The 141,919-nt window shown below is 33.0% G+C and overlaps 17 protein-coding genes and 1 long non-coding RNA gene across 30 annotated transcripts; 6 read left to right on the top strand and 12 right to left on the bottom strand.

The window, feature by feature from the left end:
• The first annotated feature begins 1,342 nt into the window (after positions 1–1,342).
• On the top strand, positions 1,343–4,901 carry ATS (Homeodomain-like superfamily protein). Its single transcript, XM_011085476.3, has 6 exons — positions 1,343–2,336; positions 2,511–2,587; positions 2,825–2,861; positions 3,068–3,227; positions 4,345–4,444; positions 4,560–4,901. Exons 1-6 carry the CDS (start codon positions 1,829–1,831, stop codon positions 4,719–4,721), a joined length of 1,044 nt encoding a protein of 347 aa, XP_011083778.1. The 5' UTR covers positions 1,343–1,828; the 3' UTR covers positions 4,722–4,901.
• A 4,577-nt stretch (positions 4,902–9,478) lies between these two features.
• Positions 9,479–17,881, top strand: LOC105166207 (strychnine-10-hydroxylase). The gene is made up of 3 exons (XM_011085474.3): positions 9,479–10,230; positions 13,566–14,550; positions 17,081–17,881. Exons 1-3 carry the CDS (start codon positions 9,494–9,496, stop codon positions 17,702–17,704), a joined length of 2,346 nt encoding a protein of 781 aa, XP_011083776.2. The 5' UTR covers positions 9,479–9,493; the 3' UTR covers positions 17,705–17,881.
• Positions 17,882–20,713: 2,832 nt separating this feature from the next.
• LOC105166206 (glucan endo-1,3-beta-glucosidase, acidic) lies at positions 20,714–23,528 on the bottom strand. Its single transcript, XM_011085473.3, has 2 exons — positions 23,368–23,528; positions 20,714–21,863 (listed from the first exon to the last, which is right to left on the bottom strand). Exons 1-2 carry the CDS (start codon positions 23,444–23,446, stop codon positions 20,911–20,913), a joined length of 1,032 nt encoding a protein of 343 aa, XP_011083775.1. The 5' UTR covers positions 23,447–23,528; the 3' UTR covers positions 20,714–20,910.
• Positions 23,529–29,752: 6,224 nt separating this feature from the next.
• On the bottom strand, positions 29,753–32,628 carry LOC105166205 (glucan endo-1,3-beta-glucosidase, acidic). The gene is made up of 2 exons (XM_011085472.3): positions 32,473–32,628; positions 29,753–30,876 (listed from the first exon to the last, which is right to left on the bottom strand). The coding sequence occupies exons 1-2, from the start codon at positions 32,549–32,551 to the stop codon at positions 29,924–29,926; spliced, it is 1,032 nt and encodes a 343-aa protein (XP_011083774.1). The 5' UTR covers positions 32,552–32,628; the 3' UTR covers positions 29,753–29,923.
• Positions 32,629–38,417: 5,789 nt separating this feature from the next.
• LOC105166204 (inactive protein kinase SELMODRAFT_444075) lies at positions 38,418–44,196 on the top strand. 2 transcript variants are annotated; one of them, XM_011085467.3, is made up of 8 exons: positions 38,418–38,770; positions 38,903–39,036; positions 40,558–40,652; positions 41,485–42,512; positions 42,621–42,781; positions 43,045–43,121; positions 43,301–43,625; positions 43,781–44,196. In XM_011085467.3, exons 1-8 carry the CDS (start codon positions 38,581–38,583, stop codon positions 43,928–43,930), a joined length of 2,160 nt encoding a protein of 719 aa, XP_011083769.1. In that variant the 5' UTR covers positions 38,418–38,580; the 3' UTR covers positions 43,931–44,196. The 2 variants fall into 2 exon arrangements, with proteins under 2 accessions (XP_011083769.1, XP_088738979.1); XM_088882853.1 differs by lacking the exon at positions 40,558–40,652 and having other exon boundaries at positions 38,631–38,770.
• Positions 44,197–46,740: 2,544 nt separating this feature from the next.
• On the bottom strand, positions 46,741–48,572 carry LOC105166203 (protein JINGUBANG). Its single transcript, XM_011085465.3, has one exon. It carries the CDS (start codon positions 48,361–48,363, stop codon positions 47,008–47,010), a length of 1,356 nt encoding a protein of 451 aa, XP_011083767.1. The 5' UTR covers positions 48,364–48,572; the 3' UTR covers positions 46,741–47,007.
• A 17,211-nt stretch (positions 48,573–65,783) lies between these two features.
• LOC105166201 (wall-associated receptor kinase-like 14) lies at positions 65,784–70,116 on the top strand. The gene is made up of 3 exons (XM_011085464.3): positions 65,784–66,638; positions 68,250–68,327; positions 68,482–70,116. The coding sequence occupies exons 1-3, from the start codon at positions 65,918–65,920 to the stop codon at positions 69,735–69,737; spliced, it is 2,055 nt and encodes a 684-aa protein (XP_011083766.1). The 5' UTR covers positions 65,784–65,917; the 3' UTR covers positions 69,738–70,116.
• Positions 70,117–70,880: 764 nt separating this feature from the next.
• On the bottom strand, positions 70,881–71,905 carry LOC105166200 (uncharacterized). Its single transcript, XM_011085463.3, has 3 exons — positions 71,674–71,905; positions 71,527–71,568; positions 70,881–71,414 (listed from the first exon to the last, which is right to left on the bottom strand). The coding sequence occupies exons 1-3, from the start codon at positions 71,794–71,796 to the stop codon at positions 71,055–71,057; spliced, it is 525 nt and encodes a 174-aa protein (XP_011083765.1). The 5' UTR covers positions 71,797–71,905; the 3' UTR covers positions 70,881–71,054.
• Positions 71,906–72,559: 654 nt separating this feature from the next.
• On the top strand, positions 72,560–75,315 carry LOC105166199 (tRNA-processing ribonuclease BN). The gene is made up of 5 exons (XM_011085462.3): positions 72,560–72,815; positions 72,917–72,986; positions 73,138–73,449; positions 74,613–74,953; positions 75,035–75,315. Exons 1-5 carry the CDS (start codon positions 72,738–72,740, stop codon positions 75,251–75,253), a joined length of 1,020 nt encoding a protein of 339 aa, XP_011083764.1. The 5' UTR covers positions 72,560–72,737; the 3' UTR covers positions 75,254–75,315.
• A 125-nt stretch (positions 75,316–75,440) lies between these two features.
• Positions 75,441–77,175, bottom strand: DYW1 (Pentatricopeptide repeat (PPR) superfamily protein). The gene has a single exon (XM_011085614.3). It carries the CDS (start codon positions 76,792–76,794, stop codon positions 75,547–75,549), a length of 1,248 nt encoding a protein of 415 aa, XP_011083916.1. The 5' UTR covers positions 76,795–77,175; the 3' UTR covers positions 75,441–75,546.
• A 142-nt stretch (positions 77,176–77,317) lies between these two features.
• On the bottom strand, positions 77,318–80,253 carry LOC105166198 (Biotin/lipoate A/B protein ligase family). Of its 2 annotated transcripts, none has more exons than XM_011085460.3 (4): positions 79,569–80,237; positions 79,225–79,489; positions 78,844–78,994; positions 77,318–77,910 (listed from the first exon to the last, which is right to left on the bottom strand). In XM_011085460.3, the coding sequence occupies exons 1-4, from the start codon at positions 79,700–79,702 to the stop codon at positions 77,561–77,563; spliced, it is 900 nt and encodes a 299-aa protein (XP_011083762.1). In that variant the 5' UTR covers positions 79,703–80,237; the 3' UTR covers positions 77,318–77,560. The 2 variants fall into 2 exon arrangements, with proteins under 2 accessions (XP_011083762.1, XP_011083763.1); XM_011085461.3 differs by having other exon boundaries at positions 77,863–77,910; positions 78,920–78,994; positions 79,569–80,253.
• Positions 80,254–80,909: 656 nt separating this feature from the next.
• On the bottom strand, positions 80,910–99,120 carry LOC105166197 (exocyst complex component SEC3A). Of its 4 annotated transcripts, XM_011085459.3 has the most exons (25): positions 98,795–99,118; positions 97,918–97,988; positions 97,062–97,142; positions 96,881–96,948; positions 96,687–96,789; positions 95,674–95,819; positions 92,914–93,031; positions 92,262–92,366; positions 91,909–92,010; positions 91,647–91,784; positions 89,812–89,940; positions 89,637–89,717; positions 89,445–89,519; positions 87,860–88,030; positions 87,664–87,754; positions 87,478–87,542; positions 87,203–87,373; positions 86,620–86,699; positions 85,036–85,117; positions 84,318–84,415; positions 84,085–84,193; positions 83,378–83,446; positions 82,258–82,323; positions 82,094–82,183; positions 80,910–81,201 (listed from the first exon to the last, which is right to left on the bottom strand). In XM_011085459.3, exons 1-25 carry the CDS (start codon positions 98,964–98,966, stop codon positions 81,091–81,093), a joined length of 2,592 nt encoding a protein of 863 aa, XP_011083761.1. In that variant the 5' UTR covers positions 98,967–99,118; the 3' UTR covers positions 80,910–81,090. The 4 variants fall into 4 exon arrangements, 2 of the variants coding, with proteins under 2 accessions (XP_011083761.1, XP_088738489.1); XM_088882363.1 differs by having other exon boundaries at positions 96,881–96,931; positions 97,918–98,937; XR_016066312.1 differs by lacking the exons at positions 80,910–81,201; positions 84,085–84,193 and having other exon boundaries at positions 82,110–82,183; positions 98,795–99,120.
• A 4,564-nt stretch (positions 99,121–103,684) lies between these two features.
• On the bottom strand, positions 103,685–108,220 carry LOC105166196 (DNA-directed RNA polymerase subunit beta (DUF616)). Of its 2 annotated transcripts, XM_011085458.3 has the most exons (7): positions 107,760–108,220; positions 106,197–106,411; positions 105,821–105,997; positions 105,585–105,740; positions 104,652–104,928; positions 104,172–104,383; positions 103,685–104,098 (listed from the first exon to the last, which is right to left on the bottom strand). In XM_011085458.3, exons 1-7 carry the CDS (start codon positions 108,106–108,108, stop codon positions 104,093–104,095), a joined length of 1,392 nt encoding a protein of 463 aa, XP_011083760.1. In that variant the 5' UTR covers positions 108,109–108,220; the 3' UTR covers positions 103,685–104,092. The 2 variants fall into 2 exon arrangements, with proteins under 2 accessions (XP_011083760.1, XP_011083759.1); XM_011085457.3 differs by having other exon boundaries at positions 103,685–104,383; positions 107,760–108,219.
• A 1,225-nt stretch (positions 108,221–109,445) lies between these two features.
• Positions 109,446–112,375, top strand: LOC105166195 (chaperone protein dnaJ C76, chloroplastic). Its single transcript, XM_011085455.3, has 4 exons — positions 109,446–109,948; positions 110,891–111,147; positions 111,365–111,542; positions 111,661–112,375. The coding sequence occupies exons 1-4, from the start codon at positions 109,550–109,552 to the stop codon at positions 112,267–112,269; spliced, it is 1,443 nt and encodes a 480-aa protein (XP_011083757.2). The 5' UTR covers positions 109,446–109,549; the 3' UTR covers positions 112,270–112,375.
• A 1,078-nt stretch (positions 112,376–113,453) lies between these two features.
• Positions 113,454–115,347, bottom strand: LOC148787512 (uncharacterized). The gene is made up of 2 exons (XR_016066358.1): positions 113,889–115,347; positions 113,454–113,819 (listed from the first exon to the last, which is right to left on the bottom strand). It is a non-coding gene; the product is annotated as an uncharacterized LOC148787512 (long non-coding RNA).
• Positions 115,348–116,380: 1,033 nt separating this feature from the next.
• On the bottom strand, positions 116,381–118,805 carry RPS9 (ribosomal protein S9). Its single transcript, XM_011085454.3, has 3 exons — positions 118,436–118,805; positions 117,063–117,351; positions 116,381–116,654 (listed from the first exon to the last, which is right to left on the bottom strand). Exons 1-2 carry the CDS (start codon positions 118,781–118,783, stop codon positions 117,064–117,066), a joined length of 636 nt encoding a protein of 211 aa, XP_011083756.1. The 5' UTR covers positions 118,784–118,805; the 3' UTR covers positions 116,381–116,654; position 117,063.
• Positions 118,806–119,672: 867 nt separating this feature from the next.
• Positions 119,673–124,610, bottom strand: LOC105166193 (MATE efflux family protein). Its single transcript, XM_011085453.2, has 9 exons — positions 124,268–124,610; positions 123,987–124,182; positions 123,556–123,901; positions 123,375–123,461; positions 122,366–122,422; positions 122,020–122,258; positions 121,812–121,930; positions 120,328–120,414; positions 119,673–120,012 (listed from the first exon to the last, which is right to left on the bottom strand). Exons 1-9 carry the CDS (start codon positions 124,520–124,522, stop codon positions 119,956–119,958), a joined length of 1,443 nt encoding a protein of 480 aa, XP_011083755.1. The 5' UTR covers positions 124,523–124,610; the 3' UTR covers positions 119,673–119,955.
• A 7,272-nt stretch (positions 124,611–131,882) lies between these two features.
• LOC105166191 (F-box/FBD/LRR-repeat protein At1g13570) lies at positions 131,883–136,026 on the bottom strand. Of its 7 annotated transcripts, none has more exons than XM_011085449.3 (5): positions 135,765–136,026; positions 134,763–134,945; positions 133,325–134,222; positions 132,803–132,958; positions 131,883–132,306 (listed from the first exon to the last, which is right to left on the bottom strand). In XM_011085449.3, the coding sequence occupies exons 3-5, from the start codon at positions 134,189–134,191 to the stop codon at positions 132,028–132,030; spliced, it is 1,302 nt and encodes a 433-aa protein (XP_011083751.1). In that variant the 5' UTR covers positions 134,192–134,222; positions 134,763–134,945; positions 135,765–136,026; the 3' UTR covers positions 131,883–132,027. The 7 variants fall into 7 exon arrangements, with proteins under 7 accessions (XP_011083751.1, XP_011083752.1, XP_011083750.1 ...); XM_011085450.3 differs by having other exon boundaries at positions 134,763–134,936; XM_011085448.3 differs by having other exon boundaries at positions 135,825–136,026.
• Between the last annotated feature and the right edge of the window lie 5,893 nt (positions 136,027–141,919).

Here is a 141,919-nt window from a genome sequence, read left to right as displayed (position 1 = left end):
TTTTGAAAAGATGTCTCGTTAAAAGAAAGACATTGAAACTTATAAGACGCTCAAACTCATCGTTATTAATGTTGGATGCTCGCCTAGCTGGCTACACTATCTTAGTTGTAGTTTTATTTTTTCCTTTTTCTTAAAAAAATATATTATACACGCGGAAAAATTATATTTTTATCCTTCACGAATTGATTAGACTTGCAAAACATATATTACAAATGCTAGTTTTTGGTCCTGCACGAATTAATCTACAGGATAATAATTACAACTTAATTAGGTCATGTGTAAGTCACAGTAATTTTTGACTAAATTGATCAAAAAATAATTAAAATTGCCAAAAATTTAATATTAAAGGACTAAATTATAAAAAAATCTATTCGTGCAAGACCAAAAATATCACCCACCAAATTAAAAAACTAAAATTATATAACTTTTCCTATACGGGATGTAACGGGTGATTATTATACTTTCATCTCGAATTTCAAATATATTATAGCTCAAAATTAAATATTTAACTTGTTTTTGTATAAAGATATAAAAAAGTAGGCATGTTAGAAAGTCGACCTTGCAACTGACTCAAAAATTATGCAAGTAAAATGAAGAAATTAAGTCAAAAGTCAAAACTAAGATTTTGCTTATCGTTCTTGATTTTATTCTTGCATTAGACCAATAATTCAACTTTGGATACAATTAATTCTCTCTATCTCTATTTTTTTTTTATAAATATAAAGTGATCTGATGAGATGTATGGGGCATATGTAATTTTTTTCAAATTTTTGGGATTAAAGGATTAAAATAGCAAAAATTAAAAAAAGTACGAGACATATTTATTACCCTAAAAAGATGAGGAATTAAGATGCCAAATTACAATAGTTGCATTTAGCCAAATTACCATTGCTCTCGCTTTACAACTAAAAGTATTACTTAAAAATATTCACCATGATACCAAACATAAATGAAATATGATTTTTGTTATAGTTAAAAGTAAAAATTATAATAAATACTAATTAATTATGACTGCATTTTTAGTGATTTATAATATGAAAAATAATCAAACTTTTTGTAAGAATTAAGAAAAACCCAAAAAATGAAATATTAATGTCTGATATATACAAACATAAAGAATATGGAAGAATAGAAATTTAAGGAGGGGTGTGGGGGGGGGGGGGGGGGGCACCATCCATCTATTTATAATTACATATATAAATATTAATTAGAGAAATGAGGATTCCCAATATTCCATGTAAAAACAGTACTCGTTTTGTTTTCTCGAAAATTAAACCAACCATTCTTCCCTGCAGTAGCCTCCATTATATCTCCACTGCACTCTGTATCTCCCTTTTCCGTCTGCAAACCCCCCCCCCCCCCATCTCTTTCCTGTCTGAAGATAAATCTGATTCTTCTGCTTCCTTAAATACACAACTCCACTTTTTCACCGACTTTTTTCTTGCCTGAAAACCCCTTTTTTCTTCCTCTTCTCAGCAATTATTGGGAGGAAATTGGAGTAGTTTCTGCAGCTCCCTTTAACAACTCTCTCATCTTTTCCATTCTTTTTTTATCAACCCTAAAGCCTATTTTTAGCTTCCAGAAAAGCCTACTTCTTCCTCCCTTTCTCTCTCACACGCAACACGCCGTGGCTGTGTTTTTTAGAGAGAGAGAGAGCCATGCAAATCATATGCTACTCATGATATAATCACAAACCCCATATATATAATCCTCTACCTTTTCCAGCTCTTCCCTCTTTCCCAAGTCTCCAGCTTTTCTCTCATCTCTCTCTCTTGTTTACAGTGTCTCTGATTTCTATTCAGTTCAGCCTTTGCTTTGTTCACAAATAATGTACTTTAGCTCAAACCAGATGATCATGGCAAACAGTACTGTTTCCACAGCGCCTGATCTCTCTTTACAGATCAGTCCACCCTCGGTCTCCAACTGTCATCAGTACAAGGAAACAACGCATGACTACAATGGGCTGTTGAAAATGCCCTACGGCGGCGCTGACCGGAGCTCCACCACTGATTCCGGCAGCAGCGGCAGCGATTTGAGCCATGAAAACGGATTCTTGAATGCAGAAAGGAGTTTCTGTAATCAACCCGTTGAGCCCACTTTGAGCCTAGGGTTTGAAATGGCTGCGGGATTATCATTAAACCACACTCCGCCCCTGCAAATGCCGCGGCACTATCATCACTATCAGCCTCAAATATACGGCGGCCGCGAGTTCAAGAGAACTAATTCAAGAATGATGTCTGCCATCAAAAGAAGCGTCCGCGCACCGAGAATGAGATGGACTTCAACTCTTCATGCCCATTTCGTCCACGCAGTTCAGCTTCTCGGCGGCCATGAACGTATGTGGAGCTTATAATTAATACTTTGATTTGTTCTTTTACTAAGTATGTTTCAGTTTCAAAGTCTTGGGTTTACTGTTGGAATTCGAAATGTAATTTAGTTGTATATATGCATTCTTGTCGGTATGCTGACAGAAACATTAATTTCCATTTCTTCATGAATTCAATGTACAGGAGCAACACCGAAGTCTGTACTAGAGCTGATGAATGTGAAAGATCTAACCCTAGCTCACGTGAAGAGTCACTTGCAGGTGGGCTTTAATTCTTGTAAATTTTTTCCCTCCCCCCCCCTTCATTTCGTACTTCTTCACCTGTAATGATGAGGGCTTTACATGGTTGTACTCTCTTGAGTCATGTGAAGTGGAAGAAGTAGAGTACAAGAGGGTTGGGACAAAAGGGCATCTTCCCTAGGAAGAGGCCAGAGGGTAATCTTACCAATGTAGACTTGTTTCTTACAACCTTTTCTGTTCAATTCATTTCTCTTGCAGATGTATAGAACAGTGAAGAGCACTGACAAAGGAACAGGTAAAATTTGGATCTTTTTTCCCCTTCAAAAAAGGTCCCATTCCCCATCCCACTTCCATTATTCTCTTTGTTTGTACGCTTTGTTGATGATTTTGGGGGCGACATTGCTTTCCATCCCTTTGTTCCCAAGCCCCAAACAAAGCACAATACATCATTGTTTTTTATGTCGCATATGAATTATTTCTCCATGGATATGGAATTTGCAGGTCAGGGACAGACAGATATTGGGTTGAAATTGCACCGGACAGACGACGAAAATGCTGACTGTAATAATATTAGTACCACTCCTCCCACTATGTTCACCCCATTACCACCTCCATCATCATTGCAAACAAATGCTCCTCCATTACAACATATTGCTCAGAGGTGAGTCCATTCATTATAATTCACTTTATCCACTTAATTTCATCTGTCGTGGTGCGTTGTACATGTTCTTTCATCATGTTCCGAAAGAAATTTAAATTGACCGATGTTAGGTCATGTCTGGTCAGATCAACAGGGACATTTAATAGTATCCTCTCGGTTCTTCTCCAATTTGAGATAATAATTTATGTGTTGAATTAAATTTTATTTATTCGGGTAAGAATTTTTCTTCATCAATGCAAGTTTTTTTAAATTAAATAAATGAAGACATTCTAAGACACATTGGTGATAGTTTTTGGGTGAAATGTGATGCTTTTCTTAAGGAATGTGTGAAGATAATGGGATTTAAATTGCTGGGAGTTTGGAAACATTGATACCAATGAATACGGGGTAGGGTTTGTTTGGTGGTAGTGATTGTATTTTACCAATGGCATCTAAGAGGTAATGAAGCTTCAAAAACATCTCACGTCGCGTTCGATGTTTCATAGGAGTCGTACAAAGTTCTAGGTACCTTAAAAAGTCAAAGAGAAGGTTGGAATCTCGATGATGTTGTAATGGAGAAGGTTTAGGGTGACATTTGGAGCAAAGGTAGGGGTCAGACACACTAATGTTTTGAATGCAAGTAAATGTTTGCTGGACTTTGTTGACTTCATTTTTGGACGGCTGAGGCTGAGGGATCATAAGATAACCCCATCAAATACCACAACGATATTTATATCTATTCATACATATGTAACAAGAAATACAAAGAAAATCATTGCGGAATATGATGTTTTTTTGTTAGTTCTCTTAGTTAAAAATAAAAAATCGTAGCGAGTACTAATTAACAACGATTACTAATCATTACTTTTGCAAGAGAGGCTAAAACATCATACAGAGCTAAAAATCATGACTAATTTTCTGAGGCTATAACTAAAACTAACGTGAAAGTTGATTAATCGGGTTCAAACGTAGAGTTTCGTAGAGTAGATGTTATTGATTTTCCATGATTTATAACTCATTTTTTCGTTTTTGGAGTGAATTCAATAATATCATATGATTACATATCTTGTTAAAATGTATATATATAAATATTAAGTTCCCTCGCTAATTTGCTCAGCTTTCAATCTCCTGCAAGCAGGGCTTCATGGTCATCTTCTCCAGACAACCTTGTACCAAGTCCCTCAAGTCAACAAGAAGTACTGTCTACTGATTTCCAAGCAGGAATTGATGCAATTCAGGTATGTAATTTGACTATATGTCCAAACAATCTCGATACCTATAACGATGGATGATCATGCATCCTAAAGAATTCATGTAATAAAACTTTTATTTTTTTTCTTATGATTAATGTAGGTAAATGGAGATGAGACAGCCCAGAAAATGTCGGCAGACAAGGAAAAGTTAGACAATCTTAGTAGCTTGTCTTCTCCTGATGTGCTGCTCGATCTAGAATTTACCCTAGGAAGGTCAAACTGGCAAATGGACCGCTCCAAATCCTCCCTTCTTAGATGTTAAACCTTGATTAGACTGTTTAATTAATTAATGCTTCTGACTAATGCTAAACCTAGCTAGCTAGAGAGTCTTATAAGAGAAATCTGTATTTCCGTAATTTTATTTTTTTTTTGTTTGGACATTATTGATTTTTGTGAATTAATGATCTAATTGAGCAGAGAAATTCAAGAAATTTTGCAAGAACGAGTATATATCTGGAAAAGTACATAGTTGAAGAATCTCGAGGATGAATATACTAAAAAAAAAAAAGAATTATTTCCTATATTATAAATCACTACAACGACTTGAAAATTATGTCTATATATATGGTCAAACAGAACTGATACGAAAACTTAAATTTTGATCTCGGTTAATCAATATTTGCTATAGCTTAATTTTAGCTGTAGTTAATGGTTTAGCCTCGTTTAAAACATAGCAGCTAATAATTGCTCAACAGTCATGGTCAAATAATTTCACCACGGTGTTTTATTTTTAATTATGATCAATTTGTCTTAACCAATAGTATGAAATAGCAACTGTAATATCATAATTAAAAATAAAAAATCGCGGCAAAATTAATTGACTGTAATTTTTATTTTGGTATTACAAGACTACCATAGAATATTCATAATAGGGTTAATTGTAAAATTAGTCCTGTAACTTAGGGTGAATGGCATTTAGTCCTTTAACTTTAGGCACTGGCAATTTAGTTCCATAAATTTCCAAAAAGTCTCAGTTTTAGTCCTCCGGCATATTTGAAGGTTTTTTAGATGATTTCACCCCTCTACCGTGTTTCACTCTTTTTTATTTTTTATTGCATGTGCTCACCCCGGAAGGGTAAAATGGACCTTAATTTGGCTAAAAGGACAAAATTGCAAATATTTAAAAGTTAGAGGAACAAACTGCCACACCAAAAAGTTGGAGGACTAAATTGCCAAATTCTATAAATACAAGACTAAAATTGCACTAAACTTAGCCAAATTTGTCGTTATTAACTTGTAGCTTTTCTGCCTCTGCGTTGTCTCTGGTCTTACACTAAAAAAGAAATAATTTATTAGGCATGGAAATTTGAGATTAAAATAAATCATCGCACTTGAAACGGATACTGAGACAGATTTGGAATAAAAAGTCCCAATAGAGCAAAACATGTTGCAAAATATTGACAAAATTTTGTGACCGCCCGTTTGAGATAAGTTCCATTACAAATTCACTGTGAAATTGGTGGAACAATATTCCGTCCCAATACATGGCTATGGTTGTGGCAAATTTTCTCTCGTTCACAATTTTTTCATGCAAATTGTTATTATAACCATGCTGCTAATTTTTTATGATTTCTATGAGATAAATATGAAAATTTTGATGGATTGTCCTTGAAGTTGGCCAACGTTGGAAAGTTGTTGCAAAATCCGTCACATATTGTGACTTTTTTGTTATGAGTAACCATCTATTGTAAGGCTTCACACAAATGTGCGACGTATTTTTTTATGAATTTTTCGTCTTGCAATGTTAAAATAACATTGATAACTTGGTTTAGTGTCAAAATCTGTCAAAAATATAATTATTATATCCCGATGGTCATTTTTTTTTTTTTTTTTTAGTTCCAAACACCTTTTTATATTGAAATCATCCTTTCACTTTTATCAAGATATGGGAAAATAATATTTTTGATCTCATAAGTTAGATCTGTTTCACTTCGGTCTCATTCATTACAAGATTAACACTTTTAGTTTTTTAACTTACAAAAATTAGCACTTTTGGCCTATAATTTAACGGTGTAGCGCACGTGTCTAGATGTGATCGTTAAGTATTTTTGGTTGGAGAGAAAATTGACCATTTTTGAAAAAAAAAATGATATATTTGAGTGAAAAAAATAAATCTTGAAGGAAATTACAGCAAAAAATGTAGAGATTTATCTCTTCTTTCACAAAAATTGAATCCTATCTTTTTCATATTTTTATAAGTTAAGCCAAGTAGAAGCAACATAAAGAATCATGTATTCCACAAGTGAATTATATAGGGCAAATGAAGAACTCATAAGATACTATTAAAAAAAGAACTAATTTTTTCTCTAACGAAAAAAATTTAATAGCGATATGCTAGGCATGTGACCTACATCGTTAAATTTGTAGATGAAAAAGTGGATGAGGACCAAGAGTGCTAATTTTTGTAAGTTATGGGACTAAAAATACTATTTTTCCTACAAGATCTCAACACACACAATTAGCTCTATCTCTCTATTTATAAGAATCTAATTTTATTTTTTTAATTTCTTACTTATATTGAATCTGTGATGTTGGTACATTTTAATTATCATACCTAAACTGAAACAAGTCATGCATCACTAATCATGTAAGAATTCAATTTTTTTTTAATTTCAACATTGATTTGTATTTAAATATGTTATTTGTGATATTTTTTTGAATATATATCTTTTGACATTGAAGAAAAAATGCGTATTGTGTCAATGTACGAAAATTATGTGCATTTTACTTAAATTATAGTTTTACGTCAATGGGTTTAGATAAGAATGCAAGACAATTGAAAATGTGAGTGTATATAAAATCCACTTGGGAATCACTAACAAAAATAAATTTATTGCAATAGATATTTCTGACTGCCGCAAAACGTTGCAAATTTATGACGGATTACAATGAGTACAATGCAAAATCCGTTGCTAAAAAAATTGCCAAAATTTTGCAACGGCACGCCAGTTGCAAAGTCTGAGAAAATTTGGCTCCATTTTGGAGGGAAACGAAGTAAGTTTATTACGATGGGATCGAATGTTTTTGACGGAAATCTCTTGAAATTGCAGACTGTCGAAAATTGTTGCAAAAATAATCACAATTTGCGATAGATTTCCGACGACTTCTCTTACATCATCATTCTTCACATGATTCGCGGACAAAATTTGTAATAGACTTGTCTGCCGTCTCAAATTCCAATTTCAAAACTACAACGACAACATTCTTGATATCATGAATGAATCGATGATTAATTCATATTTGAAAATCGCAACCAAACTAGCTCGATGTTCTTCTGTTTTTTTGTTTTTTTAAAAGAAATAATTCATTATATAATTCATTACAATAAAATTAAAAAACTGATTAAGTATACTAATAACTCCAAATTAAAATTTTCAAAATTTCATTTAAACGAAACTTGGTAATAAAAAATTAATGTAAAAGTAGACATTACAACTTCATGAGACCCAAAGTGTAAATGAGGTGGACCGGGTGGTCGGGCCAGATTCCGGACTCAGCCGACTTGGGCCTGTATTACCAGCCGAGGAACACTATCGGGCCAGTTAATAAATTAGGTAGCCGAGAAAGTGTAGTTCGATTGTTTTAATGTTTACAGCTTTGTTTAGTTCCCGACGGGTCTCTCAATGGGTAAGTATTACCGTATATTGAAAATTTAGCAGGAAATTATTGATTAAGGGCTCGTACTTTATATTAGCATTATTAATAAAATCTAATTAATATATACCTACCTTCTTCATCTCTAATTAGTTCTGACTTAGTCTTTAAAAAATAGCGTTAATTATACTTAAACTCCATTATATTTTCCCTCAAAAAGTTTTTAATTTATAGTTACATTCCTTCCGAAAATTCTTCCTTTATACCTGACCCATTCCATTAAAATTCGAATGAAAAATGTTGGACTTTTTAGAAAAAAAAAAAAAATTATATAAATTTTTAATTTTGGCCCATTTTTATGTATATCTTTGTACTTATAAAAGGATAATATGTACGGAGAGAGATTAACTTTATTATATTTTTTTTTTTATAAGTACGAAATCATTAAATGAAAATGTTAAATGAGAGATAAAATTAAAAATTTATGTAATATATTTTTCCTAACGTCATTAATTTCTTATCCAAATCGTAACAACATGGGCTCGGTGTAAATAGTGAATTCTTAGAGGAAGTGTATGAAGGTGTAATTTTAAATCTTTCTTGGGGAAAAGTGTAATTTTACTTTTTCAAAAGAGATAAATATAATTAACCCTAAAAAATAAATAATTTTGTAGTTTTAATAGTCATTATTATGTGAAATTATAATTAGCAAGAATTAGTGACAATAAAGTTGTGCATACAGTCGTCACTAAAAGCAGTTAGTGATCCTTGTAAGTTACAACTTAGTAATAACAAGTATTTGTTATCGATATATTTGTATTGTCAACAACTATTATTAATATAGTATAAATTTAAAATAGATTAATAACGTACCACACACATTGATGGTATTTAAACTTATGATCGAAGATATATTTTCTTCTGATCAAGTTAGGCTTCATTGGGCAAAATGCTGAAATTAATATCTTAATCGTTCATTGTCACAAAAAGATCACAACATTGGACTAACACATAATGAGTAATTGACTACTCGGAACCAAAATATCCAACTATCATTATTAATTGACTCTGTTGCAATTCGATTTTGCATTGCTCACTGTATATATATGATTTAGTGTAATTTACCTCTCTATAATATTATAAATGAATAAATTACTGTTTTATAAAAAAATAATGGTAATTTATTTCTGTGCTTTTTAGAATGAAGTAATTTGATCATTTTATATTTTTTAAAATGATTTTAAGAAAGTAAATTGCTTCACTTTGAAAAAATACTGAAAAGGTAAATTGCTGCATTTTTTAAAATATAGAGAGATAAATTACTAGTTTTATAGAGAATAATTTGCTTATTTGCAATATCATAAAATGATTATTGTCTTTCTTTATATATATATATATATATATATATATATATGTATCCACTAAATCCAGCGCAACACAATGGACCTGTTGCCATGGCAGTTCGCGGCCTTGCTTGCTCTACTCTTAATTCTTTTCATTACTCCTTTCTACTCTCTAATAAGCACAGGCCACAAAAGTGTTGTCACGAAAAACTTACCTCCACAGGCAGCCGGGGGATGGCCTGTAATCGGTCACCTGCGTTTGCTCTCCGGGCCCGAGCTACCTCACATAATCTTGTCAAACATGGCAGACAAATACGGCCCGATGTTCAGTATTCGTTTGGGCGTACACAGCGCGCTGATTGTGAGCAGTTGGGAAGTAGCAAAAGAATGCTTCACCACCAATGACATGGTCTTCTGCGATCGGCCCAAAACTTCTGCGACTCAGCATATGAGCTACGATTTCGCCATGTTCGGCCTCGGGAAATACGGTCCGTACTGGCGGGAGCTTCGCAAGATTTCCGTGCAGAAGCTGCTGTCGAACCGCAAGATTGAAACGCTTGGACATTTGTGCGTAACCGAAATCAGGGCCCTGATGAAATCGTTGTATAATTCATGCACCGACAACGGCGACCGGAAGGCGCCTTCGTCGCTGGAGATGAGGAAGTTGTTCCGGGACCTGAGCGTGAACGTGATGGTGAGAGTAGTTGCGGGGAATACTGTAGGGGGTGAGAACAAGGGCTCGAGGGAGATTAATCAAAAATGGCATGAGACAATAACGAAGTTCTTGGGGGCGATGGGGGTTCTGACAGTACCTGATGTGCTCCCGTATTTGAAGTAGTTGGATTGGTTTGGATCTCTTTGGCAGATGTACCACAAAGAATGTGGGAGAAACTAGTTTTCCGCAAAGGACAAGCAAGATTCGTAGTAGACACATTCGAAAAATATAATTGGATCTGAGTGCTTGAAGGGTCGAAAATAGAAAAAGTCCGAGAATGATATGATTGTGGAGCACTTGCTTCAATTTATATTGTGTCACCAGGATTTTCAAAAATCTCAAAACTTTCGAATGCATTAGTGGGGCGGCATATGATGTATGTGAAAAAAATAATCATCACTTAAAACGATGATATATTTTGGAACTAAAGTTAATTTCAGTAACTTCAAAAATTACAAAAAAAAGGGGTTTCATTCAGCATTTTATTTTGTCAAGTTGCAGTGACCTCACATGGTATCATTTAACAAAGTCAAGACTGCCACAAGAGAAGCTCCACTGGTATCATACCTCAATGAAGATGAAATATCTATCAGAAGAGTTTGGGGATTCTGGGTCTGTTTCAGTGAGATGAGCAAAGTCAAGTATCTATTTAATTTTTTTTTTAATAAATTAAATGGATCATTTCTGTTAAACTCTAAAATAGGAAAAACATCGAGTTTGCAGATAGCATATTCGAGAAGAAAAGAATGCTTGTTTGAAATAATAAGCTGGCTGTAATAGAGGTTACAAGGAAGAAGGCATGTAACATGATGGATGTTGCACAACAGCATAACCACATTTCCTTGCTATGAAAAATAAGAAAAACCCTTGTTGGAAGCAAAATTCGGGTAACCCAAATGAAACTCAAACCAAAGTCAAAAAAGGGTAAAGGAAAGGATTATGACAGAGCGAGGTACAATCTCAAAATGAAAAAAATCAAAAGAAAGATTGTTTGCAGAAGATGCCAAAAGAGCCAACAGTCAGAAAAGTAAAGGATACCAGTTGACAAGCACATACAATACAAGCCATAATGACCACAACAAGAAAGTAAAAAGTCAAAATAGGTGATTAACACAATGGCGTCATCTAAAACACGTTTAAAGTTCGTGATCGAAGTCTGCGGGCTATTATAAATAAAAAAAACTTGGGATTGGAGAGTGATCCTCGAAAATTTTCTTCAACTGTTCATCACATAATATTTTGAGTCTTCTAAAGTTTTCAATGTTAGCAATTTCAGTTCATGGGGATTTCCCCATAAGTGTAGTCCTCTTATCTATGAGAGGCTAAATAGTTCTCCTCCAGCATAGGAAGACAATATCAATTTAATGTTTTAAATTTTCTTCAATAAATTCAAGATTTTTGTTCAACCTGTTCGTCCAAAATTTGGATAAGTCTCAATATCAGAGTACTTTTACGCCCTAAGATGCTGAAGGAGCCAAGTGTGATTGAAAGAACTCCATAAAATCGAGAACTCGGAATATCAGGGAACAAGATGGTCAAAATAAGATCATCATTTATTTCGGAAGCATATTGGGCTTAATTTAGAGCATGTAGTGGACTATGGTTATTTTTTCATTAAAAGGGTAAAATGATCATAGATTAGGTTGAAGGACCAAAATTGTGAGCGTTTAAAAGATATAGGACCAAATTGCCACCTCAAAAGTGTGAGGACCAAAATTGCCAATCACTCATCGATACAGGACCAAAATTGCAATAAGTGTGTATGATAATAAGATCGCAATAACTAATAAAATCAGGTGACTAAATTAATATTGTTAGTATAAAAAAATCTTTATTTATTATATTTTTAATCAATAAACGATATCTTAAAAATTCAAACTAACAATTTAAAATTTTCCATCTTAATAAAAATATTTAACATTTTAAGAATTCAGAATCCGATCAAAGAATTATCTATCTATATAACTGAAAATCACCCTATTTTTTTATTTTTTTAAATTAAATAATTATTTCTAACCTCCCCAATCATAATAATTTTTCATAACTAATCTTTTAGTAATGTTTTTCCCATTCATTTTTATCTTCTCTATATATATAATATATATTTTAGATAATTTTTTTAATTCTATAAAAAATTATATTTTAGAAAATATTTAAATATTTTATTGAAACGGTGCACATGCATAGAATGTGCTAACACTTACTAGGACTATATAGAATTGAAGAATACGCTATTGGTGTCTTTAATTTTTTTGGTATGTTAATTTTTTATTTTTTAAAATTAAATTATTATTTTAACTTTTCCACTCATCATGATTTTTCATAACTATCTTTTGGTAGTTTTTTTTTCCTTATTCATTTTTAGCTGATATATATATATGTATATTTTTTTTTATATATTTTAGGCCGTTTTCAGCTCTAAAAAGTTAAATAATATGATTTAAAAAATTATTTTATTTAAAATATTATAAAAAAATTATGTACATACATAGGATGTGTTACACTTACTAATAAAAATTATGCGTTGTATAGAATATGTCACACTTACTGATTCAAATTAAATAATCTCATTATAATATTGATGTTGCTATGTACCTTGTATCGATTCTAAACTAAAAATTTGATAAACCCAAGACTATTTTTCTGCATGAATAGACATCTTTTCAAAAATAAATATTATAAAATTAATATAGAATTAAAGCAGACAACGCCTTACATAATAGAGTAACAATCATATTGCCCACCACATCATTTGATATATTATCCGTAGAAATGAAGCTCTCCATGTTGGTATCCATCCTGTATTGTTTATAAGCTAAAAAACAAACACACCGCTTCAAATATATACAACAGAAATCGTGATGTTTTATCTCTAAAAATAGATAAGATAAACAGAGAAAAGTTGTCTGGCTAATACCGTGCTGTGTCGTTCGATATTGAATTCCAACAACATAATTATGACGAAAATGTTCAACCTTGGCGTCATCTCTTTCTCCAATCTTTCCTTATCTTCAAGCTCTCATCATCACCCCAATTCATTTCTTAATAAAAATTAATATTATATTTTAGATAAATTATATTAATATTTTTTTGAATTCATACTAAAATATATAAATATTTTGTGTTTTTATAATATTAGAGTTATGCTTCTTAAAATTATAATCGTAATTACAACTGTACATCCAATTTAAATTCAAAATTTACGAAAATATTCTCTATAAAATATTACACTAACACCCTTTATATATTGCTTTAATTAATAAATTTTAAAAAATAGATTACGTACATATTCTTTTCATCGCAAAATATATATGAACTGAAATAATTCATAACAAAAATTCTGACTAAAATTTTGAAACGTTGATTGTCAGCAAAATTGATCAAACAAAATAAAATTGGACTAACACCTAAAAAGGCTTTTGAGCCACTACCATCTAGAACGTAATTGACTGTAAACAGAAAAAAGAATCAAGCAAACCCTGGAAATGGAGCTGTTAACATGGCAGCTTGCGGCCTTGCTTGCTCTACTCGTACTTCTTCTGATTACTCCCTTCTACTCTCTAATAAGCAGAGGCAATAAAAGAATTCTCGCCAAAAACTTACCTCCACTTGCAGCCGGAGGATGGCCTGTAATCGGCCACCTGCGTTTGCTTTCCGGGCCCGAGCTACCTCACATCATCCTGTCAGACATGGCAGACAAATACGGTCCGATTTTTCGCATTCGATTGGGAGTGCACACCGCGATGGTCGTGAGCAGTTGGGAAATAGCAAAAGAATGCTTCACCACCAACGATATGATCTTCTGCGATCGGCCCAAAACTTCAGCGACGCAGCATATGAGCTACGATTACGCCATGTCCGCGCTCGGGAAATACGGCCCATACTGGCGGGAGCTTCGCAAGATTTCCGTTCAGAAGCTGCTGTCCAACAGCAAGATTGAAGCGCTTGGACATTTATACGTAGCAGAAATCAGGGCCCTGATGAGATCCTTGTATAATTCATGCGTCAATAACGGCGACGGGAAGCCGCCAACGCCGTTGGAGATAAGGAAATCCTTCGGGGACCTAAGCTTGAAAGTGATGGTGAGAATAGTTGCGGGGAATGTCGTAGGGAGTGAGAACAAGGGTTCGGGAGAGATTAATGAGAAATGGCGTGAGACGACAAGGGAGTTCCTGAGGGCGATGGGGGTTCTGACTGTTCCTGATGTGCTCCCGTATTTGAAGTGGTTGGATTGGTTGGGAGGAATAAGCAGGCCGTTTAAGAAGACGGGGAAAGACTTTGATAGTTTACTACAAGGATGGCTGGAACAGCACAAGAAACACAGGACAACTTCTGACGGAGATGAATGCTTCATGGCGGAGATGATGCGTGTTGCTGATGAGGTTGCTGGGAAGTTCCCTCAGTATGATGCTGATACCATAACCAAAGCTACTTGCCAGGTAAATAAAATTAAAAGTGAATTATATTTGAAAATTAAATTTAATTACAAATACGAAGGTTTAAAACTTTTCACAATTATAAATATACTTGATGACATTATAATTGTAATTTATATCTTATAGAAGTTGAAATAGTTGTCGTAGCAATTCTTGCTCAATTAAAATAATTTTAAATGAGTTAAATTTATTTTGACTCCTATAAAGTATCAAAAAGACCCCTGTAAAAATTTAAGTATCAAAATTCATCCCTATATTGTGAATAATAACTCATACGACGCGTTATCAACTTGAGCTTAATTTTTTAGGGACAATAACTAAAATGTCCCCCCTATCAACTTGGTCAACTAGGGTCTATTAAAATATATCTATCTATAATATATTTATAGTATATAAAATTAAATTTTTTATATAGAAAAAATTAGTTTTTAGTCCATTAAACATATTCAATATTTTTAAATCTGAGCGAGGGCAATCGCCCTTGCTGCTAGGCCACGTGCAGTGGTGTGCTGCGCCCTCCCTCTGCAGCGGCTGCGGCTGACCTGCCATTGCTATTTTTTTTAAATTTAATTAAAAAAAATATAACTATACATTTACATATAAAATAATATTTTATGATTAATAAATATTTATATATTATTTTTAGATTTATTAAATTATATAAAATTATTTATTATATAATATATATATTAGATAGAAGAGAAGGGCAAAATTGTTCAAAAAATATATTTTCCAAACCTAAAATCTCAATCAACACGCTATCATATACCCTTGTGGGGGGGGGGGGAGAGGATTTTTGAATTTTTCCTTATCAGTAATTGATACTTTATTGTTTTTTTTTAAATTTTTTTAAATATTCTCAATGTGCTAAGGTAACAAAATCACCTTTGTAACACCCCTCTCAGAAGTAAAAATTTCTAAGCAAACCTATGAGGTAAGTACACTGACAGCCTACGAAGGAATATATTAATATTTTTGTTAAAGAGATTAAGAGAGAGTGTTCGTCTTTTTTCCGGTAAACGAGAGAGTGTTTGTCTTATTAAATCTAATTTCAAAAGATATTACTATAATCTTTTAAAAAAATTAAAGCTTAAATTGTGATTAATTCTGGAATTCCTACTACTCATGGTTGATTTTATGTTTTTCTTTTTTCTGTTTTTTTTTGTTGATAATTTGGTTGATTTTATGTTGAATTTCACATGCATGGGAACACAAAATGATATTTAAAAAGAAGTAGTTTATACACTTAATAGAATTAATGTTTTAAATGTTTTTTGCCATGTAATTTTGGTATTTTGGAAATTTTATTATTTGTTTTTTATAATTGTAAAAAAGTTCGGTAACTTTGGATCTTTTGCAATTTTTGGTCCTTTCGATGCTAGATTTTGTAAAAGTCACTGTAATAAATCATGTGCGCCTCATGTTGTCCATTTAAGTTAGGGTTTTGTTCTGATTAATTCACTTTTGTCAATATGGATGAAAATTAAAAAAAAAAAATACATGGCACATGATTTATTTCGATAATTTTTATTAAATTCAGCACAAAAATGACCAAAATTGTGAAATGACAAAAAGTTACAGAATTCTTATATCTAGAAAGATAAAGGATAAAAATGTCAAAATCATGAGGTGCACATGATTTATTCCTGCCACTTTTGAAAAATTCGGCATAAGGACCAAAATTGTAAAATGTCTAAAAGTCTCAGGACTATTTTGCAATCCTAAAAAAATAAAGGACAAAAATACCACGTGTTAAAATTATAGGACCAAAAATATATTTAAGCCTTTTAAGTTTAATGTGGAACTATTTTTTGGTCCTGTTTACTTGGTGCGACATTAAAACAAATACAATTTTTTAGTCATAGTTAATTACTATAATCAAAAGAAAAAAAAAAAAAGAGAATATAAATTAACCACAAGTTACGCAATGATTATTCTATAAATGAGGCCAAAACATTAGTCATGCCCAAAATTATAGCAAATATTTTGGTCATAGCTAAAATCATGATAAATATTGATTAATAGTTCATATTATTGCTATTTTACTGTGGTTAATAGTATTTATTTATCACGATTTTAATTAAATCTTAGTCACTTACAATATTTAACCGAATGCACTCTTGGATGAAATTTTTTTAGGTGAAACTCAAATAAGATTTATCAAATCTGAACTAATTGTATGACAAATATAATAAATTTTCTTTTGTGATTTGTGTATAATTCAAGAATAGCTAATCACATGACAGGTGTATCACACTTGTTTGATTGATTTCATTCAACCACACCTAATTTCAGTAAGAATTTTTTCTTGTTCAGAGCATATTTAAATTAATAGTTGGATAAATCTTATTGTGTTTTATAGTATAATTTGTTAATTAATTTTTTTCCAAACAACAAATCAATCACATGATAAATATAATTTATTACCATATAAAATACTTGAATCTGGTAAATTAAATTTAAAATAGAATTTCTTTGACACAGTAAAGAAAATGTTACCATGAAAATGATCAAGACTCCATGGGTTTTGCAGACAATGATGTTAGGAGGAAGCGATACAACGACCGTAACTCTCACATGGGCTTTGTGTTTACTACTCAACAATCAGCACACCCTCAGAAGGGCTCAAGAAGAATTAGACAAACACATCGGCAAAGAAAGACTAGTGGAAGAATCAGACATTGAAAAACTACCCTACATTCAAGCCATAATCAAGGAAACATTGCGTATCCAGCCACCGGCGCCGCTAATGCCACCGCGAGAGTCGGTCAAGGACTGCACGGTGGCAGGGTACCACATCCCAACTAGCACACGTCTTATGCTGAATATATGGAAACTCCAACGTGACCCCCGAGTTTGGGCTGATCCATCGAAATTTCGGCCTGAAAGGTTTCTAGACGAACATAAAGAGGTCGATGTTCAAGGAAAGCACTTTGAATTGCTGCCTTTTGGTGGCGGTAGAAGGATCTGTCCTGGAATTTCTTTCGCCCTCCGATTCACGAAGCTTACACTTGCTAGTGTCTTACATGGATTTGAGATTGAAAAGTTTTTAGACGAGGAGATCAACATGACGGGTACTTTTGGTTCTACTAATCTGAAAGCCACTCCACTCGAAGTCTTCCTCAAGCCAAGATTGTCTTCTAATCTTTATGCTTGACCATTTTAAGAAAATGATGTTTACTTAATGTAATTGGGTAACTTTTACTTTTTCTTCGTGTGGTATCCTTAATTTTGGACAGTATATCCGATCAGTACTTTCTGTAATAAGACATGTAATATAGACCGAAAGAACTAGTTGATGTATGTACAATGTATCAATGTTTTCTATGGATAATTATTACTATCGTGTACAGTCAGTCAAGGACTGCACAGTGGTCGGGCACCACATCCCGGTAGGCACACGTCGTATGGTGAATATGTGGAAACTCCACTGTCACCCCCGAGTATGGGTTGATCCACAGGAATCTCGACCAGAGAGGTTTCTAGCCGAAACATAAAGATGTCGATGCTCAACGCTACAAAAAAAAAAAAAAAAAAAGTTGAATTTGGGGTAGATTTAGGAACGGTTCTTTTTCTTTTTTTCCTATGGAATGATTTGGGATTGATAAAATAATTTGAACTGAATTTTGGAGCGGTTCACCTTCATTCTTATAGAAATATATAGGAACGTTTAATGAAAAACCATTTCAATTTGACACGGTACGTATAATACATTATTGATGATTGTTCCTAATATTGAATTTGTGTAAAAAGTTTTTTTTTTTTAATTGGAACAGATTGGATGACATCTGAAACGGTTATATTATTTATTTCGGGTTACTTTTGGAACGGTTTTTATAATACTCATACTTGAATTTTGAAACTGTGTTTATTTACATTGGTGATATATTTAGACACAGTCATTGGAACGGTTTGTTTGTCAATCTTTGCAATAGTATTAGGTAGGGTCAATTTTTTTGTTTGGAACAGTCTTCTGTAACTGTTTTAAGAATGGTCAATCTTATTTAGCAACACGTATTTAAAACCATTTTAGCAATGGTATTAGGAATGGTCAATCTTGTTAAAAACAGAACATTAGTGGAAAAAAATTAAGTGGTAATTTTAACAGTGCCACTAAATTTTATATATATATATATATATGTGGTGACAAGAATATTTATTTTGTTCTTCTAAATAAAATATTTATTTTATCACAATAATGAATTCTATAATTCAAGAATTAATATTATTCTGTAAAAACTGTTATTAGCACGAATTAGTGACAAAAAAATATACGCTAAGGTCTATATTGACAACACAATATAGTGACAATAATTTTTTGTTGTTATTAGATTGTCACTAATTGTATTTAGTGTCAACTTTCTGCACAATTTTTATCAATAATAATTATATAGGCGGCAAGATAAAAATGACTATTACTTACTATATATTTTTAGTGATAATTTTAAAATTGTCACTTGATAGTTTGTCACTAATATCATATATTTTTGTATTAAATTAATTCAGCAACAAAATGAAAAAAAAAATAAAAAAGCACACAAGTTTATTTTTATTTAAATTTTTGTGTGGAGGTTTCTCATGCTAAATTTCAGGAATTACTATATGCATATAACTAGCATAGAAATATTGATGGAAAGCTAACAATATGTAAAATCAATAACATTAAATTTGAATGACAATGATATTAAAATTAGTCATTGAATGTAAAATTTGTAAATTATATTGTCAGTAGATCATCGTACCACTTGAATGAAAGCTAGCTGCCAGTATTGTTAACCACGTTATACATAAATATATATATATATAGTATTATAGGGTAAATTATAATTATATTTTTTTTTACATTTGGCATAATTAAAAATATCTCTTTATTGTTTAAAAAATTATAAATACCCCCTTCAAATAAAAAATAATTATGTAGCTTTTAAATGGTGAAGTAGACATTACTATTTTATCTTTACTGAATTTTTTAAAAAAATTAAAACTATATTTGAAAAAAAAAGATTAAAAATGGGTAAAATAAATAATTTATAGGAAATATTAGTTCATAAAAATATTTAAAAGAATTATAAATTATTTATTAATTATAATTTAGGAAAGTTGTATTTTTCGTCCCATAATTTAGGGTCTTTTCACTTTTAATCCCATTGATTACGAAATTCTCACATTTGGTTATGTAATTTTAAAAAAATAGTAGTTTTGATCCCATGGCAAATTTTCGTTAAATGTTAAATGAAAGAGACCACGTGGCTGGCAGGTGCTTGGGGCCAAAAGTATAAAAACTCTAACTGTCATGTGCTAACCATGTAGCTATTTTAATTTTTTGTTAAAATATATAACAAAAATGTGTCATGGGACAAAAAGTACTACTTTTTATATGTTATAGGACCAAAAGTGAAAATTTCATAACCAATTGGACCAAAAATAAGAAAGGCCTAAGTTACGGGACGAAAAATATCATTTTTCTTATAATTTAAAAGAATATTTTAATCAGTTCAACATAAAAATTGAATGAAAAATTAATGAATGCTAACATAATAGGCTCGTCATTAAATGAACGCTAAAATTAAAGGGTATATATAATTGTTGACTTAATGTCCTATGCATAGAATCCTTTGAAACAAAGAATTCTATTTTATTTGTATATTGACAAACAAATCTTGGACTCTTATTCTCTCACCATCCACTTGGCTACAATCCGTGAGACGAAACAGGAATTGCAACACAATGTTGCGATAGGAGATCTCGTGCCTCACGGAAGTGGTGTACTCCACGTACTTGGTTTACAATTTGGCTTAATGAAAATGACTTTTATATCCTTGATTATAAACTATTACATCTTATTTTACATATTTATCAACAATTCAGATTTAATACACAAATAGAGGCGGAGAGACGAGGAGAATAGGGGGACGTGGGGGGAGGCGCCAGAGATGGAAAGGAGGTGGATATGCAGGTGAGGGATGGGAAAAGATGGTGGCGGCGGTGGATTGATTTGAAAAACAAGATATTGGACATGGATTTAATTAAGATTTAATCTCAAGTGTAGATTACTAAGGATAAAATTTGAACGATTCATTTATATTCGATAAGATTCGATGTTTGTGAATAAAAATATATATAAAAAAAAGTGAAAAAAAATCACACGTGCAATACACCACTCATGTAAAGAAAGTATTTTGCATATTTTTTAAAAATTGAAGAAGACAAAATTGATATTCTTTTTATTTTTCACAAGGGGTAATTTATTTGCTTATATCATGTATTACAGGCAGGTAAGCAATTCACCCTTATTTAAACACGAAGGCAAGCATGGATCATAATCCTTATTCCATGGACACACTCATTAATCCTCTAATAAAGCTAGTTAAAATTGATTGGGTACTTAGGTTGTCTGTCTGGTAAAAAGATTCCAAAGTGCTTCTCAATCTCAGGGTCCTTCTGATTCTCATCAAACATTGCAAAAATGTATGTTTCTATAGCCCGTCCAGGCCTTTTAGGAGTCCCATCTCTCACACGTTGGATCAAATTCGTGTTGTATGTTCTAGCATTATCAATCGATGTCGAGTCTCCTCCCTCCGAAGGCCAACCACTCTCCGACACCACAATTTCCAGGGACGATCCGCCACTCTTCTCCAGTGCTGCATACATAGCATCCAAAATTGCATAGAAAAGATTTTGATATCGTACCCCACCAGCATCAACCCCATCAGCCGATGTGAAAAGAGCGTATTCAAGGCTGATCTGTGCTTTATTGTTAATATACGAAAAGTAAGGATATATGTTGACAAGTAAAGGAGCACCATTATTCACCAAAAAATCAATGATCCCGTTCAAATAGTCCCCAACTTCAGGCCTGAACGCCCCATCTGCTGGGGGGAAGTCGACTCCAAGAACTGCCGTATCAATGGCTGTTGAAACTTTTATCTGGTTTCCTATGCCTGCTGCAGAAATAGCATTCTGGACATTCTGCATGGCTGGGAGGATAAATTGTGCGTATTGAGAAGTGTCGCCTCTCAATGGACTGACTTCGTTCCCAACAGCAATGAACCTAAATCTAACATCCGGGTAGTTTCTTACATTGTTTTGAACCCAAGAATCTGCGTTGCCTTGGCTGGCAGCAACATTTTGAAGATCAGTGTTTGGAACACCTAGGATGACCTCAATGCTAGAACCTCGGAGAGCTTGGAGAGTTAACTGGTCGGGATCGTAAATTCTCATCCGGCGTATGTTGTTCTGGTTGTATAGAGCCACAACATCTGATTCGGAAGGCAGGTTAGTCCCAAGCCTCCCGTAGCAAACACCAGTCTGCGCAGCTGCATCAAAGATGAACAAAAGCTCATTTGCTTGTGAATTATTTTTCCAAGGGGATAATTATTCGATCTAGATCTTCTATCACACTTTCATTTCACATATTAGTGTCATGCCAATTAGTGATAGAGATATGCTTTTTTAAAATAAAAAAATAATTAAATTAGATTATAATTAAAGGATATCTTTTACCATAATTAATTGGCTTAATTGCAATATTCATCATGTGTCAGTTTTGCTTTCATAAAAACTTTATTTTTACAATTTAATTCACCAATAATTAATTTTATGAGGATTTTTTCATTGAAAATTTCAAATATACGCAAGTTTATACTGTCATTTGACATGCACGTGAGAAAACCTGATGAGATTTTAATATTTCAATCAAAAAAATCACAAACCGAGAAAATTGATAAACAATTAATTGATTAAAATGTCAAATTAACTTTTCACGACAAAATTGTCAAAATCCTACATATAGAGGACCCAAATTGTAATTAAACCTAAGTATTTACATACACTCTTTAGGCTGGGGCATGCTATAATTATGTTTTTATTTTGAAAAATTACAACATATTTAATATTACTCTCACTTTTTCCGAACCTATAGAAAAAAGTGACTTTAATAAAATAAGTTGGTATTCCGAAAATATCCCTCTACATGGAACAATTAGAAAATTATAAAAATGAAACAATTTAGCTTGAGCAGCAATTCGTGAGTGGGAGCTTAGTTTGTTATTGCATATTCAAGTCGTTAATTTGAATCAAATTTTGCAAATAAAATCACCCACTAGAAGAAATTAACATTATTGGCCGTTGTTAAAAATAAATAGTTATAGTAAATAGTCATGATCATGATACACATTGATTGTTAATAGTAGTTTTCGTCAGTGTAGCTAAAATATTTGTCTTGCCTCATAGTCATGGCAAAAATAGTTTTCATTGTAAATAATAAAAGTTTGTGCATTAGTCTTGTTTAGCCATAATTAATAATAATTTTTTTACCACAATTCTAATCAATAGTTAATAATAAATTTTCTTTCAGGACCCTTCGCCTGTTGTCCTAACATATTTCCTTTGTTTCATTATGAGCGTCCATGAGACGTCCTAACATATATATATATGACATGTGTAATGTAAAATGTAATATTTTGTAATGACTGTAGCATTTTGCCAAGGAAATAGCTTAATTTTTATTATATATTTAAAAACTTTTTTGTCGGGACCAGATTTGATCAAACCAAATCAATAATAGAGCAAGTGTATCACACTTACTATGTGATTGGTCACTTTTCTTAAACTGTACACCAATCATATGACAAGTATATATACTTGTCATATAATTGGTTTAGATTTAACGAAGTCGGACCGAGTTAAAATTTTCTATCTATTTGATCAATGAAGTTATAAATGAACTAACAGAAAATACTAAAGATATATAACAAAACAAAAGTAAAAAATCAAGGGTTTAATAATCCTCTACATTCTAAGAGAAAAGAGAAAGGTAACCTGTGAAATCGAGGCTGACCATTATGAGCACCCCCAACACGAACATGACATACATGAAATGATTTAAGGTAGTAGCCATTGGTAGGAAAAAAGACAAAGCTTATATTTAAACCTCTGCAGTGAAGCAAATTGTCTTCACAAAACTTCCTTTTTATAGAGGTTTTTTATCAGTGTGTGAAATGGGGTGTGGTTTGTAGAATTTTAGCTGACCACTGGCTGCTAAAATTTTTACCTGCCAAATTAATTTCTACGTGGAAACAAAGTACAGAGCCTACCAGCAAATTGGAGTTACGTCCATGAGATAATCTTCCGGACATACATTTGAAAAGTCATCCTAAGAATTCTTGGTCTCTTGCTTGTGGAAGACTTCTTGCAATAACTAACTTCACTAGCCGCCTTGTTCTAACCTTATGCATGCTTCCTGCAACGTATCAATCGGATTAAACGGGGATAATTACGATTTTTCATCCTAAAAAATAGTCACTTATGTGTTTTTATTTTTATTTATTTTTAAATGATTTGAGATTGCAGTTTTAATTTTCAAACTTTTTATTTTTTTTAGCATGTTTGGTCCTTTCTGTTAGTAAGCTATTAAAGTTGATGGAATTACGCACATGACACGTGCGACTAGTTTGGGGTGGGTGGGAGTCATTTCCCTTCCATTTTGTGGTCTTCTTTAAATTTTACCCAAAACAGGCCATTGATAATATTTTGTTAAAATGGTAAAAATAAGTGATTTGGGTCAGAGCTTGAAGAAGACCTGCATGCCCATGACGTCTGCGCAATTCTGTCAACTTTAACAGCTCACTAATAAAAATGACTAAAAATGCCCAAAAATAATAGTTTGAGAATCAAACGCGTAATCTCGGATTGCTTCAGGATAAAAAATACATAAGTGGCTATATTTGAAAACCAAAATTATAATTATCCTGAATAAACGTATATAATGCAGTGTACAACTACACCAATCATATTTTGTGAAGGCAAAGCTCACCAAGGACTCCGTGCATATCCAAATTTTACTCAATCGCCTCTCATTTCTTCTCTCGTTCTATAAATAGGAGCTTAAAAAAGTTAAAGGGATAGCTTTACACTTTGATTATTCACACAAATTCACTAATTTTCAACTCACTTATGCTCATTATTATGCAAAACTCCCCATTTTTATAATATCCATCCATTCTTCACACGACAAATCACTTATCCTACTGATTTTCACATATTTCGTAAGTATTCTTGCTTTAACATCCTATTAAGGCAGTTACTCGCTTATGGATTTGGGTATTAACTCTTATTTTTTGAGTTAATTATACAAAAATCTACATGATTATAGTGTTATTGAACTCTAATACGCATTAACTTAATACCACCTATGTTTGAGCATAAATATGATAAGTACGTGATCCGCAATAGATCATCTGATATTATATAGTGCTAATAGATTTCGGCACTTATCAATATAACAGAACATGTGTTTTAGCAAAATTGCACAACACCCCCTCGTAATATGGAAATAACCTAAAACACCCCTTATGTTAAATAAAAGTTCAAAAAACAATCCCTCTTTTTCCGTCAAACTCAACAAAGTTAATGGCGGAGGGGTCTAATTGAGCTATTTTCATATCACAAGGAATTTTTCGTATTTTCATTAACAAGTATATTTTATTTAGGCTGCGAATTAATCATATCTCTATGGATATGATAGATTGAGCTGTATATTAGTGGTACACGTTGTAAAGTTATTTATGTATATTTTTGTTAGGCCGACCTATATGAGCCCTCTAAGGAATTGCATTTTTCATGATATTAATGATTGTATGAGTCAAAGAATACATTTGTTGATGCAATTAACTAGTCAGCTCTAATAAAAGTGGAGGGACTTCAGTTGATTAATGTCATTAATTGCATTTCCCTCCCTTAATTTTTATTTCAATTTTGAAACTTCTAAATATTAATAATTGGCCAAAAACTCTTAATATTACAATTCAGAATGACAGAAGTATCAATGAATCTATACAAATTTATAACAACAGATTTTAAGTAATAAACTAAGATATATATAAAACAGAAATAGAATCAATGGCTTGACCCAAAGAGCCAGATCGGGAGAGAAAAGCTCACAACCACTAAGGCCGATAAGTTTTCATGGTTGCTCAGTACCAAACAACAATAACTAAAAAAACTTAAGCCACATAGAGTCACTTGAAAACCACAAAGATTTCCACACAGAAGATGGTTCATAAAGAACGTTTAATCGGAGAAGGAGAAGAAGAGTTTTCTCTTAGTTCAGTTCTACCAAGCCAAAAAGTATGGAGGGCCTTTATAGGGGTAGGAAATTGATTTCTAAGAGAGAGACATTGAAGACCGAGAGAGAGGGAGACAACGGATGAGAGAAAATAAGGAGGGGGAGAGAGAAGAAACTAGAGAGAAAATATCTAGAAGAAACAAACGGGGAGAATGAATTAGGATTAGAATTTTGGGATATAAAATAATGCAAATCGAGTTGGGCGAGTGGGTTGGATGAGTGGGTTGAATGTAGGGAGTGGGCTGAGCCAAAAAGTAAGCTGAGAGGTTGAGTGGGCTGAGGCATCCAAGTGAGAGGCGTGGCAACATTGGGCTTGGGCATACCAATAAGATTATGGGTCATATTTTCTTAACAGTAAGTGTATTATACTTGTTATGTGATTAGTCACTTTTTTTTTTAATTGTACACAAATCATATAGCAAGTTTTTGCAGCTATCATATGATTGGTTCAGATTTTCCCGAATCGGGTCTGGACTAAAATTTCCTCACCACCATTACGAGGCCTTGCCAAATTATCAAGTGTGGGCACTACCTTGTTACATAAATGCCAAGCCAACAGTGGAATCATAGGGGCAAATTCCATGGTTCAAAGTCGTAATATAAGCGATAATATCAATGGATATTATTTTACATCGACCGTGGTGTATTGGGATATTATGTTATTTAATGCTTAAATTTTTTTAAATATCTATATACAATGCGTAAAATTATAAAAATCATTAAACATCACAAATTACTACAGTAAAACCTCTATAAATTAATAACCTTGGGACCATTAAATTTTATTAATTTAGAGAGATACTAATTTATCGATAAATTAATATTTTATTAATTAAAAAAGAGACTTTTTAAATTCAGCAAATTTATTACATATGTATTGAAAATAAATGAATTCATATATGTTTTATGGATTATATTCATGGCTCAATCAATTCTTTGTAACTAATTAAATATATTCATGCATAATATCAATTCATTATATACAATTAACTATTATATTCATAGAAGCATGTTCACTTCATTGGAATTACTTAAATATATATGTTTACAATAATTCGTGGCACTTAAATAACTATTTTAGCCAATTAAATATATTCATGCATGATGAATGAAACATATACTATATAAATCTCAATATGAAAATAAAATAATTCATAACATCCAACCATGTCTTTTCATCTAAAAGGCATCGCAAAATCATCCATGAATGATCAAATGCATAAAGCATTACAGACTTCATATTTTAGCAAATTACCATAATATTTATAATTGTAATATTCATGAATTATTAATTTAGAGTTTTAATGGGACCTAATATTTATAAAGGAATTTTTCAAAAAATTATTATCTTATTATCTTATCGAATTTGATGATTTTTACAAAGGCCCAAGTCGGGACCGGAAGATTTTATTATTTTAGAGAGTTTATTAATTTATAAAAGTTTTACTGTATATAGTTACAAATCAGAAGTTTTAAAAACATCAAATATAAGATGACACTCCTCTCTACTAACGCATGATTGACTCATCTCTTCTTCTACTATTGTTCGTCAATTTTCATCTCTGATGGTGTACTTTGTATGAGATTAAAAAACAAAAAAAAAAAAAATAGTATGGTATGAACCCATGAAAAATCTCTCATAATTCTTGAATAGTTCAAAATTTTGAAAAAAAAAAAACAAAAAGTTAGGAAAAATAAGATAGCCCCTGTCGGATTCGTCATCCAACGGTTGAAAGTGATGCAACTGTCATAGAAGACTAAGAAAAATAAGTTGACGAGAAATAAATGTTAATTGCAATTGGCGGAAAGAATACTAGAGCAGAAGTGGACTTGAAAGTCCGGACATTTCAGGTCGCCGCGGCCATTGATGATGATGTGATCGGTGAACAGTAGTGGTCACAATACGAGCAGGAAAGAAATGCCAAAAACTCCACACTAGATTGAGATATTTTATGCGTATTACGTCTAATTTAATTGACGAAATTAAAATCTTTTGATGTCAAGAATTTCGAGCACATTGATATTAGTCCACTCAAGTCGTTTGTCTATTATAATAATACTTATTTATTAGTTGTATATGTTTAAATTGATAATTAGCATTTACTGATCGTTCATGATTAAAATTCGTAAAGTAATTATAATTAATTTCCTGAAAACATAAAATACTGAAATGTTTTACGATTAACATAAATATTAATTTGAAACTGTGTAACATAAAATACTGAAATGTTTAGGGATAATTCTATATGTAAACCCCCTGTGGTTTAAAAAACTACATTTAGTATTCCTAAAGTTTGCTTTCGTCTAACAATTATGTTCCCTCCATTGGTCAAATTAATTGTATTTGCTGATATTAACAAAACAATTTGAATGGAAATTGATATTTACTTTGGATTGACTTATTAACTTATTGTAAGTCAAACAATTTTTTCAAGACTAAATTATCCTTATAACATCGAAGATATACTTCTTCATGCATTAACGCGTGAAGACGTATGAGGGTAATTTGGTCAAAAAAAATATTTATTTGACATCCAATAAGTCAATAATAACTCAATTGAAGGTAAATATAATTTTTTTTATTTTTTTATTAATATTAACAAATTCGGTGTAATTTTGACTAATGGGTGACTTATTTATTAGAGGAAGCAACTTCATGTATGCTAGATGTAATTTGCTAAACTACAGAAAATTTACATGTAATTAAACCAAACTTTAGAGAAGGGGAGTGTAATTATCCCTTTAATTTATTAAGGATTAATAGACCACATTTATAATAAGTTGGTGGTATAGATAATTTGAAGCCCCTATTTTCGATCAAGTAATAGTTTTTGTTAACTAGTCGTTATGGCACGTCATTTCTACATGCATATAAAATATTTTCATAAGTATAAATAAGAGTAAGATATATAAATCAGTATATTACAAAAGAAAGAAAGAAAATACAATAATTTATCAATTAATGTAAATTTAAAAAATTTAAATTAATTAGTTATTTTATTATGAAGGGCATTTTTTACTTTATAAAAAATTGATGTGACGGTCTTATTAATTGTCGTTTCTGAACATGGAGGGACTTTTCTTTATTAGTGTCAAGATTCACATTTAGTTTGAATTTAAGGCAATAAACAACTCAATATTAATCACGTCTTATATTATTCAGACCACACAAGTTAATAGTTATATGTTACATATACCCTCAATTTAACGATATATGTCATTTTTTCTTCTTTTAATATAGAAAGATTCTTATTCAGATATTTAATCAAATCCAACTAATCATATAATAAATATAATATACTTATCATGTGATTTTTCACTCTTACTAAATAATATATCATATAATAAATGCATTTTTTGTATAATTATTTCACATCTCAGGACAAAAAATTTCTCTTTAATATATTTATTCTATTTATTAAAGTTGAACCCTCTAAAGAGCTTAAAAATCTTATAGAAAAAGATTTGTTGAAGTTATCTTTTTCTTTTTAAAAGTTTATAAGATTCTAAAAATCTTTTTTGAGATTTTATAATTTTTTAAGAAAAAAAAATACCGAACTATTTTTTATAACAAACTCTTAAATATCTAATAAAATATTTTGAAAAGCTTATAAACCCAAATAAGCACCATTAATTTTGAACAAAAATAGAGGGATTGGTACCTTGAAAGCTCATATTGAAAGGGTAAAGTACAACAACTCTCCTAAGATTTTCCAATAACCTCATAATTTTTACGATTTTCTAACGACTAACTCAATTAATTATTCTCTATTATTCTACGTTAGATTTTCATTCATTGCTTCTGATAAACTTACCAAAATACCTTTGTGGACTATGAATTACAAGTTTATTTATTTTTTATGTAGTAACTGAACAATTTTTCAAATTTTTTCATCTACTCGTCCGATATTTTTTATAAAATTTGATATTTTTTTATAAAAAATACAGTAAAAGCAAAGTTTATAATTCGAAACCTCTATCCAGAAATTATAAAATTTCATCAAATTTAAAAAATATTAATAACTTTTCAAATAATAAAGAAAATATTAATAATTATACCAAGGTTGAGCAGCTTGTAACTTATCCTATAAATAGCGATAGAATTCCATTCCACCAATAGTTTAGTTTAATATATCGTTTGCAATCTTTACGTCTCAGTCAAACTACACAAGTCCTTATTCAGACAAAGAGGCAATTGTGGACTACTAATGTCCTTATTATGTAGATAAACTTGTTCATCATGTAATCCAACTAGTTAAAATTGATCGGATACTTAGCTCGTCTGTCCGGAGAAAATATCCCAAAATGCTTCTCATATTCAGGGTTCTTCTGATTCTCATCAAACATTGCGAAAATATACGTTTCTATAGCCCGTCCAGGCCTCTTAGGCGTCCCATTTTTCACACGTTGAATCAAATTCGTGTTGTACGTTCTAGCATTATCAATGGAAGTCGAGTCTCCTCCGGCAGATGGCCAACCACTCTCTGACACCACAATTTCCAGGGACGATCCGCCACTCTTCTCTAGTGCTGCATACATTGCATCCAAGATCGCGTAGAAAAGATTTTGATACCGTATCCCCCCAGGCACAACGACCCCGTCAGACGTAAAAAGAGCGTATTGGAGACTGATCTGTGCTTTATTGCTAATATAAGAAAAGTAAGGATATATGTTGACGAGTAGAGGGGCACGATTGTTCACTAAGAAACGAATGATCCCATTGAGATATTGTGCAACTTTGGGCCTGAAGACCCCATCTGCCGGAGGATACGCGTTTCCAAGAACACCTGTCTCGACGGCAGTGGAGACTTTGATTTGGTTCCCCAGGCCAGCTGCAGAAATAGCATTCTGAATGTTTTGCAGGGCCGGGAGAACAAATTGGACATACTGAGAAGTGTCTCCCCTCAACGGGCTGACTTCGTTTCCTACAGCGATGTACCTAAACCTGACATTCGGGTAATTTCTTACGTTGTTTTGGACCCAAGTGTTGGCGTTGGCTTGGCTGGCAGCAACGTTTTGGAGATCGGTGTTTGGGACACCTAGCATTAGCTCAATGTTGGAGCCTCTGAGAGCTTGGAGAGTCGGCTGGTGGGGATCGTAGATTCTCATCCGTCGTATATTGTTCTGGTTGTATAGAGCCACAACATCTGACGAAGAAGGCAGATTATTCCCAAGTCTTCCGTAGCAAACGCCTGTCTGAGCAACTGCATCATAAGTGAACATATAGAATTCTTGGTAAGGTGTTTTGGTTATAATCCAACATCTCTCTTTCTCCAACTTGGAGTGGGTAAAAACTCTTCTGTCACACATTCATATCATACACTATGTTAAATTCATATTATATTGTATGCGATTCAAATTTTAAACTAAATTTATATTTTTTAATATAAAAAAAAATACGTGTTTATCTCTTTTATTACTGTGACACAAAAGTATGATAAAAAAATATATGTTATTCACTAGACCCTTCTACCCATAAATGTGTGATTGGTTTGCAAATATAAGTGAACGACGTAATTTTTATCTATACTAATATAAAAAATAAAATAAAAAAGTTATTTCTCACTCATAACTTGCAGTTTGTGATTTTACGACACAAAATTTTGAAATACCAATTATACTATTAAATATTTACACCGATATAGTAAGTTATATTTATTTCAAATGTTCTACATATTTTAACCACCCTATACAATCATAAATTGATTTTTATTTTAGAATATGTATCACATTTATCATATTATAAACGTGCAAGTATTTCTTGCTACGATGGCTAATTTACAATATCGCACATAAATGTAAGACTTTGTGACGACTTGTGTATTTTGTCAAGTAAATTATGGCTTAATTTCGATTACATATTTGATTAATCAAGTAAATGAATTAACTATAAGAGAAATATAAATGCATTCTTCTACTTGTATACTAATTAATTAATATAGAAGTAGCTTAATTAACAATGATTAAATATATTATTAAATTGTCAAGTAATAAATAATTTCAAACGGCACATAGAACCCATCTTTATTTAGAGTTTTGCCCACGAAGTTCGTAATCATTATATTTATAGGGTGTCTCGTTAAATTTATTTGAAACATCTTATAAGCTCCTATATCTTATAAAATATTTTAAAATTTTAATATATTAAATTTTATTTTAAATGTAAACTCTCAAAGTGCTCGAATATATTATAAAGCTTTTTATATAGTAATCATGATCCAAAAAAACCATCAAACTATTAGAAACTTTTAATCATATAAAATAGATATTTTTGCTTTAGGAAGAAAAACGTAAGTTATGTAAAGTGTGAAAACAAAATAGAATAAAATTGTGAGAATGTTGAGATATTAAAGGGATTAAAAGATCTTACATAAAAAAAAAAAAAAAATGGGTTTAACTTTTTCTTAAAAAGACCTTATAAAATCATAATCATCTTATTCAAAAATCTTATAAATCTTATAAATATTTACCAGACAAGTTTATCGAACTTAGGGTGAATTACAAAAGGCTCTGTTGAGATTTACCATAATTACAAATATCTTTCGTTGTTTAAAAAAATTATAAATATTTTTTAAAATTAACAATCGTCTAATAAATATCTCTGACGATGGGTTGTGATCACAAGAGGGGTATTTGTTATACGGCCATTAATTTCGAAAGAAATTTGCTATTTTCAAATAATAATAAAATATTTATAATTATAATAAATTTTAGAAAAATTTATTGTAATTTAAAAAGTTTATAACATAATCCTAACACTCTCTTAGTGGCCTTTAAGGGAAAAGAGATAGGAAGCAGACCTGCGAAGTCGAGGCTGACCATTATGAGCAGCCCCAAGATGAACATTACATACATGAAATGATGCGAGGCAGTAGCCATATATAGTAAAAGCTAAGATTTAAGCCTCTGCAGTGATGCAATTGTCTTCACAAAGCTTCCTTTTTATAGAGATGGGCTGTGACTGTAGAATGGCAAAATTATATTTTTGGTCCTATAATTTTATATCATTCGCATTTTTTGTCATGAACTTACTTCATTTTCACATTTAGTTTTTATTTTGACGAATTCAATCCTGAATATCTTGCATTTGGTCATTTTTTAACAAATTTAGTCATTTATTTACAATTTTAGTTCTAACGACTCATAGTTACAAAATCAAAAATGAAATTTATTATGGTATAAAAGGGACAAAATTTGTCAATACAGAACTAAATTTGCTAAAATTGATCAAATATGAGATGTTCAAAACTAAATTTGTCAAAAAAGAACTAAATATATAAATAGAATAAGTTACAGGACTAAAAATACTAACTACTTGTAGAAGTTTAGGTGACCACTTGCTGCTTATAAATTTTCCTGCCAAATTAATTAATATCTGTGTGGAAAACAGTTACAAACAGTGAGCATTTTGGAATTAAAGGCATTAGGACATACATTTGAAAAGTCCTCATCCTAAGAATTTTTGGTCTCTTGCTAGCGAGTGGAAGACTTCCTGCAAGTAGCAACGTTAGCCGCCTGTACGCTCAAAGCACCGTGTCATGGCCGCTCAGGACAAGAAAAAAGAGAAATTACAATTAATAGTTCAATAAGATAAGAAGTTGGATATTTTTGGTCCTCTACTTTACTAAATTTAATATTACAGATATAGTCTCAAAACCTAACAGATTTGGCCGTATAGAATCAGTACCTGAGACCAGGTCTCCCCATCCGAAGATGGTAACTCTTAATTACACTTGGACACATGAAAAAAACCCGCACTCAACTTCATTTATCTGTTTTATCCCATTACGATTTTATTTCTTTTAAAATACTAATTTAGCATTTTTTACTCACTGTCAATAAATATTAATAAAAGGGAAAAAGAATAATGGTGGAACAATAGAAATTATAATGTTGGGAGAGAAGACTAGGGAAAGAATATTGATGATGACATTAATTGTCATAACGTGACCAAGAGAAAAGTCGACAAAATCCAAATTGTGACTTTGTGACATTGTCCTAACTGATTGAGATATTTCATTATTAGGCTTTAGCATGTTGAATTTTTAATATTGTTGATTACTCGATTTTTAAATAAGGGTATAAATATTTATGTATAATTATAAAAAAAATATCGAAAAGTATAGTGGTACGTAGAATATTTTAGTGTTTTTCGTAATATTTTGAAACTCACGGCAAGCAAATTTGAGTGGAAATTTTATTCTTTTTGGGGGTTTTTTTCTAAATAAATTGACTTATTTTAGGGGAATGGATGCAGGACAAGTACTATAAATTAGATTAATAATGTTAAAACTAAAAAAAATAGAAAATATTCGTTTGATAGTAAAAAATATTGAATAATGAGTTTAGCACATGTATTTATAAATTTACATTGAAAGAATTCTAATATAATTAAACTAAAAAACGAAATGATCATAAGTAATATATAGTTTGTAAATTAGTAATGAATTAATAAAACTCTATCTCCTATGATAAATAGACCGACAATTATGAGGTCGGCCTTGAATGTTTCCCGTCATTTCCCCTTGTCTGAAAATATTGTCGTTCGACGGGGGAGATAAGAGAAAATTATCAAGCAAATTGGAGCGAATTTGTAATCGATATTAAACATAATAATCAATTATATGACAAGCATAAACAACGGTGGAAAGGTGTGGAAGGTTAGTCTGATTCGGAAAAACCAATCAATGAAAGTAACATGATCAATCTTACTGTCGTGAAGAAAAACATCAATCTTAAATATTTCTAGTGACATCATCGAAATCATCAGCCTGGGCAGGAGCATGTTGCATTCTATGACAATGAGGTCCAGTGTACCAATGTCTTGCTCAGTATGCGCCTATGAGTAGTGTCCGCTACGCCTATAAGGATGATGAAGGATATTAATGTACATAGGTGTTAGAATAACCTGCAAGAGAACTATTAATTCAATGAAAGGGGCATGTAATTCGCACATGATCTATTAAGTAACTATCATTGATTTAATAAAATCACCGTACTTTATTAAATATTTAATAAAATTTGTGGCTAAAACTAAAATTGCAAGTGTTTGTGACTTGTGGGATTAAACTTTGTGAGTGCTAAAACAATGATATCAAAATCACCGAGAGAGTAAATTGTCGGACATAAGTTGTAATTACATAGGTACACTAGAAGATTATGATTTTTCGCTACAATTAATTACTATGATGAAAGAAAAAAATAGTGATAAATACAAATTAATCATAGCTCGACAATTAAAAAAATAATATTTATAAGATCTAAAAATAAGATGTCTAGAATCTTATAAGCTCGTCAAAGAAAAAATAAATTCAACCAATATTCTTCAAGAAGATCTTTTTAAGCTATTTAATTTTAATATCTAATAAATAAAAAATAATTTCACGTGTTAGTATATATTTCATTTTCCCCCAGGTTAAAGGATTAATTTATATAATTTTAAATTCTAATAGTTTGATAATTTTTTTGATTATATTATAATATAAAAAGTTTATTATATATGTCTACCACTCAAATATCTCATAAGCTTTAGGTATTCTATTTATTAAAACACTTCAAAAGTTTATTTGTAAAATAAAATTTAATATTTTTAAACTTACAAAATATTTTTGAAGGAATAATTATACGTAGACCTTCTGTGGTTTAAAAAGTTACATTTAGTATCCTTGACGTTTTATATTATATTTTAATTTTGAATTAATAATTAATAAATACAAAATGCAAAAATTCATTTTTAAGGAGTTATTTGTTTATTCAACATTATCAAGTAAATTTAGATGTGAATGACAAATAATAAATTAAATAATTTCTTCATCAATTAAACGGTTAATATCAATGTTTTTTGAAAATATAATTTATACTAATGATTCAATGATACAAGTACTAACAAAATTATGAGTTTAATATTTTTGGCAATTAATAAATAATATATTTATTTTTAAAAATATAATTTTACACATATATATTTTCTCATTTTATAAAATATAAAACAATTATAAGATATTTCAATTAAATTTAATCAAACACCAGTGAGTAAATATTAGGGGTAACCAAACCCGCACCCCTAAAATTTGGTATAATTATACGTAAACTCTTCATGATTTAAAAAATTACATCTAATACTTTTGAGGTTTGCATCTCTCTAATAGATAAGTCCCTCGTTAGCAAAAATTTATTGAGTTTTTCAATATCAAATAAAAAAAATATTTGACGAAAATTAATTTTTACGCTAAATTCACTTATTATTGATTTATTGCAAGTCAAATAAAAATTTCACACCAAACTATCCTGATAATGGTGAAAATATACCTTATCACATGCATTAATACGTGAAAATGTATAAGGATAATTTAGTCGTAAAAATATTTATTTGACCTACGATAAATCAATAATAAGTCAATCAGACATTTTTGCCAATAAAAAAATTTATTTATAAAATAAAAGTAAGCCTCATAAATATTAGATATAATTTTTCAAATTATAAATATTTGTGTATAATTGCACCAAACATCGATTTAAAAAAAAAAAAAATTGAATTAGTTAACGGGCATTCCAACTACCGATAGTGAAGGGCCAAAGTCTGAACCAATAGGGAACGACGTCATTCATTTCATAGTATTGATTATCCAATCAACATCCCATTTTCCTGTGACCTGTCATGAAAACAACTGAAGCTACAGTCATGTCATGTCAATAAATCCTAGCCCTTCATCAGCTACCATGCATCGTTTTGTCCGTTGATTGAGTCCCATGCATCTCTTTCATTCATGCATTGCCATTGATACTTTCCTTGCTCTTCAGCCATCTTTTGGTTTTAAGTTTTTGCCCTTACTTGGGGCTGCAGGGAAGAAAGATACGATGCCGTTTGCAGACAAAATTGACATGGACGTGGCAACTTTACGCTCACTTTGTTAACGGTAATTCCATTATCTATTTTACTCAAATTTGATCCAACAAAAATTCTTACTCAAATCAAATTTAATTAAATAAAATTAATTATAAATAAATATATATACTAATATACTGCAAGCGTACTATACTAACTATATAATTAATTTAGGTAATTTTCCCTATTTTACTCTCTTATTTATTTTATTTTTTAAATATGAAATTGCGTTGACGTTCTCTTAAAATTTAGTGTAATTACACAAATACTCCATATAATTAAAAGATACACCCTTTAAAATTATATTGACACTCTTTTAGAGATAAAAATTCACAAATACCCTTGAAATAAGTTGTATTTCACACTCCATCGGAGCGTATAATATTTGTACTTTACAAAGCGCATGGCATATTTATACAATTTGTCGTAACTCTAAGGAATGCGAGTATAATTTATCTTTTTAAATATAATCCTTAAATAAATTAATTTACTATCTTATTAAAATCACCACTTTCACACAAAACTACATAACAATTCTCATCTATATATATTTATACTATTATAAAAAAAAATTATTGTATTTTAATGAATTTACTAAAATACCCCTCAAAATTTCTTAACTTTTGTTACTTTTATATTCTTGAAGCCACTAACCCATGATTGATAACCAACTTGTCAATAAATTTTTTTTTTTTTGAATATTTTACATACATATCGAGTATCCGTATACCGCTAGTTATTATAAAAAAGAAGGTCATTCAGACTTAATTACAAAACCCACTATTTTTTTGTGAAAATAAAAAATACCCTTCAACTGATACGATAACTTACTTATTTAACTTTTAAAATTTTACATTAACTAATAAATTAATTTTCTTTTCTTTCTTTCTTTCTTTTTTATTGTAATGTAATGATTTATATAATTACTCTTATTCATAATATATTTTAAAACGTAAAATTTATTTATTTTATGCAAGCATCACAACAACTAATACTATTATAAAAAAAAGGAAATAGAATTTTTAGACTCAAAGTGATTGTTTTGATACCACTACACCAATTTAATAATACCAAAAATTTATAAAATATATTTAACTTCCCAATTCATGCTGAATTAACTATTCAATCACGCTCCTATAGAAAATTAATTCAATGCAGTTACCTGCACTCACAAATTAAATTTAGCCTCGTTTTTTAGAATTTTTTTGTTAATAAATAGAAATAACATATTAGTATTTGTATTGCATGTATTCATCGATCTATACTATATAAAAAATATATCTTTTTACTCACGAACGGCGGTTGTGACACTAGTACACTAATTTTTTGTTATGTCAATAGTACCATTAAGTTAGTTTTTTATTCTTTTTTCTTTCTTCGTTTTCATTTGAAATATAATATATTTATTTATATATTTTATTCTTATTTATAATACTAATTATCATTGCACGTGGTGTCCGCAAGCATATAAAAAGAAAAATCATGGTGTAAGATGATGAGAAAAAAATTGTAAAGAAGAATAAATTATTAATTACAAATTATAATAAATATGGAGAAATAAGGTGACAGAGAAATGTGGAGTAGTGAGTAGTTAAGAGAAAAATAAAATAATTATGAAGTTATTAAAAAATATTGAAAATTATTAATTTGACCAAATACTTTTTAAAAGGAAGAAAGAAAATAAGAGTAAATTTGGATATTCAAAAATTAGTACGACAAAAAATTTTCTTTTATAATAATATAGATAGATATTTGAAAGCGTAAAAAATTATTCATTATTTGTATGTAGGGACGACTGCTATAGATATAAAATGACAGTTTTGACGCCACTGCAACCTTTACTCCCAAACCAAAAATAGAAGAAAAAAAGAAAATTGGAGCGCCAATTTTACACATATAAAGTTGATTTCAAAGCGCATCGCCCACTACACATAACTCAAAACTGTGCTAAACGGTCCAAACCGCTCGCCCTCCCCCCACCACTCCCACGTGTTCACACCGTACCGACAACCTGAGGTCACTGATGTTCCCGCCAAAGTCACCAGTTACCGGCCAGCTGGCGGGACGCGGCGGCGAGACGGCGGCGAGAGTGATCGTGGCTGTCAAAGCAGAGAAGGTGATCTCAAAGTGCGGGTTGGCCTGGGCACTCAATCACGCTGCAAGGCCTGGCGACTGTGTTATGCTCCTCGCTGTCTTCTCTGAAGAGAAAACCGGTAATTCCATAAAGTCTGGAATAATATTGCGTCGCTCGAGTTTTCTTTTTTCTTGGTGCTCCGCATATTTAGTAGCTAGTAATGAAAGGTTGTGTATCACTACACTAATTGTTTGGAGAGTATGTGTGAAAGGGAGGAGATTTTGGGGATTTCCGAGGTTGAAAGGAGATGGCCGGAGCGGTGACGCTACCAAGTTACCGGATCGGATTTGTCAGATCTCGGAGTCTTGTTCTCAGATGGTTCTTCAAGTTCAGGATCAAATTCAGGTATGAATTAGAGCTTCTTCTACCTTTATCTTTTCCATGCCAGTTTTCCTTGTTAATTTGCAGTTACTTTCCCCTTGGGGAGGGAATTCTTCTCTTTGAACGCTGTGCTATGCTGAATTGATATAAGTTAAAGGTCATACATATAAACAGCGTAGTCTAGAAAGAAATATGTAGTGAAGTTAAAGAAAATGGCTAACTATCCGAAACTCCCTGAAAGTTAGTGTAATTATTGACTACACCCTTACTTATCATGAACTATAAAAATCTTCCTTCAAAGTTTATTTTGTTTATCTACCACTTCTAAACTTGGAGGTTGTATGTTATTTTAAAGATATAGGATTGTGATTGTTTTGTATCTAATTAAAAAATGAGGTAATTTTAAGGTTTTCTCAATCACGAAAATTTAATGGGAAGTTTTTTTTGCAATTTTAAAAAGATGAGAGGTATAGTTAGAAATGACACTAATCTGTTCAAAGAGTTGTTATAATTAAATAAAAACAAAATGATGAGAATATCTTTACAAGTCATGTAGTTCGATCATTGAATCTTCTTTAATTCAATCTGTTGGAGACTTGATTACATTGTCTGGATTTGGAAGATTCTAAGTTGTGAAGCTGTTAGTTTTACTTGCATATAATTATATGATAAAGTAAGAGGGTTGCATGTGCTTCGCAAAAAGCTGATTATTGATACTGCATTATTGAGTGCCCAGGAATATGCTTAGTCTCTTTTTGCAAGGTAATCAGCTTTTAATGATTGACTAGTTATTATATTCAAGTTCTAGAAATACTTTATTGAACATTGATAATAGAACCTTAATGGAATAATTGAGGAAGTAGAGCTAGATGCAAATAAGGCATGGGACTTATATTCCAAGGTGGATTCATGACACCCCTCCTCTCAAGAGTAAGTTAAAAGATATCCCATTTGAAGTTTAAACTATGGATGACATGTCTATGACTGGCTGGTTGAAGACTAACAAGAATTTGTTGACTGCTGTAGTAAAAAGAGCAAGTTTCAATTTTTGTACAGGGAAAACTTTACACATCAGTTTTTCATTGTCTAAGCAGCAACCGCTCTGTAAATATCTTTGAGTGTTTGTCAAGCCCCTGCCTAACAGAAGCGTTGGCTATTGCTGCTTTTAGTAAATAATAATATTATTATCAATAATGATGATGATAATGATAATAATAACAAGAATAATAATAGTAATGAGTAATTATTTTTATTGTTGTTGTTTCTGTAATGATTTTTTTATTATTATATATAAAAGCTATGATCGCATTTACTTTCATTTGTTTTTTGTGGTAACCTAAGTTCCTTTGTTTATTGATTGATGGAAGAAGGCAGCCCTTATGTAGTACTTAGTTCTGTACAATTGCAGCTAATTGTGATTTATCCCTCCTTGATAGCTTTTAGTCTTGGCTGATGCCAAACAAGATGGTGAAGACATTCTTTGTGACTGAATTTAGTGAAACCAGAGCATGGAAAATAAGTGTATCTGTTAGTTATTGATTGTAGGTTACAGTGCGGATTAAGGTTGTTTCAGCTATCTCTGCTGGTGCTGTCGCAGCTGAAGCAAAGAGCAGTGCAGCCAGCTGGGTCATATTGGACAAGTAAATAAACGTAAATATGTTTATACTTTTTCCCTAAATTTTGTCTGCGCAAATATCTTTTCAGATATACATCCACATAGATTGGTATACCTTGTTGCTAAAGCCAAATTAGGAACAAATGACCAAACTTTGAAACTCTCCTATTCAAAGTCCTGCTCCCAGCTGCTAGCCACTGTTATAGAGCCTAAATGTTGCATGGGACAATATTACAGATATATGAAGTAAAATAAGTGAAAGCGCACACACACACACAAAAAAAAAAGAAAAGAAAAGAATAGTACAACTCATTTTGCTTCTAGTTCATCAAAAAACCATTATGCATTTAGTTATTTTATTTAAAGTCTTGAATATTATTCTGATCTGCCCTAATTGGTATAAAATTTCAGTCTAGTTCTGCTTCTCACCCTGTCTCTGAAACTTATAAGTATCAACAATTTCCATCGTACCTAATTGCAGTTCCATAACTTTTGCGCTTATCAAATTTTTTCCCATGCTTCTTAAGACTGTCATATTTCAAACATGTACTGCACTAGAATTTTAAATATGTTTATACTAGTTCATCAAATTTAGAGCTAAAACTGTCATATTTCAAACATGTACTGCACTAGAATTTTAAATATGTGACTAAGTTATTCCAAATTAAATAAATTGAAACATCTTGTTAGCAATATTGTCACTCAGAAATTTTGTCTAACTTTGATAATCAAACAAAGTGCTTGTATACACTACTATTCCTAATCAACCCTTATCTTCTCCTCAATGGGGCATTGAGCCCATCAATGTTATTGAGATGTCAAAGCACTATTTTATTTGTATTATTCTCATAAAACAGGAAACTGAAGCGAGATCTGAGGTGTTGCATGGATGAACTGCACTGTAATATTGTAGTCATGAAGGGTTCCCATCCAAAAGTCCTTCGACTCAATCTAGCTAGCTCAGATGATATACAAACCCCTTTCTATTCTGCTGCATCTTCACCTGTTAAAGATAATAGAAAGCTGTACAGCTACAAAATGAAGCATACCACCCCTGTTAGCAGTCCTGAGGATGCAAACACTTCATACACAAGATCCACCGGGGAAAAGTCATTATCAAGTCCTGACGCGGGACTTCCTACTTTTGTTGTGTATGAACAAAATCCCCTTTATGAAGGAATGAATAGAGGTAAACGTCCACCTGGTAGACAAAATACTATTGACCATGTAAAGGAAAGAGCAATAAATTTTTCAGCAGCTCCAGAATCACCAAGCAGTCGGAATCAAAGAGTCTTCTGGATTCCTCAGAATCACTCTGTTGATGAGAAAGGCACAGCAAGTGGAAACTGCAATATCATCCCTAAAACAACATTTACCTCTACCAGAACCAAATCTGATAATTTTATACAATATAAGGAAGAGATAATATTAAGTGGACTTAATTTTAATCAAAATGGTAGTGGAGATTCCGCATTCAACTCTAGCATTCGGGAGGCTGTCTCTTTAAGTAAAATTTCCTCAACTCCTCCTCCACTGTGTTCGCTGTGTCAATCCAAGGCTCCAGCATTTGGGAAACCTCCAAAGCAATTTCAGTACAAAGAGCTAGAGGAAGCTACAGATGGTTTCTCAGACACAAATTTTGTTGCAGAAGGTGGATATGGTTTGGTTCACAGAGGAGTTCTGAGGAATGGGTTGGTCATCGCGGTGAAGCAGCTCAAGCTAGTTGGGCCACAAAGAGATGCTGATTTCTGCAGGGAAGTTCGCGTACTGAGTTGTGCTCAGCACAGAAATGTGGTGTTGCTGATTGGTTTTTGCATTGAAGGGAAGAAGAGACTGCTGGTCTATGAATATATATGCAATAGCTCGTTGGACTTTCATTTACATGGTATCTTATGCTTGCTTCTATATTTGTATCTGTCTGGCATGCCTTGTGCAATGTTCAACCACTGATTTTGCCACCTCAAAGCAATATCATGTGCACCTTCATTTGCAGGAAATGAAATGTCTGCTTTGGATTGGCAAACACGTCTGAGGGTAGCTATTGGGACTGCAAGAGGATTGCGGTACCTTCATGAAGATTGCAGAGTTGGATGTATAATTCACCGAAATTTGCGGCCAAACAACATACTCTTAACCCATGATTTTGAACCTCTGGTATATTCTACAATGTTCTAGAAGCAAGTACTTTTGTAGTAGAGTTCATATGCATTAATACTTATACCCTATGTAGTAACTAAATAGAGTGCTGAGCCAGTCAACAAAATACATTGAAAGTTATCAGTCATCTAGAAAGTCAAAATAGGTTATTGGAACTTCAAAGGCATTTTCCAGATAATATTGACTACCAAGAAACATTTCACTTTTTACTCTTTTCTGTAAATTTATTTTAGTCCAAGTACATTGTTAGTTTGTTTCAGGTTGCTGATTTTGGTTTGGCAAGATTGCACAGTGAGTGGAAGTTCTGTGACAGGAAGCAAGTAGTTGGAACGTCAGTGTATGTTGCATACTTCACAGAATTTTAATTGGCTGTCTGCATGACTAGTTATTTGTGTGCTATTGTCCATTTCATGAGTTTGACAATCGCAACTATCTCAATTTACCCGGCAAGAAAATCTGTAGTCCCCATATTGTTCACTTTATGTTCATCTTATTTGTATTTCTTTATGTCCATAGGTATCTTGCACCGGAATATTTCAATGATGGGAAAATCACAGAGAAAGTTGACATATATGCCTTTGGCATGGTATTATTAGAGCTAATCACTGGGAAAAGAGCTCATGATTTGCAATACTGCATGAAACATCAATTTTTGCAGGACGATATCCATTCTTTAGCTACTATTGAGCCAATACATATCTTGGTTTACAAGCATCAACTGCTGGACCCCCGCTTGGCCTCTATCCAACCCCAAGGTTTACCCTCTGAGCTTCATGCAATAGGATTCGCTGCCTCGTTGTGTTTACATCCTGATCCTGACCTGAGACCACCCATGTCAAAGGTTAATACTCCTTGTGGCCTCAGAATTAATTCATGCATAATAACAATTCTTTTTTAGTGGTTATATTCTTTTTATATTCATCTCAAATTGTAGACTTCACTTAGTAAATATGGGTTACAAATGAATTTCAATCTTTATTTTCTCAAAATGACTAGGTTGTTAAAGTGCTAGAAGGAGGAAGTGCAGTGACTCCCCTGGCTTTGGACTTAGATTCTGTTGGTTGCAGAAGTGGGCATATGCGGGGACTCAATTCAAATGCACTACTTGAATCGAAGAAGAGGCATTCTCGCAGGCTTTCATACTGAAGAACTGTCAACTCTTTTTCCTCCTTGCTGAGTTCCGTGTGACAGGTTCCGGTTGTTTATCTTCTTCGCACTATCTTCTCTTTTCAGATTATCCATTATACCAGTTATTAGATTTCTTCTTTTTTTTTTCTCTTTAATCCAGTTATTGATTGTCATAGTAACTATTTCTTATTTTTTTCACATTTTGATCCTCTACATTTCTATGTTGTCAACAATATTTGTTGCTCCCATTTTTCAGTGTGAATAGAAATGTTTTTTATTTTTCCTGCCTTGTCCATTTTAGTTTCAATTCTTTTTCCTAAGTTGGAGAATATTGGAAATGTAGATGAATGGAGTAGGAATAAGCACGAGTGGACATATTAAATTACATCATTTTAATCTCTCTCTGGTTCAATGATTATTTTCTTGAGCGTTTCTTGTTATTCTGCCGCCTCAAAGAGTGAAACAGGAGTGCTAACAAGACTAGGCAGGAATATCAGAAGTCCTGGCTATAGTTTAAAAATGCTGCTTCAGTCTGGTCTTTCGGAAAGTCTTAAAAAGAATGAAATAAGATCTGTAACAAGATTACGAAGGAACATGAGAACTCCTGGCTGTAGTCCAAAAATTGCTGCTTCAGTTTGCTATTGCTGAAAAAAGTTATAAAATTATCCAGGAATTTGCACCAGAGACATGCAGTTTTTAAATGTGTCCTCTGCTGTCCTCTTGCAATTAATTTTTATTGGTTCAGGTTCTGCCTTTTATATGAAATAAAAGTTTATACTGCATCTTAAATGTCAAAGCTACCATGTCGGATCCTGATTGACGCCGACTACCATGTGGTGGTAACTGTTCTCCTCTAAACTGCATCTCAAGGTTAGTAAGCTTGTTTTGATCAAAACTTGTGTTTTGAATAAGTGATGCGTATAATTGTTATTTATAATGCCATCTGCCCATGTAACATATTTAACTGGATAGCTCATATAAAAAGCTCAGGATATTTATCACCAATGACTCGGAATAAATTATCAAAACATGCTGTTCTAGAAATTGTTTGCATGAACAAAAAAAAAGCAAATGATGTTTGGGTTTGTTTTAAATGCTTTAGAAGTCCATGAAAGTGGGGATGTTTTTCCGTAGTTTTGTTCAACAAATTTGTCCCCCGTCTTCAAAGGGAAAATAGAAGCCAGTTCCTGATTCCATGTCTGAAGCTGCATTGCTTTGTGATTATCTGCTCGTTTATAGACAGTTCTACAGGTCAATTGAAAAAGAATCAGTTGATAATTGCATGCTAGAAGTAGACACCTTCTGGGATTTGGCAAGAAAACTTGATGGCATCACAAAAATCCAATAAACTCTTGAATTTTTCGCTATTGCTGCAAAGCAGACACAGGCCTGTCTTATGTCGAGAATACTCAAGCATACTCTGCTCCGGTATTTATGGTTTTCAAGTTACATTTAAGTCTTTATGTAACGATGATGACGTTTTTAATGGATGTATATGTGATTATTCAAAAGACACAAATGATGTGTGTAAACAGACTAGAGGTCTTGGAGTTTAAATATAATTATCCCTAAATAAAATAGATGATACAATATAATTCAGGTTAGGGCAAATTTGAATTAATTATATGGTAAATGTAATACACTTGTCGTGTAATTGGTGCATAGTTATAAAAAAGTGATAGATTACATGCTAAGTATACCATAGTTGTTATGTGATTAGTTTGACTCAACCAATTTTTATTTAAGTGCCTCCATGATGAACTTTCAAAATAATAGCATATCTATGTTCATCTGGGAAAAAAAATTAAAAAATATATATAAATATAAATTATACTTCAAGATTGAACAAACAAAAAAGCCAAAAAAACAAATTTAATACTTAAAAATGTAAAGACAAAAAAAACAACAAAAGCAAACATATATTCTAAAAGTATATAACAGAGAATCACATGTTATAGAAATGTTATACTAAACATATAAGAGACCACATCACAGTAATCAATATTCCTTCATGTCTGACCCACACTCAACAATATAAATAATAAATCACGCAACACGCAGCTGACAACTTAAAAAACAAACATTAGATTTTTCATCAGAAATCAAGAACAAAGTATACAAAAATCAACGCCAGTTTCATAATAAATCAAGCAATTAACATACAGAACAAATACATCCATTTCTGTTACAAGCAGAAAAAAAGATAAAGCCCTAAAAATAAAACCTTTAAACATATAAAATCAACACATACTATAGTTAGGATTTCCCTAATCTATGAGATGGCAGGGCAACAAGGACAGTGTCACATATATATCTTCAAATGTTAACTATCTTCATTTGATTTTTTGGGTTTTTCTTCGAATCAAATCATCCAAACTCAAGTGATTTAGGAGAAATTTGCTTAGGAAAATTTTAGGGTTCATAGGGGAAAATGATCAATCTCCAAAATTGAGGCCAAAATTAACTCAATTTTCATGTGAAGTGTACATGTATAATTTTTACCTCCAACAGTAATTAAACTAACGTTAGACCATTTCTACCATTTAAAAGTGACGCTAGAAGTGGAGGACTAATTCAGAAATTTTCTTTTACAAAATAGAACCAAATTAGAAATTTCATATTTTCCACTTCATTCTCAGCATATTTTCCTTCATTCATGTTAGAAGAAAGTTTTTCTTTCTTTCTTTTTTTTTTTTTTTCTATATCAATGTCAGAAGAAAATTTTACCCAATTAATGAATTTCGTCAAAGTGCTAATTGAAAAGTAGAAAAACGAAAATTGTGATTTATGATTTGATTCAACAGTGTGATTGAAAGGAATAAGAAATGTAGGAACATAAAGAAATTAAGTTGAAATTGGAAATAGTAATACCCCTATAATACATTAAACTCAATTATATAGAAGCGATCATCCATGATTACACCAATATATAACTCACCCACATAATCAACTCATAAAATTTTTACAAAAGTTTGATTGATCCATCAAACACAGAACAGAGATCATGCCATGAAATGGATCAATTCACTCGCCGGGATCATGCAAATTCAGTCAGAGTTATATATGGTCGTCGATCGGAACTCTTTTCATTTTCATCAATACTTTGCTGACGGAATTGAGTCCCAGTTAGTCTCCCCGTAGTTCTGCTGCATCGATCCCGGCGGCTGCATTCCCGGCGCCATTTCCGATACGCTCCATACCTTCACTGATTTATCAAGACTCCCGCTATAAACCACCCACTTCTTGTCGGCGTCTCCGTCCAATGCCGACTCCTTGTCCTTCTCCACCGCCAGACACTTCACCGGTCCTGTGTGCCCCGTCAACACCGAGAGGCAAGTGTGCACCGCTCCCTCCCTCCTCCACACGCATATGGTCTTATCAGCTGAACCACTGAAGGCCAAATTCCCTGCCGCCGCCAGGCAGAGCACGGCCAGCTTGTGTCCTTTCAGCACGCCGCCGTGAGACAGCTCCTTCTCCACCTCCCAGAAATTCACCAGCCCATCTGAGGAGCCGGAGTAGACCACCGAACCCGACTCGTTCACGGCCAATGCCGTCACGGCGGACTCCTGGCTGAGAAGCGTTTGGTGTAAAGTATGCCTGACGGCCTTGCCCTTCTGTTCCCTCTTCCAGACTTTAACGGTGCCGTCGGCGGAGCCGGTGAAGACCATCCCGCCGACGCCTGCAACCACTGAGTTAACCGCATCGTCGTGGGCTTTGACGGATTCTATGCATTTGGAGCTCTCAGGTCTCCAGACCTTGAAAGTTCTGTCCCATGAAGCAGAATAAAGGAGCCCATTTTCTTGACTCATGCTCAGGCAAGAAATGGCGTCGGTGTGCTTGATCCAGACGGCGCTGCGGTTGCGCTTCACCTCCACATAATTGCTGGGCTTGATCGAAGCTTTGAATATGTCGAAGAACCTGGGCATAGTCCCAAATCGTTTGTGGACACTGGGATCCTTGGGGCTGATCTTCCACAGGCGTATCTTTCCATCTTGATGGCCAGTGAAAATCTTGTCGCCGGAAATGATAATGGCCTTGACAAGACCACTGTTGGATTTAAAGGCAGAGAACTCTTGCATGTTCTTCCATACACGGATGTTCTTGCTGTCAGAGCCCGTGTACAGAATGTCATCCTTAGCAGCCAGGGAATAGATGTGGCCTTCTTCACGAACAAGAGAGCCGATGAGGCTGTTCTGTGGCTGGCTGTGAGAGATGGTTTTGTTGGAATTCGACCAGGAGTTGGCGAACGGTGACGGCTGGTTCCAGGGCGACATCATCAAGGGAGAGCTCACCTCCCCGCTGAGACGGGCGGCGTCATAGGCGGAGAAGTTGCTGTTACGAGCGGCGAAATCATTGGCGTCGCTGGAGGCGGCGCTGGAAGACGAAAGGTTGGGATCGGGGTGAACCATATTGCCTGTCTTCGAGGCCGCGCTGTTAGTTTCCTGGAACATTGACACCTCCTTTCTTGCACTCCTCCTTCTTGTAATTGTGCTGCTAATCTAATTTAACGTACTGTTCTATATTAAGGAAAGAAATTGAGAGAAACGCTGAGGAGAAAAAGGCGGCCAGAGAAATGGTGAGAGTGAAGGAGAGAGTTTGTAGGCAATGTAAGAAGATCAGAGGAGAAAATGGTTTTTGCAGTTGGATTTGTTGCTGAAATCGCTGTAATTTTATATGTATTTACGTGTCATTTACTTTCTATTATCAGGTTGGATAACCTGTCCAATTCACTATTTTAAGATATGGGAAATTCTAATTCAAACTTGAAACCATTTAATCTAAATGAATTATATAATAAGTTCAATATATTTTTTTATATCGTTATCGAAATAAATAACATGACAATATAAACGGGCCTGTAGTGATAGATACACACAGATTATATTTTTTTATATTAATGATAAGGACAACACTCGATACATGTACAAAAATATGTAAAAAAATAATCAGTAATGCAATATGTTTTGTTTAAAGTTTTATTATAGGAGTTTATTCAATTGATTGTATAAACTAACTCAAACAATATTTATTAAGAATGAAGGGGAAAAAGATTTTTATATAAAAGCAAATACTTAAATAAAAAAGTTGGTGTGGAAGAGAGGATAGAAAAGGTAAAAATGTATATAAATATAAATAACTATTAAAGTGACACACACCAAAATAAATATGATTTTTCATTATAATTAATTACTATGATAAAAACCGTTCTATATACAAATGAACTATAGTTCTGCAACGGCCGTTGGACGTTGTTTTCACAGATGATTTACGAATTTTTAGTGAAAAAAAATTATAGTTACATGCGCATAGGGAAGTTAAAGGACGAAATTAAAAAAATGTCATATCAAAGATGCAAAACTTACCCTCTTTAATTAAGAAAATAAAAAAAGTTACCCTCTTTAATTGTTAGAGGAGTATTTAATAGGCATATGTAATGTCATTTAATTGACTACGCCCTCAAAATAATGGCATATCCATACTACTTACTAGAATTAAATAAAGTTAATTTAAAATTTTAAGTGTTGATCAGTTTAATTAATATTGTGTCATAATTTTAACTATGACAAAAATATATGCCATGAGTTTATCAATGATTAATATATATATGCAATTATTTTTTAGTCAAGATTAATGTTTGATCTTGATTACAACTAATAATCATCGTGTAATCATAGCTAATTACACAATTTTTACTTATATAATTATGGTTCATAATCATGAAAAAAGTCATATTTCTTATATTATTATTAAATACCATCCTGACGTGAGTTAAAACCTGCCCTCAATAGCCATTAAAATAATGAAACTAGACAAGAATTTGTGCTAACTTAAAAACCCGAGATTGCAACCCTAACCCTTGGAGCCTACTTCATTACACAAGCTATGCATTAATTATTCTACGATACCCTAAGGTCACTTTGATTTATATATTAGAGAATTTTAGTCGATCAATACCATCATAACAAGTCTAACGAATTGTATTGCAGATCAGCCCGTAATCAAAATGCGATAATCAGGAGTGGACCCCACCTCTCCATCTGACTTGGACAATCAACCCTATATCCAGTTCGAATCGCCACGTCACCTACAACCTCGACACAATTCACATACAAAAATACAATAGAATAAATAATAGAAAGGGTTTGACATATATACATACATACTTATATGAGAATCAGTTTTAAGTCGTCATCTGATTTCTCACAAAGGTTTTCTTTTCTTGATTTTTGAATAGGTTTCCTTGTTGCTTCAATTCTTTATATTTGGCAATAATGCTTAAATTTTGCCTCACCACATAAATGACAAAGGAGTACACAACACATCAAGCTATCTTTTGGTGAATTTGATCATAACTTTTTAAATCAAAAGTACGTATTTTAAAGTTTATGGAATATTTTAAACAATTTGGTTATTTTTCTAGAAAAAAGTAGTTGACACTTGATTTATACACTGATAAAAATATAATATTTAGCCATGGTTAATTGTCATGGTTAAAAATAAAATAACTGTAACAAATAGTCATTGACCACGGTTATTGGCCGTGGTATTTGCGAATGTGGCTAAAACATTTGTCATAGCTAAAAGTCATGGCAAATGTTCTTATCATGGCTCTTAGCCATAACAAATAACTTTTTCTTGGTAGAGCATCTATGTTTTTTTGATCGATTTTATTAAACCGTGCATGGTCAATAAATTTTTTTAATTTGATTGTAATTTTAGTCGTGTAATTATAATTATTTGACATTTTGGTCATGTAACTTATTGTGTTAGTTATTAACTAGTCATGTATGTTTTTAATTTTCGCGATTTCAGAACTAAGTTTGTCTTGAAATTGCACAAATTAAAAATGTATAAAACTAAATTGCTACCTAAATAACATACAGAATTAAAATGTCAAAATATCATAATTACAGGATTAAATATGCATTTAAGTCTATTATATACCTCAAGTTGTTTGATGGTTGATGTGTACTCCATTTTTTTAAAATGAAGGGTATGTAACAATCATTCATATATTCAATGCACGAAAATATTGGGTGTAGCATGAATTTAATCAAATCAAAGTTATGATGATGTTATTATGGTTAATTAGACTTTGACCCATCTAATAATGTGAAATTACACTTTTTTCAAAGAATTTTTTGAAATTACACTTACACCCCTTTAAAAATTTATTATTTACACATATATCCTTTTTGTTGGGGTTTAGATGAGAAATGTTGAAAATAGAAAAAGAAATACATAAAATTTTAATTTTACCCCTTATTTTGTGCTTATAAGGTGAAAAATATAATGATGTTGGCCTCAAACTATATATATATATATATATATTACATTTATTCCTTTATAAATACAAAAATATATATGAAATGCTAAATGAAAGGCAAAATTAAAAACTTATGTACTATTTTTTTCTAACGTCAGCATTAATTTTCCATCAAAACCTTAACTAGAAAGGGACCAGGTGTAAATGAAATTATTTTTGTAAGAGATATAAATGTAATTATAATTTTTTTTTGAAGAAAAATATAATTTTGTATTTTTAAATTACATTTAAGTGTAATGAATCCTTATTATTATCAACTCATGCAAACATGCAGAGTACATGAAAATTGAAACTATCTTGGTTATTATATGCATTTGGGACGAGAGCATATGCTGCAGACATTCCTGTCCGTCCGTCTAGAAAGAATATTGGAAAACGCCTCTTTTGGTACCAGAATTTTGATTTGCTAAAAAGGGGAAATATAGGGAAATCAATAATTCGATTATTTAGTCCATTAAGACAAACAGAAAATTTTTGTTTGGACCAAGTTTATTTTATGTGATTTATCATTTTTTTAAAATTGTACACTAAAAAGACGATAAGTATATTGTACTTGTTAATAATTGATTCAAATTTAATCAAATTAGATACTGACGAGAACTTTAAGGGGTCAATTTGTATAAGACCGTATGGGGCCACATGTCAGTTGTAGAACCCTTAGATATTGGGGAAGCATCAACGGCTTTTGTTATGGGTTGTTGACTCGAACAGGTCGGGTAGCACCAATCGGGTAAAAGTTACACAAATTCCATCCTATTTTGTGATTTAGATTTTTAGAGGCAAATGGGTCTTTTAGGGGGGGGAGGGGGGGGGGGTTTACCGAATAATCGATTAGTTCTTAGTCGCTTCGGATACGATTAACGCGAAATACAATTAGACCAACTATATCACAAGAAATAGACATCCCAAGAAATGCGGACTTATCTAAACTAACCACCCTCAGCATCCTCTTAAATTTCTCTCATCCTGCTCCTATGAATAGGAGTATAAAATTGATAAAGTATTGAGTATAATTATAATATATGGTCAATTTTGAGTACAAAAAATACAGTTATCCCAATTAGCGACAACAAAAAGTTATTGTCACTATATCTCTAGTATCACTAGAAGTTCTCACTGTAAATATGTTACTAATGATTTACATGAATATCAACTTTATGCATAAATCCCGTCACTAATATTTGTATATATTGTAATAAGATTAAAATTATATTATTTAATGAAAGTTTTAAAACATAATATTTTACTAATGATGTTATATTTTTATTCTAATGAATAATATATTAAAAATTTCCCTTAACAGATTTTTCCAGATATTCTTATTCAAATATATAATGATGTGGGAGCTTAAAGTGGAAAGTGGTAGGAGAAATGCAATGAACTATGAATGCTGAAATCATGACATCAACATTTGTCTATTTTCTATATGTAGTAACCATATGGTTACACGCATGCAATGGTGGACCCGACCCATTGTGTTCCTTTTGTTTTCTAGATACTAGCGGTTTTAGTACGTTGTTAATATATATATATATATATATAATAAATAATTTTTATATTTTAAAATATATTATAAATAAATAAGATATATTAATTTGATGTAAATTTTAAAATTGTGTAAGTTTCTTATTTTGTGATTGAGATATTTTTATAATTAAAAAATTAGCACAATGATGTTAAAACTGTCACTTTGTACAGTATTTGTAATATTCTCTTTTAATGATTGTTTAGATTTTTATTTTTGGGACAAAAATTTTCTGACCTTTAATGAACGGTTAATTAACTGCACCATGAGGGGTTGACACGTAGCAACATGTCAGGTGCAGCACAAATTATTAGGCACGTTCAGGATTTGCCACCAACTATAAAATCACCATTTTCCTTATAGGGCCTGACAACCTTTTTAGTACAAGAATTTTGGTAATTTAAAAAAGAAAATATTAGAGATATAATTTTATTTAAATTAGATTTGCTCGAATCAGATCAATTATAAAAAAAGTATGATATATTTATTGTATAATTTGTTAAATTGAACACTAATTACAGAATATATATATTGTATTTGTCATATAATTAATTTAAAATCTGACTAAATTTAATTTGAATTAAAATTTTTTTATTAAGGGAACAATTTGGACATTTTAGGACTCACAGCGCTTTTGCTTTCAGGTTTTGATTTTTAAAATATTAATTAAAATAAAAATATATTTATTTATACGTATTTGTATTGAAATATATTAATTTGACATTGCAGTTCAATATAAAATATAATTTTATTAACTAATTCAAACATATTCTTATTTTACACTAAAATCTATATAAAAATAAAAAGTACAGATATATTTCATTGAGCATTATTAATAGTCTTATAATAGTCTTACAGTATAAAAATATATACTTTTGCCATTATTAATTACAATGGTTATAAGTAAAAAATTATGATGAATATTTTTACCCACAGTTTCGACTTTTTTAACCATCATTTCGGCGCACAAAGCTCAAACATTAGTGTTATATTCGGAATCATGACAAACGTGTCATGTTTTGGCCATAGATAGGAACCACGAAAAATGTTTTGATCATACTTAAAAATCATAATAAATATTAATTAATTCGATCAAAATTTAAATTTTCGTATCAATTCTATTTTACCAAAAAAGAGACTAATAATTTATCATAATTTTTTAACCATAACCCTTTATAATATATATCGAAAGCATTTTTATAGCGACGCCTGGTTTCAGATAAGTATTTTCGAAAAAACTATAGTGTAAGTCGAAATTTTACAAAATAGAAAAATTACCAATTATGTCTCAGTCTAGTGGTTGAGGCTAAAATTGAGGTCCATGAACAAGTTCGAGGTTTTGAATTCTAATATCATCGAACCTGTGGGTATCTGTCTTATTTGATGTGGATTATTATAATTTATTTATTATTATATTGATTGAATTGAATAAAAAATTATTATAATTTATTTTTTGGAAAAAATACAATTTACTTCTTATGAAAATATAGAAAATTTGAAGTACAATAATGTGAATTAAATATGGAATCTAGTGATTAGAATTACTTTTTATTTACGCCTATGATTATCAATTACTAGGTAGGTATGCAGTTTGGGGCTAATTCTCCTGATTTTTTTAATTAATAATCATTGAATTAAATCAGATTTTCCTATAATTTATGTATATATATTCTTATATAATTTAACGGTTGATGATCAAATTAGATTAATAGGGCAGATGTGCGTAGCCATGTGAAAACTTGAGGCTGACAATAACATTTGGGAGTGAAGAATATGAACCGTTGGTTAAATTTACGCGCTTATAAAAGTTGTACCAAAGTAAAAGCAAATATTATAACCATATGGTCTTATTTGGGCTATATTTGGAAAATCTTTTAATGCTCTCAGACCACTTTTTACAAAAATGTGATAAAAGAATCGGAATGTGTGTTTGAATTTCGCAATAGTATTTATTTATTCGGGATAGAATATGTTTAGGCAGGATGAAAATCTTTAATGCGATATGCAGGATAAGTAATCGTGATGAAAATAATACTGGAAATGTCTGATTATACTCCTTCTTTGCTGCTAGCAGAGTCAAAGGAGAAAACATCTCAAGGTCGTAAGAAAGGATCGAGCGTCAAATCTTTAAGGTTAATATTTATAAGTATCTTGAATTGTTCTACTTTACATGAATAATTGATCCAGAAAGACGATCGGGTTGCATCTCAAGTTCATACTACCCGAATTCAAATCGGGTTGAGGCTGGATCGATACAATCTGAATAGTAAAGACGCAGATCTTAGCCTCTTATGAAATTAAGAAAAGAGTTGGGGAGTGGGGGGGCATTTGTGCAAATTTTCATGACCTTGAGGTAGCCCCCACATCATGTCACTACTCGCTTACTCACGAATAACAAGATTAAAGGATAAATTATATTTACACCCCATAAAGTTAGGTCAAATTACATGAAACACTTCTTATTTTTTGTAAAATTATTGCTACACCCCCCGAGGGGTGTTAGTGTAATATTTTCGAGGGGATGTTTGTATAAGCTTTGTCTTTAAATAGGGAGTGTAGTAGTAATTACAATTATAACCTCAGGGATATAAGTGTAACTTTACAAAAAAGAAAATTGTGTTTGTATATTTTGACTTAATGTCGAGAGGCGTCAATCTAATTTACTCAAGATTAGAATAAGTTTAGAAGTATTTCTCAAAATTAAGTTACAAATAATTTAAGAAATTTTTAAAATTAAAAATTAAAGAAAGCAATATTAGATGAGGAGTATATGGACTTTTGCAGTCACTTTCATGTCAAATACCAAATATAGGGAGGGTGTATAGATGTGGAGGTCAGCGTCATAATTTCACATGGCTGCATTTATTCACCAAAACAGCACATGAGAGAGATTTAGGGGATTAATTAAGAATTAGGGCAATGATTTCTTGACACCTATTTTATATTATTTGTTTCGTATTAAGATAGCTACGTCTTATGGTAGTAATTATTTTGAATTGTTATTCTGAATTAGGGTTTCTTTAGTTGGCGTGGAAATATGCAATTTTAGAGATATTGATCTGATACTACAAAAATAATAATAATAGTAAATTAATTATTTCTTACATTATATGTAAATCTGCGCGGCTTGAAAACTATTACAAATTAATAATTTTTTTTTATTATGATCGCAAAAAATTGATGAGAAAATTGTAGTAGTTTTGACTACAGTTAATCAACATTTGTCATGATTTTACCTATTGTCGAAACATTTGCGGCGGTTTTTGGTCCTAGTTAATGTATTAGCATCGCATGCAAAAGCAACGGTTAATAGCAGCTGCGCAGCTGTAATTTTTAATCAGTACTCATCACGGTTTTTGCTGTTAATAATAATAATAATTAATTATAACGAAAAGTCTCATTTCTTCTAGTGTATGTAAGTGTAAATTGGCGTATTAAGAAGAAAATTATTTGTTTGAATCGTCATGACAACCATGATATGTCAACCTATATTCTGAATAATGGGAGACATCCATATGCGGAAAGTTGGATAAGATTCAATCAATTATACTGCAAATATAATTGTAATTAATCACTCTTTTTAAATTACGAACCAATCACGTTTTAAGTTTGAAAAAAAGTATGCCTTACCAATTACTACAATTGACTTTTGATTAAACTCGTCGTTATTGTCATTTCACATATAATCAGCAATAATAGGAGACGCCCATTTATATATATATATATATATATTACGAGATTTAGCTTTGACTTCGAGAATTATCATTAGGACACGTTCGGATAATTTAAAAAAAAAAGATAAATTATACTAACAATTTCTGAAATTATATTTAAACGCATAAACATTCTCAGCTACTTATAAAATTACATTTATATCTTTTGAGATTGCAGCTGTACAAACACTCTGTAAAGTCCGTTACACCGACACCCTTTTGAGAAGTGCACATATATAATTTTACAAAAAATAAAAAGTATTTAAATAATAAATAAAATTAAATTTAAAGAATGTCGATATAATTTATTATTAAAAAAATCAGACAATACGGGCTCAAAACACATGCGTGATCAGCACAAATTCAACAACGTTATAATTTACATTCCTTAATTGGCAAAAATGGGAGTTTATTTGTGGAAAGGGACATATCCTCTCTCTAATCTGACACAGGTAAAACACAGTTCCTGATGAAAATGGGGTTTCAGGCAAACGAAACAGAGACTTTGATGGGACTATGTGCTATGGTTTTCGGACATTTGTCCCATGATTATAATTAGGTGTGGCCACGGTTTCTTCTCATGTGGGGGAAAAAAGATTGTAAAAACAGTGTCCATGAAACTGGGTTCAACTGCCAAGTTTAGTTAGCATTTCTTGGACCAGCCATCTCTTAGCATATTCCGTAAGAATAATGTTGTGATTTTACGAATAAATTTGAGATTATGAGTCTGGGTTCTAATGAACGTGTAAATATTTGTTTCACTTTATACGAGTGTGTATCTCACTTGATATATTGGTTGAATTGGAGTGTTGCTCAATGTATCGAGATGAGTTATTATAATTTTTTTATCGTTGTTAAAATTAAAAAAAAATGCAAAAATGTAAACAAGTGCAGTTAAGTTTCGACATTGTTAGAGCAAAAACTCTCAGTATGTGAAATAATTGAAGAACTCGTCTTTGATCTTTAGAGAACTCAATAAGAAAAAAAATTGCTAGAATGTTTGAGGAAATCATCCTAATTGGGGAACATGCCTCAAAACGGGTTAAATTTCGGTTATTTTATAAAGTTTGATCCAAAAATACCCTAATAACTTAGTAAAATATGAGTCCCAAATAAAAATTACAATAAGTATGAAAATTAATTAAAGTCTTTCGAGAAATGAAAAAAAAAGTTTAAAGAAAGGCTCGACCAATGATTAAAATAATAAAATTTCACAATAAATGATGGCCCCTCGCAATATAGTGGTGAGGGACTGAGTGCACCTCGAAAAAATAATCAAAAGCACATATAGACGTTTTTTAACTCCTTTCAAATTAAAAATTATGATAGTTTGAAATTTTACCATCAAATAATGCGCTTCATGCACATATTTTGGGATTATGTCCATCTAAATTCTTCTAAATAACATCAGTCTCTTGTTCTGTACCAAATATAAATTAAATTTGAGACACATAATATTATTTATTCTTCGAAACAATAATTATTTTGCCGTATCATTGTATGTCACATCAATATGGTATAAATCATTATGTCATGTCAGTTAAGTCATCATCAATACGACACAATTTAACGTCAACTCATGTTGTACATGTTTAAAAAAAATATTAATTTTTAATAGGCAACTGTAGAAATTTTTTTTTTGAATTTACTAGTCGTAGTGACACACCGTCTCTGTGATCACATAGTAAATAACCTCTCATGTTTTAAAATATATTTTAAATAAAAATAAAACAAATAAACCAACAAATCACATTTTCGAAAAAAATATGAAGAAAAGAAACAAACAAATGAAACCAACTTAAGGTCGCTACAATAGAAAAATTGGTGTACCGACTTTAAAATATCGTGGAGTCATTTTTGTTAAAAAAAAAAAAAAGAAGAAGAAAAAAGTAACTTTTTTTAATTATTAAATTTATCAGATTAGGAATATAAGTATCATATTTAAAAATTAGTGTAACAGTATAATTAATCATCGTTTGTGAGTACAGCGAGCCTTTCATTTTTATATTAGTATAGATGCTGGAATTGTATTAGCTTATAAGAAACATCAAATAATGGAAAATATCAATTATTTTCATCGCATAATATGCCCACTTTGTTTAAGGAAAGTAATAAAGCAAGAATATTGTGCATGTGCAGGTGCAGAGAGAGTGCAGTTAACAGCGGTAAGAATATTTACCCCAAGTAACAAAAAGGGGGTAACTTCTGAAAGCTCACGCTAATAACTCATACGTATTGTAATGGAGAAAATACAAATACTTTGGTTGTCAAGATTCTTACCAGCCTCCAAAGCAATAACCTAAACAGAATTATCAAACACGCACACACACAAAAAAGACCTGAAGAGAGAATCCACTTTTCACTTTTTTAAGGTTTGATGATGTGTTTTTTCCTATGAAAAATAACGTTCTGTATTATTTGAGTTTTGGATTTGATGAGATTCTTTAAGGTTAAATGATCTTGAATCAAGTCAATTGATTGAAGCCTAACCAGGTCCTCGTAAATTCGAAAAGCTAGAGGGGACCAGGCATAGCTGAAATGACGTTGTAGCTCTTTCTAGAGGAGTTTGGCAACGACTGATCGACCTCGTGAGAAATATTGAAAAAAATCTTGATTGTTGTCATCCGATGTTTGAGTCAATAAAATTATTTAAAAATAAAGTACGTAAGAAAAGATAAGACAATAAAATTATATCTGGTGTATGCAGGAGATATATTGTAGATACGATTGAATGTGTTGTATGATTATATTTGAGCTATTAATGATCGTGTGGTCATGAAGAATGTACATATATACTCGGATTTAGGTCGGGTAGGTAGGACTCAATCAAAGACAAGCATAAAAAACACAATTTGAAATATTTGTGGGTATCAAGTGCGATCCCCACGACACAGTGGTTATGTAGTCATCTAGTCATTGAGTCCTGGTTCTCTCTGAAACAGCTCGAGAACACAAATCAGAATGGCCAGAATCATCCCCAGCAATCCTACTCCTACACTCAAATCATTAAACAGATCAAACAATAGGACCGTAAAATCATAAATATAGAATAGCAGAACAATAACTGCACATACCTATTAAATAATATTGATGATTATTTATAATTTCACACCTTTGTATGGATGTCATCTGATTTCTTGGGATCACGCCACGTGTAAGACCCTATTCGGTCCAGATTTTTGGTTGCAAGAAATCCGACCCACATGACTAAACAAGCGGATCCCAAGTTCTCTCTTGTAATGATGGGCCTTCCTTTACATTACCGGGCCTTCTCCTCAGAATATATTTCCCAAAATGGGTTTGGGCTAGCTATTACACATTAGGCCATATGAGCCCGATGTCTCACTAAATTAAGTAAGTTTCTCGAGGGTATTATGATAATTTCACTTTTCCAGTGGATAGATGAGCCCCGTCCGTGATTTAGTCAATGAAATTGTATTTTATATTGAACTCTGGTGTTAAATCAATATATTTTCAATAATAATACGTATAAACAAACATATTTTCACTTTAATTACTGTTTCAAACTGAAAACTGAAAATGAAAACACAAACGAGCAGGCTGACCACAATGAATCAACATTTGATATAATTTTACATATGACCAAAATATTCGCCACAGTTTTTGGCTGCAGCAAATAATTTGGCCCACTTGTAGAAATAATGGCTATTGCCTGATCATGATTAATTAGTATCTGCCACTATTTTTTATTTTTAACCATAATAATTAATCATAATAAAATAATCATATTTTTTTTGAGTGAAATTAAAGAAAAAACAAGTCATGAATTGCTTTGTTTAAAGATTAATTTGGCCCAAAAACCAGTAAACCCATGAAAAATAAAATGAATCCTTCAATATTTTCACTAGAAAAGTTGGGGTTTGAATTGAAAAAAATAATATGTTGATAAATTGTTTGTATTGAAAAATTCATGTTAGGTGATTTTGTACTGGACTGAATGTACTGTTAATCTCGTGGTCAAAGGTCTGAAAATGTTAAACATTATGATTATAAGATGTAGAATTTAGATCCGATTATGATCAATTCATTTATTATTTTTAAAGACTCTATGTCTTAATTAATAATTAATATCGCAGCAAAAGTCCAAAGACAAGAAATTGAAGAGGAAAACACGGCTTCAATACTAATCAACAAAGTGGTTGTCCACATCCAATTTAAGACGTGCAGTCCATCAACATTAATGTCTTTATGACATCAATCATACCTATCCATATTTAGGGATTCGGGACGTCGTAAGCGTGAGTTTGTACCCATATAAATTATACTGTTACTCGTTAAATTTACATATAATTTACAATTAATGTGAGTTTAAATTCACATAAACAACACTAAATTTTTCTCCGATCCTCATTTTCAACTAGTCAATTTCTTACATCACAATTATAAATTTGGTTCGCCTTGTTCCACAGATTTTCTACCCCGACTTTTTATTAGACGCTCAAATACATCTTCTACAACCAACATGAAATGCAATAATTGATAACTATTACCAACATTGGCAAGCCTGAAATCCCTTGGCTTGACGGAGATTTTGGGGTTGAAACTGCCGCATTAATGATGATGGACCCAGTGTTTGAACTCAAAACCTGATAGTCATAATTTGGGAAGAAGGAAGAAATAGCGTGTATCGCAAAGCAAATTGACCAACGACATGAGGTTGATTAACAATGAATGGTGCTGTGTTGTGTATGTGTGTTCATACGGGGTGTGGAACCCACACTGCACCAACCATAACGACCTGATAAAACTTTCACCTTCTTCCTGACGCCAACCACGTACATAATGATTAAGACTCCTGTCTTGTGAATAAATTCCAAATTATGAATTTAAATTTTATTAGATGTCTTACTTAATTTAGTATAATGTAGATTTATTGATCGAATTTATGTATTATTTAATTTATTAATTTTAATATAATTATTATTTATATATATTTAAAAAAAAAGTTCCTTATTGACTGATTTCTGAAATTACATAAAGAAAACACGGCTGGCATATTTTTCAGCCCGTGAAAGAGGAAAATTTGACACAGCCTCTGACTGCACCTAGTTTTCCACCACCATCACATGCCTCTTACCAAAATAGTCACAATTCACACATTAAACTACTCTCTCTTTCTCTCTCTCAACCTGATTTGTTCTGGTTGTTTTATCGTATCATTATAATTTTATATGAGTTTCATAATTTTATTTTAAAAAGACATTTTGTTAGTTTTAAGGTCTTATAAACCTCTTAAGTTTATCATCTGTAACTAATATACAAAGTTTGTCTACATCATTATGGTGCGCCTTACAATTCGATCGGTGCCCTACGCAAAATATTATTTCAGAAAAAACCAAATAAAAATATTTTGGATTCCAATCTCATCGCAATAAGATTTGCACATAAAAAGCGCGTGTTAAGATATTAAATGTTGATTGATTTTCTTCTCTACTAATTTAATTTTTTAAATGGGACGATCATTTTACAGAACATCGTAATATATTTTTTGAAAAAGAAATATGAACAACATTCGGAGAGAAATTTCGACAGTAAAAAAGCGAGACTAGTATAAGGAATTTAATTCAACTTATGAAGTTGGTAGCTTGTGTAATTCAAGTTAGGAAAACTATACATTTTCTAATTACATTTTTTATTTGTTAATTTAAAATCTAAAAAACAATACTCATTTATCGTTGGTAACCTTTTTCTTTTCTATTTTTTACGGAAATAAGAAAAGTCAACATTTTTTTTTTAATTCCAATGATCATTTTAATTGTTAATAACTATATAAAATGTAAGAAATTTTAATTAATTATACAAAAAAATCATCCACAATTTTTTATTATAATTGTACAATATTAAGGTCAATGTAAAGTGGTATTTTGGTGCTTTATTTATATATAAACTTACTATATAATTTTTTATTAATATTTAAAAACAAGACAAATATATATTAAGATAAATAATCATAGAATCAAGTAATTATTTTGGATAAATTACAATAGGCTCCCATAAAAATTTAAAATTACAAACACCATTTGTTGTTTGAAAAATTATAAATATCTTCTTGAAAAATATCCTAACAAATATCCCTTATAACAGCCCGATTATATGGGATATTTGTTAGAGTAATTGTAATTTTAGAAGAAAACTTATAATTTTTTTAAATAATAGAGTATTTATAATTATGATAATTTTTAAGGGAGTTCGTTGTAATTTTTTTTTTTTTGGGATGAAAGGAGTGTACGTATATATATATATGTATATTATTTTTGGTTTGTTAAGCCGCCTGAAAACTGCCCTTACACATTAGCTGAAAACCCGGAGACGTCACGACTTCAGGAGCCAATGCTGCAGACTTAATCCATCCTTGTTCCGAACCTTCCACTTAATCTACACTTGCAAAGTAAACTAATCAACTAAATTAGCATTTTTTATTAGTATTTAGAAGTATTTGTATTCCAACAGGTTAGCCATAGAATCTTATTGCCAAATTAAATCTTTCCTATGCTTAAAATTCAAGGCTTTGTTTGGAGTTCCTTTTGGGAGTTTTTGATTAGGAAAGTTAGCTTGAAATTAAGAGATTTTGAAAAGTATGCGGGGATGGCTAAGGTGTCATGTCTGACATTATATTTTTTAAGGGATTTTTAATAATTTCTCTTAAATGTATTACTCTTAATTATGGATAATTATGTTAATACCCTTTATTTTAAGAAAATGTCTACACGGATGAAAGTACACAAGCGACAAGTGAGCAGGGACTCTTAATTGTTTGGGGATTGCAATATTGTTTGAATGAGAACTTTATTGAGGTATTAGATGCTATTTGTCAAGTACGAAGTAATTCTATCGACGTTTGGATACGAAGATAAGGGGGCTGCACTTAAGCGCCATCCCAACAGGCACATAAGATTCACAAGTTGAGTAGAATGCTTTAACGATGGAGATTGTTAAAATAGTTCTTGTGGTGAGTTTTGTGGAGTGCTGGGAACATCTCCATTAAGTTTTAGAGTGAGACGGTTTCATCGGGTAGGAAATTGATGATGAAAATTTGTCTGTCAGTATAACGATGGAGCAGTAATTTCAGAGTATTGCAAGGGCAACTCCCTATTGATGGATGATCAGACGGGGTTGAATGTCTATAGTGTTGTTAATTATAAAAGTTGTAAGGTATCATTGGTTCAAATGACACCTAATTCAGACATTAGACGACAGAGATGCAAAAAGGGGGCACTCCTCCATCATTTCAATGTCCAATACTAGAATAAGGAAAAATATTTTTAAACCTATTATGGGGGGTAGCGGAGGCATGCGTGGTGAGCTTCAGACAACCTTCCCTGCAGTAAAACACTAAATGTGCAAACTCTTAGAGCATGGTAGGGGGCTCCAAGGACTAGCTCTAAGCATCTCAAAGGATTGTTTAAAATTCCAAAATAGGAAGGAAACCAAATGGACAACATGGGATTAGGAGGGCCCACATTGGATCTACAAGTGACCCGAGAGGCTTGATGTAAATACAAGGCTACCTGCGAGCTGCTGGAATTTTGAGGTTACACCTCTAAGCTAAATGAGTGATTGATGAGCACTCCATTGTCTTGTGAACTAACTTGTGGCATGCTCTATCTAACCGTGCAGGGGAATTTATTGACTAAGATATACGGTTGTGGGGCGATGCTACACTGTAGGCAAGTTGTGAAGCCTTGTCGATAGGCAAGAAAGCATATTGAGCATGTCGTGTGGGATTAATGTGTGATGTTAGCATATCGAATGATCATCAAAAGTATGATATGCCCCTTCTTGGGTGAGGCATGAAAAATGGGCATGGCGAAAAGATGAGCCAGCGATGCACCGAATTAGCATTGAGCATGAGATGTTCGTTGTGTCACAAGATTGACCTGCAATGCAGAGGCAGAGTGAGGATGCTCCTAGTCATTGAGAGATGTGTCAAAATGACCCGAGATTGTGGGCGAGATGCATTACAGTAAACTAACTACTTGGGGACGGACACAAAAACACTCAAAGACGTGTAAGCCGTGAACCTCGGTGAACATAGACATTATAGATAGGCGAGTTCACAAGTATAAGGTGCCACCCAGAGGCATTCAGATGTTACGAGCAAGCTTCAAGTTTTTATGTGAAAATAGGTTGGGGGGAAGAAAAGGCTGGATTCTTGTAAAATTCTTGCTTATGTGGAATTTCATGTGTGCATTTCATTTTTAATTACACATATATATAAGGGAAATATGCTTGGCAGTTTAGTGACCTCCCAACCGTTAGGACTTTGCAAAAGTCAGGAGAGACTGAATTGATATTACATTTAAAGACAAAGATATGCATTTGTGATTGTGCATTTTTTACAAATACTAACTTGGCCAGTTTTGGCCGGAAATGGTAGCCGGAATGTTGCTAGACGGACAACCTTAGCAAAATTGAAAAAAACCATTCAGCAATTCTACAAAATACTTTGTAAATACAAAAATGAAAATAAAAAATACCCAGATGGATACCAATGAATTTGATATTATTTATTTAAACTACCAAAGTTAATATTCTCAAATGTATTGGGACTGCTTTGGAATATTTTAAAGTAAAGGATTAATAGCGACCTTAGACATATTTTATGATTCTTAACACAAAATGAGTGAAAATTTTATTATTTGTTAGTTTGAAAAAAAGGACAAAAAAGGTGTGCAAAGAGGAAAAGTACTTCCAAGTAAACCATATTCCTTCAATCATCATTTCTTCTTTAATTAATTATTATTAATTAATAATTAGAATTAATTACACTTAAATTCCTTTGAAAATATAAAATTACGCTTTCTCCTAAGAAAATTTTAAAATTACACTTACACCAAAAAAGTTCATTAAAATCTGATCCACTTCTAGCTAGTTAGGGTTTGAACGATAAATATTGATGGTAGCCAAAAGAAAAAAAAATACATAAATTTTTCATGTTGCCTCTCATTTAGCGTTCTCATGTATATTATTGGGCTTATAAAAAGGGATAAATATTATGTATATATATATATATATATATATATGGAGTGAGGTTAACATCATTACATTTCCCCTTACATATACAAAATTACTACATTTGAATATTAAAATGAGGGATAAAATTAGAAAGTTTTATGAATTTTTTTTTCTAACATCAACAATTCTTGTCCAAAAATTTTAAACAACAAATTTTTAGAAGGGTATAAATGCAAGTTCAACAAAAAATTGAGGGGATGTATAATTTCATATTTTAGGGGTCTAAATGTAATTATTCCTTATAATTAATCTATTCCCTCCTCCTTTTCATTGCATCCTCAATTTTCTCATTTCCAGGCCCGATTTCACATCATTTCCTCCTGAACTTTTACCATAACTACAAATATCGTTATACTTTTCTTGTACCAAATGCCTCATAACTCTCTTTCTTGATTCCTGAAAATATGAAGTTGGAGTTCTTTAATTTTATCTTCCTAATTCTTACAACGATTCTTGTCCGGTATACGCCGGCAGCCGCCTGGTGCAACCACGCCTGCGGCGGCCGGAAACTCCCCTTCCCTTTCGGCTTCTCTCCCGGCTGTCCAATCCAGCTGAACTGCACCTCCAATGGCACAATTCTCGCCGCCGAGTTCCCGGTGCAGTCCGTCAGCGTTGACACCATTCTGGTCAACCTTCCCCCCATGTGCGGCCGCCCTGTGGAGGCGCTCCGCCGCCTCTTCACCTCTAACTTCGCCCCGACGTCCCACAACGCGATCCTTCTGCAGAACTGCAGGAACTCCAGCAGCGGGTGTTTCATTCCATCGACGATGGTGCAGACCCACTTCGAGCTGCTCGAATGCGAGGTCAAGAACGATAGCATCAGCTGCTATTCGGAGACTAATAATGCGACCTCGTTTATTGACTACAACAACCTGACGCGGAGCGGCTGTCGGTCACTGTTCTCGGCGATATCGATGGAGTCGTTCGCGAACAGTTCGTCGGTCTCGCTGGATGTTCAGATTGTGAGAGTGGGGTGGTGGCTTCACGGGGCCTGCCGGTGCTCGGAGAACGCGAAGTGCATTCCTGTTACACCGCCGGCGGAGGGAAGCTCGCCGGCGTATCGGTGTGAGTGCTTGGAGGGCTTCGCCGGAGATGGGTTCCGCGACGGGCTGGGCTGCCGGAAAGGTAGGCTTTTGATGACTTTTTCTTTTTTGATTATGCTTTCTTTTGTTTTTCTCTTTTTTCATTGGACTAATTGACTTTTCCCCTTTACTTTAAAATAATTTTGTAAATCATAATAATAAGAAAATTGCATACGACTTCATTTAGATCAATGGATTTAAAATTATGAATTTTATTTAAATAATTTTAAATACTCTATTTTTTAATTTGAATTATTATTTTTGTCGAACATTGATGAATTTTAAATTTTTTTAATATATACTCATTTCTAATCATTCCTCTAAATATTTCCCTCAAATTTAAATTCATCAACTAAAACTAATTAAAAAAATCTCTAAAGTTTCTCAAACTATAGATTATGATGGAAGTATTATTATATAAATTTAAATATGAAATAGGAATTAGTAAACAGATACTTTTGGGACATAGATGTCATAATTGTTACTTTGACTAATAATGAAAAAGATGATCAAAATATGGTGTCATTTTAATTCGCAAAACATTCATAATTATGGCTTCTTGGATCCCTCACAAAGGATCCAATTCTTTAAAAATAAAGAGATGCAACAATGAGAATTTCAAAAGTAAAACTTGTTTTCAAATTGAGGGGCTGCTTTCAAAGACTTTACAAATAATTGCAGACTAAACCAATCATATTCTTGTAATTAATTGGATTTTATTTTTTTTAAATTAATTATATAACAAGTATAATTTTATTATATTATAATTAAATTATTCTGTTTTGGAATGGAGGGAAGGCGGTTGGGATTGGCCAGTGGTGTATTGGCATGTAATGTGTGACAACATTTGTTATAATAAGGTTTCTTTCATATGAAAAGTACGTCTGACCAAGAGAATGATGATAACTTTTGGTTGTTTTCTTGCAACCATCATTTGGTGGTAGAATTCTAGTCAGTCTCATCCACTATCCTAATGTGCCAAAATTCCCTTTCATCATTCTGTTGTGGAGACCTTTTATATTCTTCATTATTTGATTAGATTACCAAATGCAAATAAATAAGGGAGCATTCTATTTATTCCTCTGATCTCTAGTTTATTTATATAAATTATTCGTATTTTTTATATAATTACAAAAATTGTCTTGTCAACCAAAAAGAATAGGAAGTTTGTGTGATGATATTGGGATTTTCTGTGTGTATATATGGTAGTTTGTATAGATGATATTAATATTTTTGATGAATGTATGTATAATTATTTAAAAAATAAAATAATCTGTATAAATAGACCATAGATCAGAAAGGTACGTGTAATTATCCAATGAACAAAGAATAAGCCCAACAAATACACTAAAATCTGGTAGTTCACCTAATGATGTTAGGAGTGGTGGGGACTGAATGTCTGAATGTGTGGATTTCTTTGAAATCTATTACTTCTTGTGCGGACGAAGATTGGTTTAAATCTTGTGGTCTCGATTTTCTATTCGGGATCTTGGAAAATTTGATGTCGCTTATGTGGGATTTGTACACGTATGAGCTTAGGCCGTTGGTGTAGTACGTGATGACGTTATCATGTGTGATTCAATAGTTGATAGTCCGTATGAGTACAGGTCCATATGGAATTCTGTATCAGTATTAATCGTATGTTGTACTGCAGAATCTTTGGGATGTAACCCGTCCAAGTACTTATCGGGCGAATGTGGAGGAACAACAAGAGTTGGTGTCTTAGTAGGAGGTAATAAATCACTTTGCCCAATCTCGAGCCATACCGATTCTTTCGATTTCTATATGGCAGGATGCAAAAACGATGTTTTTGTTCTTAAGAAAATGTATTATTGCAACATAGAACCTGTGTAAAACCGTCTGAGATGCTGGCTTCTGGTTCTCAGGTGTAGCCGCAGGAGCTTCATTGATGATCGGTTTAGGTCTGGTTATCTGTTTCATTCGGAAGAGATCGAAATTGAGGAGCAGAAGCAGAAAAAGCCGTCAATTGTGCGAAACAACAGGCATAACTGTTCCTATATATCCCTACAAGGAAATGGAGAAAGCCACAGATTTCTTCTCAGAGAAACGAAGGCTCGGAAACGGCGCTTATGGGACCGTCTACTCGGGCAAACTGAACAACGACGAATGGGTTGCTATCAAGAGAATCAGGCACAGAGATTCGGGTAGCATCGAACAAGTCATCAATGAGATCAAGCTCCTTTCCTCAGTCAGCCACCCGAACCTCGTCAGGCTCCTAGGGTGCTCCATTGAAAATGACGAACAGATTCTCGTCTATGAGTTCATGCCTAATGGGACATTATCTCAGCACCTGCAAAGAGAAAAAGGCAGTGCACTTCCCTGGCCGGTTCGCCTGACGGTCGCTGCTGAAACGGCTCAGGCAATCTCCTATCTTCATAATGCCATGCACCCTCCTATTTACCACAGGGACATAAAATCCAGCAACATACTCTTGGACTACAACTTCAAATCCAAAGTAGCTGATTTCGGGCTCTCGAGACTAGGGATGGCGGAGTCATCCCACATCTCGACTGCACCTCAGGGTACTCCCGGATACCTCGACCCTCAATACCATCAGCATTTCCATTTGTCCGACAAAAGCGACGTCTACAGCTTCGGAGTGGTGCTTATAGAGATCATAACCGCATTGAAAGTGGTAGACTTTAGCCGGCCTCAGAACGAAGTGAATTTGGCGGCTCTCGCCGTTGACAGGATCGGGAGAGGGCATTTGGACGAGATCATCGATCCGTTCCTCGAAACAACAGACGATGCTTGGACACTTTTGTCCGTGCAAAAGGTGGCTGAATTGGCATTTAGGTGCCTTGCCTTTCACAAGGATATGAGGCCCTCCATGATGGAAGTTGCCATAGAATTGGAACAAATTAGGCTAAGTAAGTGGACAAACTCGGACACAAGCATTGCCGGGTCATCTGAAGCATCGTCTCGCTCATCATCCTCTAACTTAAGCGATAAACCATTGAACGTGACGGTTAAAAAGCACAAATTTGGCAGCGTCGGTCTGTTTAGCAGCACGACTTCATTGGACACGACTGATTTATCGCCTGTATCGGCAGACGATTCATGGCAAAGTGATCAGAGCTCACCTTCATCAAATAGTTTGCTGAACAGTGTTATCCGGTAAACTGAAACCGCTCATTCGATTTCGGCCTTAAAACGTCTGCATCAAGCAGACGCAGGACTGTGTTTTCCGGGGTTGTAGAGGACAAACAAACAAGCAATGTGAGTAGTTGGCCAATGTTGATAGGCGTTTGTTAGCATAATCTGCAATATAAAATTGCGTCTTGCAAGTATTCTTGACTGCAGACGATACTGTTAATACACTACAACCTTTTCTACCTCTGTTTTTTGGAGCAATCCAGAAAGGGGAATGGGTTTCCTCTAATTTGGTGATGTTCGAAAATGTCTACATTTCCCATATCCAGATTGAGGTTTGATGTGGATAACTTTTGTACATGGTAAGTAACAGTGGTTTATGTGCAGACTCCATTTCTGATGATCAATCCGAATTGCTATTGCATCTTGTATTGTATTTCACGGACATGTGTATAAATTTTTTATTTATATATATAAATATGTGATATATATAATACAGGATGAATCATGTTTACATTTTTTTGGGGTTTATCGTAATTGTCAAAAAAAAAAAAAAAAAACCCTCTCCGTTAGATCAGTAAAATTATAATTAAACCAACGATTATCTAATATAACATACGACTGATATAAGGAAATTATTTCACCAATTTATATTGGTTCGGGTGATCACATTCGAACTTACAAATTTTTTAATAAAAATTAACTCAATTTAAGGAATATTACATTTTCGTCCAATAACTCAGTTTTATCCAAAATAGTTTCATAACTTTAAAAGATTTTCACTTTTAGTTTTTCTACCAACTTCTGTTAGGAAACTAATGGAAAAAAAGCATGCAAGTCCTCTAATTGCTTTCCTCCATTTTGAAAGATAATGATCATGTAGATTATACGTGTTTTTTCCGTTAATTTCCTAATGAAAGTCGACAATATGACTGAAAATTAGACTTTATGTGACTTATTGTTGTGCATTCAACAAAATTCTTTTTTCCGAATCCAAAACATTCAATTCAAACACAAATTAGAAAGAATGTCAATCCCCAAATGGGCTAATGCCCACATTAGAAAAACTAAAAACTTTTCAATTTATGTTCGTCAAATTTCCATTCAGTCTTATTATTTCTTTTATAATATTTATTTAAGGAAAACCTTAGAGGGTTTTTTCTTTCCCAGATTTCACTCCTGAAATGGATATTCAATTTTAATGTCTACATTATTTACTTTTGATTGTTCACTTGCTACAACTACTATTGTACCTTCCTGCTCGATAGTCAAATGTACAAGCAGCGAACAGCCGCACCCTCAATCTCAAGCTAACCTCCAAAGATGAAAGCTGTAATTCTGAACTTTAAACCTCCACTGACCTCAAACTCTCGGTGGTACTTTCTGCAGCAACAGTAGTACCAGTGGAAATATCAGAATGCTCGGCCTCGGCGCCAACTTCAGTCCGCTTCCTTCGTAGCCTTTTGGGTCTTTTCCGCTTCACTGAAGTGGTTGCGTCGCTGGCGACGGAGGAGGAGGAGGCAGAGTCGACGGCGCCGAGGGTGAGGAGAGAGGTCACGTGGCACTCTTGCCAGTCGAGATGTTTGAGGTCGTTGATCACTTCCTCCAGGGTGAAGCAAGCATCACCTGATACGCCGGCGTCTAGCAGCGTCGAGCGGTGGAGATCCATCAAATCCATCGTGGTTACCATATCCACTAAAAGTTGCTGAAATGAAAAACATTATTGTTAATCCAAACAGTATTAACCCCAAAAAAACACCTATAAGAAGGCCAAAAAATTCAGGAAAAAAAATTGAAGAATGGAATTCGTATGAGGCCTTTTTAGTTTCATTCCTTTTGAAGCCGTGCATCCCAATGATCTGGAAGAGAAGAAACGAACCGGTTTCATTAACCTGGTAAACTAGGAGAAATGATCAAAGCATAACAACCGACCAATGACCTAACCCTCATTGATCTGAATTCACCTGACGAAGCTGGGGGATGGTAAGATTGAGAGAGCGGTCGTCAAGGAAATCGAGGTAATCTTCGATAGCCAACTCCCCTTTCTTCTTCGCCACCATCACTGCTCCTTCTTCAACGATTTCCATCTCTCTCCGGGGAATGTGCCGTTACTGTTTTTTGCCGCGTCTGATGGGAATGGGAGAAACAGTAAGTGCAGAGAGCAAGGAGATACGCTTGAGAGCTAAGACTCAGATGACACCATTTTACAATTTTTTGAGATAAAGTTTCAACCGTTGGATTTGCCAACTGATTGTACGGGTGTGATTCACTCTCTACGTGCCATCCGTAATAATTAAAAATAAGTATTTATTAATTTTTCCTATTGAAAGTTAGGTTAAATAATTATACATTTTTATTCTTAACTTTTTAAATTAAATAAATTTAAGTAAAGAATTATAATAATTTTTATTATTTATACAAACATTTAAATTTTAAATTTCTCTTTTTTCACCTGTCATTTTTATTTTCGAGTCATCATCTGTCGTCAGCACCAAGTGATGCCACATCATTACAAAAAAAGTGTCAACTCAGCTAACATCACCCGCCCCCCACATCATACATGTGTCTATGCCAACTCAGCAAGTTGATGTCTATGGCAGCTAAACACGACCTGTTATTGATCAATTCACGTTTATTTTTTATTTTAAAATAGAATTAATCGCTAATTTTAATGGTTAAATTAATAAAGGTATCGACGATAACGAAAACTTGTAATCATTAGGTACTAATTCTGATAACTTCAAAAACTAAAATACTAAAAATAAAATAAAAATATAATTAGAGTACCAAAATGAAATTAGCGTAAATTGAAAAATATAACATACTCATAAGTTTTGGATTGATGGGCCGAACAAGTTTGCATTGTGCATTTGGGTTTTCAGCAGCAAATTATTTTTACTTTTGACAGGTCAGGAATCACTACGGTCGGTGAGAGCTGCGAGAAAGGGTTTAAGGATAATTGATCCTGAAAGCAAAACCCAATCGAGCAAAACTCCGCTGAAGCTTTGAACACAAACACTCATTCGAAATGAAGCTGCAAGCTGCCTGTGTTTTCATTCAGAATTATCCTTTGACCACCCATTTTTCACCTCCTCATCTTCACACCGTGAGTGTTCTTTCCTCAATCTGTCCGTTGTTTTTCTATTCTGCGCGATAATCTTCAGAAATTGCTATTATTTGTTTTTGCTATAATTGTTTCTTGTTTAGGCGAATGAGCGTTGTGGAAATCATGTTGGCTTGGAAAAGCAGATGTCCAGATTCCAAGTTCAGCTCAAATGTACGTTTTTCCGCTCTTTTCTTCTCGTTTTATTTGGTTTGCCATGAGCAATTATTTGAAATTGTGAAGAAGTTGAGCAAGGGAGCATGTTATTGTTCCCTTTTTCTTTATCTTTTTATATTCAAATTAGAGTTATTTTTCTATTCTCCAGCTTTGTTTCCATCTTTAAGGAGTGGAGTTGTTGTACGTTCTGCTAATTTGAATTCGTCGAGGAAGTTGGGCTTTTGGGTTGAAGCAAGAAAAGACTCGGAACCATTTCGTGGGAAGTCGGGCTCTGTTTCTTTTGGTGGGTTGACTCACCAGTCGGTTGAGGAAAGCAAATTGGTTTCGTCGCCATTTAAAGAAAACACTGGCTCCTTGCTTTGGGTTTTGGCTCCTGTTGCTTTGATTTCGTCGCTGGTTGTTCCCCAGGTCTTCATTGTCGGTCCTATTGAGGATGTTTTCAAGAATCAGGTTTTTGCAGGTATTCTTTAGCTTTCATTACTCAGTTATAGTGTTCTGAATGCTATTTGTTTTGCATTTGTATAATTCATGGTTTTCTTGCTGTGCTTAAACTGATGATCTTCTGAAACTGGCATCTGTTTACTTTTAACTAATGGAAACCGTACATTGTCAGTTACAGACTAATAATTCATTTTGTTGGTGTTATTTCAATTTGCCTTCAGAAAGATTATTATTGACAGACAAAACAGGCATTTGAGTATCCTGGGATATGAATATTTTGATTCGCGTGATGGACTATACTATTGATTTTGGATCTTTCCTTCAGGTTAATCTTTGAAGTTTTTAGGAAGTCGTTTTTCTTAGTGAACATCCCAATACTCTGTAACTGGTTCTAAGTTCAATTCATGTCTTTTGGCCATTACAGACATAGACTTCCAGTTACGGCGGTTAACTTGATCTGATCATGGTGGTTTATCTTGAATTCATTACGATGAATATCTGAACAAGATCTGTGTTCAATCAAAAAGAGTAAAGGAAAGGAAAAGTTGTCAGATGATAGATGATATAATAGAGAGGAAAGATGAAAGCAACTGAGGTTAGCTCCAATGGTTGATAGTTCAGCATTCTAAAGTGCTCGGGCTTTAATGGATTTGTGATCTTTATGTCATTTGGGAACCTGCTCAGCTTATATTCTCTATGAACTAGAGCCAAGGAACTATTGAATAAAGGACAGAGATGCTAAAAGATGCCATTTTTGGATTGAATTGCACAACAGAACAGGAGTACAATTTTCTGATGTTTGCCAAACATATATATGAATATGAAAGCCTGTACGTTTCTGGTTTTATGAGCTTTGCTCTTGTATGCTAAAGAAAGCAAAAGCTAGATAGACATACATCTGTATGCTTGGCTAAAGTATGGAAAACGTGTATTGCACTCTTAATCTTTTACAGAACAATATCAGATTAGCTTTTTAATCATCTCATTCAGCAAATTCCTATGCACCTTTAGAGCCTCTTGTATCGTATTCTCATTAGTTACTTATTAATTTTTACGCAGATCTTTTACTAACATGCTTTTCTTAAGTTCCTTTGTCACATTTCTGTGGATCATTTTCTTCTGTTTCAACTGAGGTCATCTTTTACGCTGGACTTACTGATTTTGATGTCAATGTTGGTGCAGAAATTGTTTCTTCCTTTTCAACTGAGGTCATCTTTTATGCTGGACTTGCTATTTTTCTGTTTGTAACTGAACGTGTTCAAAAGCCATATCTCCAGTTTAGCCCAAAGAGATGGAGTCTTATCACAGGCCTAAGGGGATATTTGACATCTGCCTTCTTTACGATGGGCTTCAAGGTTTGTGCCCCACTGATTGCTGTTTATGTCATCTGGCCTGTGCTCGGTTTACCTGCATTGGTCTCAGTGGCTCCTTTCCTAGCTGGTTGTTTGGCTCAATATGCATTTGAGAGACTTCTCGACTGGAATGGATCATCCTGCTGGCCTCTTTTGCCTATTATCTTTGAGGTACAGGGAACCTGTATTTGATGTTTCACTGTCTTCATTGAAATGGGAGTACAATGTTAACAGATCGATATTTCTCCTCAGGTCTACAGGATATATCAGCTGACAAGGGCTACAAATTTCATTGAGAAGTTAATATACAGCATGAGGGAGGCATCTGTAACCCCTGCAGTTTTAGACAGAACAGGAGCTTTGGTTTCTATGGTAGTTACTTTCCGTATCCTAGGCTTGGTTTGTCTATGGTCCTTGCTAACATTTCTACTAAGGCTCTTTCCCTCTAGACCAGTGGCGGAGAATTATTGATGTATATAGAGGATTCCAATGTTCTTTCATGTCTTATATAAATACATTCTTCTGTTTTTCCTTGTCTGGTGAAGTTATTCTTCCTGGTTAAAAATCCCGGATCTTGTTCCACTCTACAGACAGCAGGCGCAGCATGAGGATCGTTAATTTATATCTTAACCATGATAGCGTTTAGAGGAGCACTACATTAAAATCTGAAACTGATTAATTATCATTGGATGACGAAGTAGGATGTATTCCCTGGTTATGCAACTGACATAAGAGAGTACTAAAACCAAATGATTTACATCTTACTACCAAAAATCTCTGCAGGAACATTTTCCATCCTTGAAATGATGGAACCTCTTGTTATCTCTTACGATAAATTCACGTTTCTCAAAGCTGGACAAGATCTTGATAAAATTGTGGCAGTCCCCACAAATCCTCAGGTTCTTTATGATCCGCAGTGTGGTACCTGGAGAGGTGCTAATAAGCCCATAAGCTATGGCTAATCTTTCACTGTGATAAAGTAGGGCTTTTTCTTTTGCTTCCTGATCAAGATCATGGAGGACATATCTTGTATCGGGTACATAACCAGCTTCTCTTGCCTCCTTGCTCAAGGACCTCAGCTTCTCATATACCATACTTCTGTTTGGACGTGCACGTTTCTTGTCTGAAACCAGGTTCTCCTTTACCCTCTTCCTCATTTTTGCTGGTTTTGCATCTAAAACTTCGGTTCTCGGTTGATTTGGTAGAGTCTCCGGCACTTCCAGGCTTGGTTTGGTTGGCATTTTGGGGATAATCTCTGTGGCCTCAGCTTTTTCATTGGACTTCCTCAGAAGATTAACTAAGCTTCTATAGTGATCCAAGGATGGACTAATGCCATAGTCTTGACTCATTGATTCAAAATATGCTTTCCCTTTCTCCACAGCTCCCAGGTGCTCACAAGCCTTTAAAACGCCCAAGAACGTGTTATCGTTTGGTTGGATCCCTTCTTTAGCCATCCGGGAGAAAACTTGAATTGCTTCTTTGTCTTGTCCGTTTCCCGCCAGACCCATTATCATTGTATTCCAAGAATCCATGTTCTTGCAAGCCATCTGCTCAAAAACTCGACCTGCGCGTCTGTAATCTCCCAGCTTAAAGTAAGTATCTATCAGTCTATTGAAGATGGCAACACCGTAATCTGATGGGAATCTCATTATGTATTCGTAAATCACATCCCCAGCCTGTAGAAACTTCATGTCCACAGTAACTTTCATTAATTCTAAGACATCGCTCGAGTCTGCAAGAATTCCATTTCTTCCCATCTCTTCCAGTGATTCAAGAGCTAAATTTATATTCCTCTCTCTGCAGAAATGCTGCAAATTTGAGTTCAATGGCTTCCTTCGACAAGCCTGAACCTGGAGCATATCTTGGTGAGAAAATTTCAACGCCCAATTCTGACACTTTTTCTTGAGGAAAACGGTTAATGTCAGATTCTCCATATGAAGAGTGATAGAGCATTTAAGCATTGGATGTGAGCAGAAACTCATGGAACGAGCCATGGCCATACCTCGTACCATTGTCTATTACCTTGGAAACTGAATTAAGATAGTGGTTCTTGCTTTGAACATCAACCTCAATGGTGTTTATGAATTGGAAAGGCTCTGGGAATTGTTTGGTCCCATGAAAAGATATGCAGTATTATGGGCTGTGGACGCCTTATCCACTTGGAACTTGGGGAAATTGTTATCTGTAGAAAATATCTTACACTATTGATAACCAGAAGAAATGTAATATCGTTTACTCTCTGCTTTATAAATATCCAAGTGAATTGTACTACATAAAATAATAACAATAGTAAATTGTCCTGCGCGCGCAAAGTTGCAGTCAATTTTTCTTTTTTACTAGCAATCAAGTTCATTTGAGCATGCCAGAATTTGAATGATAAACGCAGGAAAAATGAAAAACCAAAATGGGAGGAAGAAATGCTTCAAAATCTATACATAAGCGTTATGAAAGTTTGTCAATATCTGAGATAATCTCGTCTTATGTCCTGTAAACGGTTATGTCCAAATTTGAGTTTTGAGCTGAAAGCATCAAGAATATTGAGGAATTTTGAGTACCATTTTCCATAAATATAAATCTTAGTCAAATCTTGCGGTGCAAGAAGGTTCAGCTTACAAGTGACCTACCACTGCAAAAAGGACATATGTTCAGATAACAATTCAAAGAATATGTTAATCAATAGTGTTTACCACTGTGAACAGTGAAATGAAGAACAAAGTTGCAAGTGAAAGGTATTTCTGCACGTCGAGCTCTTGATTCTGTTTGGGTCATTTGTGTTAATTAGCTCTTCAGGATGGTAGGTGAAGGGGTTTTTTCATAAGGAACTCCTATTTGTATAGATTTATGATGAAGGTCAACTTGGAAAACTTCACAGAACTCCCTGAGCAGTGATATATGAGTAGTATCCACCAAATCGTGATTATCAGCGTGATGATTATCTTCTTCTCTGCAACCTTTAGATGGAAAACTTCCTTTTATGATCCCGTTAAGGCTTCCAACTTGACGATCCTTAATCCCACAGGGTACTATCTGCTGAAAGGGTGTTAAGTCTGTGGTCACGTTCAATGCCAGGCCATGATATGTTATCCATTGTGATACTTTTACACCAATAGCTGCTAATTTCTGGTTACCTGAAAGAATTTGAGAAGTTGAAACCACATAAACAATGAGTGCCAAACACCAACGAGAGAAGAGACCTGGATCTACTCCTAAGCAGCAAACTAAAGGGATAGGAAACAAGAATACACTTAATAGATAATCAGTCCTTCATTTCCAGAATGCTAAACCAAATAAGGGTAGAAAGGAAGAGCAAAATATCCGACAGGGATTACTAGTAGAGAAATGTTTACTGCAGAACTGGTAATTTATTCTCAACTGCATGAATAAATTTCAGTAAAAGCTTTCTACACCAACAAAAATCATGAACGATGCATATGACAATAATGCTCCCTTAATTCTCAAAAGCATCTAATGCAACAGATTCCATATGAGCATACTTATTCAAATTGTTAAGGACTAGGCTAACTTCTCCACATATTTGATGTACTACAGAATTTTAAGGCGAAGTGCGTTACATCCTAGACTGTGCTATTCATGTTTACATTAAGTGCTGGATAATAGAATCTTTGGCATACAATTTTCAAGATTTCTGAGCTTAAATTAATCTGAGAAGTCTTTTGCACTAGAGAGTGAAGGGCACTGGTGAATACAACCCATAGCATATCTATACAACCCCTCACAGTTGTAAGATCCTGGTGCCTAATTCACATTTGTACAGCTTCCACGGTTATGAGAAAGAGCTTGGATTCTTTCAATTGCGCAGCACACTTGATGTTGAAGGGTACTCACTTACACCTTTTTGGAAGAATTTGTTCAAGTTAAGAATTGAATCATCCACCAGACCAGACCAATGCACAGAAATAAGTCATGCAAAAGTGGATACTCATATGCTTCTTTCCAAAGAGCAATTCTGAAGGATTTAAACTTTATCATATATTTTGTGGCAAATGGCTAGATGCCCTTCTAGACCAAGAAAACATATAAAATCGGATTATAAGACATACCAACCCAAACACCGGTCAAGCCCTCAACTCGTGAAGCTTCAATAGAAAATGTTGATTCAAGAGCACGAATAACTACCTCTTCAAGTGCTCTAAGATACCAATGCAGATCCATCTTGTGATGCCGAAGATTGATAATAGGGTACATGACTAGCTACATACAACAAGCATATATAATAGGTCAGGACAAATAACCAACCCAAAGACTTACCTCACTCCGTATATATCTTCTATTCATCAGGTTAATACATCTTCGATTGACCAACCACGCACATAAATTCACACACATCTAAAATATATTCTTTATCAACTAAAAACGTCCCTACAATTTCCAAAAAGATTGTCACATAAGTATCAACTCAAGAGAATGTAAAATATATATACCTGACCAGGGCCATGATATGTAACTTCACCACCTCGTTCAGTTCGATACAAATCAAAGGGAGCACTATTCACATCAAAATTCAAGAACTCTTCTGAACTCCCAGTGCCCAGTGTGTAAACAGGGTGGTGTTGTAAAACAATCAAAGTGTCAGCAAAATCTTCGTTAATTTCACTCAATACTCTTCTCTCCTTCACAATGGCCTTCTGCCAAGACCATGCCTCAGCATATGGAACCAGCTCCTTGTGCAAGTCATACAAATCACACCTAAAATCACCGAGAATGAAAAGACTCTGCATACCGACTGATAAAAACTACAGTTTACAAGTGGAATTCTAAAATTTACCTCCTTTTGGATACAGGGGCAGTTGAAATGGCTGAATTAACATGCCAAGAATGAATCTTGCGGGTTGTTCTCGACGGCTTATGAAACAAGAGCGGCGGGGCGGAGCTCAAAGTAAGGTTGGCCAAGAAAATCATATTTCAAGAACGTGCTTTTATCTGTGTGATAATGGGAGGAAATTGGGAGGTGGGCAGGCCATTATCAGGGTTGTAACTGTAGTTGTTACTCAGACACACAGAAATCACAAGGACAAAGAAAGACAATCAGAGAAAAGGGAGGAGGGAGATTTGGGATGGTGACCAACAGCTTCCATGTCGACGTTGCTGCTATTTTGGAGTGGCGGACCAACCAAAGGTAACGGCGGCACGGAAACTGGAAAGGTCAAAAGTCGAAAAGCTGTGTTGTATTGGGACTAAATTGAAATTTGTAGAAACTTATGGGCGACTTCATGAGAACATCTGAGTAAGTATTTTTTTACTTTGAAGTTTGGGTAATTTATTTGAATTTGCAAGATAGACTGTTAATAATTGTGAGATAAAATTATAAGTGGGATGTTTAATACCATTCTATGTTTTCATACCAATTAATTTAATTATGAAATGACATTTCCACCCTTACCACTGACAAAAGAAAATCTTCATACTCATTCCATCGTCTTCTCCACCATGCTAAGTTTTAGTCCCACGCTATTGGTTTACTATTTTCCCCTGCCCATGTTTTTTGTTTCATTTTTGGGCATTTTTTGAGATAATATAAAATACATTTAATGTTTGTTTTTTTTTTATTTTTTACATTTTATCTGTGTATTTTTTATTTTTTTACTTTCTATATATTATATATACATACATATATATAAATATAAAATAAAAGAGACATAATTTGACAATAAATAGTAATTTTTGTCTCCAAAAAATACAACATTTATAATATACATATTTATATATAAAAAATATATGATTTGACAATGAACAATTATTTTTTTGTCCCAAAATCCCAACATCACACATACACTATTTATTTTAAAATATCAACATAAATTCAAACATACTATCTATCTCTAACCGCATTTATTTATTTATATTTTTCTCTCTTTCAATTTCCAAAACACCAAAATCAAACACTTTAAAAATAAAACCAAACACTTTAAAAACAAAACCAAACACTATGGAAAGTTTCTTGAACCAAAGAAATCGAAGACGGGGAGAGGGGAGGTGTTGACCTGGGAAGAAGTAGGTGGGCGACCGCGGGGAAGAGGATTGAAGGTGGCCACAGGGAGGGAATAGGACGGCGGTAGGTAAGAGGAGGGGACAATAGTAAGTAACAAATTTACAAAAGAGAGGATAATTGATTAAAACTCGGAATAAACTAAGATTATATGTAGATATCATGATACCAACATGACCTAATCGATATCTCACAAGTGGTCTATGAAAAATGAAATTGGGGCCCAGAAAAAATAAAAGAATTGAACAGCACAAATGAGTCTACCAAAAAGAAGCCAAACTTGACAAGACTTGCTGCTCCTCTACATCGATGCCAATAGTTGTCCCATTTCTTCGACAGCTGGGATGTTCTCGGTAGGATATACTTTAACTACTAGCTGCACAAAGCTTGCATACTTGTCAAGAAACTCGCCCTGCCATAAGCCGGATAGCATCAGTTAGAGGAGAAAAATGTTTCTTCTGGTTAACAAAGAATTAATGAGCAACTAAGTACCACCTGGCACCTGGACTATATAAGTAAAAATTTATTCAAATAGATAATATTCACATATCCATAAAAGATTTTCATAAGCAATATAATAGTTAAGCATGACTGTGTTTGCATTTAGAATAACATGTTGGTTCAATCATTGTTAGTCCCTGATATAATTTTTCTTTAGGCCATGCTTATTCAAACGATTTGACAGAAGCCTCAACATGTGAACATGGAATTTTCAAAAGAAGCCGGATATTACAAGCCAAGGAACAATGGAAAATGAAACCTAAAGGAAACAAGGCAGTTTGATCAAAATACCAACAGATATTGCTTAACTGGGTATACATTTTCTAACATAAAATGCGATGGAAACAGCTTGAAGGTATTTAAAAAAGTTGGTCATTACACTTGGGTGGAGACGGAATTGAAAGTCTATCTACTTCCATTCATCAATATCACTTGGTTCCAAAGACCTCAAGAGGGAAAAAAAAAAGGTTCCACTTCATCACCCACTACAGTCTCATTCTCATGTAAGATTAAATCTCTTAATGCATAAATGAATTTCTCGAGAAAAGTTTCATCAAATCATATCATGAAATTATTATTTTATGGTAAAAAAGTTACCATCTTACCAAAAGATCAGGGAGAGATCAGTTTTACCAAAGTTATTTTCAGTGTTGAGTTCAGATGTGCAGTGCTATACTGGATCTCTAATGAGCACTTAGTTTCTTCAGTACTACAAGTTGCATTACCATGAAATATAATTGAAAAATAGTGCAAGATAATTTTCAAACCTATATGAGATGCACCTCCACATTATAAACAAATACCTTGCACTTCTCCCATAATGAAGGCAACAGTTCTTCGGAGGTCATATTCTTCTGCAATTTCTTATACATCGCAGTGATGGACTTATCAACCTACAGAAAAAAAATGTCTTCAGCAAATATTGAAGAAACCAAGTCCTAAATTGTCAAAGTGTAACTTGTCTCACCCCAGATAAACTTGATTTTGCAACCTTCCGGAGATCTGCTTTTGATACACCAATCTGGAAAGGGACCTGCAATATTTGGATACTTGTCTTTAGATTTAACATAGATGTAGACATGGGCTTAGTTAGAACTTAAGCTGGTTTTTGCATGTAATCAGTTCATTTGAATCACAATCACGAAGATATGATGCATGACCCCGTTCACTGGAAGAATGGTAAGACTAGTAGATATTTTTGACAGTGACATGTTCCACAATGCTAACAGGTTCTGTTATCTCTTTGTTTGTTGTTTCAGAACAGTTAATGATAAAGATGCTTGATAAGCTGGATTCTACAAATAGAACTGGAATATCATGTTGCATCAATATCACCATGAAATCTGCTGCAGAAGAAATTGATCAAACTACTTTCTTAGCACTTATTTTTGGTATACTCTCACAATGTCATGTGACGAAGTAAAAAGTCATGGTTGAAGTGGAAAGGAAAAGTCAATCCTTCCGAAACACATTAGAAGCTAAGATAACTCTGGACAGATGGTTACATCAAATCAAGAGAAAGGCAGAAGACTGTAATTTAATCAAAGAACAAAGGTTACATTCAAATGCTTGTGAACACATGCCCAGGATCAGATAGGTAATTCTAGACAGTATTCTGCCTCCCAAAAAATACATCCATAGAGAATTGCCTACAAAACTGTTACAATGATAACCTCCACAAAATGATATATGCTTCTAAGGGACTTTCCACAATAGCTGTCTAAGCATTCCAGTGGACTAATATATTATCACTATGAACTGATCTGCCATTTGCTATAGCAGCAGCAGAACATCAGAATAAGTTTTCAATTTAAATCAAGCATGTTAGTCTACTTCAAAGCGTCAAGTCAGGTATAATTACTGGGGTATAGTTCTCTCTAATTAGAAGAAATACATTTGAGACCCTACTGACAAATGAAGCCTGCAACTGAAAAAGCTCCAACTCCAGTTTAGGGAGTCATGGAATTTATAGTAAAAATCATTTAGCAGAGGTAATTAAGAGAATCAAAACATCAAGAACTGTGTGCTCGCGAGGGCATATGCTTCAAGGAGGAAGAGAAGTGTTATATGCAACCCCGTAAACTAACCTCTTCTGGTGTCATTACGGACAGTAAATCCTCTATCCTCCGAGCAAACTGGAAAAGCCGTTCGAATTGCTGCATTTAAGAAAGTGATGTAAAATACTCATTTCTTAAAACAAAATTGATAACAAATTGGAAGAATAAATTATTCAAAATCTGAAGATGGTCAAAAAGGAATTTACTTAGAGGGGCACCAACAGTTTTTTCTACAGAGATAACCATGGCAAGGATGTTTTTGCTTTCCTCTAATATTTGGATTTTGAGTTTTCAGTCAGTGGGAACTACGGAGTATGCAGAGGTCTAGAAATTTGTGAGCAAGGAGGATGATTAAGATTTGTGGGTTGAAACTGATGCCTCGGTGGTTACTAAATTCTTTCAAGAGAAAGGGCCTCTGCTGCATGGAGATTACTCAACCCACAGGAAGGATTAGGTATCTGGTGATATGCTCAACAATAATACTACAGATTCTCATTGAGCCGGAATCAGAGAAGCGGTTATTAGATAACTGGGGTTGTACAATAAGTGCAGCAATAATTCGCAAATTTAAAACGTCAAAGGACAGATAGTGAAATAAATGCTTGTATCCAAATGTTCCAAGGTAAGAAATTAGTATTAGCATTATATAAGAGAAATACAATTCCCATATTTTATGTTTTCTTTGTATTCATGGCTGAGGAAACAGTCATTGGTAATGCATGAAGGAGAAAACTTACATAGTATATGATTGTGTTTATATAGCGTGTGCAAGATTGATCATAAGATTCACTTGCTTGGTGATAAAATTTTGCTAAAGTGGGCACAACATTCGCCAGGTCATACAGACTGCAGATCCCAACCAGCTCATGAGTAAAATAATTTGGAAATGCTAAAATTCAGAAAGGAATTTTAGGGATGTAGTCCAAGAAAATATAAATCAAGAAATATGAGTCCGTGTGAAGTTGATAACCTGTTCTGAAATGCTGCATAGTTTTCCAAGAGCAGAACATCTGCATATTTTAAGTCTGCTTGAGAAATTTTGTCCAATGTCACAAACATTATTGTCACCTGTCAAATTTATGATTTCAAACATCTCAGAGAAATCAATACCATATCTTAACTAGAAAATGGAATATATGATCTGAGAAAAAATATATAATTGAAACTATTAGCTTTAATTTGCTAATTCAGAGGCTACGGCAGCGAAAAGCAGACTTTCATGCACATATATCTTATTGGCAATTAAATAGTTCCTCAGCAAATCTAATTCTAATTGTTTCTCTTTGTTTTATACTCCAAACTGATGTTATACATTACATTATGCATCAAGGATTCAAATGAACTGTTAGGTCAGGTAAACTGTAAAATAGCAGAGAACTGGGACTGCTTGTCACATCCTACAACGATGCCTTTCTTCAATCAAGAGTAAATATTTCATATTATACTGCTAAAGTAGACTTTCAGGTTCCGAAGGGCATGGTTTACTCTAAAGAAACTGAACATAAAAAGAATGCATATGACATCAGTGGGTGCATACGTGGTCAGAGTCCTGCAGAGATAGAAGCAAATAAGATGAGCAAAGTAGTTCATTGTTACAGATAATTGTTCAACAGTGTTAAGAGCACTCATAATTTTTGTGTAAGCCTGACCAACCCAAATGATTGTTCAACAGTGTAAAGAGGACTAACAATTTTTGTGTAAGCTTGATCAACCAAATCCCTTGACTGTCCCTGGATGTACTGCTCCATACGGGTCGCAAGAGTAGCAAATCTATCCAAATGCTAAACCCAATAAATTCATGTCTGATGGACGAAAAGCACCAAGTGAAAAAGGAAGCCACAAGCATAATAAGTGCAGTTAACAAAGAAGCTCCTTGAAAATAAATACAAAATCCTGAATACAGACGATCTTGCCACAAATTTCCAAACTACAATAGAGCCAGTAATAAGCAAAATGACGCGAAGAACTAGTGTGATTTGATTCTCTTCCAGATGATATGTACACACACTCCACTAACACACCCCAGCACGTGGGGGTGGGTTGGCTCCTTCTGGAAAGCTCAGCTGTATTGGAGAAGAAAGAGGGGGACAGATCCATGCCAAATAACACAAAGCACCTATGTCCTAAATCCAGTGATTTTCTTGTATTAGGTGCAATTTAACAGTTTTCTAGCGAATAGACATAAAACGGCCACACTGTTTCAGCGAACATGTGAAATTACTGCATTCTAAGCATCTTCAAGACTATCAATATGGGCTAGGCAAAAAATTGTTATCCATAATGGACATCGTGTTCATAACTTAAACTTCTGATGAACTTTTTACAACTAAAATATACGTGCTAAAGCAACTATAAGACGCAACACATGTTATAGCAATATCATAAATTTGCATTGGTTTCTGCTTCTATGCTTTTGTTGGGCTGAATGAATCAGCTACATAACGTTCATCTCTGATGGCTGCAACATGTTCAACAGCTTGTAAATAATCTTACTCAAGAAGTGGCCTATGATTGTAAAGTAAACACTATAGAAAATGTGATTGTCAATCAAAGTGCCTTGGCTCCATTACCATGTCACAAGCATCCAGAATAACCTCCAGAAGAGAAAGCATGTAAGTTATCACAGTTGCAAATTATAATGCAATCAAATGTTGCATCATAGTAATTGGTTCTTCTAGAATTTTCAATTCTACGGAAGTAAGGTCTGAGTAGTTATTTCTACACAACATCGAGGAAAGTCACATGGCAGTTGCAGCTTCAGTAACTCACCATCAAGGATCTCAATTTAAAAAAACAACAAAGAAACAAAGAATGGATAGTTGGGGACTTCTGAGTCTGCAAGCTGCACACGGCCTTTGTAGACAAATAGGTAACCAAACTAATTCCCTTCAGAAAACTGAGAGTCCCAGGTGTTCATGTCTGTAAGATACCATCAAATGCAGAAAATCTTTAACCAAAATAACCAAGAATTTCAGTTATTCTTGTATCGATTTTACTAAAAATGAGCGAGCAAACAGAATATACGTAGCACGGCATTGATTGTGAAATAAATTTAAAGCACGTATAACAAACAAATCCTACTTGCAGCTGCTGCAATAGATACCAATGCTGGAAATGGCAGCATTGACACTCTTTGGAAATTTTATCCACTTTCCTCGAAAGTTGAAACTAACAAAGTCATATGCCTCTATAAAAAGATGATATATAATAATCACCCACACCATTAGGAGAAAGGTGGTATAAGAATAGCATTACGGTTAAGTCTACTTTACCTGGGTATATATGCCAAGACACCCACCTGCCGAACATTTCGATCATTTCTTTCAATCTGGTGGCATGCTTCATCAACAAACTGCAAACATATATAGTTATATATCACGCACATGTACACCATAGCTCAAAATAGACAAATATTCATAATTATTTAATGTCAGCAGAAGTGTACTTGTTGCTCATATTTCTTATGACTAATCTTCTTGATATATTTTCTACAAATTCCCCAGATTTCCTTTTTCAATTGTTGTTCAAGTCTTCCTTGTTACTGACAGCAGCCGGACAGAGCAATATAGGATTAAACTATCTTTCACAGTTTCTTGAAGAGCAGCTCAGATGCATTTGATAATCCTCTTCTCCATCCCCATAGAGATAGAAACTAATGAGCTTGATACTATCCTCAATTCATTTCAAGTTAAGTAACTTTAGTAGTTTCCATTTCCAGCGCTCTGAGAAATTGACAGAGCATTAAGGCATACCTCTGAATTCATCCCACAATTCATTCCAGAATCATTCGTCTGAGAATAAACAGTATCCTCCCATCAAGAATAAATTTAGCTTAGTAAGGGAATTATAACTTACACGACCAAACAACACAGAGATTCTGTTTTCGAGGTCATCAAGTAAAATACGCACATATCCTGCTGCGTCAGCTTTCTGACCAGAAATATAACGTTCAGTAATTCCATGCATTGATATACAACGCAGAGGATCAATCTTGTGGGCCCAGTCTACCACAGAATAGAAATCTTCCTAGAAAATCAACAGAAGAGAAGAAAGCAGGAAAATTTGTGAAAACATATAACTAGTTTGGTAAAACAATGAAATAATAGCAGCAGACTTCAAATTCAAGATACCTGTATTCCATCAAGCAAATCATGAAGTGACTCATTCAATGCCTGTAGATCTGTGGTTCTATTACCTGCAAAATTGACATAGGAAAACCATCATGCAATGGGCTAAAGGAGAGTTGAGAACTACAAAGAGACCAGCTTAATCATTGTCATGAATTTCCATGATACCCAAATTTTAATTATTATTACCATCAGCAGCCGCAGATTGATGGCCGTCGGCAAGACCTCCTGGTTGAAGTGCCGGAACTTCAAAGCACATGAAGAGTGCAAAAAATGAACTCTGTATTTCATTAAAAGTAACGTTCGTAAAAATGCGTGCGTTTTGCCAGGAAGAGAAGAAACATAAGTACACTGGGGTGCGGTTGTTCAGAGGCCTGACTGTCACCTCATCCACAAGGAGTGGAATAAAAACAGTGAGCATTTTGGAGTATGCTTCAGAAACGTTAGAAGTGTCAGCACTATTTGCACTTTGATTAGAGCCTGTAAAATCAAGCCATTGAGTTGGAGCCTTTGATATTTTTGTACTAGCACGAAGCTCATTTGCAAACTCACGAGCCTGGAAAATGTAAAACCATGTTTCAAGCTTGCTATTACACACTAAATACTATATAAAATCATATGAACTAAGATTGAAGTAGGTTAAAATGTTATTATTTATTATATGCACATGTTCTACAAGAACTTGAATGACCTGCAGTGCCTCAACATATTGATTATATAAGACAAATCTTCTCGGGCTCGATGCGAGAACCAATTCGAGTTTGCCAATTAGAAAACTACGTGTTTGTGAAAGAAAAGTTGCATCATGACAATATTAATAGAAATGTTATGGAAGGTGCTCTTGGGGGGTGGCCCAGCCAGTGCCCTCAAATGGGGCACTCTCATGGGCGCATAAGCCAGGGCATCTGGGCCATGCACTAGGGTACTTAAGGCATACTCCTTTTGTGCCCTAAGTCATACAGTGGTGAATAGAAATTATATCTTCCCAACTTTAGAAGGCGTCCATCACCTAATCACTTAAATACGTCTTAATATTTAAATTTTAATAAACAAAATAATATTTTTTTTACCATTCTTTTTAAAAGATTATTTATTTCATTGTTTTGTTAAGAAAGTAACTTTATACTTCTTTTCTATCGTCTCAAGAACTATCAACTTAAATCTTTCTTCATAGTATCTCATGCTTTTTACACTCAATTTTTATTCACCATCCGTTTCATACTAGTTTTTAATGTACAGCATCGTTTTAAATTTTTGACATTATTTTTTTGGGTAGATGACATTTTTGCCATCTGAACTATGCCCGTTTTTACACTTGCCATCGTATGTTTTTTTTCTCTGCAACTTACCATCTCAACTTTGCAAGATTTGCACTTTGCCATATACGATTTTTTTTTGTGGATTTTTCTATTGGAAAAACATCACATGTTATGTATTTGTGAATAATATCACATTACATAACCCTTAAATATCACAGGTGCACTGCATGTGATGTCTTTCCGACAAAAAAATTGGTTGAAAAACACTTATAAAGGGCAAAGTGCAAAATTTCATAAAATTGAGATGGTATGTTGACATAAAAAAAAAAAATTAGATGCGAAAGCATAAACGGTCATAGTTCGGATGGCAAAATGTAATTAACCCTTATTTTTTACATTTCAAAAATACTAAATAGGAAAATTTCATGGGACATATGCACCATACTAAGATATAATACCAGCAGGAGCACCTTACACATTAAAACTGTGATAAAGGCCGTTATATCTTTCTAGTATCGTATTTACCAGAAACCTATTTAGAACTATTGATCATACATCTATGGAACTTATACATAGTAGCATGTGATGTCATGATACCCAACAAACTTTGTATCTCCATAAACTTATTAAAAAATCGCAATATGTAGAACTAATGATGAAACCTAATTCCAGGATGACATAGGACTTTGCAAAAAATCATCACTCCCTCACCTCCCGGCGTAAAAGCAAATTCAAAGAGCTGCAGTAAGCTTTCCTTAAAGGATCCAAGCAATTCTTATCTAGACTCTGTAGATACAGAAGAGAAGCAGCAGCAGGAAAAGGTATCAGAACTAATGAAACAAACAAGAAAATGCAATAACATCAAACAACCAATATCTTGTAATAAATAACTCTTCATCTTACCTTCAAGTGTTGCAAAAGGCGAGCATATGTCCGGCATTTGTACCGCAGGTCAGCATGATCAGGCCTCTTCAGTTGTCCGCGCTGTTATAATCCAAGCGGCCAGAAAAGAATCCAGAATCAAAATTTTCCTCAACAGACTAATTGTTCTCAATTGAAAAGTATTTTTCATTAATACCTGAGAAAAGTAGTTCTTATCACTCATCATGAAATCCACCACACTAACAAAATAATTCCGCAGGAACTCAGATGCTCTTTGAACAAAAGTAGTTTCCAGCATTTGAAGTTCAGCACGCTTCTCTCTAACCTATACAAGTTTCAACCACCATTGCCAGCAAGGGCAATCATCCCAAGTTGTGAAATGCTAAAATCCATGTAAATACAAACTACAAATTCTTCAAATGGCACAACAAGTTTATAAGCGATATTTAATAAATGAGATAATCATTTTCCCTTTACCAAGTCACTACACGAAACCTCAGCTAAATATTGCATTTATATTATTTTATTTGTGGTCTGTATTTATGAGATGTATGTGTGCATGGAAAACGTGCGTATATTATGTCTATACTAACAATATTAATTATTAAACATAATATAATACTAGTAATAACTAGTTTATGCTTCCAATATACATAAGTAACAAAAAAGTGTAAAAATTTTTTTACTTCTTAAAAATTAAAACATGCAAATATAACTTGTGCATATTTCTTAATAACATTATTCAAATCCAAAGAGTTACTGGAATATCATTTTTTGAAATATATATTATTCAATATTTTGAAAATTATAGAACAAGTTTAACATGTCCAACCAGTATAGTTTAAAGTTCAAGGCAGATTCTTTAACCGTGAAAATTTTGACTAAAATAGTTCTAAATTTTGCCAAATCCACCCTACCTCAGCCTATTGCCATCCCTGATTCTAGTCTAGAGGGAACCTATCTTAACAAAACCAAGCAGCCAGACAGTCAAATGTAAGTAAGATGCTTTCTATATGATACTAGCAGTTCATGCACATGCAATGCATGAACAAATAAAAAAAAATACAATAAAAATATTAATATACATTAATCAATGTGTTTAAATCACGTACTTCGATCAGTTTTAATATATGACCTTATTTAGATCAAAGTTTAGTAGATCATTAACCATATATTTGTTAATTATGTGATCTAAAATGACATTATGGAAAACAATTTTATAAAATTAATTTACAAAAACACTTAATACATGATTGTAAAAGAAAAGGTTTTTTTCCTATTATAAATGGTGGTTCTCATATTTTTAGCACTTTTTTTCAAATTTTTCCCCCCAAAACAAAATTGAGTTTAGTTGAAGAAATGTATTTATTAGGATTATCAAGGATAAAAATGGAGGATTTTTCATTTTCTTTATTTTAATACATTCAATTAATACCAAAAAAAAAAAAAAAATACAACTACAACTTGGTTTTTCTTTTTTTCCCCCTTTTCATTTTTCATGTTGTTTTATTAGTGCATGCTTGTGCAATTTTTATTTAATTACAAATCTACACATAATTTTGTGGTATTTAGAGAAAGCAAAATTGGATTAACATTACTTTGGTATGAGAACTACCTCATTTTGGGGTTATTTCCATTTTTATCCTTGAGAATCCTAATAAATATACTTCTTAAACTTAAAATTCAGTTTTACTTCAGAGGGAGAAATTTGAAAACAGTGCTAAAAATAGAAAACAACCTTTCCTTTTATAACAGTATACATAAAACAGTCTTAAGCAATCTCCCACAAACTTCTCACAACAAAACACATTCTCGTGGGCTGATCGCAAGAGCTTGGTTTTGAAGCCTGTATACAGTCCTAGAGCATATTTTGGTTCTAAATTAAGAGAAACAGCATGGTCTAATCAAACTGGATGCCAAAAGGACAGAGGTTTATCTGCTCTCTGATTCAGGAAATTCAGCTCATTGGAATCTAGAAAACTCTTATAGTAAATCATGAGAGTAAAAGACATAAGCAGATAGTCTACATACAGATCTCAACTTTGCATAGCAGCGGTCCAAGTTGGGCACTTCAAGAGCTCGTAAAGCAATGGCTAGCCACTCACATGCTTCAAGATTCTCATGCATGTTTGCCTCATCAAATGATCCCCCGGACAGACATGATGCATACTGCATTTAAGAGGAAGATAACAAATAAGAAAACTGCGGAATGCTGTGACTTATGTTGGATCAAAGCATGTCATCTAAAATAAATAAGCACAACTTTCAAAATATCAAAAATCTATAGAGAGACCTCAGCCGGTATATGCAGCTTTTCAATAAGCTTGTCAAGTTCCTCAATTAACGATTTGTTGTTTACTGACTGCATTTCCAGCTTGTTATTCCCGGTTTCAATCTGCACATAGCAAAAAGATGTAGTAATATGTCAACCACAGGGCAAAGAAATGACCACAATAATTTAATGAGAAGATTTAAACATATAACAATGATATAGTTAGATTCAATTTGGCCCTGTAAGGGCATGATCAAAGATTTGGAATCAAACCAAGCAGAAAATGACCAAAGAGTAACACAATTTATAATGTAAAGTCACTTAACAATGGTATATATTTTCCAAATCAAGTAACAATGTCTAGAGATCTGTACCGACTCTATGTCCTCTCTCATATGCCTAAGTTTGACATTGAAAATGCCTAACCATTCATCCATATCCTCAACACAAGTAGTAGCCACCTCAAGCCCCTGCAGTACCTGCAGAACCCAGAAAAATTATATTATTTTATAAATAAATTTACAGGATCTTTCCAGCTGCCAACTTGAAAGGTGAAAAATAGACTTGAGCTGAAACTGGATATGTACAAAAGAAAAGGATATTGGTCAATATGATAACCAACTAAATAAAACTTGCTTCCAGGGTTTCAAATAAAGTTCATGTGAAAATTTTGACTAGTAGTTCGACAGACATCACGTTGGCCGTCAATATGCAAATGCAAAACCAGAAGAGATAAATGAAGCACCTACGTGCATTGATCAGTATTTTCTTTCCCCACTTCAGCTTCTCAATACATTACTTAATAAGTTGTTCCTTTCGGCATTTTACAAAAGAATCACTGTCTTTATGACAAAAGCCACTCTGAATGGAAAGATTAGATGCAAACAGGATTCCATGGACGAGGGAAAGCAAGAGAGTTCTTTATGGCACACAAATATATTATGAAGAAAGTATATGGAATAAAATAGAAACAATACATGCCTATATGAACTGCAAAGACCTATCACATGGGAAATCTAAAACTACCTCTCTTATCAATGGCTCATTCTCCAAAATTGCATGGACATTTGCGGCTTCTAAAGCTTGAAGCTCTCGCTTCAACCGCTCAGAAAATGCTTCTGCTTCCCCAATGCCCATGACATAACTGCGAGTTATGCAATTCTCAGTAACTTCAACATTAGGTTCAAGCAATAGGGAAAGAGTAGTGAGAAAGCATAAAGAAACCACAAGCTACCTCAAATAGCCTATAGCTACAAAATGGAAAGAAAAATATAAAGTAGCAAAAGCTCCAGACTCCAATACAATTTTCTCCAATTTAGTGGAGGAATAATTGACTCGACCTTTGACTTATTAACTCATAAAATTCTAATAAAGTATGAACATCTAAGTGAAAGAAACAATAAATTCATTTATAATCTTCTAGTTCCAATCGACTAATAGGTTGCATACAAAGCAATTTGTGGGAAAATTATGACGACTGACGATTAGTTTACATAAGTTATCCTTGAAAAGTACGTTTCCTCTTGATTTGTCAGCAGGGACACACCTGTCACCCTTTGTGTAACTTATTTCCTTCATATTTTGTCACGCTGGATAAAAAGTCCTTGTCCTTTTCTACCAATCACACTTGAACTCTACCCCTTTGTTTTCCCAAAAATTTTAACCAAGGACAATATCAGCAATAAAATCAGATATTCACCCCATAAAGAACAATTATATGTATGTGATGAAGATAACTATCATAAATGCATGCTAGACAGTTGAAATAAATAGGGGAAATATAAAGAGTAGAGCATTTTCCACTGATGACAAAGTTCCCAAATTTGGAGGCTTATGAATGGAGACAAATCTGCACTTGAAGATAAACTCTTTTTGGGGTTTATTCCATGATTTACTTTTGAGCTTCAATTTTCAGTCAATGTTAATGAAGGCTCCATCATATATTTGGAGTGCAGATTGTGTGTATTTGGATATGTGCCTCTGTGTGTGTGTGGAGACACAGACACACAGAAACAAATAAACAGACACATACACATTCATAATAGCATCCACTTTGGTCCAGCAAAGCCAAAATAGTAGATAAACACTATCCAGATTAGTCCAATTAAAAGAAAAGGGTGATATGACAAAAGCTAACTCTGGATTACATTAACAGGAAGCCTTTTGGTTACCCACCTGGTTGTACAGATGAGCGACAACTTGGGAGAGATTATATGTTATGTCATTAAGAAAAGAACTAATTCTGTAGCCATATCTTTTCATGCTTGTCCCTGCTGATCTGGAATACACTTAGAGGACAATTTAAAAGTTTGAAATTTCATGTTAACTTTTCATTCAATATATTTGTCAAGTACATAACATTGAGATTAACAATTCTTATGTTAAAATAAATAGATAATATTAGATTTTCTTGGCTTGAACAAAGCTACTGATCTTATCAAAATTACAGGAAGCAAGGGAAAACCAAATACCAATCAACTATTTTAATACATTATCCCTCCACTGACAACCATTCTTTTTATATTATATGAATCTCATTAAGAAAGAAGGATTACAAGGAACATGACAGAAAGCCCTTAAGGCTTGACGAAGTTATACAAAAGAGCTCGTCTGTATCTCTGCAAGCCCCCCAAAGATAGACCCCTGAAAGACCTAGATACTCACACCTAAGGACAGCAGGCTGTGTAACTCTCTTTATAAATGCAACAATAAGCAATAGTCTCTGACTATAGGTGCATTCTTTCCTACCCAAATACACCAATGCATAGAAAATTTGGATAATTTCCACAATATCGTAGTTTCTTTGCTTACTCATGACCCTACAAACCAGATGAATAAATCAAATTCACCAATTTCATTTATTGAAGATGGAACTTCAACCAAATCATTTAATAAATCAAATAGTCTCTCCCAAATGCCACCACATCTGTGCATTGCCCCTATAATTCTCCTAGTGACTTTGCACATGATACAACACTTTTGCAGACTGCCTTATAAGGTCTCCTCATTTTCTGCAGATCAGGTGTTTAGCCTCTCATTTAGTAATGACCAAATGAAAGCCTTGATCTTGGTTCCCACCTTGCCTCCAAGATGAGAGGATATAAGAAAATATTGAAGGCTATCTGGAGACAGTAAGAGAATGAAAGAAAGGGTTACAGGTGTAATTTCCTGAAGGATCAATTGCCTAGACTCTATAATCTATAACAAAGAGATGGATGAATTTATCAAGAGCATGTAGGAGAATGATTCTATCATTAGTTATTAATTACATAATAAAACAGTTCAATTTAATTTTTTTGGTCAAATAAAATTTAATTGGAGATTTCATTTCATTCAATTAACTTTTGCTTATTAAATATAGCTAATTAATATATAATAGTCAATAATTTAATAATTCGATTAATACTAGAATTTTAGTATTACACGACTATATGGTCCAAATATTAATAACAGTTTCATTTAAAGCATGACCCTTTTTTATTTAATAGTTAATTAGAATGCCATTTATTAAGAATGTTGTATTTTTATAATAGTTAATAATTAATATATACATATATTTTGCCATGCACTTATTACTTGTAATACATATATACACATTTCTTGCGTCCGTAATATTTTACTTCAATAGTATGTCATCTTCATGAATATAATAAAATTTTACCACTTCCTTTGGCATTTATATTCATAGGAATTTAAATTTGTTTAACGAAACCCACTTACGCTACTCTTAATCTACAAATTCATCAAAAGTAGAGAGGTTTTCACTTTGAAAATTGAAGTACGTACGTGCCTAAAAGGGCCTCCATGTCCGCTTCCTCTGCTTGAGATACAAGGTCTCTTTCAACAGTCAAATTTAAGTCTTCTGTAAAGCCAGCTGGTAACATACCCTCTGGAAGGTCCCCCTGCTGCTTAGGAATTGCTTGTGTATTTTGCTATACAAGATATAATACAGTGTCCAAGTTCAAAGTTATTGATGAGAGTCTACAAAGGAACTGGGAAATCAAAATCATGAATAGATAATCTCTTGGATTAAGCAGATGATACTTGTCGCAGATTATTAGACAGAAACTGATGCAAATGATCACGAAAAGACATCATGATCCCATGACCAGAAATTTAAGATATAAAACAGACTACAAGTTTAAATTATTGATGAAGAAAACTGCATCTCAAAATCTTTAAATTCATAGTGTTATCTGACTAAGAAGATGAGGTTCATCTAGCAGAGGATTAGTTTGAATTGATGTAAATAATCAGGAAACACACAAGTTAAAAAACTACAGAAAACAAATCTAGGATATACCGTAAATTAAATGTCTAAATTACGACAATAAGAATGGGAACTCGATATTACTAATGTTTAATCTGTTCTTAACATTCACTGAGCAGAGAATCAGTACAAATTCATGCAAACAATTTGGAAAAAGATAATGTAAAGATTTCTTCTGTTTTTGAACATATGCAAGTATCTGTTCTATGAAAAAGAGCATCTCTCGTTCCATTTTGACGAGAAAGAACACCTCTTCACTCCAGTCCTTGTTTAATGTATATTCATAAAATAATCATGAAAAGGGTTCAGTCATAAACATAAATTCTGAATGATATCTTCAAAGGAAGATTCATTAACTATTTGTCACTGTGAATATAAGTTAGTAAAGAACAAAATACTTTTGAAATACTAAATCAATGTCACCTAATTAAGAATTTAATAACTAGAATGCTGCAGAAATGTGTATCAAGAACAGCTTCTTGTAAACTACACAAAAATTGAGGTCCAAAGAGCAAAGAGAACTGTGCACCTTAGCCCAAAGAGCCATCTCCACGACATCAATGCCAACAACTTTAGGAATATTTACCATGCAATCCTTGCTGATATTTAAGATGCAAAGCACAAGACGATTCCTACAACATACAATCATCATCTTGAAAAAGAGGAACTAAGAAAAAGTTACCAAACAACTAGTGGATCTGCGAAACCAGAGCTGTGGCCTACCTGTCATCAACATTGCGCATCGTCCACTGAGTTGGGGCAACACTCTGATTTCTAAGGTTATCAAAACCCTTCATCAATGGATTAGCATAATGAGATTGAGAACATGTCTCTAACATGTGACATGATTTTATTAAAACATAAATTAGAGTAAAAAGATGAAGATCTAATTAATGAGCTATACCAGCATAAAAGTACAACCACTTGGATCGTCCGTTGAAACTTCCACTTTTGAAAGATGCTTTAGCTTGTACATTTTTGCAGCCTATATGTGGAAGAAATAGATCTATATAAGACAGTGATGTGTACTACAAACAAGTTACCAAAAGACCAGTTGCTTCAGTAAATCAGGAAGGTATAGCAGATATTTAACATGCAACATTTTAGCTACAGTCTGTTTCCACGAGTCTTCAACCTATTCTTATTTTTCCCAGGTGTCCCTTTTTATTCTCAGTGCATACTTCTGATATATATACCAATTTTTCAAACATCATTGTTGTATATGTATGCATGTCCAGATGAGGTATAAAAATATACTATAAAACGAAACGTGTTTAGCTTTTCAAAACGTGAGTTTAAACACCCTCTTGAGTGATTCTACATTGATCTTGTTTCCTCCTTTCACAGAGAAATTCACTAGATCTTTCCGCTAAATTTGATTAAACAGAAACCGAACAAATGGAACAAATAGACCACAACAAACTTGAAAGAGATTCTTTATTCATCTAAACAAGTTTGTGGATAAGTCTGTGTTGAACGACCACCTTATCTAAAAGCTTAAATTAAAAGCTTAAAAATGTTAAAAAGGAGAATCATTTAATGTTTAATATCTTGACATGCCTCCTTCACATACAAACCCTACAAGTGAAACCCTTTTTTGTAACCGAACCCATGACCTCTTGTTTGTTTTGACTCATAATACCATGTCAAAAGACCACCTCATCGACATGCTTAAAATGTTAGAGAGGGCAATCATTTAATATTTAATATCTTATCGGTCTCAATTCAAAGGAAACCTTAACAAAACATTTGATACTTACCTCAAGATAACCTCCATTGGAATATTTGAGAACACGAAGAAAAGCTTTAGTCCGTTTACCTTTTACCTTAGCTGCAAGGAACCATGAATCATTGACCAAATAATCTGTCCCTTGAACTTTAGGACATTGATACTGCACTTCATCCGAGATGCAATCATGCAAGTTAAGTAGTATAGGTGCAGTTATATAGAGACATTACTTCCTGCGAAATATTTCCTGTACGAACAGGTCAAAACAGACAAAGCAGCCAAGTATGTCCTTCATTATAATCGAAATAATGGTGTGATCAGTACTATGTCATCGTTAAAACTATTTTCACCTAACAAGAGGTACTCTTTTTTATTGTCCAAGCTCTTCTTAGCGTTCTGGAGAACTGGGGAGAAGAAGAATGACTTCTTTTGGTACCATCTTCAGCAACAAGCTTAATAACTCAATTTATGTTACTGCTAACAGCACTAATAAAAAGAGCATGGATGCCAAGGAAGCATCAAAAGTTTAGAGCAATGCTCACTCTAGATGAACATGGAACGACAAGAGTAAGATTGTAAACAAACCCTATAGAGCTATTTCGAATTACAATCACTCGTAAAATGCCATGCTTGTTCATGCATTCCACAATTAAGCCCCAAACCCACGGAATTGATTCACTATATGCTGAATCCAAGCCCATTGACTCCTTCCCACTAAAGGAGCCAATAGAGACTCCACAATTCAGAAACATCAGTGTAAAGATTAATTTGTAATCCAGTTCACTCCCTCAAAAAATTGCTCAAATGATCACCCCAAATCTTTCCTTGACAGCCCAACACATACGTTTACACGGAGATATGGCGACAAACAACGGATGCATGTATGTAAAATAATTAAATTGAAATACTTGAAATAGCAAGAACACGAGGCTTGGCCATGTGCCGGAGGCCCAATTTGCCGGGCTTTCCCCAGATGCCCCCGCTCTTGACCACCCTGATAGACATTACGACGGTTTCGTCCTCGATAGCCAGCTCGCATGCACGGCGTAGCTGCTCATCATCGGCGCTCGATCTCGCCATTCTTCTCGGAGCTCTTACGACAAAATTATTTGGTTGGTTATTCTGTATGAAGTCTAAGAAATGATGAGATTAACAAAGATTACGACAATTAATTCTAAATTAAATTATGAGCATGAAACCATGTCTCCATCTTCAATATTTTTTTACAAACAAATATATCATTTGATCCAAAGAAATAGTTTCTCTCTCTCTCTCTCTCTCTCTCTCCTTTTTTTTCTTTTTTTATAATGACACTTTCCTCCCTTAAAATTTAATATAATTACACATAAATTTTTTATAATTTTAAAATTTATATTTAACATTTTTTAAATTTGCTTATATCTAATAAATAAGTCCCTCCATTAATTAAAATTCACCGAATTTTGCTGATATTAATAAAAATAAATAAATATTTACCCGCAATTAACTGAGTACTAATATACTTATATTTATCGTTATAAAGGTAGTTTTGCCATAAAAAGATTTATTTGACCTCCAATAAATGATAAGTCAATTGAGAGTTAATATCAATTTTACTTCAATTTTTTTGTTAGTATCAACAAATTTAGTGAACTTTGACTAACGAATAGACTTATTTGTTAGATGAAAGTAAATTTCAAGGATGTTAAAAATGTAATTTCTCAAATTACAAGGATTTACATATAATTGCACCAAATCTCATAAGACGAGAGTGTAATCAGCCCTTTTTTTTCCTTAAGTATTCATTTATCAATCATGGTACAGTTTATGATCAAATAAATTATATGATTTAATTGTAGAGATAATTACATTCACACTTTGGTTTATGATTTATTTAAATTAACCACCCCTGAATTGACAACAAAAATACAGGTAGTTTGTATAATAATATAGATATATTTTGAGGGATGTATGTATAATTTTTTTAAAATATAATAATAATTTATATAAATTAAAGCCACCTTGATAAAATAGATAGTTATTGAAAAAGCTAAAAAAAACGTAAATAGGAGATGATATATTAATATTTAATTTATAATTTAAAGATTGGTGAAAATTTTTTTTGTTTTTATTTATTTTTTGTTTATATTACTCTCTATTTTTTTTATTAAATCAAAATATTAATTAGAAATTAAATTAAAAAGTACTTTTCTTTAATTGATAAGTGACGTTTTATTATAAATCACGAAAAATAATTTATACATTCTGATATATTTGTTACCTCATTTATCATATTTTTTACAAAGTATTTATTTATTTAAAAATAGATCAAAAGCATTATACATTCATAATTTGAAGAAATCATATATATTATTGATTATGTCACGTATATGTTAATGATTGTTGCAGAACTGTATGCAGTTTTTGTAAACAAAAATATATATAAATGCTCATTAATTATTTTTTATAATAAATAAATTTGTGTTTTAGAGATTTATTTTAATTATTATTATAAAAATAATAATAAAATAGAGGGATACTCATTTGCTACCTAATTAACAGCGAGAGAACATCAATAGGCCTTTATTTAATTATGTGGCCAAAATAATAGAACTAATATTTCTTGGACTCTTTCTTCAGATGTCTTACCCATGTTTTCTTTTTTTAATTCTTTTAATGAAAAAGTAACTGGGGAATATTGCTCATACAACAGGGGTGTTAGCCATGGTAATAGGGTTAATTATTTTTATATTATTCAAAAAAAAGAATATTATAAAAATATAATTTATATAAAATATATAATAAATTTATGTCGAGTCGTGCATTCGACTAAAAAAATTATCTTTTTTTTAGAAAGGAGGGTGTTGTGGATAGTTTTCACGACTTGGTGTCGTGGATGTCAACCACGACACCAATTTTTAATCTTTTTATTTTGTGTAGTTTTATTTTTTATAAATTAATTATATTCAATTAATTTTTAGCAAAATAATAAAATTAAAAATTTATAATGTTAAAATTGTATTAATTTTAAAAATACAATGAACTATACAAATGTAATAGTGTATATTTTTTTATACAATTCTAAAAAAGTACAATTAATTTGTAAAAATAAAATAGTATACAAATTTTTATATATACTCCCAATATGGTCAATTTTACCCAAGGACTTAAAAATATTGAAACAATTAACAGAGCCTATCCAATCACATGCTGATGTATCCGAAAATTTACCCCACGAAGCTGAGGCAGAAGACCCTGCCAAACATTTTATACCCCATGAGGCTGAGCTAGAAGACCCTTTTGCCTATAATTCAAATGGTGCTTCTGAACCAGATGTAATGGAATGTCCAGTTTCACTTGAGGATGGACTAAACGATGTTGACATAAATGTTATGGATGAAATATTTGCACAGGTACGTCATCATCCTCTGAACCGGCTATACAAAATAGGACTACTCAGCAAGCATTGTATCACTCTATCCCATTTCTCAACAAACATTCCCGAAGGTACCTACGAATTCCATTGGTATATCAACCATGAAGTATGCAAAATTTTATGATAAGAATGAAGGCAGACTTGATGTAGGAATGATTTTCAAAAATAAAGAACATTTAATAGATGCGGTAAAAGATCACTCGATACGATACGCACATCACGAATATTTTATAACTGAGAGTTTGAAAGTCAAGTGAAAAATGGTCTATAAACAACGCAACCTAGGTATATATATATATATTTGTATATATGTTAACGCATAAGCATATATCATTAGTTGATTGATTGATATTTATTTTTTTCAAATATAAGGTGTAGATGAGAGCTACAAGGAATTTTAAAACAAAAGATTGGACGTTGGATAATAACTAAATATGGGAAAACCATACATGTATTTTGAATTATATGTCCCTTGAATATGGCAATCTAGATAGAATTTATGTTGCTTCCTTGCTTTTAGGACAGGTGAAATGCAACCCCACATACAGAATAAAGCATGTTATTCAAACTGTGAAAGATCAACATGGTACGATATATCATACCAAAAGGCATGATACAGTTTAAAGATGACATATTTTATTTACGGCACATGGGACAGCTCAGTTCTAAAACTACCAAATACATGGGGGTTCTCAAAAAATTTAATCAAGGAACTATTGTTGAATAGAAATACAAAGCCTTCCAACCATCAACTAGTATATACGTGATAGGATACGTTTTTTAGGCCTTCAAACCGTGTATCGAAAGGTTCCAATACTGTTGCAAACTTATTAGTTTAGATGGAATCCATTTATACACAAAATACAAGCACAAAATATTTGTTGTTGCTGTCATGGATGGAAATGGACAGGTACTCCTTAATTTTGCAATTGTCAATGAAGAATCCTATTCATCTTGGAAGTGGTTTCTTACACAATTGAGTAGACATGTTATAAGCGGGCGACGTGGGATGTGCCTTATTTCTGACCGTCACTCAGATATCATTAAAACAGTAGGTGAAAGTTCGGATTTTGTGCCACCTCAAGGTGTGCACCGATATCGCTTGAGGCATGTGTATTCTAATTTCAACAGTCGTTACAAAATATCGTGTTGAAGGATCTTTGTTGGAAAGTTGACTTTGAATATCAAATCAGAAAATTCAATCAAATTATGGAAGAGATAAAGAGCCAAAACTATGTGCGTTTGAATCTGATTCTTAGACCAGATTAACAAGAAAAAAATGGACAGCTTCTCATGATGGATGGCGATGCAGTATTTTGACGACCAACATATCAGAATGCATCAATATCTCGCCGCCTACCGTTGACAGCAATAGTTGAGATGACTCTTCAACGTACTGTCCATTATTTTCGCGAGAGGTTTGCAAAAAGTAGTGTAATGTTGACCAACAACCAATTGTGGACGGATTTTGCATACAAGATGTTCACACATTGATAACAAAATTCTGTTGAGTATACGGTCACAAAATACTATCAGTCTAAACAGTCCACCTCGGTTGTTACAAAGCTTCAGAATGGACATGGACTCAATACTCATGTTGTCAAAATTGTGAACCAAGAATGTTCATGCGGCAAGTGGACTCAATGTGGCATCCCTTGCAATTATGCTAGAAAAATATGCACTACATACATGATTAATGCTACATCAATGGTGAAGGATTATTATGATTTAATGGCTTGCAGAAATACATATTCTAAGTCATTTGAATTTGGGCGTTCCAAAAATTATTGGAATGTCCCGAAATTTGAATTGGTCCACGACACTACTATTCGTATATCTATACGTCCTGGTCAAAATCAAACATCACGTATTCACAACGATTTGGATTGGCCGCAAATGTGTGAAAGGCAACATACATAACAAAGAGATTCTTCTACACAATCAAATGTGCCGCTGCAGGGTTCTCAACAATAATTAACTTTTTTACATTTGTATAAAAATTTGTATACTATTCTATTTTTAGAAATTAATTTGTATCTTTTTAAAATTGTATAAAAATATATACATCATTATATTTGTATAATTCATTGTATTTTTTGAAATTAATGCAATTCTAACATTATGATTTTTTTATTTTTTTTATGTTGTTAAAAATTAATTAAATATAATTAATTTATAAAAACCAAAACTAAATAGAAAAAAATAGATTAAAAATTGGTGTCATGGATGACATCCTCGATACCTTCCTTTTTTTAGAAAAAAATATTTTTTTAGTCGAGTTGTGGATCACATCCACGACTCGACATAAATTTATTATATATTTTAAATTATATTTTTATAATTTTCTTTTATTTTAATAATGTAAAAATAATTAACCCCATGGTAATATACTAACCAGTGCTTAAATATACGGGATTCAGCATACGAATTAGAACATCTGTTTATACTCACCAAATGCCTAAACAAAATTCGAACACAAATCGTAAGTGAACTCCATTCTTGAACAGCAAATCCCACTGCAGTGAACTCCATTCTTGAACAGAGGAATACAGAAATTTACCCTATGCAGCAATGTCATTTCACCAGCATGAAGGTCTAACAAACAATTTACAACAAATTTTCACCTCCAATACCCCCATCGCTGAACCCATGATGAAGAAAACGTACACTGCTATCATCGCCTCTAGGTCTAAAAAAAATGTAAGTGTTGACATAATCAGGCAAGATTTACCAAAGGTGTGATGTACTCAACCAATCAGATCTTCAGCTGGCTTGCTCTTGCTGCTTACGTTCATGACTGGAAGTTGAAGCCAAATTAGGTTGATGAATAAATGCAGCGAACAAAGAAATCAATTTGTTAGAGGCTTTGCCTTGCGTATATGACCCATGCTATTCACAAGATCCTTTCTAGTGCAGACGGGGAACATATTGATGTTTGTTAACCCTTTGAGCCGCCAGAGAACATATGGAAAACTGAGTTGATCACGTGAAGTGAAGCGAACCACCTCATTAAACCAAAGACACATGAACAAATTAGTCATTGGAGTGTGCTTCCTCACAATTATGGAAGCCTCGGCTAGAGCTGCATGTGTATATCAAAAGTGCAAATTAATATTTCAGTTATTATGTATCAAATGGTAAAATGCAGGAATTTGTAAGCAACTAGGATATAGTCTAACTTTTTAGAAAAGTAAACGAGTGATCTTTATGATAACTCAGAAATGAGCAGCAAAGAGAAAAACAGAGATAATACAATCATAAAGCGAGTGTTGGCATCAACCACATAATAACTGGATGAAGGTTCATAAATGTTTTCAAATTGTTGTACTTTTGTGATTCCAAAACCATACCTTTCTTCCCATCAAACCTCTTATCTTCAGGAAGGCCATCCAGGCGATACTGTGCCATTTGCACCTGGACTTCCTCCGGAGTTGCCTTATTTTTCCTGACAACAGCTTTTGCCTCATCATAGACACTACTGCGGGCCCCATGTTCTGAAATTGCAAGTTCATCATTTGAACGCCACAGTAATGCCTCCAAGACACCCAGAGGATCTCTCCTGAATTGAGACTTTGAATCCACCCATATAGAATATCTAGCATTCGGAAAAAGGCGATGGGGAAGCATCTGAGCGAACAGCATAACAATTATCAACACAAGTGCAATTATCGTATGAAAATGAAATATCAACAGTTCAAACTGCTGACACAAGCACAAACAATAAATGCTGCCTGCTGTGACTGAAAAAATTGAAGCAGCAACTGTTTTGAGAGGTTCTTGGTGCAATCTTTCACACGTAGAAAGCTGAAGGAAGCATTTCTTTGGAACATAAAAGCTAAGATGACCCTGACAGATGCTTATCCTAGTTTAACAGGAGAAATTAAAGGCAGGAACGATATCAGATTCTTTTCCAGCCCATAAGGCTTGAATTTAAGTGCAGTAGAACTCAGCCATAAACAAAAGCAACGAGAATGATAGTATAATATACAAATGGTGTAAACAGGACTACTCAAATAGTAAAAAGATACTCCTCTCATGATACATAGCCCCCATGCACCATTACAATAAAACATAATTCCAGAACTCAAAAGTTCAAATGTCCACTCTCTAGAAGCTTCATGATTTTATACAACAAAATTACAAAAACAAATCTGAATTCATCAAGCCTAAACCCAAGCAACCAAAGCTTGTAAGTTGGAAACTGCTGTTATGAGTTATCATTGTCCATTCATACTTTAATAGATTGTGTGGAAAATGAATGAGAGGGACCTAGAAGTTCATACCTTTGGAATTTTCCCATTAAGTCTTTGGTCTCTAAAAGGTAAATCCCTGACTAGTATAACACGCCATTGCCCAATAGAATGGTTTTCATCAACTTTATTCCCCTGTGCTTCCTGTGTTGCAAGAGTAATTTCATCCCAGAATGCCACATAGCAAACCTGCAAAAAATTTTATTACAATAAACATTAGTGAAAGATTACAGAGTTTCCAGAAGCTTTGTTGCATATACAAAGATGACCTTCTGAAGCGATGTCTCAGACATTCCTATTGGTTGATACAGATCATCTCCACCACCAAATGCACAAGTAGAAACTACAACTTTGCAAGTCTGCATGTAGCTTTTGTCTTCATCAGAAATGCTATAACCTCCATTGTCACTGTAGAAGCCACAGTGGATTCCAGCTGTTTCAGTGACCTGTAACATCATAATCTTGGCCCTTACTCTTTCAAGTAAAATAAGGCATACAAATTAAGAATATGCCACAAATAAGTACAGAACCATGAAGCATCATCTGAATATCTGACTGATTAATATATAATGATTCACTTTTAGAGCATGAAAAAGACTTTGTCAAATAGACCTTGGGTTAGAAAGGCAAAATACAGCTTACTACCTTAAAATTTTGCTCTCTCTGCTCAAGAGTTTGGCTTCCTGTGAACAAATTAAATCTTGTACCCTCCAAATATTCTGTGGATAAGTTAAACTTCCCTTCTTCATAGGTAGCATTCTCTGTGATGTACACCAACTTCTTTACTGGACTAAAAGAGTCCACATCCTTGGGAAGATCTAAATGCTCAAGTTCTTCAGGAGGCAGGAGCTTCAAACATCCTGACATATTTCAGAGAAGAGTGTCATAAATTATCAAGATGTTCTTGTAATAACATGTCTTAGTCCATGAGAAGCTCAAGACATAGTCGAAACTAAATAACAAAATTGCTGTAAAAACTACACTTAAGAATAATTCACTGGCATTGCTCCACGTGACACCCATGGCTCTCGGGGAAATTGCTTCTTTGACAGTGATATGGTAAACATTTGGGAACAAACATGAGATGAAAAAGTTCTGTCTTTTTCATCCAAGAATTAAAATCCTGATTTGGATATTCATCTGAATAATAAATCCGAAAACAGTAACCAGATTCCCCCATTATTCATAAACTTATTGTTTCCCGTACTACTACTTGCCTTTGACTTTCAAATTTAATTATACTATATGTTCTCCAATTCCACAATCTACAGTTACATCTGGATACAGATATACACATTTAGATATGATCCTCAAAATTGCTGCAAAACAATCGGAAGTGGATTTTGGTTATTAATGACTCTGTAGTTGGGTAGTGATGCAATTACTTGAAAGAAAATACAGATGTTAGCAACAAAATAATGGACAGGCAACCTCATCACAAGTTTTAGTAGAACATCAAACAGCAATGCAGGAAATCAAGTAGAACTGCAGGCTTTTCCATACACACGTACGAATAACATAAATTTATCTAACACAATTTGCTACTTATAGTTATCTAATAATACCCTATTATCAGAAACTAACCAGGATCAACTTATGGCACAGTGAGAACAAGACAAAAGCCCTTAACTTGCTTTTTCTACTTCCTGAAAGCAATTGTCAACAATTTGTTCGTGGACCCATGTAAAGAAATCATGATATGTTTAGAATGATAAAGTGATAGTTAAGAGGCAAATCTTAGGCAAGATCACAATAACACAATAAAATTGCAGTGCAAGAGAGAATGTAGTCAATCAAAACTGTCAGTAATCAGGACCTCAAATCTGAAAAGGTGGAGTAAGGGGTTAAACATTAAGTATTTTGCTGCATGCTCCATTTATTTCTTAAGCTGTGGACTAACACATGAAAGTATATGATTCATAAAACATCATATCTGCAAAATAATAAGCCATGAAACAAGTAAAAACATATTGTAACTCGATTAACAATCCAATGCATAGGCATATCTGCATTTGTGTCGGCAAAAACAAATCAAAACTTCATCTTTTTTCCCAGCAATAGACGATTTAGTAATTCTCATCTAGTTCAATCCCATTCCTTCAACTTCTGAACCACCAAATTAATACCAAAAACACATCCATCCGTATCCGAAGATGCAGATACTATCGAAAAAGTGTAAGAAGCAAAATCAAAGAAAGCACGACTCACTTTCTCTAACGCCCCGAACAATCCGGGTAGTGGGATCAAGCCTGTTCAAGTTTCCCTGAGGTTTACCACTACCCCCAGTAACAACCTTGTCGAAATTCTTGACTTGCGGAGAGCTACGGCTGTCACCGCCGCCGATTTTGAAGGCCTCGTAAACAAGGAGCGTGACGGCAATGAGGAGCAGTAGCGCGGGCCACCACTTGAGGAGTATAGTGACGATTTTCTGGGTGAAGTCGAGCCTCCTTCGCGGACCCGGTTTCTTGCGCTTACGGCGGACCCGGACCCGCATACGACCCGAGGGATCTTCAGTGTCGTCGTCGGAGACGGTTATTGATATGCTGTTGTTCGCCATTGATTGCTCAGTAGCTGATCGTCGGTCAAGGCAAAGGCAGAGCCTGAGAGCAAAATTCAGCTTGCTTACGACGTCGTCACAGGTTGTAAAAAGTTAAAAAACCGTAATTTGGGAAAATTCGTATAATTATTATGGGGAAAATTGCACTTTTTGTCGAGGGAGATTGCTGCAATTTGGTTACAAGTTAGCATATTTGATTTCATAAAATAAAAAATTATAATATTTTTTATCTTAATCTATCTCACTTACAACTAAACTATCTCACTTACAAAATAAAGAATTTTAAATCCTTCCATTTTAGTTTTGAACTAAATTTTGATAAATATGCATGAATTTCAATTTTTTTTCAAATGGAGTCGTTTGAAATATTTTCTCTAAATCTTTATTTCGAATACAAATCCATCAATTCAAATTCACTCTAAGATATTAGTCCAAATTGAATCCAAATATATGTATATGTATATATATATATAAATAGTCGGGTCAAACTTGCACCGATGGGTTTGGGTCCTTCTTGGAGTCAGCAGGAGAAGTTTAGAATCCCTAGGTTTGGGTGGATCCAAGACCTGTCTCACTTCATTTTGAGAAATCCCAAATCAGTCCGATTCTTCCCTTGAAAACCTAAACACTACCCTGCCCTAGTTGTTGCCACGGCCTCCCCTCCCTGAACTCGATTAATTGTTTAAATTAATTTTTGAATTCTAAAAAAATAAATATTTTTCTAAATCAAATTGTGAGATATTATTCATATAAATCATAAAAAATTGGGAGTGTTGATATTGACTGAAGGGATATTAATATGGTTTTTCATAATTATTGTTGTAAACCTAATTGCCATAACCGGCTAAATATTTATTACATAGTATACTAACCAGATATATTATTAATATCTCAAATACAAATACGTCAGTACTTAATTTCAAATCATAATTTTTAAATTACTGGAGTGAGGGAATAAAAACTTAAAGTTTCAAAGTTTGAAAAAATAATTAATTATTATTAATAATTACGTTCGAGTTTTTGAATTCAGATCAAAACTCAAGACCCATCTCAAACTAATGAGCTCATAAAACTTAATTCAAACCGATCTCGAGTTCTACTAAATTAAATACGAACCGAACACATTCGAAATGAATCAAAGGCCTCACTCTTATTTATTGGGACCCATTACCAAAACACAATGGAGTGTTCAGAGTATTTTGGCAAAAACACTCTTAAATTTTATTCAAATTCACCTTAATAATATTCTCCCCTGCATCCAAAATATCTTTAGAACGAGCAAAGAAACAAAAAAGATTATCCCCCAAAAAAAAAAAAAAGTCAAAGAAAAAGGCAAAGGAGTAGACAAGAAAACAAAAACCTTTTCCTCCAAGTTTTTAGGAGACTCCTCCACTCCTCTCCCTTCTCATCATCCTCTTCCTCGTCTTCTTCCGATTTCAAAATGCAGTCTTCTGCAACTCCGCTTCTCTACACCCCCTGTTCAAGAACCCCAATTCCCAATCTGAAATCAACAGCGTTCAGCATCATCAACCACCCCGCCGCACCCCAGAAGCTGTTTTTCCCTCAACGGCAACACAGCAATGCTGCAAGAACCAGCTTTTCGGCATGCAGAGCTTCTGGGTCTTCGCAGTACTATTCGCCCATCACAGAATTCAATCTCTACGAACTTCTCGGTGTGGAAGCGTCCTCCGACACAGCACAGATCAAGGAGGCTTATAGGGGGCTGCAGAAACGCTGCCACCCTGATATCGCCGGGCCCTCCGGCCACGAGATGGCCATCGTGCTCAATGAGGCGTATGCTCTACTCTCTGACCCCAACTCCCGCTTGGCTTATGATAAGGTATTCAGCGGATTGGATTTTGTATTCCAACTATTCTATTTAAAATATACATCGGGTTGTTCTTGCAGTATATAATAAATAATATTTAATATTTTAAATATGTTATAACTAGCAAATTATAGAATTATAGACACAATAAGTGTAGTTGCATTGAAATGATGATAAGTCACTCCTGTAAAAAATAAACTAATAAGAACAATAAATGTTATAGTTTATTTTTAAAATTATCTAATTTAGAGGCATAATTATCATATTTAAAATTGGATTTTTCTTTTTGGGTATTCTAAATTTGGTACAAGAAAATATTTTCTTTTACAATAGTATAGGTACAAGCTGTAATGTAATTGTTAAACGAATTATACATGTGTGATTATGATAATTGGAATAGAAAATGCAACAAAATTTGAGTAGAAAATTAATTATTCAAGAATCAAATTCCTAAAAATCAATTAATTTGAGTAGAAAATTCCTAAAATTAATTTGAACGAATTATATGCTCTACTTCATGTTTTTACACATGTTTCAGATAGTTCTTGTATTCTTAACTAGTTCCATGAAATGATTTGAGGTTTGAGTTAAATATGAAACTCGTTTTCTCGTGTCTTTACAGACTCAATCAGATTTTACGTTCTTGACTAGTACGCCATATGATCTGAGGCTGAACTTAAGACACAGTCGTGTAATAGCGAATTTATGTTAAGTTGTTCTTGGAACAGAGTCTACCGAGGTCCATCTTGTAGAAGATTGGAGATCAACTGTGACCTCTTTTTGCAAAATGGATAGACTCATGCAAGACTTTTGTCATTTCTGTTTTAGCGCTAAGAGTTCTTGATTGCTGATTTGCAATTTTAGGTCTGATATGGGATGTGATGAATACTGAGAAGTAATGCTTATCTTCATTAGGATTCACCTTGATTCATTGTAGTTTGAAAAATGATTCAGGAGCTGGCAAAAGTTGCAGATTTGCAAGGCTACACAGGAAAGCCGATATATTCTGTGTGGCTGGGGTCAGAGAGCGAAGAAAGGGCCGTTTTTGTAGATGAAGTCAAGTGTGTGGGTTGCCTAAAATGCGCCTTATTTGCTGAGAAAACGTTTGCTGTTGAATCAGTTTATGGACGAGCAAGAGTTGTGGCTCAATGGGCTGATCCCGAATACAAAATTCAAGAGGCCATCGGTGCGTGTCCAGTCGACTGCATCTCGTAAGACATACTCTATTTTAGTTCATATTTAAAGAGATAGAGTGAATTACCATTTGATCAATCTACTACAGCTGTTTCATCAGGTGAGGTCAAAACCAAGACGAACCCTGTTTTCATCGTTGTGAAGACGTTGTTTTGTCTGAAAAATAAGCAATCTGCCACTGTTTGTTGTTATTCCTTTTCTGTGGTCTTATTTCTGGTACAATTTGAACAACAGGATTGTGGAGAGATCTAACCTGGCTGCACTTGAATTTGTAATGTCCAAACAACCCCGTGGCAGAGTCAGAATCGGGACAGGCAATACAGTGGGCGTACGTGCATCGGACATTTTTGATGAGGTTGAGAAGTTCCAGGCCAGATATGCCAAGCATAAGGCTTCCACAAACTACTCCAAGGTGGCCTTTTTATTTCTTTTCCTGTCTAAATCTATGATTTAAGCATACTGAATTTGAAGTTTTGCTCTAGAAAGTAATCTTTACTGCCATATATGTTGCAAAAAATATCTCACTAAAGGAATCAGAAGCCCACACAGCATCAAGAATGTCTGCTATTCAAGCCATTCAAATGATATCAAATTGGCTCTACTGGCAATCTCCGAGTACAGATGCTATGCCTCCAGTTACCCAGAATGCCCAACCGGGCACAAGAAAACACGCTGGACCGAGTGTTAAGAGGCTCAAAGCTGCTGCTGAAGCAAGAAAACAAGCAACGACCACTGCACGACCAAAGGAAACATTGTCAAGTAACACGAACGAGTACTGGGTGCCCTCAGCCCTTGTGCTACCGGAGACAACCACTCCAGGTTCAGGCTCCAAAGTTGTGGCTGATCCTAGTCCAACAAGGAAAACAAGTCGACCAAGCAATGCTGAATTCTTGAACCGCAGGGTGGATTCAGGCAGCCCTTTACGCTGGGGTGTACCATTGGGAACAGCGGTTGTGGCTGCATTTGTGGTCCGGTTGCAGATTGGAGAGCCGGTGGGTGGTTTACAAGACCACGTCGGTGGTTCTCTGGTGCTAGCCATTGTTAATAGTTCGTGGTTACAGGTTGTTTGTGCTGGTGTTACATGGTACCTTGTTGCTATGTATGTAGTGGAATTAGTGGCAGCCCTTAGGAGAAAATGAGGGTTGTTTCGAAGAGTCACTGACTCCCGTACTTAGTATGTATATAAGTAAAAGATTTGTGACATAGTATTTTGCTTAAAGTTAGTGGTTACTTCTTTTACTATTCCATGATGAATTTTAGTTAGAAACGTGAGCAGTTAAGTACATCAACACTGAACAGAGATAAAAATAGGGTAAATTACTGTCATATCTCCTAAAATTTGACATAATACAAATAGTTCTTCATTTTTCAAAAAATTACAAATACTCTTTAACATTCATTTGTATCGAACTCATTCCGTTAGTTTCATTAAATTTTCATTCAATTTTTATTGTTAATTGATCAAAATGCCCTATCTTTTGGAATTTTCTAAGAAAAATTATGGACTAATATACCTAGTGAAGTATTTACTTTAAGGGTAAATTACAATTGTCTACCTGAGGTTTGGGACAATTACGAATACCCAGTTATTGTTTGAAAAATTATAAATACCCCTCTCAAATGGAAAATAATTATGTAGCCCCCAAACGGTGAAGTGGATATTACTATTTTACCTTTGTTGAATTTTTTAAAAAAAATAAAAAAAACTATTTAAAAATATATAAAAAATCTTAAGGGTGGATAAAATAAATAATTATTAGTTCATAAAAATATTTTAGAAAATTATAAGATATATATAAAATTATAATTTATAATTCAAAAGGGCATTTTGGTGAGTTCACAATGAAAACCTAACATAATGGGCTTGTTGTAAGACAAATGTTAAATCAAGAGGGTATTTGTAATTTTTCAAACAATAAAGTAATTTATGTAATTATGTCAGAGCTCAAGGAAGATAGTTGTAATTTACCTTTACTTTAATTGCCCTTAGATTTCTTTAACATTTTCTCAAATGTTCCTTCTAAAAATAAAATAAAATAAAATTCAGTGAGGGCAAAATAGTAATATGCACTACAACGTTTAAGTGCTACAATATTATTTTCCATTTGAGGGGGATATTTACAAATTTTCAGACAACGAAGAAGTATTTATAATTATATTAAAACTCAGAAAACGTAGTTCTACCCTAGAAAATAATACCATTTTTTGCCTCTTCCAGAGGAACTCTTACCCAGATAAGGAGTCTACTGAAGATAACACAGAAGAGATATTCAAGCCAGAATGAAGAAAGGAAACTCAATCAGAGAAAAGCAGGACCAAAACAGAAGTAACAATGCTTATTTGTATTATCACGTCAAAGTTAGCCCTTTACTGATATTTACTTGATAAAATGTACAACTCTGCTATAAGATGTTCTCCATGTATGATTCTTCCAGGAAGAATCCTAAAGAAACAATCTCTTCAACATCAACCTCCTATGAAGTCAGTCACTACATTTTTTAGAACAACTTCCTACCGATGCAGGTCTGAGCAAAAAGAGCACTTCTTGATCTGGATGCTCTAAACACGGACCAGTTCATTGACTGTGTATATGCGAAAGGCTATCGCCCTGGGCATAATATTACATGTTGGCAGGAAGCAGAGAACGGGCATAACAGGTAGTTCTGAAGCTCTTTCTACACCTTTTGACCTATAAGGTGCAATAATATGAGTTGCCTGCTGAAGGGGTCCAAGTAGCTCATTCTCAATGCAATCATACCTGCAAGTTCTCTCTCTTGACATCAGTTCTCCGGGGATAATACAGCCACCACAACTCGTTTCGGTGTTCGCAAACTGTATTTAAAATTGATCTATATATGTTTTGCTCGCTACCAGATTGATTCAAATACTCGACCAAAGAAACAAACATGCATATATATATATATATATATATGTATGCGTGTGTTGGGGAAATGCATCTACATAACACAGGTGAGTTAGTGTACTCTACCAAAAAAGACCTTCACATTATTAAGCACAATGCAGAGATCAGACACATCACTGTATATATGATCCTCATGATAAGCAGCGGTTCTATATTTTTATTTACGTTTGCAGTATTAGTCAATCCCATATCATCTATCTGGCATTGCATGTAATTCTCTGTACATCACACATTGCAATACAATTCTATGAGTTGAATGACCTAGCAAATAAAATGTAGCTGTCCACCTTATTCAACTAGAGTTAAACTTGTGTCCCGATCATATTCGGATCCTATATCCACTATGATTTCACCCCCAAAGAATTTTATTGTGAATAATTCCACTGTTGAATCTTGAGTTTCAAAATGAGCCACCTGCTAAACAACTAAACTTCATGTTGAAGACAGACTTACAGTTTTCTGCAGAGGTTATCAGCAATTGCTGAGAGTGTGATGAAATTCATTCTAAGTTGCAAGATTTTATTTTTAGGATACTCAGCAAATCGCTCTTCCGGAAACATTGAGAGTCTTTCGACATTTGTCTCAAGTTGCGGCTGCTGGTCCTCGAAAACTCTGCTTTATTGTCTTCTCTTGTGAGCTCATTTCATCCTTGAATAGCTCATAACCAAACATAAAATATGCAAATGCATAAGAATGCAAGAGAATCTGCCACGATCTGGTGAGTCTATAAAATCCATTTGACACGCAGCTAAAATCTTTAGTTTCCAATTCTCTTGATTCTGAAGTGGTGTATATATAGAGAGACAGAGAGAAGGAGAGGTGGTGCCAGCGGGGAGGAGGGGAATGGGCGGCTGGGGATCGGGGAGGAAGGGGAGGGGGATGGATCTGGGCGGCAAGGTGGGGAAGGGGCTGGGCGCGGGGAGGACGAGGGAAGGGGGAGGGGGTCTCGGCGGCGCTTGGGAGGGAAATGGGAGCGGCAGCGGCGGTCGACGGTGAGAGGAGGAAAATGAAGAAAGTTGTATATGCATGTATATATATATATATATATTTTAAATAATATATTTAATATATAAAATAATACTTTATTGATTGAAAATCATCTTAGATGCAAAGGGAGTGTGTGTAATGTACTTATGGTTAAGAGGATATTTACAAAAATATAGGGAATTAAATTGTTATTTTTTTTTATACGAAAAATCTGTACATTTATTCTAATATAGAGAATTAAATTGCATTTTTTCCTAGATATATATAATCCATGTCTATATTATATGATTAGGCCTTTCACACTAATGACGTCGACATACCAACTTTTTATGAAATCAAAAATATCTTTCAACTAATAATAACTAACTTAACTTTTCAAATTTTATACTAATTGATGAATTAATTTTTTTTTCTTTCTTCTTTATTATTTTTAATCTAATGTATTAACTTATACATTTTTATTTTTATTTATAATATTATTTAATTTTTAATATATAAAAATTTATTCATTATATGTAACAACGTGCCGTAAATATAAAAAGAAACCTTATTTTGCGTCTAATATGAAAGTTATTTTGTAACTTTTGCATAATTTGTCCTTCACTTTTGTATAATACCCTCATTGTTTTTTCCTTGCAAAATGAACTTATTAATTTATAACGGATAAAAATGAAAAGTTTACATATCATTTATAATGTAAAAGAATTAATCAAAACTTTTAGCATGTCAGCTCCTTTGTCATTTTTTGCTAATCCAATCAAAAGTTAGTAATTGAAAATAAAATCTGGATGCATGAAAATACAGAGGAATAATGCGCACAAGTTCAGTGAATCGATATTTAGATGTTTGTTTCTTTGTTTGAAAATAAAAAAGATAATACACAAGATTAATGCTATAAATGTATGGAAGTAAAGCAAGAGGACTTCTCAACTAACTTATTCAGCGAATCTTAGATTTCATTTTTTTGTGTAAAAATAAACTAATACTTCCAAGAATCATACACATTGTACCGTACACTGATTAAATACCATACCAAACATCAGAAAATCAGAGATATTGTATCAAACATTGATTAAACACCATATCAAACATCACAATTCATCATACATATTGTATCCAACACTGATTGAACACCGTATCAAACATCGGATACCTTAGACATCATGTATAATGTGCCAAGTAACATATTCCTAATTAGACCAATTCTAGTACCTTAGACATTTAGACATCATGTATAATGTGCCAAGTAACATATTCGTAGTTAGACCAATTCTAATACCTTAGACATCATATCCAATACCGTAAGTAACATATTAATAATTGAACGAATTCTAGCACGGTTGATGAATGTATTGTTTAGTGACTGATCAAAAATTTAAATTTTGAGTAGCTTTGAGTTGATACAGCTGAACGTCATAAAGTAGAAGCAACAACCATTAATCTTGTTATGGTTTCGGGTGTTTCGTTCCCCTAATATTCCCGAGCATAATGAAAAATGGCAGCCTAAATGAAAAATTTACACACTAGTCAGGAAGAAGATGCTCGCTACAACTCCATGTCTGTCCGCATATGAACACAACTGTCCAGTTCCAGGATGACTTCAAATTGCAATCCCTGAGAAACCAAACTCAGACTGTAACACGACAATGTCCAAGCTTATTTTTAATAAATGATTAATTATAATGAGTTCAATTCTTAGTAGTAATAATTATTAAATATACTTCTTTTTAGATTATCAAAAATCCCCATCAGGTTTATAACATTTACACAACTACCCATGTTGTTAGAACAAGTGGTATATATAGAAATTTCATAGATGTTAATATTTATTTCAAAATGCAGAATTCTGTATCTAATATATAAAGAAGGTAAATGTAAAATTTGTTCTTTTATATTGCGATTATTTTAAAGGAGAGATTTTTGTAATTTCAGGAAAAAAAAGATGTGGACTCATTACAGTTAACCCTTTCATAACATCACAAATAGGAAATATATGATATCTTGCGTAATTACAATTCTAACCTCAACGCTTTGAGTATTGAGGGCGCTTTCTAGCTTTCCGTAACCCAGGCTTCTTCCTCTCGACTACTCTCGCATCCCTGGTCAGGAGACCTTCCTGCTTCAGAGGTGATCTGTGGCTGTCACTCAACTTCAACAATGCCCGAGCAATGCCAAGGGAAATTGCTTGAGCCTGCCCAGAAAGACCACCCCCATGTGCCTTGACAAATACATCATAGCTACTCTCATAGCCTAAAGTCATAAGCGGAGTCTTAACATACTGCAACCATAGAGGATTTCCTTGAAGGTAGTCCTGCAAAAATCATTACCAAATAAATATAACAGTACAGATATTGAGGACGATTTCAGATGTGGTGAGCTCTACAGTTACAAAGAAGATTGCTGCATGTTCAACTCTATGTTCCATGTTAAGTCAAATCTATCATGCTTTGTGCTCTTTAACAAACCCAAAGCTGCTTGGACCTAAAAAGTAAAATTAAAATCTCTCTATAGAATCTCCATTTAGATATTACTGATTAGTCCTCAAAACTGAACTACTGAAAATATGATTTCTGCCTAATACCGTCAAGATTCCTGCCTGATCCGAGTTGAGTCTCCAGTGCAGAATTAAATCAAGAAATACACCTCATTGTAACAGTTATTCGTTCTGCATCTTAATCTGCTTACTCAACTGTATCCATACCTTAATAACCACTCTAGCATAATAAATCATCACCATTTCAGATATTCTCAAGTGCTTGCACTTAATTGGGTTATTGAAAATTTAAAAAAGAAATTTTATCACGCCTCCTGGTTCAATTCTCTTTGGCTTCAGCATCAACTGGCCTCAGAAAACCGAAATCGTGGAGTACGCTGGCTCAAGATCCTTCAGCATAATTTGCATGTACTATACATTTTATCATATACTACGGGTTTATGAAGAAAATAATTTCAGTTGAATATAAGGTTGTCTTTTTAAGGAAACAAAAATAACTTTAACACAGCGCTCTTAATACTTCAAAAAGAAAATTTCAACAGAATGGAGAGAGATATGAACAATCAGCACATTGATATCATGATAATGGTAAAGGCCAAGTTCCCAAATTCACTAAAATCAATGCAACACAAAGAACACATCCACAATTAGCTAATATCAATTTGCCGTTTGCACTAATTCAATCAAGCATTTTTTTCCCTCTCTTCTCACATACACATTCTCAATACACTTATTGCAAACCCTATTTCTTCTCAAATTATACTCCTTAGCCTCTGCTCAGACGGTCAGCCTTACTGTTACTATTATTAATGTAAATGCAAATGAAGCTAATTCTCCGCAAAAATCAGACACTTACCAACAAAAAGAATAATAGTAACCGAAAGCTAGAAAACTGTAGTACCTTAGCATCCCGATAGTTGATGATAATTTTTCCAGAGCCTTCCTGAAGAACAACCCTAGCAATGGCGCATTTCCTGCGTCCAGTGCCGATAATATTCTGCGCCGCGAATCCACCGGGAAGCCTAGACTTCACCAACTTCTTCAAGTCCGCTGTTTCGACGTCTGCGTCGGCGACGGCAGAGGAGGCGGCGACAACGAGGGCGGGAAATTTGGGGGCAGCGGATCGTAGAGAGAGGGGCTTTGGTGATGGAAAAGAGAGGGATTGAAAGGGTTTGTGGGAAATTTGTGAGGAGAATGAGAGAGAAGATAAGGATGAGGTGAGAGCAGTGATAGAAGTGGCCATTGCCATCGATGGAGGAGTGGGTACGGTGAGGAGGAGAGTTTGTATAGTGTTAAGAGATAATGTTTCTGAATTGACTAATTTGCCCTGCACAGTACATAAATTCTAACCCTTGCTGCATTCAATGGAACTTAAATTAATTATATAATAAACATACTATATTTACTGTTTGATTGGTGTATTATTCAGAAACAAAACTCAAATGTATTATATTTTTTTTCTGTGATTAATTTGATTCAATCAAATTTGATTTGGGTATAAATTTTCCGCATAGTATATTTATTTTTCCTATTTAGAAAATTTTTTCAAAAATTTACTATAATTTATATTAATATGAAAAAATACATTTTTTCGCTTACAAATGGGTTATAATACTAATATATATAATTTTTTTTGTTATATCAATAATACTTTTAAATTGGTCTTCTTTTCTCCTTTCTCTCTCTTTTTTCTTGACCAAATTGCATTTACCCTTCTATGTTTCTCAAAAATAGCTAAAATTTTTTCTGTATTTTAAAAATAAGCAAAACACCCCCTGTGACTTTTAAAACACAGCACAAACTCTACTTTCGTTAGAAACTAACGAAAGGTAGGATGCACTCGCGGATGGTGAAAGTGGGCATGTTCTTTTGCGAGTTTTGACTAAATTTCAATTATATTGTAATTATACTAAATATCAATGGGTATATGTAATTATACTAAATTTTTAAAGAACTTGTTGTAATTTATTTTTAATTTAATAATATATCCGAGCACAACATCATTTATCACTAATGATGAGAACTAGTGTTTAAGGGTGGATTTCATGAAAAAATTTGGAGATCATAGTTCGAGTCTCATAAATATTTATTTTAATCTTGTTTAATTTATTGAAATATATATTGTTGTAATCATGTAATTCGAGGCAGAAATCGAGTACGAAGAACTAAATAAACGTGTACTGAAAAATGACAACAATGCAAAATGTATGTTCAAAGTAATAATTGAAAATGCGCAGCAGCTAATGTTAACGGAGCATTTGATCACTGCTACTTCCAGTGTTGTTCTTGTCGTTGTTGTTGCCCAACTCTCACTCTCCCGCAACAACTTCAAGGATGGATGAAAACATGTTGAAGCGACACGGTCGAGCTTTATCCCGACTGAACCGGTCGGGGTTGCACTGCAGCCGTATCTCTCCACCCTCAGTGATCCGCAATCGCTCCACCCCATTTCCTGACACGGGACAAGGCTTCCTTCGCCTGCAGACGCAAAAATTTCAATGAGGTATTTGTAAACGTATTGGGAAAGGCGACGCCAGTACGTGAAATGCATTGATTTTGGTGTGTGCGAATACTATATAAACAATATATGGTTTGGGATCGTCCTGGCCGGTGGCGGTGATTAAAGCCGAATCTACTATGCATGATGGTGATCAGAATTGAAACCATCCCAACTTTAATTGTGGTTTTTAGGGCGTGTTTTTTTATACGATTTGGTAAACGGAGTCGAAACCACCTTAAGTCGAATGTACCAAAAGGAAAGAATGCACCAGGAAAGATGAAATCAACACTTACTTCTGTGTCCCAGTTTCTGCTTGAAGTAACCACTACCAAGATGAGTGTCTGCAGACAAATTCCTCCAATCATCCCACCCCAAATTCCCTGCAAAACCAAGATATTTGATTCAACTCAATATCCTCATAAAGTTTATGGGTCATGTTAGTAATAAAGGTAAATTACAACAAATTTTTTTTAAAATTTAATATAATTATAAGGGTAAAATACATATTAACTCTGTGATAAATAAAATATTATATAATTCCTTGTATTATTCAAAAAATTGCAAATTACCCACTCTCCTCTAGAATTGTATTTCAAGTGCGGAAAATGCGGCTAGTCAAGTATTTTTCGCCTACAATGACCAAACTACCTCTATTTTGAAATTATACATATTTTTAAAATAGAATATAAAAAATTATATATTTCAAGTTATATGTATATATAAAGAAATCCACGGAAATATAGATGCAAATAACTCGTCGGAGGCTAGGAGGATGGCAGTGGGTGGAGTGTCAAAATGCTCATCGTTGAATGGGCTTTCCAACAACAGTAGATTCACACTGAGAGGTGGTCGGACGGTGGAGAAAAAAGCAGTTGAAGATGGGGTGCAAATTAGAATTTTCTGAACAGAAAAACATCGATAATTCGCCCATAGATGGGAGATTGGCTACGGGTGGGGTCTCAAATGGGCTTTCCAACGGTGGTAAGATTGCGTTGAAAAGTGGTCGAACAGCGGAGAAGAAAGTGATAGAAGATAGGGGGCACGGATTAGAATTTTTGGAGCAAAAAAATGGAGATAAATCTCCAACGAATTGGAGATTTGCGGTAGGTGGGATATCAAAATGCTCGTTGTTGGATGGGCTTTCCAACGGTGGTAAAATCGCGTCGAGAGGTAATCGAACGGCGAAGATATGTGAGGAGAATTGAACTAGAAATATGCATATATATACATATCTATATATTAAAAAAATTATTTATATATTAAACAAATATATTTTTATTTTGTATATGCATGATTAACTCTTAGCTCAAATTTAAATTAGATTAAATATAGACCCTGACCAAAAAGGACATTTTTATCATTACAACATAAAACGTATGCTTAAATGCATTAGGGGATAGTGTGTGCCTTTTTCAATAATATAGGGGTTATATGATATTTTATTTATTGCACGGCCTATTTGAATATTTTCGGTATCATAGGAGGGCAATATGGATTTTACCCTAATTATAAATACCTTTTTGAAAAATTATAAATACCTTCTTAAAATTAACGATTGTCTAACAAATATTCAATCGTGACAACTCGTTGTAGAGAAATATTTATTAGACTCGTTAATTTCGAAAAAGTATTATTAAATTCTTAATCAAAGATGAAAATATTTATAATTAATTATAACGAATCTTTAGACAAAATTGAGATCTTATAGGAGAAAAGTTTGTAGGTGTAGGAAGTTTTCAAGAAACCTGACAAATGAAAACATAACAAACGAACTTACCATTGCCCCCAACTTAAACACGAAGCCCAACAGTATGCCTAGCGGTAATCCCACAATGTAATAACATCCGATGTTGATGTACGCCACAAGAGACTGCCATCCAGCTCCAACGGCAACCCCTGAACGACACAGCCACAAACCACCATGTTATAAATTCCTTCTTCCTCCTACGAATCAAACACAACTCATAAAACGTTGGGGTTCTTACCAGACAGGACGGGCTGAAGACCGTTGAGCAGAACCGTAACTGCAAGAAGAATCGACAGTCGAGTCGTCTCCTTAGCGACTGCCTCGCTATTGGTGAAAAGGTAGGGGAAGACATCTTTGGCCGCTATAACGGCCACCATGCCCACCACCCCGATAAACACCGTTGTGATTGAGACCACCACAACTGAGAATTTTGCAGCTCTTGCATTGCCAGCTCCGAGTTCGTTGGAGACTCTTACACTGAAGATATGTATATAGAGTTGTCGTTCTTGCACCTTTGTTAACATATATGTTTTGACATACAAACCGAAAATCAGACACACGCATGATGCTGGAAAGATTATTACCTTATGGCAGCATTAAATCCAAATGAAATCATTGCATCCCATCCTTGGATATTCATGCTGCAAGAAAATTGTGCACACCCCTTTAACTATAATTAAAATTTTAAAAAGGGATAATTACATTTATACTACTCAAATATTGTTCATTTACGCAAATTATATATCTCTGTCTTTTGAATAATTACACATACACTTAACAAAACGCCGACATCATTTACATAAATCATCTCTAGTTATTGAAGAAATATATATATATATATATATATATAAACCCCTAAAAAACATTAATATCATTACACAAACTAGTCCTGCTTTTTAAGTATCGAGGTGGTTTTTGCAATTATATAAAAGAAATGGATGATTTTTGTAAATAACTATTCCATATGCTTTTTTTTTTAATTTATTGACTAAATATTCCATTTAAAACGATAAAATGAGGGTGAAAGTAAATACGCATTTGAGTTAATCTATATAGTTAGTGGACCGTCTAAGGCATGAGAGAATTATATTTATAAATATATAAATTACTTAAGTTTTAAAATATAAAAATAAATAAATGAAATACTCCAAAATTAAAAGTTTAAGTAATTAATAAGTAGAAAATGACAAAGTACATTGAACATAAAACTAAATCTGAATTATTTTACTAACTAATTTATCTACAAAAATGAGCGAATCTTTTGAATAAAGAAAACCAATGGTGCACTTTTCTAAATTAAACAGAAAGTAGGAATTGCTTTGTTTTAGTGGCAAAATAACAATAACTTTTTAAGTATTATTAAATATCAAAATAATATTTAAATTGTATCAAAGAAAAATGATGATTTTTTAATAAAATCAAATAATCATACACTTATCTAAGTCCAAGTAGAAATAAAAAATATATATTCTTACATCACAAAACAAACGTCAAAAGGATTATCCAAATATGCTCATCGATTACGTCCACCTACTTGAATGACTTCTGGAGTGGGTCAATTAGTCAAAGAAAATGATAGTAAGATATCATTACCAGATAGAAATGGCATCAACGGGCACCACAGGGTTCTCCAGATGACCTGCTATCACTATTATTACCATCAGGTACCAGAACTCCAAGCTGCCAATTCACCAAGAATTAGCTAGTTTCTCGCATTAATACTCATCATATTCATAAGGTTAGATCGAGATAAACACGTTGCACGGACACTTACCACAACATTATAGAAGAGGCCAGAGAGAGCTTGGCGAAGCCGTACAAGTCTTGGAACGCCAACCACGAGAATCCGCCCCAAGCACCATCTGATTTCGTGTAGAATATGTAGATCAACTGCAGAACGATGATGAGCCACCACGACAGGTTCAGAGTCACGGCAGCTCCCACCAAGCCCCACCCCAGTTTCAGTATCAGCAACCAGCTGAAAACCGTGTGCAGAACCAAAATGATGCCCGAAATCCACGCCATTACCATCATCTTCCTCTGCGACTGCAGGAATTTCTGTATTGGAAAATTCAAAGCATACGCGAACAGCTGTGGTATCATCCACAGTGCAAATTGACCTGCAGGCCCACACCAAATTAACACTGTCTTCCCCTCAGATTCTGAGTGTTAGTTAATGAGTTCAGTTGATAGCAAGAGACCAACCGGCAGCCCGAGAAATCTCGGCAGACTCTCCGAAGAAGAGAAGGATGGGCGGAGCGAAGATGTAGAGCGGGAGCAGCACGCACGCGGTGGTCAGCAGTATGACCCATGACCTTTGCATGTATACGCCCAACATCCTCACCTGCCCTGCACCGTATGCCTGCCCACACAGCGTCTCCAGCGCGCTTCCCATTCCCAGCTGCGACCAACAGAGTTTGCGACTGAGGAAATATTTCGAACATGAAATTTGTTGTAGTGAGATGAGATTGGGGGTTTAGTTTTACCATAGCGCCGAAAGCGAGCCCGGCAATGACGGAGTTCTCGACGGAGACGGCGGCAAGCTCGATCTCCCCCACCTGGCCGGCGAAAGTTTGAGTCAGTGCACCTAGAGAGTACTGGCAGATGGATGTGAATATCGCCGGCCCGGAGAGTTTCCATAGCGTCTTCGACTCTGCGCCGAACTCTTTAATGAAGCCCTCTCCCCCTTTTTCCTGGTGGTGGCGCTTCTCAAGAAGCGCTTCCTTCACGCCGCCGTCCATGGCCGCCGGAGTTAAGATAGTGCAAGAGAACTCACCAATGAAAGTCCAAGAACCCGAGGGGTGTAAAGAAACTGATTTGTCAGGTCAGTATATAGAGATACTTGTGTGTGTATTTTTATATTTTATATTTTATATTTTTAAATTATAATTTTATTTAAAAATAATTACACTTCCTTCTTTTAAATTTTAATATAATTACATCAATTTTTTTTCCATCTAACAAACAACTCCTATTGGTAAAAAATTCACCAAATCAACTTATATTAATAAAAAAAATCGGATAAAATTTATATTTATCCTCAATTAACTTATTATTAATTTATTAAAAATCAAATAATTTTTTTAATAATCAAATTAATTTTATACATTTTCACAAATTAAAACATGTGAAAAGTACATATTCATCGTTATAAAAATAATTTAATTAAAAAAAATATTTTACATTGCAATAAATTAGTAATAGAAAATGGATCTAACGCGATAGGGTGCCTCTTTATCTAATTTCCATCACCATGCGATCGAGAAAATCAGACGTTTGACTTAACGATTGCCCCACGGGATCTGCGATCCATGTGATTGATTTTTAATAAGTGTTGTGAAAATAAAATAAAATTTAAATATAGTGCGAGAAATTCGGTGATTGGTCTGTAATAAATACAGTGGATGTGTTCGTTTCTAATAAATGTTGCAAAAGTAATTTACTATATACTAATTTAGTTATAGAAGTTTCTAAGAAAGGGGCCTGACCCCACTAGGCATCTTGACCATCTAATTTGTAGTCTATCGTATTAATAGAAAATTTTTACTCAAATTAAATATCATCGTTAATTAAAATTAAATATATAGTAAGTATAATATATTTATCACACGTGATTGATTATTTTTTTTAAATTATACATCAATTATATGATAATAGTATTGCACATACTATATATATTTACCATTCATTTTATTTCTTCCTTTGAAAATATTTGGTCAGATTAGTAATTTCAATACCTTTAATAATTTTATAATTATTTTTTTTCTCTTAACTACCCACTATACTACAATTCTCGCTCACCTTACTTCTCCATATTTATTATAATTTATAATTATAATTTATTCTCTTAATAAATTTCTTTTTTCTTATCATCTTATACCAAGGTTCTTTTTATATGCTCGTGGGAACGTGTGCAACGATAACTAGTTATATAAAAAGAAAAAACAACAGGGGATTTATTTGTTAGATAGAATAAAACTCGTGTTAGATGTAATTTTTTGAACCATAGGGGGTCTACGTGTACTACACTAAACTTCAGAAAAGGGGAGTGTAATTATCCCTTATTTTTAATTTAATGTATTAATTTATTATTCTATCTTTTTTTATAATATTATTTCTAATCTATTTTAAAGTATATATGTAAAAAAATTATTCATTATATGCACGTAGAAACGGCGTGCCACAATGACTAATATAAAAAAGAAAAAGAAGGTCCTCTATACTCATAAATTATGGTTAGTGACACCATTCGACCAATTTTTCGATACAACTGTCGTACTTCTAATTAGATCATTTTAAAAATTACTTGCAATTATCATTTTTTTTTTTAACAAAAATGACTCATGTCATTTTAACACCTCGACGTTAATTCTTTTTTTTTTTTTGTAAAATATGATTTGTTAGTTTATATATTTATTTATTTATAATATATTTTAAAATATAAAATATTATTATATGAAGAAAAGGTACGCTTCTGATTTCTTGATCTAAAGCTACTTTCGATATTTTTTCAAAAGTTAAATATCCATCTCTAAACACTCAAAAATAGCTTTTTATGAAAAGAAAAAATTAAAAACTTCTTTTTTAAAAAAAATAAAATTCAATTCATGACTACATCATTTCTTAAATACTAATTCAATATATTGATATTTCTAAATCAACCTCTGAATTGTGAAACCTCACTTTAATAATTTTTCCATAATTGGAAGTTCAGTAACAAAATCAAGTTTCGACAAAATTAAGATCAGAATTTGTTTTAAAATTTAAATCCACAACGATTTCGACAAGTTCAAGTATATGGTGTGTTTTTTTTTTTAAATGAAAAACGATAAACTATTATTTTTGAATAAATTGATGATAATAAACAATATCAAATATCTATATCTAACAACTGAGAACTATAACAATTATATATTAATTATAATATCATATAATTTTATCTAACCAACAACTACTATTAACGTATAATAAAATCTCATATATTGGTAGAATTCGAACGCATAAACTTAAAACCATAAGGCCTCTACATCGGCAATTAATTTAAACCTTCTTGGAAATTCAAGTATGCGGCCTTGTGAGTCGATCGAAACACATTATTCTTCAAGCTTGTTTGAATTAATATCGAGCTTGAAATATTGTGTTTTGAATTTATTTTGATTATTGCTCTAATTGAGCTTAAATGGGCTTTAATTAGATCAAATATGAGTTGAACTCAAGTAATTTGATAGTTTTAGATTTATTTTGTTATTTCAGTACTAATCGAATCGAATTCAAGTTGAGCTTGAAAGCTTATTGAACAGAAAATTCTGTTCAAGTTTGGTTTGATTTGTTAAATTTAACAATGCAAAATTCAAACAAACTTCTATTAATCGATTTTATTTGAGTATCGAATAGTTTGATTTATTTTTGAACCCTAACAGTGGGATGAAATTACTAACTTACCCTTGATGAACTTAAAAAAATATATTTCAGAAACTGTAAAAAAGAATGGGAGTGGGTAAAAAAATAAATAATCCATAAAGATACTAGTCTATAAAATTATTTTAGAAAATTCTAAGAAAACATATAAAATTATAATATAAGATCCAAAAGGCATTTTGATCAGTTTACCATTATAATTGGATAGGACCTAATGGAGAGTAACAGAATAGACTCGTTGTTAAGCGAACATTAAAATGACAAGATATTTATAATTTATTTAAATAACGATGAAATATTTGTAATTATGATAAAAACTCATAGGAGATAATTGTAATTTAATTTTATTTTTAATATATTTTATACATTTCACATAAATATAAAAGTTTTGAAACTTTTCACAATGTAGCCTATCTGGAAATCTAAATGTGGAGACTGGAGAGTCGTGTTTCAGCTTTCCACACCATATAATGGAGTCGTCTTTTCATGATAAACTGAAAAAATAATAACAAATAGGGATATTTACACTCTCCTCTCCTGATGTTTGGTGTAATTACATATAGACCCTTTATAATTTGAGAAATTACATCTAACACTCCTAAGATATGCTTTCATTTATCAAATAAGTTCCCCCATTCGTCAAAATTCAATGAATTTGTTGATATTAACAAAAATCGAACAAAATTGATATTTACCTTTGATTGACTTATTCAAACAATTTTTATAGGATTAAACTACCCTTATAACGGTGAGAATATACCTTCTCACATGTATTAACGTGTGAAGACGTATGAGGGTTAAAAAGATTTATTTGATATACTATAAATCAGTAATACGTCAATCGGGGTAAATATGTGCTTTTTTTATTTTCTTTATGAACATCAGCAAATTTAATAAATTTTAACTAATTGAAGGACTTATTTAACGTAAGCAAACTTTAAAAGTATTGGATGTAATATCTCAAACTACAAAAATTTATATATAATTACAAAACTTTGGGAGAGATGAATGTAATTGTCCTAACAAATAATATCTGGCACTAGAGAATTTCAATTACACTACATCTTGCACTAAATATGGTATAATTCCATAATACTTAGGTATTCAAATCATAAAAGAAACAATAGAGTTTAGACTTCATACCTTGAATTTGGATCAAAAACTTGGGTGGTGAATGATTTTGGTGGGTGGATTGGCTGACTAATGGTTGGATCATTCCCTAAAAACAAGAATTTTGTACATATTATTTATTAATTGATTACTTTATTTGTGATCAAAGAAAATGATTTTTTCTTAATTGATAATGCAACTTTAGATAAGATATGCAATATACGGAAAATTTTAATTTTACTGATTTTTTTGGGCTGTTTATCCAAAATTTCATATAACTTGAAAACTCCAAAATATGTATCAAAATTTCGATTCCGTAAACCATTACAATAAATTAAAATTGAATCTCTTTCCCAATAATATTTATAAAATATCGAGTGCGATCATACTAATATCAATGTATTTTAGAACTCCAAAATTAAACGTATTTCGACGAAAATAGTACTAAAATGAATAACTCCCGAAAAAATTATGGTATTGCACCCCTTAAAAAATGAAAAAAAAAAGGTCCAAATTTAAAACGTGTTGTGTTCTTTCCCCATCTTGAAGTAACCCAAAATTGATTTAAATACAAATATATGCATATTATGTGGTATTTTTTATACCTTTATACACTTTAAAAAATCAAATGTATCCTTTTTTTTTTTAATTTAATTTGGACCCATTTCTCACAAATTTCAAGAACAAAATATTATAGCAGTCTTCAAATCCGCCTCGTTTACTATACTTTTTATTTTTTTTTTTATTGTTTCAAAAATCGATCAAAATCACGTTTCGGATAAATTGCGTAGTCAAAGAGATCCTGACCATTAATCAAGTAGGGCCCACAATTAGAATTAAACTTGATTATGGAACAGATTTTATGGAGCACCTACTCCAGTGAACTACCACCCAAGTCTGTGTAAATTCTCTCATGCCCAACATGTCCGTACTAGTGTTAGGGTGCAGCTACCATTCAAACTCTTTTACTATTATTATGACTAATTGCATTTATTTACAAAAACTATTATTATCATTTATATAATTATAAAAAAAACATCCATAATAATAAAAAATTAAGTATAATTTATATAATTATGTTGATGTTTCTTTGGAGGTGTATGTGTAATTTTCTAAAAAGTAAAGGTAGTTTATGTAAATGACGTTGGCGTTTGGCGTTTTTTGCAGGGATGGTTTGTATAATAATGTTGACATTTTTGGAGAATGTATGTATATTTTTTTAAGAAGTAGATGTAGTTTGTGTAAACGACGTTAGTATTTCTAGTAGGGGTAGTGTGTGATGATATTGATGTTATTGGAAAGTATATGTGTAATTATCTAAAAAGTAAAGATAGTTTGTCTAAATGACGTTGGCGTTTCTGACAGGGGTAGTTTCTGTAATAATATTGACAATTTTTTAGGGGGTATGTATAATTTCTAAAAAGTAGAGGTAGTTTGTGTAAATGACGTTAAAGTGTCTTGTGTGTAAATGTGTAATTATCTAAAAGATAGGAATAATTAGTGTAAACAGACAATAAGTTAGTGGATGTTAATGTAATTATCCCTTATTATCTATACTATATATAATAGGAGAGGACCCTTTTGGCGTCCAAAATAATTTGGTCTGTCATTTGTTAAAAAATTTTAAAATAATTAATTGTCTTTATTTTTACTCGTGATTTTCCATAAAATTACTACTAGTTATCAATATTATTAGGGTGAATTACAACAGGCTCTGCTGAAATTTATCGAAGTTACAAGTACCTCTCGTTGCTTAAAAAAATTAAAAAAAAAATTCTCTAAAATTAACAGTCATTTAACGAATATCACCTACAATGAGTTGATATAAAGGGGTATTTGTTAGACGACTATAACTTTAAAAGTGTATTTATAATTTTTTAAAATAAAAAAAATATTTATAATTATAACACAATTGATGAGAGACCATTATAATTTATCCTTCATTATTATTATTATCAAGCGCATATACCCAATACACATTTATATTTAGAACCCAAAGCATTGGATTATAAGCCGTTGCACCTACCATTCAAACTCTTACTATGAAGGAGAGTAGGCAGCAGGCGTATGTGGTTCTTAATTGCCCAGACAGAATGCGTAATATGTGGGGAAGCGGGACTTCACTCTGTCGATCCAATTGAAGCACAAATTAGTTGGCTTTCTCCCAGGCAATAAAGATGGGACAAAAACAAGAAATTTTCGTTATGTTTGGATTTGTGTTTTAGTTGTCTTGTTTTGTGTTTTGAAAATAAAGAGAGAAAAATAGATTTAAGTAAGTATGTGTTGAAAATAGATGATATGTTTGGATTTGTGTTTTGGAAAAATTTAAAATATTTTAAAATAAGTAGTGTAGGTTTGATGTTGGGATTTGGGAGACAAAAATCACTGTTCATTGTCAAATCATATACTTTTATATATAAATATGTATATATATAAATATTTTATGTTTAATATTGTACTTTTGGGAGACAAAAATTACTGTTTATTGTTAAATCATATCTGTTTTATATTATATATATATATAAATGTATATATATATTATATGTAGAAAGTTGAAAAATAGAAAAACACGCAGATAAGGTGTAAAAATACAAAAACAAACATTAAGTGTATTTTTGTATGGGATTTCATATGAAAAGGGTTAATTATATCAACACATTGATTTTTAAGTCTAATTATATGAATATTTTTTTGTCTTTTGTAAAATTATAAATATAACTCTTAAAGTTGTAGTTGTAATTATGAGTACACTATCTATTTAATGATGAAATTTTACCGAAATTTGCTGGACTACATTGTACTAACCCCTTCAAAGGATGTATCTGTAATTTTATAAAAGCATGAAATAATTGTATAGTTAAGCCTAACCTCGGAGAGTGCAGATGAATTTACACTATGAAAAATAAGAATATGTTTTAGTTAATAAGAGTAATAGAATGAAAAATATATTTGAATTAAAATATTTTGAAATAATTTTTTTTGGTACAAGAAGTAATATATAAGTGTATTTGAATTGGGATGTTATGTGATACTTTTTTTTTTTGTACAAAAAGATTTAATAAAATGGACATATGTTTGAAATATGATGCCTTGTGGTAACTTCTTTTTTTGGGGTAAATTACATCTTGAAGTATGTTGGTTTTTATATTTTGCTATTTATTTTTTTTTTATCAACTTACCGTCTCAATTTTGCAAAATTTGTACTGATATTTGGCCATTTTTTTTTTATTTTTTTAATTAAAAAAATATTACATGTCGTGCATATATAAAAAATATTAAATCACATAACCCTTAAATATAGCATGTGCATGCATATGATGTTTTTTTGAAAAAAATACTTGGTTAAAAAACAGACAAATAACAAAATGCAAAATTTTATAAAATTGATATAGTAAATTGACACAAAATTTAAATGACAAAGTGTAAAAACAGTTATATTTCGAATGCGGAATGTAATTAACCCTTTTTGAAAAAACATGATATTTCATAATATTTTTTTGGTGTGAGAAAAAGTGATTGGATGGACTTTCTGGAATTTATGCTCCAATCCTGCCAAAAATTCCCAATCAAAGATCATCGAACAATTTAAAATAATATAGAATTGAAAATGAGACTTTTGGAAATAAAACCAAACAAGGCCATCAACCGTCAAGATACACGAACCCATCAACGGCAGTCTCATCAACCCAAAGTTGGTCTATTTATGATTTTGAACAACCTAAGGATCCAGGTAAATGATTTCTGCATGCATGGAAGCTCGTCGGAAGCGAAGTAGCTCCTTCACTAATTCCCATCCGCCGTCCATTGAAGCCGGCTTGACTGTCATCCTTTCAAGAACTGGTGTGTTAGCGAGCAGGAAGTTGATGAAATACAGTTCTTGTCGAATGCCAGAGATTCCGACAATCTTAATAATCCGTAGTTGATTAAAGGGAAAGCTCTGAAAATTTTCAGCAATGTTGGTGGCTGCTCTTGAGGGAGCCTGGTCCTCTGTGCGAGCCTGTAAAAAGTTGGAGTATCAATGAAGTAAAACAGTGAAAGGCAAACCAAGAAAAAATAAGATGTTTGAATCATGTCATTAAAGCAGAATGAATGTGTGGCATCAATAGAGAAAAACATTAAGGGTTAATTGCAACAACCTCCTACAAGAGTTCATATCATTCCTGACTAGACCCTTTTCTATAACAACATTCCCTCCAAGTCATAACGTTTACAAACCATTGTATTCCGTAAGATAGGTAGCAAGAATTAGAAATTGAGAAAGCTATTAGTTCTATATCCAAAAATGTAAGAATATGATTATTTTGCATCTAATGCTAGAAGAAAGGTGATAGCACGGTTCTGTTTTACGTCGACTTCTATGATTTTAAAAGGGAGAAGGGTATAGTCCATAATTATACCAACTCCCAAGATTGTTGCAATTAGTTCTAATGTTAATCTTCTTGGACTATTACATGAGGTATTATAACATGATTGTATGTTGAAAGAGAACTTACCAACATCTCAAGTTCCTGAAGGTTGGGACAACTTCTGAGAAGGCAAAGAGCAGCCAGGTTCTCTTCAATGTCATTGAAATTAATGCGTATTGAAAGAAAACTAAGATCAACACAAGGTTTAGGCAGCTTCCCTGGAATGGTTCCAGCAGCCAAATACTGGAGAGTTGAGACGAATAAAAAATGAGGGAAATAAGAGAAGAAAATAGAATGATAAGAGTTATAAGCTAAATAAAAAATGAGGAAAATAAGAGAAGAAAATAGAATAATAAGAGTTATAAGCTTATCTGAAATGAAATATTCATGAAATCCTGTGGTCAACATAAAGTTAATTGATAATTCTGGCTTTTTAAACTTTGGAAAATAATATTACACATTGGGTTACTTAATAAAGCTTTATAACAGCCCAATGCAACAGAAATAATTTTGCTATCAAAATGTCCTGGTCCCAATATCAGAGCACCAATGTCCGTCAACCTTTTGCAAATCTATGAGGTCTAGAAATAACGATGGTGTAGAGTATACCTTCAAAAAAAAGCTCTGCACTTCTAGCCTTTGAATATGAGGAAGGCAGGCAAAAAACTTGATCAAATTGCCAGTGCTGCCAAAAGCTAGATTGCGTTCATTTCCAGTGTTCACATACAGACCGATAGAGACAACAGCCAGATGGAAGGTATCTCGGAAACTGACATCTTCAAAAACTCCTCCAACATCAAAGAAAAGGAGATTTGGAGCATGGATATTAAGAAGGGTAAAACCATCAAAGTTCATCAATGTCAGCCGCTCGAGTAAAGGACAACTGGATATCATATGCTCAAATGCCAATTGATCCATGGTGATGTGTTGAAGATCAAGGCTCTTCAAGCTTCTAAAGCCATTAAAATTAGATGGAGGTTTCAAAAGACAGTTAAAAAGTTCCAAATGAATCAACTTTTGACACGAGTATATAGAAGAAGGAAGCCTGTAACGATGACCTTTCCATATTTCAAGTATAAATTCCTTGACAGAACCCCTTGACAGGAATAGAATCCATCTATCAATATCACTAACACCTTGAAGATCTCGATGAGAAAGCTTAAATTTGTGTATCGGGCCAGTATGAAGTAAAAGCACATGGTCAACAATACTCACTAGTTTGTTTTTTACGAGGGTTTGATCTTGTGCAGAGACTAAAACAGATTGATTATCAAATACAAGATAAGGAAGGGTGACCCATTTGTATCTCCACTTGGTAGACAAAATACTTGTGCGAACAGCATCCCTCAGTGATAAATGTGACAAAATTTTGTCTATGATATGCCCTGGTAAGTTGCTAATTCTGTCCACCTCTATTCTTAAATTGCAAGGCAACTCTGGTGGTTCTCTTTGCTTCTGCAAATTAAGAACAAGCATGTAAGTTCCGTTCAAGCAACACAACACTGGCCTGCGTAGCACACAATAGAACGTTGATAAATAGATACATGATGTAGTGTCACAGAGAGATAACATGCAGCATTTAATGAATTGTGCAAAGTGATGATGAAACTAGAAGCAGCGAATTCTACAAAGATATGTCTAAAGAGTTATATAGCATATAATGCCAACGGAACAAGACTATTGTCATGTTCATAGTTCATCTGTTCTTCAAGTGTTAAATTTATTGTGATAAAAAGGGTTTAGTGAAATCAATTATGGGATATAGAGATGGTCAAGTTACCAGAGCAATTCTTTTCCTTCACATATTGTATGTCTTGTCTGTGCTAAAATTTGTGTGTGATGCATTTTACTCTACCACTGTGCTGTTGTTTAACAATGTCTAGAACCAAAATAATGCTCATGCACAAACAAACATGTTCACATATGCCGACAGGATCAAGCACTCGAGTAACACAAAAAAATGCATAGACACAAACCAAAACAGTTGTGTGTCTGTTACTCGTATAGAACAAAAGCAGAAGACAATATTGACTGCCGAGAAACTTGCCATATTACTCATGACGAGCTATTAAAGTATTCAGCAAACCAATTCAGGATCCAGGGAAGTTAAAACTCCAGCCAGTTTCAGCATAAGATGGTCATCTTGGCCACATCTGATTCATCAAAGTGCAGATGCATGTAACTAACAATAGCTTTGGCTTCTCAGCAAGACATAACCTACCTGTTCAAACTTCACAAAGAAGAAGTAAAAATCATCGTACGATAAAACTGAAGGAAAAGAACCATGTCTAATTTTCCTTCTTTTCATTAGATAACTGCACAAATAACAAACATCCATGATATTATTTCTTTCTATGGTATGCATTCGTGTAACACCTAATTCTCGGAAACTAGACTAAATACTGTCTTGTCTCATTTAAAATTTTACAGGGCCTTGGATATTGTAAAATCCTAGTATTACAATATCAGGCAACAATAGAAGCAGGGGAAGCACATCAAATACCTTACAGACCAATTCATAACCACAAAAGGAACCCCTAAATTATAGGTAAGAAGGTTACCTGCTCAAAATCATGATAACAGATTCATGAAGATACTGTAGGAAAAGGTTCTACTGAAAATTATTGAACTTTCTTATCATAATAGTATCTTCAAAATCAAAAAACAAAATAACTTGGCAGTAATTCATAGTGGTCATTAATTCCTTCTATAACTTCATGAACTCAAAATCAAAATCCCAGAAACCATCTCCCCCTACTGTACTTAGGCACAACTATTTCTCCAAACCTTAGGGAAAAAAAAAAAAAGCAATGTACATAAGCAACACTTTCAGATGATACAATAAAGTAAAAGCAAAAGAAACATCTTAGACGGCATCATTCCCATCAATTTAATAACTTCAACAACTGGGAACAAAAAAGTCGGTATAACCCGCACATGGGTTGACAACTTCAATTTGGTTTCCAAGTAAAATTTCGGAAAAAAGAAGATTACTAAACAGTAAGTAGTTACAGCAAGGTAAAAAATACGTTCCAAAGTATAAGAAAACCTTCAAATTTTAACAGCATCAGAAAGCCCCAATTCCGGGAAACGCTGTGAGAACACCTACATTTTGAGAAATTCCACAAACAAAATCGTCGGTTTGCCACTCCAATTTTGTGCAACGCACAAGAACTCAAAGCTATGGCCCGTGATTTTATGCGAATTGGGAGAAACTCCTCTCTGGTTTATAACTCACTCTGCAAACTGAAGTCGAAGTACGAGGTTGGTGACAGCAAACGCGCTTGCTAATGTCCCGAGGATGAAGTCATTTGTGTCGACAAACGCGATTACTTAAGAAGTGAGATAAAAGCGTGGTAGTACAAGATTTGAGGTATTTTGGGCCCATTGGCCAATTTAAATTATGCGGTCTGCAATTCGATTGATATCTCGTAGCATAAGATATTGTTTATTATAATTTGGTAAGAGTCTTGTTAATAAAAGCACCTCGTTAAAAAGATGATACATTAAGATTTTGAAAACTTGTTTAGATCATCAATCCTTAGACAAGGGGCTTGAGATGGGCAAATAACCATGTTCTTACAAAAGGAGCCAAATGACCCGACTTGCAAGTTATTGCATGAGATATTATCCATTCTAATTTTGTAGGAGCTTCACGAATTTATCGTGAGTGAAAAATTGTGTCGTTAGAGATAAATTGGGCTGCCCGCTTAGAGCCCATCTAATTGGGCTGAAATTTGGTGATGATTATAGTTGGGCTTAGGTGACATAAGAATGGAGATCCAACTTGTAAAAATAATAATAATGATAAGGGTAAAATACAACCGTCTCTCTTGAAATTTAGCATAATTATGAATACCTCATTGTTGTTTAAAAATTATAAATATTTCCTCAATGAAAAATAATTATGTAGCCTTTAGATGGTGAAGTGAATATTACTATTTTACCTTTGTTGAATTTTTTAAAAAAATAAAAAAATTTATTTAAAAAAATTAATAAAATTTTGAGGATGAGTAAAATAAATAATCTAGAGGAAATATTAGTTTATAAAAAAAAATTTAAAAATTATAAATATATACAAAATTATAATTTATAATTCAAAAGGGCATTTTGATCAGTTCATCATAAAAGTTGGATGAAAATCTAACATAATAGACTCATTGTTTGACGGAGGTTAAAAATCAGGGATATTTGTAATTTTCTAATAATAAGTAGGTATTTATAATTATAGCAAATCTCAGGGGAAGTTGTTGTAATTTACCCTGATAATAATTGTGAAAGTTAATTATATGATATTGTCATGTTTATGTTGGTGAATTTGATTTTACACAAATTAAAAATGTATTTGGAAAATAAAATAAAATATTATATGTTTTTATTTGTGAATACTTGTGATAAAACATTAATTGATAATGTGATTTTGTAAATAATATGGATTAAATGATAATAATTTATCGTACTGCAATAATTACTATTATTGTCAGTTAGTGATGTTTAAATTATTAGGGTAAATTGCATAAGATCTGTGTATTTTTAAATTTAGCTAAAAACTCTTTTTGTTAAAAAAATAGGCAAAAACTTCTTGTATTTTTTAAAATATTGCATATTCTTCCCTTTCGTGAGTTAAGCCCTAACGGCGTTAATTTTTTACTGAATTTTCCATTATACCCTTTTTTATAACAACCATTGATCTTCAATTGTTAAAAATAAATTGTCTAGATAATTTAAAATATATTTATTTATTTGTATATACTATACATACACAATATATATAATATACACTTAAAATGAACATTTTACATTTAAAATAATCCCAAAAAAGCCAAAAAAACGAGGCTCACTCACACAATAAAATTGTAATGGTTTTTTGTTGTATTTTATAAATTTTTTGCCTATAAAATTAATACAAGAAATTTTTAACTAAATATTGCAAACATATGGGGGTGTTATGCAATTTATCCAAATTATTGTTGTAATTGATATGATAAATATATCATAATCAAATAGTGGTAAGTCAAATACAATTATTATCTTGTTAGATTTATATTATTAAATTTCTCATAAGCAGTAGTTCAACTTTGACATAATCATTTGACTTCTTATAATTAATGTCTTTTTTCTTGTAATGTGGAACCATTGTATATAAATTTGAAGCTCCATTATTAAAAGTGTGTGTTTGTTATTTCCCATAATGGAAGTCAAGAGGCTCTCATGACTTTGAAAAATACTAGTCCAATTATACATATATATATAACCTTGACTCTAGTTTTATATAAATCTAATCTTGAAAATAAATTTATTAGGAAGGGAGATGTTTGAAATTTATAAGCCGTTTAAGTTATCGTTTGCAATCGGTGTGCTCCAAACAAGGAGTTTGAAATGGGTACACGACCTTGTTCTCAGAGACGACATGAAATAATAAAATATGACACATGATTGACGCCATGTTATACGAGATATTTTAGTTCTGACTTCTGTAAATTTCAGAACTTTGTTTTAAATAGGTGCTAACTAAAGTGAGGGAGCCCTGGAGTTTATAAGCAATTCAAGCTCTTCATCTATAGAATGCGTCCCAAGTCCATGTATTTTTCATTTGAGTAAATTATAACGAGCTTCTCCAAACTTTGACATAATTACGAATATTTTTTTGGTGTTTGAAAAATTACAAATACTTTCAAGATGTTTGATGAAATTATATATTCCTAGTTCCTTGGATGGATGCATAGACTCGTCACTTTTACCCTTACTATATTTTGTTTTTTTTTTTCCTTAAACAAAAAACAATAAAAACTCATCAAAAAACCGGAAGAGATGGATAAAAATTTCCGCTTAATCCATAAAGAGTTTCATAAAAAACTAGATAATAAATAAAATTATAATTCATAGTCCGCAATGGTATTTGGATTATTTGACCACAAAAAAAAATTAATGAATTGAATAAATATTAGACGATGATTAAAATTATAAAAATATTAATAATTTTTTAAATAATAAAAAATATTTATAATTATATCAAATTTCAAAATTCTCGTATCAATTTTGTTTGACAGTGTCAAAGGTATTGTGAATAGTAAAAACAGGAGGGGGAGTTCACACGGTTAGTGTTGCTTGCGTGTGTTGCTCTGGAGATTGGGATTACTTGGTTGACCCAAACTTCAATTAAAATCAAACGTCGGTATTATTGGTCGCCTCAACTATTTTCGCGCTTCATACAAAAATGACTATTCCAAGGTTAGGCTTTATAATATATATATATATATTAATTATATTTTGTTATCCAAACTTTGTCTATTTTTATATTTTATTATTTATTTTTTTGATAAATTACAACGATCATCCATAAAGTTTGGCATAATTATAAATACTCCCTCATTGTTTGAAAAATTACCAATACCCCATAATTTTAACGGCCGTCTAACAATTAGCCCATTTCGTTAATTTCCGCTAGTTTTTCATCTATTTTTTGTGGTGAACTAACCAAAATACCATTGTGAAGTAAAAATTATAATTTTATTTATTTATTTAAATTTTTTTGTTGATAAAGTATATAATTTTTTTACAATTTTTCAAATTTTTTCATCTACCCTTGCTAATTTTTTACAAATTTTGATTTTTTTAGAAAAAAATACAATAAGTGAATAGTTGATAATTTCATTCATTCATCCAAAAATTACATAATTTTATCAAACATCAAGGGAGTATTTGTAATTTTTCAAACAACGAGAAGGTATTCGTAATTATGCCAAACTCAGGTGAGATCGTTGTAATCGATTCCTTTTTTTTTTTTGGTTAATTTATCATATCAATTTCGCAAAATTTGCGGTTTATCATATATGATTGTTAATTTTTCGATTAATTTGTCGAAAAAATATCATATGCGCTACACATGTTATATTTAAGGGGAATATGATACTTTTAACAAGTGCACTTGAATATTTTTTCGGAAGAATAATCAATAGAAAAACGATCATATATGATAAAATGCAAATTTTATAAAATTAATATGTTAAGTTGATACAAAAAAGAATTTAGGGCAAAATATAAAACGGGCATAAATCGGATGACAAAATATAATTTACCAAAAAAAGAAATGTATATATATAATTTTTTTATAATAGAAATTTATTTGATTTAAATAAATTTTTAAGTATTTTAATTCAAAATTTATATCTAAATGTACACAATAATTCAACAAATTATGAAAATAAATAATCAATAAATTAATTAGTTACAACAAATGAGAGATAATACATATATATATATATATATATATACCCAATTAAATACTGTAATAAATACGACACTCGTCTAATGAAATTTTGACCCTCTTCAATAAAAACTTTTAATTATAGAATTTTGAGAGCTCGATCTTATCACTAGAATGCTAATATTTTGATTTGTTAGACTTGAACCGATCCCATCACATGGATCCTATCAAATTATAATACATGATAATATGAACATTAATCCTATTTTATTTTCACAATCAATTAAATACCTATTGAAAGAAATGACATGACACCCTCCGAATTAGATGTACATGAGACACGACAGGCGCCCAAAATCCTTGGAAAACCCATGATTCATCGTCTTTTTTCTTTCTTTTTTTGGAAAGAAATGATTAATTGATTGGAAATTTGACATTTCACACGCCATTTTGTGGGTGCAAAAGTACTAAAAGTCACACGTACGTCTAAGATTACTATTCAAATGAAAGAATGAATTAGGTGTATTTTTCCTGTTCCCACATACATAGTAATTGGTGATGTTCAAAAGGGTGAAATTTCATGGAAAAAGTCATGCATTTTCATTTGATTTCCAAGTATTCCCTCTTCTTATTATTTTTTTTTTTCAATCAACAAATCAAATTGTTCTTAAAACATACCTAAAATTCTTTTGTTAGGGATTAGTCTAAAATTTTGATTTTAATTTACAAAACTGTGTCGTGACTTAAATAATCTTTTAATACAGAAAGTTTCAAGTATTAAATTGTAAATTTCATCCCACGAACTAAAATTCATGTTTTATTCCAAAAGTGAGTAGGAAATAAGCCTGAATCAACACAACGCATCGAATGTGCTGGGGTTGCCCCCTGCAAGAATCGTCTGATGATCAAGTTAGATGAGACTTAACGGTTGTGAGGTCGTTACGGAAATGAAGAGCTTGATTATCACTACACATGCATACCTGAGTAGGTCGGAAACTATTTATAGCTACCCCAAATGTACATATGCCATTGGGATGTAATGGCGCGACGTGTCCTCTCTCGTGGGGCTCAAAGCATGGGTTCTGAATTCGATTGGTTCAGTTCAGATCAGGTCAAGTTATTCGACTCACCCAACTTATTTAAAATGATGTGAATTCAGTAAAGTATTTGGATATTTTACTATTTTATCCTCGTCAAATAAGTAGGCATTGAGTGTGCTTGATAGCTACCTTACATGAAGAATTATTAGTTAATATAGTGTAGAATGAAATCAAGAATAGGGCATACCAAAAGTAATGAAGAAGAAGAAGGTTTGGTGTTGAGCTCCTTCCCTATTAGGAATCTTGATTTTGGTTACTGATAGCTACATCAAACTCCTGCTGCAGGGTTTTTGCTTCTCTACAATCAGTATCATAACCGCTATTAGTATTATCAATCGGAAAAATTATATTTTTTATTCTGTAATTAAAGATCGTTAGCATTTTTTATTCTGTAACCTATTAATTTATACATTTAATCTGGCATTGACAATTTTACTCCTATTTATTTAGGACAAAATTCAAGAAAAAGGACCAAATGTGTAAATAGAATAAATTATAGAGCCAAAAATAATAACCACCAGGAAAAAAAAAAAGACTATTGGTTACAATTTTAATAGCCATGAACTAAAAGTCATGGTAAATAATTTTTATTGACCACGATTAAATATAATTGATGTAAAAACATATATTTTTCACTAAGAAAAAGTTATATTTGTCATGGCTAATTAAGATTCATGGTAAAAATATTTGTCATGATAAATGTTTTAGCCACCCTCGCAGATACCATGGCCAACAACCGTTGCATAGTTGTGGTTAATGACTATTTACAAGGGTTAGTCAATTTATATTTATGGAATAAAAAATATAATTTTGTTTTATTAATGTGAAGAGCTGGCGAGCTTATCGGTATAGACCAAGGCCTAATTACTCTATCATCAAGCCTAATAATATTAGTTA

This window comes from Sesamum indicum, linkage group LG7 (assembly GCF_026168435.1).
Source record: "Sesamum indicum cultivar Baizhima isolate 11 linkage group LG7, ASM2616843v1, whole genome shotgun sequence".
In the NCBI taxonomy this organism is placed as follows: domain Eukaryota; kingdom Viridiplantae; phylum Streptophyta; class Magnoliopsida; order Lamiales; family Pedaliaceae; genus Sesamum; species Sesamum indicum.
This window is presented reverse-complemented; position numbering and strand designations above follow the sequence as displayed.

Coding starts and splice junctions, on each gene's coding strand:
- LOC105166199 (XM_011085462.3), top strand. CDS start 72,738: ATGAAGCTGCAAGCTGCCTGTGTTTTCATTCAGAATTATCCTTTGACC. Junction 73,450..74,612: donor CAAGAATCAGGTTTTTGCAG/GTATTCTTTAGC, acceptor ATGTTGGTGCAG/AAATTGTTTCTTCCTTTTCA. Junction 74,954..75,034: donor TTTTGCCTATTATCTTTGAG/GTACAGGGAACC, acceptor ATTTCTCCTCAG/GTCTACAGGATATATCAGCT.
- LOC105166204 (XM_011085467.3), top strand. CDS start 38,581: ATGTTCCCGCCAAAGTCACCAGTTACCGGCCAGCTGGCGGGACGCGGC. Junction 39,037..40,557: donor AAGTTCAGGATCAAATTCAG/GTATGAATTAGA, acceptor TATTGATTGTAG/GTTACAGTGCGGATTAAGGT. Junction 43,122..43,300: donor CAAGTAGTTGGAACGTCAGT/GTATGTTGCATA, acceptor TTATGTCCATAG/GTATCTTGCACCGGAATATT.
- LOC105166205 (XM_011085472.3), bottom strand. CDS start 32,551: ATGGCTACTGCCTCGCATCATTTCATGTATGTAATGTTCATCTTGGGG. Junction 30,877..32,472: donor GGTCAGCCTCGACTTCGCAG/GTCTGCTTCCTA, acceptor CTTATGATGCAG/TTGCTCAGACAGGCGTTTGC.
- LOC105166200 (XM_011085463.3), bottom strand. CDS start 71,796: ATGGAAATCGTTGAAGAAGGAGCAGTGATGGTGGCGAAGAAGAAAGGG. Junction 71,569..71,673: donor CCATCCCCCAGCTTCGTCAG/GTGAATTCAGAT, acceptor CTTCTCTTCCAG/ATCATTGGGATGCACGGCTT. Junction 71,415..71,526: donor AAAGGAATGAAACTAAAAAG/GCCTCATACGAA, acceptor TTTTCATTTCAG/CAACTTTTAGTGGATATGGT.
- LOC105166201 (XM_011085464.3), top strand. CDS start 65,918: ATGAAGTTGGAGTTCTTTAATTTTATCTTCCTAATTCTTACAACGATT. Junction 66,639..68,249: donor CGGGCTGGGCTGCCGGAAAG/GTAGGCTTTTGA, acceptor GTTGTACTGCAG/AATCTTTGGGATGTAACCCG. Junction 68,328..68,481: donor AGTTGGTGTCTTAGTAGGAG/GTAATAAATCAC, acceptor TCTGGTTCTCAG/GTGTAGCCGCAGGAGCTTCA.
- LOC105166196 (XM_011085457.3), bottom strand. CDS start 108,108: ATGGCGAACAACAGCATATCAATAACCGTCTCCGACGACGACACTGAA. Junction 105,741..105,820: donor CTGAGACATCGCTTCAGAAG/GTCATCTTTGTA, acceptor AATTTTTTGCAG/GTTTGCTATGTGGCATTCTG. Junction 104,384..104,651: donor GAGGTTTGATGGGAAGAAAG/GTATGGTTTTGG, acceptor ATACACATGCAG/CTCTAGCCGAGGCTTCCATA.
- LOC105166195 (XM_011085455.3), top strand. CDS start 109,550: ATGCAGTCTTCTGCAACTCCGCTTCTCTACACCCCCTGTTCAAGAACC. Junction 109,949..110,890: donor CCCGCTTGGCTTATGATAAG/GTATTCAGCGGA, acceptor AAAATGATTCAG/GAGCTGGCAAAAGTTGCAGA. Junction 111,543..111,660: donor CTTCCACAAACTACTCCAAG/GTGGCCTTTTTA, acceptor ATCTCACTAAAG/GAATCAGAAGCCCACACAGC.
- DYW1 (XM_011085614.3), bottom strand. CDS start 76,794: ATGGTACGAGGTATGGCCATGGCTCGTTCCATGAGTTTCTGCTCACAT.
- RPS9 (XM_011085454.3), bottom strand. CDS start 118,783: ATGGCAATGGCCACTTCTATCACTGCTCTCACCTCATCCTTATCTTCT. Junction 117,352..118,435: donor TCAACTATCGGGATGCTAAG/GTACTACAGTTT, acceptor TGATTTTTGCAG/GACTACCTTCAAGGAAATCC.
- LOC105166197 (XM_011085459.3), bottom strand. CDS start 98,966: ATGGCGAGATCGAGCGCCGATGATGAGCAGCTACGCCGTGCATGCGAG. Junction 93,032..95,673: donor ATGGAGGCCCTTTTAGGCAC/GTACGTACTTCA, acceptor CATAACTCGCAG/TTATGTCATGGGCATTGGGG. Junction 84,194..84,317: donor TATGCAGCATTTCAGAACAG/GTTATCAACTTC, acceptor TGGGATCTGCAG/TCTGTATGACCTGGCGAATG.
- LOC105166203 (XM_011085465.3), bottom strand. CDS start 48,363: ATGTTCCAGGAAACTAACAGCGCGGCCTCGAAGACAGGCAATATGGTT.
- LOC105166193 (XM_011085453.2), bottom strand. CDS start 124,522: ATGGACGGCGGCGTGAAGGAAGCGCTTCTTGAGAAGCGCCACCACCAG. Junction 122,259..122,365: donor GGATTTAATGCTGCCATAAG/GTAATAATCTTT, acceptor ACATATCTTCAG/TGTAAGAGTCTCCAACGAAC. Junction 120,013..120,327: donor GCAGAAACTGGGACACAGAA/GTAAGTGTTGAT, acceptor TTGCGTCTGCAG/GCGAAGGAAGCCTTGTCCCG.
- LOC105166198 (XM_011085460.3), bottom strand. CDS start 79,702: ATGATTTTCTTGGCCAACCTTACTTTGAGCTCCGCCCCGCCGCTCTTG. Junction 79,490..79,568: donor GCCCCTGTATCCAAAAGGAG/GTAAATTTTAGA, acceptor CGGTGATTTTAG/GTGTGATTTGTATGACTTGC. Junction 78,995..79,224: donor CATATCATGGCCCTGGTCAG/GTATATATATTT, acceptor TGTTGTATGTAG/CTAGTCATGTACCCTATTAT.
- LOC105166206 (XM_011085473.3), bottom strand. CDS start 23,446: ATGGCTACTACCTTAAATCATTTCATGTATGTCATGTTCGTGTTGGGG. Junction 21,864..23,367: donor GGTCAGCCTCGATTTCACAG/GTTACCTTTCTC, acceptor TCTTTGATGCAG/CTGCGCAGACTGGTGTTTGC.
- LOC105166207 (XM_011085474.3), top strand. CDS start 9,494: ATGGACCTGTTGCCATGGCAGTTCGCGGCCTTGCTTGCTCTACTCTTA. Junction 10,231..13,565: donor GATGTGCTCCCGTATTTGAA/GTAGTTGGATTG, acceptor TAATTGACTGTA/AACAGAAAAAAGAATCAAGC. Junction 14,551..17,080: donor TAACCAAAGCTACTTGCCAG/GTAAATAAAATT, acceptor TGGGTTTTGCAG/ACAATGATGTTAGGAGGAAG.
- LOC105166191 (XM_011085447.3), bottom strand. CDS start 134,287: ATGTTATCTCTCTGTGACACTACATCATGTATCTATTTATCAACGTTC. Junction 132,959..133,324: donor TGCAGAGCTTTTTTTTGAAG/GTATACTCTACA, acceptor TCAACTCTCCAG/TATTTGGCTGCTGGAACCAT. Junction 132,307..132,802: donor TTCAGGAACTTGAGATGTTG/GTAAGTTCTCTT, acceptor AACTTTTTACAG/GCTCGCACAGAGGACCAGGC.
- ATS (XM_011085476.3), top strand. CDS start 1,829: ATGTACTTTAGCTCAAACCAGATGATCATGGCAAACAGTACTGTTTCC. Junction 2,337..2,510: donor GCTTCTCGGCGGCCATGAAC/GTATGTGGAGCT, acceptor TTCAATGTACAG/GAGCAACACCGAAGTCTGTA. Junction 4,445..4,559: donor CAGGAATTGATGCAATTCAG/GTATGTAATTTG, acceptor TGATTAATGTAG/GTAAATGGAGATGAGACAGC.